This window comes from Anabrus simplex, chromosome 1 (genome assembly GCF_040414725.1).
Source record: "Anabrus simplex isolate iqAnaSimp1 chromosome 1, ASM4041472v1, whole genome shotgun sequence".
Taxonomy (NCBI): domain Eukaryota; kingdom Metazoa; phylum Arthropoda; class Insecta; order Orthoptera; family Tettigoniidae; genus Anabrus; species Anabrus simplex.
The window spans coordinates 1027405406-1027549584 of record NC_090265.1 but is presented as its reverse complement, the minus strand read 5'-3'; the positions used below and the strand labels follow the sequence as shown (position 1 = coordinate 1027549584).

The window sequence follows — 144179 nt, the reverse complement described above, 5'->3', positions numbered from 1 at the left end:
ATATCTATCCAGGTTCGTTGTTATTCTAATACTATGGGTTACAGTACATTGCACGTATATAAAAGACGCCACTTACAAACTTGCTTGTTATCCCCGAATTTCTGCGGCCACAAAAGTCACTATTTTTCAAGAATGATGACATTTGCACATGGTAGATTGTCTGACTGTGCTGTTTGGAACCTTTCTTCTGTCATTTCGAAGTCATTCGCGATCATGAATAATAAACAATCGGCTTTTAGCAACGGCTGATGCACAACGGCTGGTAGAGCTGCATGCTGTACTGGATCGTGACGTCACAGCGCGCCGCTTACGTAGAGGCCGTTTCACTCGCCTTGCGGAGAGGCACTATTAAATATTTTTTAATGGTAGAAAACAAGGCAACATACCACAATGTAATACGTTTACGTACTATTTCATTGGCGTACTTTACAAAAAAAATATTTTTGAAAATGATGCATGTTCCCAATTATCATTCCCCTACATTGGTTCCTTCACCGAATCGGCAGAAATCGGCAGTTGACCTCACTATTGCCAACCCCTCTTTATTCTTGTCCACCAACTGGTCCGTCCTTACTGATTCTGGGGGTTCCAACCACTTTCCCATTTTGATCACAATAGAGACTTCTCCTCCACCTCATCAGCAGAAAGTGTCAACAGGAAAATGGAACTGCTCTAAAGCAAATTGGCCAGTATTTACAGCCAATATGGATGAAGAGATATTACGCCTTCCACTGCAAAATCCTAGTGGTGTCAGCTACAACCTCTATATCTCCGCTATGGAGAAAGCTGCATCCGAGTCGATTCCCCTGAAGAAAGTTGGATCTATACACACGGGAAAACCAGCTGTCTGGTGGACCCCAGACTGCTCTCGAGCTGTTGCACGACGACGGACAGCGCTTCGGCAATACCGGGAACAACCCACTTTTGAGAGGTACCAGCAATGTCTGCACACTACAGCTCAAGTAAGGAGATTTTTGAAAGAAAGGAAAAGACACAGCTGGAAGGAATTCTGTGCATCATTAGATAGGAATGCCAACATCTGCTGAAACAGAGCATTGGGCAGCCCCTGAATGTACGGGAGTGCCACCGGCCGCAGCACATGCTGCTCGTAGCGGTGGGCATTTAACGTGCCTTGAATACGCACTAGAGGTGACGTGGAATCATACGCAATAGCGCCCCAAACCATGATGCCGCGTTGTCTAGCGGTAGGGCGCTCCACAGTTACTGCCGGATTTGACCTTTCTCCACGCAGACGCCACACTCGTCTGCGGTGACTATCACTGACAGAACAGAAGCGTGACTCATCGGAGAACACGACGTTCCGCCATTCCCTCATCCAAGTCGCTCTAGCCCGGCACCATGCCAGGCGTGCACGTCTATGCTGTGGAGTCAATGGTAGTCTTCTGAGCGGACGCCGGGAGTGCAGGCCTCCTTCAACCAATCGACGGGAAATTGTTCTGGTCGATATTGGAACAGCCAGGGTGTCTTGCACATGCTGAAGAATGGCGGTTGACGTGGCGTGCGGGGCTGCCACCGCTTGGCGGCGGATGCGCCGATCCTCGCGTGCTGGACCCCTCGCACGTGCCACATGTCCCTGCGCCAATCATCTTCGCCACAGGCGCTGCACCGTGGACACATCCCTATGGGTATCGGCTGCGATTTGACGAAGCGACCAACCTGCCCTTCTCAGCCCGATCACCATACCCCTCGTAAAGTCGTCTGTCTGCTGGAAATGCCTCCGTTGACGGCGGCCTGGCATTCTTAGCTATACACGTGTCCTGTGGCACACGTCAACACGTTCTACAATGACTGTCGGCTGAGAAATCACGGTACGAAGTGGGCCATTCGCCAACGCCGTGTCCCATTTATCGTTCGCTACGTGCGCAGCACAGCGGCGCATTTCACATCATGAGCATACCTCAGTGACGTCAGTCTACCCTGCAATTGGCATAACGTTCTGACCACTCCTTCTTGGTATTGCATTTGCTCTGTCAGTCAGTGTATGTGCGTTATCATGACAAACTACTTGGCCAACGGAAAGTCTCACAAGGTCTGCCTCAAGGTGCTCTGCTTAGTCCCCTGCTCTACACCATTTACACCAGTGATCTAGAGACCATATTTTCACCCAGTATTAAAATATTACAATATGCTAACGATGTGTGTGTATATACTAGTGCAAGCTCTCTCCAGACTGTAGAAGCCCACATGGCTTTAGCTGTATATCAATTAGACCATTGGCTCCTTGAAAATAATTTATCCCTATCGCCTTCCAAGTCTCAAGTAGTGATATTTACGCGAAAATACCTGAGAGTCCTACCCTTAACCTTGAACTTGGGTCCATACAACATCAGAGTCAAACCTCAGGCAAGGTTTTTAGGTCTCACATATGACACTCGACTGACATGGTCGCCACATATATCTGAGCTTACACCAAAACTGGAAAGATCTATGAATATTCTTCGTGCTCTCACCCGAACATGGTGGGGGGCTGATCCCTGTGTTCTCCTTCTCCTACATCGCAGTTTGATCCGATCCAAAATGGATTATGGGAGTATGTTTTATCATAACGGAAGCAAAATCGCTTTGCGCAAGCTGGACAGAATACAATATAGCTGTGTCAGAACCTGCATTGGAGCAATGGCTTCGACCCCAACAAATGCGTTGTTACTAGAGTGCGTCGAACCTCCTCTTGCTGTACGTCGACAATATTTAGCAGACAAATTTGTATTATCCAGGATGTACAACAATGAACCACCAATCTGCAGCAGTCTGGATGATTTAGAAACAGTTATGAGAGAACACGGACACCTAAAATGGATGAAAAATATATGCCTTCTGAACAGTCTTCAGTTTCTACGCCCCATACTTCCATCGTCAGCACCCCACAAGTCTTGCCTTGCTTTTGAGATTCCGTACTCCTACTTATTGTTTTCTGTTCCAATACATCTTTTTACAACAGACTTACTTCCTCTAACCACAGTTTAGTCTTACTTTGTGGAATATACTCAAAGACAGTGGCCCAATGCTCTTCACTGATGGCTCAAAAATACCCTCACCACCTGCAGTGGGATGCGCTTTTTACTGTCCCGCAACTGAAGAATCTCGTTTATTCACTTTACAAAATGACTGGTCTATTTTTACAGCAGAAGCTGTCGCTATTTCCGAAGCTCTAGCATACAGTTTAAGAGTTAAACCTTCTGCAGTTCGTATAATTACTGACTCTCTCAGTGTCTTGAAGACTTTACAGTCACCTGCTACATACAAACTAACGGTTCATCAAATTCAGATCATTCAGAGAATTCGACAACTTACTCGTTTCAATATTGCTGTACACTTCCTTTGGATACCTAGTCATAAAGGTATCAAACACAACGAGTATGTTGACCGGTTCGCTAGAGCAGCAACGCATTTGGGCGAACGGCTAGATTCACCAGTGTCTATTCGAGACTACGTGCCACGTATCAAGCAGCGTTCCTGGACGCAAATTGAAGAAGAATGGTATATTACAAAAGGGCAACGGGGAAAACAATACGCTGCAGTCCAACCATATCCTCCTCACTCACCTTGGTTCTCCAAATGGAATGCTTGTCGCCGATACATCACTTGTCTTATTCGCATGAGGTTCAACCACGGCAGTTTTGCAAATCATCTCTATCGGATAGGAGTCCTAAACTCGCCCTACTGTTCCTGTGACCGCCAAGCAATCGCTGACCTCAACCACATCTTCTTCTCGTGCCATCTTTATAATGTACAGCAGGAAAAATTTATAACAACTTTACTTTCATTGAAATTCCAACTACCACTCAACATCCAGTGCATTTTATCATCCCAACAACCAGAAGCGTATAATGCAATCGCCATATTCTTAAAAGACACCGATTTAAGATTATAAAGTTTGATGTGATACTACTTCAGAAAAACTACGTAAACATACTACAGTTGCAGTGTCCCAATTTGTTCTTTTGTTTTTTTTCTCTTCGTATGTGTGTGCGCGCATTCTGTACGGGCTCGGAACGTAATACCATTATAATACTATGGAAGATTCATAGGTGTATATGTATTCTAAGTGTATATTTAATGTATATGCTTTGTTATCTAATGTATATCTAGCTGGCTGTTTGGTCTGGCACCTAAAGCCAATAAATTAATTTTAAAAAAAGATCTACGACTAAACTTTGAAGGAGAAAACTATATAGTCGGCGTCAACGCAAGAAGGGGTCACTCCTGTGGGTCGAGGCGGTAGAATAACACCCACGGTATCCCCTGGCTGTCGTAAGAGGCGACTAAAAGCCCCACGGAGCGTGGGTTGGCGACCTTGTGGCCCGTAGGTGAGTCCTGGCATTGCTTCCATTTACTTGTGCCAGGCTCGTCACTTTCAGCTATCCTATCCGACCTCTCTTGGTCAACTCTTGTTCTTTTCCGACCCCGACGCTATTAGGTTTCCGAGGGAGTCTGTCATTTTCACGCCCTTCGTGAACCTTGTTTTTCTTTGGCCGATACCTTCATTTTTCGAAGTGACGGATCCCTTCCATTTTTTTCTCTCTGATTAGTGTTATATAGAGGATGGTTGCCTAGTTATACTTCCTCATAAAACAATAATCACCACCACCACCAGGATGTTATACAGGTAGTCAACTAGAGAATTGAAGAAAATACCCGTTCGCGTGTGAGTCTTTCCCCTCTTTCTCCTTCTCGATCTCTGTTCTCGTCCTGATCCTGGCGGGTAATGTAAATGGCTTTTATACAACATATACAACATCAAAGGGGCCGCCTAGGACTTGAGTTGATACCGAGTATAGTTTTGTAAATGGAATTATCTGATACTTTTCTCTAATTGCTTTACACAACTGTCATTAATTGGTATTGTTAACTTATACGTTGACGTCTATGCCCTGTACTGCATTTCATTCGTTGTTAAGGTAATTATAGCGTGATTGAGAATGCATGCCAGATAGTTGGTGTATCTTAAGTTCTTGTTTTAGTGGGAAACATCTGGGTCATGTAACTTACTGCATTTCGTTATTAAGGAAAATATGTGAAGTCATTGATTGCTCATGCCATCAGGGGCGGCCGTACCTTATGTGCTGAAGTGCTGCAGCACATTGTCTAAAAATAAATTACTTCAATAATACTATCTACAATCAAATTCAGTGCATTGAAAAAGACGTCAGCCAAAGAATAGGAAATATTTCAACTCCCCTCACAACCAGGTAACTGACTAGTCGTGCGCTCCACGCCGGGTGTTGTGCAGATCACAGCTCAACGAGAATTTCTTAAGCTTTTTGCCAGAAAGCAGGAACTCTGCCTTTGCGCATTCGTGCCCAACTTTTCCGATGTGCTGTGGAAACAGCAGCCAAGACATCACATCACAGCGAGTCTTCGTTCGACCACATAGAGGCAGCACTTATCATACTTGCATTTCGACCGAAATGAGAACGCGACAGGTAGCACCCTATTGGCTCAGAGGCAGTATTTGAGAGCGGTCACTCAAAGCAAATGGGAAAACAAAATACTGTAGCGGAAGTCGTCAGCTGTTCCCACCAGGTCTTTTAATGCTCCCAACTTGCTTATTCCATAGCCACATTTGTAAATCGATTAACTATAAAAATTTCTGCCTAGGAGACTGATTACCTCGGATCGAGTAGGGGTATTTCAGTCGCCTTGACAAAGAATACTGCAATGTATTCGAAACGTCGGCCAACTGTACATGATATGCGTACAAGTACAACACGGTTCAACCCGGAAATTAAATTAAATAACTATAAAAATTGTTCATGTTGTCAAAATAAGGACATGATATTGTGATTTGATTTAATTACAAAATGTCTAGTTTATAAATTTCACTATAACATAACATAATTTTGCATTAAGATGTTGCTAGTTTTATTTCAAAGACTTTGGTAACATTGAGAAGTTATGTTTTTGCGGGCTCACCCCAAGTGTTTCCGAGTTCGTGAATGTTTTGTCATTGCAGGTGTTATTGTGTGTTTAATTAGTTTTGCATGAGGAATGTGTATATGTGCTGGGGTTGTTTGCGTGTTTGTTCAGTATGGAAAACTCAGTGGAGAGCCTCTTGAAAACCGCATATGTTTCTAAATATTTTTATATTTTGTAGAGGGGATGGGTTACAGAACACAACTGACTTTCTGCACCATTCGCCACTGGCTATAAGTCGCCCTAGAACTTCAACGTCATAGCAACCCCCGTCTAAAATTCCTAGGCGGAATACGTGTCCTAATTGTAGATATAACAGCAGTCACAAGTTTTGCACTGCTGTTAGTGCTGTACGTCATTCTTGTGGGAAAATGTTGTAAACAAGAAAGTAAGTAAGTCTTTGGTATATAAGATATCCAGACTCAAAAGAAAAAGAATGATCATCTCGATGAATTGACAGTACTGGAATTAAATTGCGAGTCTTGGAAGCTACCTATAAAAATTGCTGAACCGAAAGTAATGTGCAAGCTGGATTCTACAGAATCACTGTTATAGGTGCGGCTTTATCTTATAAACTTGGCTTTAAGTTAGTGAAAACTGATAGAAACTTGTACGATACCGCTAAATCACCTTTAATTGTGAAAGGAGTGATCAGTGTCTTACTCAGGTATAACGATAGGCAGACCTTAGAGGATGTCTTAAATGTAGTTAGTTAATCAAGCCTGTCCTCTATTAGGTAGAGAGGCATTATCTAAACTAAACCTAGTCAACTTAAATATATATATGAAGTGGAACTTGATGTCGTTAGAACATTTCTTGGCGTGTTTAATAACAAACTGGGCACGATAAGTAAAGTAAACTCGTGTCCTCATCCCGAGGTGGTGCAGCTCTTTTCAGGCACACCCCCATTGGAGGTGAGCTGCAGAATGGATTATAAATCAGGCCCACTTCCCAGCCTATACCGTATCGTGCTTCCTGTCTGTGCGTCTACCTCCTGTTTTAAAGTACGTATTCTGTGTATCCGTATTCGTTCTACGGGTTCATTCGAGGTACCCATAATGAATTAATAATGGCGATCGAGATTTCTGCTGTCTTCTAGCACGTTATATTACCCCGGTTTAGGGATATCTTTCAGAATTGTAGTAAATGTGAAGGGATGCATAAAACTGGATCGAAAGGGGCTGGTGGACCACCCGGTATATAATAAGAGTTTTACCTTTAGATTGCTCAGAATTAAATAAGAATGGTATATATGTATCGGTCGTGCCCACAATAATAAATAAATGCAATTTTTAATTGTGTGTCTGTCTGTCTGTCTGTCTGTCTGTCTGTCTGTCTGTCTGTCTGTCTGTCTGTCTGTCTGTCTGTCTGTCTGTCTCCGTCCCTGCATCGCGAGAAAATGGCTGAACAGAATTTAGGCCTAATAAATATCGCAATGTAAAATCAGGGAACAAGGCACTACACTATAGGCTATTAACAGATTTTCTTTTCAAATTTGTTTCCTTTTTACTAGAAAAAGATATATACTTGTTGCACTGGTCCAGATGACAAGTTTCCTATTTGTGACTATCAAAGTAAACTAACTGCCAACCACCATAAGCATATTTATTTGCAGAGAAATACATAATAATATTGAAATATTCATTATAATACACAAGAATTGTTTTAATCATTCACTAAAATGCCGAATCTCAGAAATACCCAAGAATTATTTTAATCATTCAATTTATTATCCTCAATCATACATACTATAAAATTGCAAAATTAGTATTGTCACAGTCATAACTCACTCACTCGCGTCATTAGATGATTCGTAATCTTTTGGATCTCTGTGGTGTGGTCAACTTTCGTAAAATGGTCGGGTTTCTGATCCTAGTGCCAAAGGCACTGACATAAACAGGTGCATCAAATAATTATACTTTTTCTTTGTTATAGACAGGATGGACGTATACAGCGACTTGGTGTCTGACAGTGGGATCTTGTGTATTGTTCTTATTATATTGTTGCATTACAGGGTTCTAAACTCCTCGTCAAAACGTTATTTAAGGTATGTATTCACATTTGAAATAGCGATTTAGATCAAAATCAATATTTGATTTTTAATGTCCAATGAAAGCCTGGAATTCCTAGTTTCCAAATATGTAACTATCATTAACCTGAGACATAGAGAGGCCGTAAATTGCATTTAAATGGAGCACTGCGTTCATATTTCTCTGCTCTGGGGGCGTGGTTTGGTGCTAACATTCACTAGCTTTCCATACTCAAGCAGATTTTTCAACATAATTACATTTCAATATATCGCACTTGTGTTTCGTCATGTAGTACCTTTGTAAACCAAAAGATGGCATTGGTTGTCATATGATATATCTCTGGAGAAGGAATGTTGAATCTCGTATAAATGCTGTGGAATCCAAATACGACTGCCATGTGCTGTGTTATTTGTGTTTATATTGAGTGACTAACTTCTGCTAAGTGAATAATGGGTAGTAATAGACACAGTGGCTATAAAAGAAAGCGCCTTTTCTATGGAAATAAGCATACAATGAATAAACAAAATATTATTGAGGCAGTAGTCCAAAATGAGAACAATGAACAATAACTTCCCAATGTGAGTAGTGCTTCTGAGTTCAAACTTTCTACTGTACTACGCGTTTGGATAGTAATTGTGGTGATTCTCAAGGTAGTTTTAACAATATATTTAGTGTGGAATGTGTAGGAAAACTGTGATCTTTGCTGGTATGTCCTGTCTGTATGAACTGTGGATCAATATCGCTAAAAACTTTTGTAAACAGAAGTTAGGTTGCGCTTTCATTGTTGGTTTGGTGTATAGTAATTGTGATTTTCAATCTGAACCTCAGTGGGAAAATTGGTCAGGTGCCTGAAATGAATAGAAAACTTGTGCATAGGATGCGCCTCATTGGTTGTAGGCGAAGTGAAGCAAGAAAATTTTCGTATATAATGAATTTATCTCCACCGCCCGCACCTGCAGCATATACTGATCATGTCAAGATTCTGGCTGAAGTTACCACTGAAGATATCTCAGAGGAAGAGAACGACTCAAAGAGGGCAAAAAAGTACAACAGGAGGGACCTACTTTAGCATCAAACCAAACCAAACCAAACCAAACCAAACCCTTAGGCACTACAGCCCGTGAAGGGCCTTGGCCTACCAAGTGACCGCTACTCAGCCCGAAGGCCTGCGTGTGGTCAGCACGAAGAATCCTCTCGGCCGTTATTCTTGGCTTTCTAGACCGGGCTCGCTATCTCACCGCCAGGTAGCTCCTCAATTCTAATCACGTAGGCTGAGTGGACCTCGAACCAGCCCTCAGGTTCATGTAAAAATCCCCGACCTGGCCTTGAGTCGAACCCGGCGCCTCCGGGTACAAGGCAGACACACTACTCTTACACCACGGGGACGGCACTTATGCATCAGGAGGGTTTGAATTAGCCAAAGTAAGTCATTCTAATCCCGAAATAAACTTCCAAGATTCAAGTTCAATTTTCCACACAATGGATCTCTGCAGATATTTCATAATTCAAAAAATCATAATGTCTTCAAATTTTAAGTTATAGAATACACTGTTATGTCAAATTGAAGCTTATTAAACGTAGAATGTTTTGAACTAAAAATAATAATAAATAATACTATGATAAAAAGATACCAAATGAAAAAACAAATCTAAATATTCGAAACAATATTCTAACATTTTGAGCGCCATGAAAAATATATTTTAAAAAATATATCAGTAAATTCTTGCATTTTGTTTAGTTCATCATATTGTAAGCATTATTAGAATGAATTATGCGCAAAAATAATTGGAATTGAACTATTTTCCAGAAAGCTATGATTTTTGGAAATTTATGCAAAATTTTGGAGTTTTTCACAATGATTTAGGAAACGGTACCTTAAGTGTGAAATTTTTATAGTGTAAATATCTTCCGTAAATGCAAGTATTTTATGGTACAAATTTCAAAACCATTGGTAGAATAGTACAGATTTTGGTCCGAAACGTGAATTATTTAGGAAACGGTACCTTAAATGTGAAATGTTTAGCAGGCACATCCTCTGCCACCCGAGTGTATTCCCGTTCACATAATCTTTCCTAATAGTCATGTGATGACTCAGATGACAATTCCAGGTCGATAACCTTCTCATGGATTATTTCGTGAACAACATAAAGTTTGTCACCCTTCCTTTTTGCACTTCTGGTAATAGTCTTCAAATCAACGGACCAGATCACTTTTCCGACTTTTTTAAAATTCTATGTTGATGACCGAATGCATTGAGTCACATACCATTTCACTATGACCAATAACCATGAATTTTAATCAATGGTTTCCTGAACAGCGCTGAAGCACATTGTTGCAACAAATTTGTTTAGATTCTGTCCGCTACAGCGATCACCGGAACAGAAAATGTGGTTCGCCATAGCAGGAAGAGATTTGAAATGCTGGTACAGACAGCTTGCTATCTCACAGCTTCCTCTTTTCCCTTCCACTTCCGACCACATGAAACAATATCTTTGTTTTGATTTTACGTCATACACTGTAATATTAAAAGTGTTCAATCCTTGCTTATAAAACAAAGCATTGTCGGTAGGATCAGTTAGAGACAACATAAACTTGCTGAAGATCGAAGTTGTAGCTTACAAAATTCCCTTCTGAGTTTTGGGCTCGTTCCTTGTCTTGTTTTTCTCTCTACTCCTACATTTTGCAGAAAGGTGAGAGTCATAATTAGCTGTAATTTCATCTTATCGACCTCAAGAGTATTGTAGGACGTGCATAGACGATATTGGTTCTTTTTGGGATGATGAAAACCGAGATTGTACTCCTCTGTAAACATCTTCCTGTAAATATGGGCATTAGACACTTCAAGACCATCGTCTTTGCGCGCTGATTTGTACATATTAAGCGATATTAAGCGACGAACTTAGGAAATTTCTTTTCGTCTCAGAGCGACGATAGTGGGATTCAACAACTGCAAACCTTTCAACGCGATTCCTCACACTATCCAATAGTTCAGGTAAAATGACTTTCTTTGCCTGGTGACCCCTTTTGTCTTCTTCACTTGTATTTTCCTATGTTATTTTCTTCATCGCTATATCCACAACACCTTTACGGATTCCCAGTGTATTTAAAATATGGTCTTGCAAACTTGGATTTGTTCCGTGCTTCGTGGCAAACAGAAGACAACAGTGAAGTTTATTTTTTAACACGATCGTGTGCTATTCTTCTTAATTATATTGTCTGAGTTGTCGTTTAGTTTATAATATCTTTGAAGGATGTTCAGTCTTTCTGCGTCTGTAAACTTTTGATAACACTTCCTCTGGCAGCTGCCTCCACATGAGTCTTTCAAACGTGCACCTGCAACATACACTTCCCTGGATGAAACGTAGGACTCTCCGCGTTCCTGCCTCATTTTGGAAAGATATCTTGTTCACTGTTCTGGATGTCTTAATCGTTTTCTAGAGTTGCCTGTTCTTGAAGGTGTTTCTTCAATCCACTCTAAATGAAATTCTTTAAAGGGCTGTACATCAGTAATGCAATCTTCAGTTACTACTTCGTTAGCAACAGCTGACTTCAATTGCTTCAAATTTCCACCCTTTCTTCTTTGTGGCTCTTCATAAGGTTAATCATCGGATGATGATAGGTATACCGAAATATGTAGGAGAAGAGATATCAAATTGTGATTCTGAATCAGGATTGTCGTCACTGGCATGCAAATTACAGGGCAACGTGGCACTCTCGGCTGTTTTCCCTCACGACACGCAAAGAACCAACGTAACTTACAGAAGAACAAACATATATTAGCATATTATCTATTTTATAATATATAAAACATTCCTCAGTATACAGTTTAACAAATTTTACAAGAAATTTAAAGGATAATGTTGAATGTTTTCACTTAGTGTATAATTATAGTAATTAAAGAAAACAGGAGAGATAAAGCTTAGAAACATGATTTCAAAACTACGGTAGTTGAGGTCAGAAAAATACTGTAGTACCTAACAGCATGAGATTCTAAATTCCGAAGAGCAACTTCAACAATTTTCATGTGTCTGGAACCAATATCTAACATACGAATGCTAAGAAATCACACACACACACACACACACACACACACACACACACACACACACACACACACACACACACACACACACACACACCTGATTTGATGACTCTTTACAGCATGAACTGGACATTCATGTAAGGAATGGGTGAAAACAATGCTTGCCAACAATTGATAACAATGTACACAGTATTATTTGCACGCGGGATACATAGATATCTCATCATTGTAACTAAACTTAATGTTCTCTCGTCATTGGAAGTTCGTTTAGTGGCACAACTGTATGCATTTGTAGCATAAATATATTCCATGGATTAATATTTACCTAGTTGTTGAAATGCATATTGTGTCGCAACGGTATATCCTATGAGATATTCAGTTGTAGCATTGAATATAACATATTAAGTGTCAAACAGATAACTCAAAACTGAAAAATTCGAGTTACTTACTTCCTGTAGTGAGGAGACGAATAGCGTTTTAGGAAACCGGCCATGACAACACAGTAATTCACGAATTTAGACTTTCATTGCCTAGTCCATATCAACGCTGAGCCACGAGAAAATGGACGATCAGAATCTAATGAAAATTGGTATGTTAAGTCAGAGAATAAGGCACTTCAGTCTAGGCTGTAAATTATTTCATTCACCTTAAGGCCGGTCTCCACTGATTAACATTTAACAACAACATGTTAAATGTTAAAAGTGTTAAATGTTAACTGGTGACACCATTAGCATGTTAAATGTTAAATGTCAAAAACTGTTTCATTTAACATCGTGTCCACACTTAATAAACATGTTAAACTTGACATTCTTTGTTTATATACAGGTTGTTCATCATATCAGTTTATGGTAATACATTTGGATGGTGTCTAGTTTTTTTAAATAAGGACAATGGACTCAGATGAAGAGGAATTGGCCTTTGTTATTGCCACTGTTGCTTCTTGTTATGATTTAGAAATGCAGTTTTATTAGGCACATTTTCTCCCCTCACTCTGCTCATTGCTTCAAAAGCAAACCACTTCGAAGTATAAACTTCGTCCGCTCCCGACTACCGAATTTTCTGAACTTTCTGCAATTCTCGACTGTACTGGGAGTGGAGGGACGCTAGTTTTATTTTTTCGATTTACTCGCGGGAACAATTATAGATATTTTCGAGTTCCAGGAAACTGTCGGCTTTCTTCGCTTTATATCTGTATTCCTCTGATGAGACATCTCACAAATAAGGCCTTTCTATTATATCATTAATTAAGTCCAGAGTAATCCCCTTGCTCTACTCCATTTCTGACTATACATTTTAGTATAGTGCAGAGAGAACGACACACGTGCGTGTACTGTATTTGTAGCTTATAACAAAGAGAAGGAGTGTTGCGGAGTGTTGTAATTATAATCCTATTATATGAGGAGCACGTCGTTTGCGTCGTTTAGGTTATGTGTTTGCATGGAAACATCATGGAAGTTGCCGAAGCTGTGCCGACATCGCACGAACAACGAATTGACTTGACATGTTTTCCACTTGGAGCGGAAAACACGCCAACATGTTAAAAGTGTTAACTCAACATTCTGAGTTAACATGCAAAGTCAATTGGAAGACACAATCACAGTATACATGTCAACTGTAACATGTTAAATTTAACATGTTGGTGTTAAATGTTAAACAGTGGAGACCGGCCTTTAGGTGAAATGGTAGTTTAGGGGAAGGCCTAAAATGTAATTCTCAAATGGTGCCGCTACATAACAATCCTTACATAACTATTGTTGCTGAGTCCATATCAACGCGGAACCACGGGAAAACGGGTGGGCAAAATTTAATGAACGGGATGTTAAATAGGGAAATAAGGCGCTGCAGTTAATGCTATAAATAATTTTATTCACACTGGGTAAAATGGTAGTTTAAGGGAAGGCCTAAAATTTAATTCTCACATATCTACGTTATTAGTTTTCCTGTCGATAAATACTGCATAAGAAGGAATTTAATTTCTGATCATTCGTATCCTATACAGTTTTACTGTACCGACTATGAGACAGAGATATTCCTAAATTTAGACCTTTGTTTCTTAGTCCATATCAACCCCGAGCATTGCTAATATGGAAATATTTTCAATCGTATTAACTGGCGATAATGGTCGTCGTCGTGATTGTCTCAAGGTCAAAAGCTGCGAGGTCATCATCCCATATCGACAAGGAAAATTGTGACAATGATCACCAAAGTGAGGAAAAAGTTGTGAAGGATATCATCCGAGATATGAGCACCAACACGCTTCGGTACGGGGATGAAGAAATTGCCATACGACCAGCGCGGGAAGGCACTGCTTTACGCCAGGTTAAGCTGTGAGAGGACCTGACCATCCCAGCAAGGAGCGAACTGGACGCGGCTGTGGACGTGGATGGAGCTGCTGGAAGTTTGACGGCCATTGTGGAGCCGGAATATCAGAACGGTCCCCCCTCGTGTGTGCTTCTACAATTGTAGGGGGTTAACCTCGGTTACCCTCTTCAATTGAAGATCCTCTGCGTGGTTAGAGGGACTAGTAGCTCCTTTCTTGCGATGCTGAATGGAGCCCTATTGGGTAAACATTCGGTATACAAGGAGGAGGAAGCTAAAGCACCACCCAACCCTAAGGTGTAACGCCACCCGTGCCGATGGGGTGCATGGCACATGGGAGATGTGTCTTGAACGGAACCTTCGAGATACTTGGCGCCCTCTCGAAGTAAGTAGCCTTGCCCGAGTATGCGGGGCTCTGCCTGGGCGGATATTATATTTCCCTAGCTACTCGTGGGACCGACATGAGTACCGTAGCCACCCCCAAAACCGGAGAGCTCCTCTGCGGCCTCCGAGAGAAACACCAGCTCGACAACAACCGATGGGGACTCTTCGGAAATACCCTCGGATAGTACGACCTCGACAGTAAGAGAGCTCATTCTGTAGGTGGGCAGTCTTCTAGTCCAGAAGAAGAAGAATAATAATAATAAGAAGAAGAAGCTCAGAAGAGGAGGTACAAAAAGGCTTTAAAGACCCGGGAGCAGGCCAAAGAGGGCTTAACTCCTGAAGCCCAGAGGCCTTTTATTGCCTTGCCACGACAGCGACGACTGCGGGGGGATCCAATGGGCTCAAGAGGCGGGGCCCTGAAAAGAGCTCTGCTTCTAGGGCACAGAAGACTCCACCCACCAAGACGTCAGTGGGAAAACAACTCCTGTCGGGGGCAACCCCAGAAGAAGATCGGCAAGCCCACAAAAGACTCAAGGTGGAGTATGCCAGGATAGCTAAAGTTGGGGTCAGGATGGCCATAGTGCCCGTAGGTTATCCTGACCAGCAGCTAACTGAAAAACAGGTGGAGTCTGTGGAGGAGGCTATCACCAATCTGATAGATGAGCTTCCGGAGCAGGGGCCTATTAAGCCTCAGTTCCTGGACTGCTATCTGTCGAGAGGTGCGGCCATCATTATCGCAGAGAATGACGAGACTGTAGTATGGCTTTCTAGTCTTGTTACAGATATGCAACCGTGGGAAGGAGCCAGGCTCACAATTGTGGGCATGGATAAACTCCTTTCCTATAAAAGAGTCATGGTCTGGATACCAGGACAACAAAAGGACAACAACGTCCTTTTGGGAAGAATGGCACACCAGAACCATGGCATAAATCCCAACAGCTGGAGAATCTACGACCGCAAGGAGGAGAAGAGAGGCGTTCGCCTTGTGGTCAGCATGGACTCCAGAGATGTGGAAAAAGTGGCGGGAAGAAGATCTGCTGGTTGCATGTTGCTACCTTCACCCTGGTGGAGGGTAAACGCGACAAGCAGAGGACCAACCCCACCACAGACAACACTGAGACTAGCAAGGGCGAAGAGCGGGAGCCTGGACAGGAGCCGGGGCCAACCAAGCCTCAGGATTCATCGCAGGAGACGGAGCTGCACGTTCCGGAGACCGCATAAGGTGAAGTATTGCATGAAAGTAAGGAATGATTACTTTCATACAAGCAAACATACAACATTATATAGCGGCCTCTAGGGTACTTATAAGAAGTATCCAGGAAGGTAGGTTTTCGGTCACCCTGGTACAAGAACCCTGGCGTATCATGGGACTAAAATGTGCAGGCTTCACTCTATTCAGTGGAGTAGCGGAGGAGAAGCGTAGAGCATGTATACTAGTTAAGGATCATAACGCTTGGGCTATACCGGGCTTCATTACTAGAGACCTTGTAGCAGTTCTAGTGAGATATGAAGAGGGCGGACAGCCAAGAGACCTGGTTGTCTGCTCTGCATATTTCCCAGGAGACTCTGAATCTCCTCCCCCGCCGGAGGAGTTCAAGGGACTGGTGATATACTGTAGGAAACGAGGACTTAACCTCATAGTAGGATGTGACGCCAATGCTCATTACAGCATTTGGGGAAGTAAATACACGAACCGAAGGAGGGAGAATTTAATAGAATTTCTATGTACAACTGAGCTTGAGATCATGAACATAGGTGATACCCCTACCTTCATCAATAATAGTAGTGAGGGGATCATAGATCTTACCCTGGATTCCATGGGAATTATACATGAATTTAAAGACTGGAAAGTTTCTTTGGAGCCTTCCTTGTCAGATCATAGACTCATTGTGTTTCATATAGAGGGCTCTTTCGATATCCCATCTTACAGAAACCCTAGACGAACCAATTGGACGTCTTTTAGGGAGGACGTGAGGAGGGGACTGGAAGGAGGACCCTCAAATATAATTAAGAACAAGGAGGAGCTGGAGCTCATTGTGAGCTTTCTCACACAGACACTAGTTACCTCTTATGAATTAAACTGCCCAGTCGTTGAGGCAAAAAGAGTAACAGGAAGCTTCAAGTGGAACAGTTATCTTGAACACCTGAGGAGAAACACACGAAGACTCTGGTAAAAATACGGGGAACTTCAAGAAAGTCTAGATTCTTATAAAGAATCACAAAGAAGTCAAAAAGGCTTCTAAGAAAGCTTAGAGACAGTTTTGTGACTCCATCGAGAGGCAACATGAAGCGGCAAGGCTCCATAAAATTCTAACCTTGGATGTAAGGGCAAGGCTGGGCTCACTGGAGTCACCTTCGGGTGGATATACATCCACAGAGAGGGAGACCCTGAACTTATTGCTTGATGCCCACTTTCAGGTTCAGTAGTCACGAATATTGAAGTAGAATCGAGCGGATCCTTCAGACCCGATAGAAGTGGTTGTAAGGAAGCCGCAGAGATTGTTTCCCCAAGAAGGAAGTGGGCATTAGAATATTTTGCCCCTTATAAAAGCCCAGGAATGGATGGGATCTTCCCAGCACTTCTTCAGGAAACGGGCGCGGTCCTTATACCACACCTGATCAGAATTTTTAGAGACTGTCTCACTATGGGGTACGTGTACTCCTTGTGGCTTCAGGCGAAGGTAGTGTGTACCTAAACCCGGAAGGTCTTCATATACTAGACCTAAGGATTATTGACCCGTTAGTCTAACGTCTTTTCTTTTTAGGACTTTGGAAAGACTGGTGGATAGACATATCAGGGAGAAAGTATTAAGAGACTGTGCCCTGCATCCTCATCAACATGCATAACAACCAGGGAAGTCGGTTGAGACGGCACTACACCAGCTAGTTTCTAGACTGGAGAGTGCCTTGGATCAGCAACAACTTGCTATGGTGGTATTCCTAGATATAGAAGGGGCCTTTAACTACACATCTTTGGGCTCCATAGAACTTAGTCTAGAGAGAAGAATAGTGAGCAGGATGCTCATAAAATGGCCTCACTGCTGGGCCATCAAGTTCTGTTTACCCTCAACGCAGTAATGTTGAGAGCTAATATAGACAGGGGGTGTCCACAGGGAGGAGTATTATCACCAACATTATGGTGTCTGGTAGTGGATGAACTACTTACCAGGTTAAATGTTGGAGGAATTTGCGCCCAAGGCTATGCAGATGACATTAGCCTGATGGCGGTGGGAAATTTCCCCAGTACGGTTTCAGAGCTCGTACAGAGCTCCCTACGTAGGGTGGAAAGATGGTGCCACGACACGGACTTGTCGGTTAATCCCGACAAGACGGAGCTCGTTGTAATTACCAGGAGGAGGAGGATAGACGGACTGTCAGAGCCTTTCCTATTTGGGAAAAAGTTAGTTAAGACAACCTCAGTTAAGTACCTAGTGGTAATCCTTGAGGCAAGACTGAGTTGGAAGAAACATATAGACCATAAGATGGATAAGACTCGCAAGATTATGTGGGCCTGTCCCAGGGCCGTCAGAAAGACTTGGGGCCTAGGACCTAAGGTGGTCCAAGGCTATGCAGATGACATTAGCCTGATGGCGGTGGGAAATTTCCCCAGTACGGTTTCAGAGCTCGTACAGAGCTCCCTACGTAGGGTGGAAAGATGGTGCCACGACACGGACTTGTCGGTTAATCCCGACAAGACGGAGCTCGTTGTATTTACCAGGAGGAGGAGGATAGACGGACTGTCAGAGCCTTTATTTCTATTGTACGGCCCACGATCACCTTCGCATCTTTAGTGTGGTGGCCAGGTTTGGAGAGTAAAACTGTGACCACCAAGTTAAACAGTGTCCAAAGACCTGCGTGTCTAGGAATAACAGGGGCACTGGATACTACACCATTATGTGCAATGGAGGCCATCCTTGGACTTCCCCCCTTACGTTTATATGTTAAGGAAATAGCGGGAATGAGTGCTTACCGCCTCTGGCCACTCGGAGGATGGTCCTTCAAGAATCCGAATAGAGGTCATGCTCTATTCTTACAAGGCTTCACCAGACCTGCCCTACGACAATGATGATCGGCGACCTGATGAAGCCAAGTTTTAATCAGTGGTGATACCCACAAGGTAGGAGTGGGCCAAGGATGCTGCGGCCCGTCTTAGGTCTGGGGGGCTGTACATGGTACACAGATGGCTCGCGGACAGAGACGGGCACAGGCGCCGGGGTCTGGGGGCCTAAGACAAGGCTCTCCCTTCCCATGGGTAAATATGCTACCGTTTTCCAGGCCGAAGTATATGCAACACTGGCCTGTGCTGTATATATATGGAACATTCCTGGACATAGAAGAAGCATCACCATTTGCAGTGATAGCCAGGCAGCGTTAAAAGCACTATGCGCAGTTAGAACAACATTAAAAATGGTATGGGAGTGTCAAAGGATGTTAGATCAGCTGTGTGAACTTAGCTCAGTTACCCTATTATGGGTCCCTGGGCACACAGGAATCAGTGGAAATGAAGAAGCTGACAAACTAGCGAAACAAGGCTCAAAAGGTCCTTTCATAGGACCAGAGCCCTTCCTAGGAGTGTCACTCCGAAGTGTGAAACTGGTAATATCCCAGTGGACGAACCAGTCTCACTTAGACATTTGGAAGAGGTTAACCATAGCAAGGCAGGCACGTGAACTTATCAAAGGGCCTAGCCAAAATTATAAAAAAGGTCCTGATAAATTTGAATAGGACCAGAACGCGAATGGTAGTTGGACTGTTGACAGGCCACAATACCTTACAGACACCTACACATAATGAAAATCAATCAGGATCCGATGTGTAGAAGATTCGGTAGGGAGGAAGAGACCTCCGCGCATGTGTTGTCGGTGCGAGGCTCTTGCACTAGACATCGATGTCTTGGCTCACATTTTGTGAGCCTGGGAGACATCAGGAATGCCAACATCCGGACACTGGTATCCTTTATAGGAGCACTAGGGCTGGACTAGGCAAACCCGTTTAAGGTACACAAAGGGTCTTCACAGACCTACGTGTGGAGCCCTGCGAAGGCAGGGCTCACCCATTCCTTATCTATGTATCAGGACGGTCAAACAAAGGGATTACGGATCGCCAAAACCTTGATCAGCACCTCTCATCAGCCTTACGTTCGACTGACCAACTTGAATGACTACGACGTCGCCATCCACCAAGGCACAACGCTTGGAGTTTGTGAGCCCGTTGTATGGATTGCTCGCTGCGAAGCCAACGAGTCGGATCGGTCAGACACTGGAGCGAGAGCAGGGCGTAACTTGCCAGAGGCCCTGCGGAAGGTGTATGAAAAATCCACAGACAAACTAGAACGTAGGCAATGAGAGAAGCTGGAAGCTGGAATATCAAGACGTCCAGGGAGAAGAACAGAAAGTAACAGAATCCTCGAAAAGTCCTTGGAGCTCCCCGGTAGTATTGATGATGAAGAAGGACGGCTCTACTCGATTTTCTGTCGACTACAAAAGAGTAAATGACGTCACGAAGACAGCTACCCACTACCCCGGATTAATGACACTCTGGATACGATATCAGTATCGAAGTTTCTCTATGCTGGATCCGAAGATTAGCTACTGGCAAGTAGATATTCAAACTGAAGACCGAGAGAAAACTGCATTTTAAGTTAGACATGGTCCCTGGCAGTTCAAGGCAATGCCATTCGGGTTGTGCAACGCCCCGGCAACGTTTGAGAGGCTGATGGAGACCGTGCTGAGAGGGCTGCATTAGAAGACGTGCCTGATTTACGTGGATGACGTCATCGTTCTCGGAAGCACCTTCGACGAGCACTTGAAGAATCTGAGGGAGATTCTGGGAAAAATGTGCTGAGATGTCATACTCTTTCCTTGCCTCATACTGAGTGTTATGATGGTAGCATACAGCATGGTATAATAATAAACGAGGTGAAAGGCCACGTTATAAGTTTCACCAAGAGGCAAAGGCCTCTAAGTTTTTATTACCGTGTTGACCTCATGGGGATCACTGTTAGTACATCATTCTTAATATCAGGAGAGATCTTCATAGGGGTAATCACATTAACGAGGTTGTAAATAAAGGTTACATATTTCTTCATATGGTTACGGAACTAAGGGTGTAGTAAGTATGTAAAAGATTGGTATTAGCCACACTGGTATAATCTCAATTATGGTCCAGTGTATGGGATCCTCACCAGGACTGCTTGATACGAGAAATGGAAAAGATCCTAAGGATAGCAGCACGTTTTTGTGGTATCTGCTGTGGGCCCCTAACCGCACAGCCAACTCGCCCGGTAATATAGGTTCTAACGTCAATTCAAGCATTTTTAGGCACTATATGACCACCGTTTCTAACTCAATAAATACAACTCCATTTTAAGTTCTCTCTTCAAGAACCTTTCTCTAAAATCCGAGGTCCAGTGATTACATTTTGCCATATACGGTTGGCGTCAGAAAGGATATCCGGCTATAAAATAGGGCTAAATCAACATGTGCGATACAGCTCGCACTCGCGAATCCACAGATCTGGGAAAAATAATAGAAGAAGAAGTTTTGTTTTATGTACCGGTATTTTGTTTTAATTTTCTTCATGCAGTTAATCTGAGATAGGAACACTTGTTGACAACTAAATGTTAAACCTAATGTGATTTGTAAACTAATATGTTACAATATTGGAATTTACTTACAATGTTTTGTCTCGAGGAAAGGGAAAGAAACATTTCAATACATGAAAAGTTCAAAGTTATTGCAGCCCAAAACAGCACAAACCTTACGAAACATGGTTCAGTGCGTCTATGATTGTAATTCCAAAAATGTTTTACACCAGGTAAATACAATTTTCACGAAAATCGTCCTCTTAACGCAAATCCATGACCAAAATTTCACAGTATATTAACTGATCTGTATTACTACCAAATACACTATAGACAACACAGGACACTTCCGTATTCCCCTGTACTAAACTGAGATATATGTTGACAGAGGCACACCTGGCGGCCCGACCTTGAGTACCAGGCGGCAAGATAGAAACTACAAAAGTTGCATGCTGAAATTGATAGACAAAATGAAACTAAATAACCGGTAATTACAGTATTTTTGTTTCTTTTACTACGAAAGTTGAATGATTACACGAATTGAAATAATGAAACACAATAACGATTTCGTTTTGGCTGAATCTTTGGCTGAATTGTCTGCATTGAGACCTTCTGTTCAGAAGATCCCGGATTCGATTGCTGGCGGGATCGAGGATTTTAATCACGTCTAATTAATTCTTCTGGCTCGGGGAATGGGTATTTGTGTTTGTCCCAACACTTTTTTCTTCATATTCAGACAACACAACACACTTCCAACCACGACAGAAGCATGCAATACGGTAGTGATTACTTGACCTCGGATTTTTAGATGCTATAATGTTATTTAGCTGCCTGAAGTAGACACTCAAATGGGTTCTAAAATATTTTTAGGTAGCTTCAATGTTACGACTTCGAACTTGACACTTTCGGCATAATTCACACAATGAACAAACGTGAATATCCTAAATGTCCTCACAGAATGAAATAGAGATTTTTCCAGCAGGTCAATGGTTACTGTCTCCTGCCTGGTAATAGACTACCGGAGTGTTCGCTGCGGGAGGTTCTTAAGGGTTTCCGTGGAGTGTGGTTTACAGCTTTTCGATTTTAATATTTTGTTTAAGATACTGAAAACGAGTCAGCAAATATGTTATTTTTCGGAATATATTAAAAGCATTTTAACCAATTTAGGAGTAAAAATACAAATTGTAGGAAAGGTTCTAACGTCAATTCTGGCATTTTTAGGCACTGTAGGACCATCGTTTCTAACCTTATAAATACATGAAACGTGTAAATACAAGTTCATTTTATCTTATCTCTGAAAGAATAAAATAGGTCTTTCCATAAAATTCGAGGTCTATTGATTACATCCCTCCATATAGGGTTGGCGTCAGGAAGGGCATTCGGTCGTAAAATAGGGCCAAATCCACATGTACTACACGGTTCGCACCGGCGACCCCACAGATTTGGGAAAATCGGTATAAGCAGAATAATTTTTGTTTTTTGTTGTAATTTCCTTCATGCAATTAATCTCAGATAAGAATATTTTTGTCACGAGTAAATATTAAACCTGATTGATGTGAACACTAATATTTTACAATATTGGAATTTACTTACACTGTTTTGTCTCGAGGAAAACGGAAGAAAGTTTCGATAGCTGAACTATTTCAAAGTTATTGCAGCCAAAACAGCACGAACCTTACCGAACATGGTTCAGTACTTGTATGATTGTAATTCCAAAAACTTTTGTCACCGGAGAAAATTTCATTTTCACGAAAATCTTCTTCTTAACGCAAATCCAAGAACAAAATTTCACACTATATCAGCCGAATGCTACTACTACTATATTATTACTACTACTCTCAGTTTTGAGGGCGTACCGCTAGGTGCGCGGGATGTCAATGTCTTGCGATAATGAATGAATGAATGAATACTGGTCTGCATTTAGGGCAGTCGCCCAAGTGGCGAAGTGTTACGTATTCTCTGTAGTGTATTTGTTATAAGCCTGTCGATATTCAAAGAGTTAACATGAATTTATGTACACTTCCTGTGCATGATTTTGCGGGAACTGATACGTTTACAATAACTCTCAGTGTTTTATATGATGATGCCTTCTCAGAGGCGAAGGTAAGCTCCATTTTCCACGGCCTCCTCGATCATCGCACTTGTGTCAGTGTGCTACATCTATGGGGTCGTGTGAAGTTTCTGCCTTCAACCCTAACCTAAAATATGGAACAAGTTTTTCTCACATGAGAACAATAATTACGTTTACATCAGTATGCGTGTTCAGATATGAATACATTTTGTAACTTCGTAAAACGGAGGTTCATGTCTGAGTTTTCTGCCTCTGCTGCTATCATGTAAAAAAATCAACAACCTTCACTGCAACTACCTTTATGAAGTGTGTATTCCGTAAATGATGGCGGGGAATAAAATCCCCCAGTGTTTCACAGATATTTCAAGTATGAATTTATTACTTATTTGGTGATATTGCTGCTGTACGGTCGTTTTTTAATGGAAGTCACACTGGGTGAGTGCTATTGGGAAAGGAGGTTCTCGGCCACGGATACTGTTAATGCGGTGGGTGTTTGTGTTGCTCGAATGTTTTTATGTGGATGACTGGTGATAGTGCATAAACTGGAAGTTCCCCTGTAGTATTAACATAGCCGACTGAATTTAAGGATTATAATGATTCACTATAGGTGTAAACTTGATGGTTCAGTGGAAGCCGCCTTAGTTTTCGTTATTGGAACAGCTCTTGTCATTACATCGCGAAGAAGTGTGTAAGTGTGTGTCTTTCTCATGGTGAAATGGTTGGGAGTTGGGTTCATCATTAGATAATTAAGACTTCCTCCGATCCAACTAAATCACGTGTCTGAATATTGTTTCCGTACTGCCATCATGGAGGAAGTGGACAAAATAATCATTCATAATTTGCGGCAAGTTGGATGGTAAGTGGAGTTATGAAGATTTGACTTAATTAAGATTTTTACGGAGGACTATTAGAGCCAAATTATAGTCTATAATGTTACTAATAGACTGAGGATTTGCCTTCAGTGAGGTGTAGTGGGAGTAACCCCAGGGTGGGAGTAACCCCAGGGTTGCCACCACAGTGCAAAACTTTATTAATTTAAGGTTATATGAAAATTTCATGTAGAACTAAAAGCATTACATCATATAACTTATGGCCTTTCTCCATTGTTTGAGCCATATTTTGTTTCATGAATTAACATTTTAATTTAAGAATTACTCTACCTTTTTAAACTGGTAGGCCTAGATTCAGAACACGGTCAAACTGGGAAAATCGGTCTAGATTGTTTGAGTCAAATCAATGTTATAATTTAATCGTGCCTCTTATTACATCCTGAGGAGGGGGGGGCTGTATGTTTTGCGTGAACGCTGTGACTTCGTACACACAAGCTAAAATAATTTAAGCATGTTACCAGTTCAGCTGCAGAATCTGTACCAAGCGTTTAAGTAGCTGTTCTTTGCTTAGTATAATAAATTAAAAATTACTTATCAAAAGGTCAGGAAGTTGTAAGTGTGCTTGCATAAGGTTGGAGAAGATAATAGGTCATTTGGTGAAATCTTATGTGCCAAATTCTTGTTAATTATGTTCTAAGCAGGGCTGTGATGGATTCTATGTCTGTGCCACATTGTCATACTGAAAGTCACAAGATTTATATTCAGTGAGTCTTTTAGGCTTTATGAGAAGTAGAATGCAAGTTACAAATTCACAAGACTACAGTAAAATAGGGAATTTAGTCCGATTAGGGCACAAAATACCATAACGCATATGAATACTATTAACAGTTTAGGCTACTGTCCCTTTTATGACTCCTTTCCATTTGTTGTGTGTGCTGCATGCAAGGGAAGTAAGTGTAGGCATATATTTCAGCTACAATCATAACACATAGTGTTGATGTTAATCTTTATTATTATTATTATTATTATTATTATTATTATTATTACATCGTTATAGACAAGCAACCTGCCATTTTGATTTTGAAGGCTTATACTTTTTACTCTACATTGTAGCCAAAGGTTCTTCAATCTCAGGCATTTTTCTGTCCCTCTTCCACTGAGATGTTGCGTGGTTTCGCAGAATACCTCTCTGGATTCGGTCTCGTATCTGCAATTTTTCTTCCTGAAGATGGTTTTGTCTTGAATTTCTTTGGGGTTTATGACTCCTACTTTTAAATCTTCATGCACTTCTTTAAGCCAATGGGACCAAGCAATTGGCTGCGTACCTTGGGTCACGTAGCTGTTAGCTTGCATTTGGGGGATAGTGGGATTGAACCTCACTATCAGCAGCCCCGAAGATGGTTTCCCGTGGTTTTTCCCACTTTCACACCAGGCAAATGCTAGGGCTGTACCTTCATCGAGGTCACAGTCACTACCTTTCCTCTCTTAACCCTTTCGTATTCTATCGTCGCCGTAAGACCTATCTGTGTCGTCGTGACGTGAAGCAAATTGTAAAAAACTAAAGCCAACAGGGATGAGTTTTCCATTTCTCCTGAGGAGCGAGTATTCCACACACCCATAGGCCTATATCCAGACTCATTCTCTTTAGGCATCAGTTTTATTATTAATTGGAATGTGTAAATTGGAAGTTTGTTTTAGGTTACTAGTATTTGGTTAACATCCATTATAACTGTTGATAGTCTTTATGTAATTAAACTGTCATAGTTTGATTCTTAAGTTGACTTAGCCTTTAGTTCTACTAACATGGTAGGCCTGCTTGTGCTTGATCCTAGACTTTGAATGCCTTAATCTGCTGGACCATGGAAAATCAGCTTTTAGTTGAAGTAAGCCTACAACTTAGTTATTTTTTTGTTTTAGCAAATGACAACGCAAAGTACACAAACCTTTGTAATGAAAGTTTATTTTAAAGTAATTAATAAGCCTACAGAACAACAGTTCATGATAGTTAATGGCCCAGCAGGCCGTACTGCTGACAGTGAATGTTCTGTAGCCAACTAAAGTTTGTACTAATGACTTCAATGCATATAATGATCCACCTTTTCTACAGCTCCATCTAATGTCCAGACAACTGGATCGATATTGATAGGTATAGTAAATCAAAAAGAACTAAATTAGTTTGTAAGTTTGATCCTGGATCAGTATGGTGGTGTTTGAACGTGGTCAAATGCACTGGCTTCATGTCAGTAAATTTACCAGCATGTGAAAGACAGAATTTTGGCACCTCAGCATCTATGGAAACCTTAAAAAAGTAGTTAGTGGCACTGAAACCAACCAACCAAGATTGAGTATTATGAGAGATAAGTCTGGAAATGTAATTGCTGATCAGGACAAATTATTAAATTACTGTGAGCAATACTTCGCTTCCTTGCTGAATTGTGATGATCTAGAAACCTGTATTGGTAAACCATCTAGTTCCCCATCAGAAGAACAAATACCAGAGCCATCATATCAAGATGTATTACAAAGTAGTATACGTTTAAAAAACAATAAAGCTTCAGGTAATGACAACATTCCTACTGAGCTTATTAAATACAGTGGAGAAAGATTACATAAATACATAGGCCTATATAAGATCATTTTAAGGATATCGCACGATGAAGTTTTTCCAAAAGAATGGCAGGGATCACTTATTGTCCTAATTCATAAAGGAGGGGATAAGGAAGAACTTCAAAATTATCGTGGTATATATCTTGTAAACACAGCCTACAAAATTCTGTCTTTTATTCTTTTACAGCATTTAAAACCATTTGCTGAAAATGTTATTGGGGACTATCAGAACGGTTTTTGTAGTAACAGATCCACTACAGACGACATATTTGCAATTAAGACTATTAATGATAAGGTGTGGGAACACAAGGAGTCGGTTCATTATCTCTTTATAGATTTCTTCAAGGCATATGATTCACTCCATAGAGAAGGGCTGTGAAACATCATGATGGAGTTTGGCTTTCCCATAAAATTAATTAACATGTGCAAACTGTGTATGGATGGTAATGTTAGCTGTGTTTTGCTCAAGGGCAGAAAATAAAGTTCCGTCCAGAATAAAACTGGTCTGAGATAAGCGGATGTACTATCTCCTCTTCTATTGCACTGGAGAAGATTATCAGGAAATTAGCTCTTGTACCTGCTGGCATCATATTGGGGAGACAACATAAAGTCCTTGCATATGCGGATGATATTGTTCTTGTTGCCTGCAATGAATTAGAAATTAGGCAGTTATTTGTGGAACTAGAGGAAAGAGCAGCAAAAATTGGCTTACGGGTAAATGATAAAAAGACACATTACATGGTTGTACTGAGACCGAATCATGAGGAGGGGTTGACAGATTGTCTTTGAAGATTGGGAAATATATATTTAAAAGAGTAGAAGAGTTTAAATTCCTTGGTGTATTAATCGATGAGAAAAACCGAAGGCAACAGGAACACCAAGCTAGAATTCAGAATTCAAATAAAGCGTTTTACTCCATGAGCCCTTTATTAGGCTCCAAGTTTTTAACAAGGAATGCAAAAATGATTATATACAATAAAATCATAACATTGTAACATTCTCCTTTTCTTAACCTATCTTTTAATGTTGGAATGTAGGTATAATATAAACAAAATTCACCCTCTGCCCTACGTTAGCAGCTACTGCAGCAAACATATGCTGACTTTCACAACGAAGAGGATCCATTTCAGATCCAAACATACGCCGTTTTAGTACTTTATATCAATACAAATACTTTTCTAGACAAGATTTTAAATTAGTCTACAATAATTTTAACATGTGCTTGTACTTCCCATTATCATATTTCTTAACCACTGTTCCATAAATTTTAATATCATAACAAATCTTAGCTTAATTCTTATAAACTATAAATGTTATCGTTTCATAAATGTTTGTTTTAAGATTAGTTAACATGCTGATGATGGCCAATAAGAAGGGTGAAACATGTCCATAATATTCATATCTTTTATGTCTAATTAACCACACAACGTGGTAGTGTATGTATAGAATAGATTGAAAAATAAATGTATACCTTTTCCAAGAGCAGCACCCATTGCAAGTCTTTGAGAATAAAGTTTATAGAAAAATATTTGGCCTATGGTTCAATCCTATCTCTCAAAGCTGGCAGAAAAGATCTGAGATTTACACCCTCTCTCAACAACATACTATAATGGGTGTGATAGAATCCAACAGACTGCACTGGGCTGGACATGTAGACCTACTGAGGATGAAGGATAACAGAGCACCAGTAGATCTATACAAGGGATCTCTTAATGGGAAAAGACCTTCAGGAAGACCCCGAAGCACCTGGAAGAAGGAGATCAACAAGGTATGCCGGACCCTCCATATTGATAACTGGGAAGAGCAGACTCAAGATCAAAAAGGATGGATGAGAATTGTGAGATCGGCACGGGAACTTCACGTCCCTTAGAAGCCTACGGAGTGAGTGTGAGTGAGTGAAACCAGTCAATTACTGTGGACACCCTCTAAAGCGGCCTGCTTGGGACCAGACCCTTGGTCAGATAAGAAAATGAAATGGACAGTATTAAAATAAAGGAACTATTCAATAATTTGTAATACTACGTACTATACGTACTTCAATTTCAGATGTTTTAAACAATAAATTGAAACATATTAGGTTTATAAACTGACTAAACATCTGCTTTTGTATGTGATAAGGAAAATGTAGTAAGTTGCACCTTGTTCACAAGTGGGGAGGTAGCGCAGGTGTTCACTATCTATACAAAACCAGAAGCAATGCTATTAACTTAGTCAGCCAGTGAAAGGGTTGTCCATTGTAACGTTAATTATTAGAATAAAATTACACTATATAGAAGGGCAGATAGCCTTATATCCTTTGATAACCAAGCAAGTGGTGGCACGGTTTGGGTCATTGAACTATCAGCTTGCATTTGGAAGATAATGGGTTCAAGCCCAACTGTCGACAGCCCTGAAGTTGGTTTTCCATGGTTTTCCATTTTCCACCAGGCAAATGCTGGTGCTGTACCTTAATTAAGCCCTGATCTATTCTTTGCCACTCTAGCACTTTCCTGTCCTGTCGTCACCATAAGACCTATCTGTGTCGATGTTGCATTAAAAATTTTGATAATTTCTTAACATTCTCAAGTAATAATAATAATGATGATGATCATCATCATCAGTTACTGGATTTACATGGCTCCTGAAGTGGTGCCACAGCTTACCAACCAATAGCAAGTTGGAGTTGTGCTGCTGTCTAGCAGCAAAAGTAAGTCACATCTGGATAACATCCAAGGCTGAGAAGTTAATTTTATCGGATGATGCTGAGTGTTTCTACAGTCTGTCAAGATATTCACCAGCACTTTAAAAAAGTATCTTGACAAGAGGTGATTAAAAAAACTGTGAGCATTTGTTGGGCATATTACCTCTGGTTCACCAAAGCAGTTAGCCTCAAATTATTCATTAACACATGCATGTATTTATGATCTTCAGATGGATACTTACATTAGCTGCGACACTTTGATGGAATTTCTGAAACGCTTATTTATCAGAATGTTATCAATTTGTTTTTTTATTGAGTCAGAATTGTGAGGATCATCGTAGGAGCTTTCCATGTGTATAAACGACATTTTGGAAGTTTGTACTACTTATTGGTGAAAACTATTTGACATTCTATACAAAATTCATTCAGCTTTTCTCCCCGGTCATTGCATTTACCAAGACCAAATTCACCTATCAAGTTGGAGCAACATCCTTGACCAATTTTTGCATTGAAATTGGCCATTATGACTGTAAATTTGTCCTTCAAGTCTTTAAGAACAGTTCGAAGTTGTTCATAGAATATTTCTCCTTCACCATCGTCTGCTGTTGGTGCATATATTTATAAGATGTCATAAAAGGTGAGCATGAAAGTTGTGGCCTTAATCAAGGTACAGCCCCAGCATTTGGCTGGTGTGAAAATGGGAAACCACGGAAAGCCATCTTCAAGGCTGCCAACAGTGGGGTTCGAACCCACTATCTCCCAAATACTGGATACTGACCGCACTTAAGTGACTGCAACTAATGAGCTCGGTATGTGTTTTTCTTTACTTTTACAAAGTCCATGGTAGAACCTATAAGTTGATTCTTAAAGAGTTGTGTGAATGTTTTGATCTCCTTTTCTCCAGAAGTCTCTATTTGCTTTCCTTCTGACCAGGTAAAAGAATCAAATACCGTGGTGCACATGTCAGTGCTATGTTCACTCTTGAGAAATGTTTCATCTAGGTGTTCTGCTCCATCTTGCATCAAAGCTTCTTTACTTGAAGGGAAGAGCTCGTGCTACTATTTACACTTGTAATTGTACACTCGTAACTCAATGAAATGAATTATATTTGACATTGAAGGTAAATCTCAAACTTTGAACATTATCTGATAATGAATTTATTATAGTTTGTTTTTAATCCTTCCCCATGCAAATTAGTTCTACTGGCATGTAAATATTGAGAATACCAATGTCAGAAAAGTCTAGGCACCAGACTCTATTTTCAGTTGCCATGGCGACCTGGTGCCTGGGATTTTTTGAGCCTTGCCTATACATGACTTACTATTGTCACTGGTTTTCTTTAATTACTAATTGTGAATTTTGTTTTTTACAGTGAAATTGAAGAGGATGTTGGTAGTTTGAAACAGTTTACGGCTGAACTTGTTGTTGAAGCGGCTGTAAGATGTTTGGATATTATTCAACCAGGATTGGGCTTGCCACATTCCTTGCCTCCATCAATGTCTGCGAGATTTCGACTTGGAGCAAATTTAGCCCAAGTTTGCATGGTATGTTGTCAGTGAGACAATTTCATAAAAATGAAATTCACTTAACCTATAGAGAAATGTGCTTTTTGAAAAGGCTACTATGAGCCTAAATGATAGAGAATGTTAAGACAATGGTTAGAGTAAGTTCTTATTGCTAGTACAGGATAAGCCTTAAAAGTGAGAAGCATAAATTCTGAATAGGCCTATGTTGTTTGTAAGTCATTGGTGTGTATTACTTTCATATGATGTTATCTGTTATACCTCATGCAACTAGGACATGAAGAGGTGGTAGAGCAAATGAAGAATATGCACCAACAGCCACATAATGAAATTGAAAAACCTATCTTCAGACATCTAATACAAAATACTACTCCTGATGTGCATATGCAGATATTGAAGTTATAGTATTATGCTTCAAAACTTGGGGGGGGGGGAAAAAATCTATGCAACTATGCTGCAAAAAAAGGATTAAAATATGTACTTATTTCTGTAGTACCTAGCAACAGTTTTATGACATTCAGACATGAATTACTGTTAGTACACTTAAACAATTCACCTATACCCAAATAATATGAGTACATAATTCATTAATAAGCAACCGAATAAACATGCTTTTTACATTTGAAGAAATTACTGAATACGTTTATGAAGTTTGGATATTGTAATGTGACTGATAGGAAATAAAAACACAGCTGGTAGCATTTAAATTCTGTGACTTAAGATTTATTAACTACTTATTCTTGTACACTACGTAGACACAGTAATTCAGTTTGTGCTCTTTCATTTCTTGGATGGTAGAACTCTGACCATCTGAGACCAACTTGGCAGGTTCGATCCTGGGTCAGTCCGGTGGTATTTGAAGGTGCTCAGATACATCAGCCTCATGTTGGTAGATTTCCTGGCATGTAAAAGAACTATGGGTTCAAAATTCTGGCACCTTGGCATCCCTAAAACCATAAAAGCAGTTAGTGAAACGTAAAACCAATATTATTATTATTCAACTCGCACTAACTCATTCGCACCAGTTTTACAGTTGTGCTCTCTATCACAAATTGACACAATTGCACAGTTTCCAATGCTGCATGTTGTGGACTATCTGTCACACAACACAAGTTACTGTCACTCGCTTGCCGGTCGAACACTTAAGCAGTCATAGACTCCATGTTGACACAACACAATGGCACGAGACACTGCTGAGTTCACTGAAAGTAGACTTGGCTTCACAACAGAACGGAAACTCATTTCACAACTGGAACAGTCCATCAACTCGAGTCCGTACTGCACTCAACTTTCCCCTGAGTTCATCTGGTCTGCCTTAAATAGGGAGACCGGCTCTTTGTGATTTTTCCCAAAACAAGTCTCCAGAGTTCTCTCAATTTGGAATGATCTGGATTTATCTTCTAGGTCTTTCCCATACGGCCAGAAGCCTCCAGGAAGATGACAAATTGGTGTCAAACACAGACTGGCCGTGTACACCTGGCTCGTTCTCCTGATTAGTTGTCTGTGTGGGAATCAGGGCAGATTCAACATCTAAGTAGTGACATCAAAGGCTCCTAAGTGCATACAGTATTGCTCCTCCCCAAGGTCTTACACAAAATGGTGGACTCCATCACAAAATGTTATTGTCTGCTATCAAGAGACAGAGGCATTTCACAGGTGAAAACAAAATGATATATTAGACAACAAAGTTGCTTCTAAATTATACACAGATAATCATTGACAAGACTGTTGGAAACAGTGCAGAATGGACTCTGATTTCACTCTTTATGCTATTTCATGTCCTCTTCACACTTTGCTTTGTAATATATTATGAAGGTCATGTATAATAATGTGATATAAAGTATGGTATGAACTTATATTCATTTACTTAAAATAAGAAATAGGAATCATAAAGAAATATCTTTTGAACTTTTTCAAGTGAGGTTTTTAATTTTTTAACTCATGTATTTTAGTAGAGTGGCTGTGGTTATAATAAGTTAAACAGTTTGTGGTAAGAGTGTGTAACACTGTACTTTTTCACTTTATCATAAGTATTGTCTTAATTGTTGTTCCACAGGATTTGGGATATGCTGGGGACATTGGTTATCAAACATTCCTGTACTCAAATGAAGCAGATGTGCGTAGAGTGTTTATGTTCCTAATTGAAAAACTTCCTAAGGAAACAGAAAAAAGTATAGTGGAACCTTCAGGTATGTACTCTTTACTTTCTGTTTCAGTAAATTTGCAGATGAGAGAAATCATCCCTATGTTATTTCTATGCTTAAGATTGTGGATTTAATTAAATTAAATTATTGAATATAAGCTTAGATATAGCTGACATCTCTCTAATGTCTTAACTTTGTTTCCTACTTTATGCTGTCTCCCATTTTAAGAACACTTTTCTAATTTTCATGGTAGCTTTTGTTTGATGCTTTATATTTAACATTTTAATCATAGACTTCATTTTTAATCTACAGTAAACTCTCAGTTTAACAGACTGTTAGGGGCTAAGGGTTGTCTGTAAATCTGGAATTCTTTTAAATTGGCAAGTATTTGAAATGTTTTTGACAATAAAACTTTCAGTTGTATTAATATACTTTAATGGGAACAGGAAAAAGCATCAAGCATAATTACTGATCAAAATTGCTGAAAATGTTCGAAATATAAAGTCACTTCGGGATATGACAAGGTACGTATGAATGAGATAATGCCATCCTTGGGCACATGGATACAAACACAAAGCAATTATGAGTACATGTGAAATATCGAGAATATTCATGAATATACCTGAAATTGCAAGTTATAAACACTGCCTATCACCAACAACTGTTATCTACTGTATAATTTAAAAAAAAATCATGATCTATCCTTATTTGTTGAATTACTGGTCTTCTTCTTCATCCATTCCCTTTTCCAGATTCTCTCTGGGTAGGGTAGTGTACCAAAGCCCTCCACATTAATTGATCTTTCCACTATTCCTCTTCTAGTACTTTATTGCTATCGATTCCTCTATTTGCAAAACAGTCCACAACAGAGCTCCTCCATCTCATTGTAGGCCGTCCCCTAGGCCTCTTTCCAGTCTCTGTATCCATGAATGTTCTCTTTATTATTTTCTCTCCTGGCATTCTCATCATGTGTCCAAACCATTTTAGCTTTGCTATATCAATCTCTTCTTGAAGTTTACACACTCCCACGGTTCTCTTTATTTCCTCATTTCGTATTCTATCTCGTCTTGTCTTTCCCTGTATGCTCCTCAAGAACCTTATTTCAGCTGCTTTTATCTTACTTTGGTTCCGCTTAATCAACGTCCAGGCTGCTGAAACATAGGTCAGTATAGGTTTATAATAAGATGAATATAAAACCTTTTTGCACTTCATTGGCACATCTTTGTTCCATACTATGTCTCTCACACACTGGTAGAAACTTGCAGACTTCTGTATTCTTAAATTAATTTCTACATCCGAATTTCCATCTTGGGACATCACGCTGCCCAAATATTAAAATATTTTCACTACTTCAAGTGGTTCATTTCCTATTTTTATCACTCCCCTTGGTAACACATGGTTAGAAGATAACAAGATATAGTTGGGATAACAAAAAAACTCTGATAGATTACATTTTGGTTGAGAAAGGTAACAGGAAAATGTTGGTGGATGTTACAGCCCTCCCAAGTGAATCTTTCAAAAGAGATCACAGAATTGTGATAGCTAAGTTAAAGATGGGAAGGATACAAAAGGTGACTGAGATAGGTAGAGAGAGCTAAGGGTGTGGAAATTGCAGGAGGAGGAAATAAATGAAGAGTTCCAGACACACATTAAAACAAGTATACCTAAGGAAGACATTGGAAGGGTTGAAAAGAATGGGCGTTCTTTAAAACAGTCATGGTGGAGTCTGCAGAAAAGACCTGTGGAAGAGTATCAGGAAGGAAGGAAGGACGGTCAAGAAATGCCCTGGTGAAGTGACAGGGTAAAATATATTGTTAAACGGAAGAAACAAGTTTGGAAAAGATGGCTGAGAAACAGAACAACAGAATGCAAAACAGAATACAGGCACTGCAAGGAGTGCTCCAAGGTGGTTCAAGAAGAGAAAAAGAAATGCTGGCAAAAATTCACTGAATCTCTGCAAGAAGATACAACCGGAAGCAAAAAGATCTTATTCCAGTGGGTTAAAAAGAAGAAAAACCCAGGTGAAGGTGCTCACTTCATTAAAAATGAACAGGAGGAAGTGATGACACAGAAGCAGGATATATTGCAGAGGTGGGAAAAATACTTTGAACAGCTTTACAACGTGCAAAATACCTCGGTACAAAGAGAAATCGAAGAATCGGATTTAGTGCAGATGAAAGATAAGGAAAATGAGGTGTCCATGGCAGAGATTGAGTGGGCCACTAAAAGAATGAAACGAGGCAAGGCAGCTGGAAATGATGAGGTCACCATAGAAATGATAATAGCAGGAGCAATTGATCTACAGTGGTTGTATAGACTCTTCAGAGTGATATGGAGAGAAAAGAATGTTCCAAAAGAGTGGACGAAAGTGGTCATTACGCCAGTTTTCAAGAAAGGAGATAGGAAGCAATGTGAAAATTACAGAGGAGTGACACTGATACCTCATACAGCTAAGACCCTTAAAGAATTTTGGATAAATAAGAGACAGAGTAGAGGGAAAATTGGCAGATCACCAATATGGATTTAGAAGAGGCAGATACACATTTGGCCCAATATTTACATGGCATCAAATGATGGAAAGGTATTGGGAATATGGAAAGGACATAGTAGTAACGTTTCTAGATATTGAAAAGGCATATGACAGTGTCCCAAGGTTTTTGGTATGGAAAACATTGACAGAGGCACAGATGGGGAATGAAACAATGCCGATGGTAATAGCATTGTGTCAGAATTGCAAAACCTGTGTTAGAACCTAGATGGATCAAACTGAATGGTTCAGAGTTGAGACAGGCTTAAGACAGGGAAGTGTATTGTCTCCTTTACTCTTCATTATCATAATGGATAGAATTCCACACAATATGAAGGAGAAGATGATGGGCAAGCAAGTAATGTCTATGCTATTTGCTGATGACATTGTAGTTTGAGGAGATAATGAAGACGAACTACAGACACAAGTTGATTTATGGAATGAGGAGATAAGAAATTTTGGAATGAAGATAGTACTGCGAAAAGCAAGACTTTGATCATGACGATAGGTTGAATTACCAGTATAACTGTTAAATAAAAAATCCTTTAAATTGATTGTTTACTATACTCTACTGTATTTTATCTCAGTTGATATATTTTCTATCTATCAAAATGCAACACCATAACGGGACACATGGCCCAATACTTGGAATTATGATGATGATGATGATTTATCTGTATATATATGTTCTGTCTGTACATTACCGGTACTCAGAATTTAAAAAAAGAATTGTATTTCTGTATCGGTCATGACCACAGCAAGAAGGGAATGGAGTTTTAAATTTTCAGTCATCTCTATGTATGTACGTATTACACATTAAGAGAAAATAGGTAAACAAAATTGAATGATAATTGGTATGTAAAGTCAGGGAATAAGGCACTGCAGTGTAGGCTATAAATAGTTTTATTCACACTGGATGAAATTGTAATTTAGCAGAATTTTCATATATCCATGTTATTAGTGGTCCTATCGGTCCGACTCTTTGGCTGAATGGTCAGCGTTTAGGTCTTCGGTTCAGAGGGTCCCGGGTTCAATTCCCAGCTGGGTCAGGGATTTTAATCGCGTCTGATTAATTCTTCTGACTCGGGGACTGGGAGTTTGTGTTTGTCCCAACACTTTCCTCTTCATATTCAGACAACATTCTATACTACCAACCACCACAGTAACACGCAATAGTGATTACATCCCTCCATATAGGGTTGGGGTCAGGAAGGGCATCCAGCTGTAAAACATGGCCAAATCTACATGTGTGACACAGATCACACCCGCGACCCCACAAGCGTGGGAAAGGCGGTAGAAGAGAAGAAGAAGATAAATACTACATAACAAAAGTTACAGAGAATACAATTTCAGATCATTTATGTCTTGTGCAATTTTCACATACTGACTCTGATAAGTTATTCATGAATTAGGCTTTTGTTGCTTAGTTTTATCAACACCAAGCATTGGTATGAAAACATTGTTCAGTTGTGTTAATTGATGATGGTGGTGATTTTTGTTGTGATTGTATTGAGGTGAAAACCACGTGGTCACCAGCCCTTGTCAACAAGGAAAATTGTGAAGATGACTTTCAGAATGTGAGAAAAATCATGAAGGAATGATCGCTTGAAGAATAACACGGTAGGGAGTCTTGAAAGGAGAACTCCCTTTGTTGTGATGTGCTTTGTCTCTTCTGTTGCCACTCATCTCTGATAGGTGGCATTACTGTAGCATGCTGCATAAGCTGAGGGAGTTACCTACCTGAGTAGAACAACATGCCTGAATATTAGCAGGAAGTAGCTGGGTAGTTAGGTAACTTTCTTTTTTTGCATGCCATTCCTCTGGTTCATGCACGTTCTGATAATGACTGGAATCAGTCAGTCATCATTAATCTGCATTTAGGACAGTTGCGTAGGTGGCAAATACCCTGACAGTTGTTTACCTACTGAGCAAGTTGGCTGTGCGGTTAGGGGCGCGCAGCTGTGAGCTTGCATTAGGGAGAAAGCGGATTCAAACCCCACTGTCGGCAGCCTTAAAGGTGGTTTACCGTTGTTTCCCATTTTCACATCATGCAAATGCTGGGGCTGTACCTTAATTAAGGCTCTGACCACTTCCTTTCCACTCCTAGCCCTTACCTATGCCATCTGTGTCGGTGCAACATAAAGCCAATTGTTAAAAGAAAAAAAAAAGTTTACCTAGTCTTCAATATAGTGTAATAGCTTGCAGCTGGGCTAAGTGGATCAGGTGGTAGAGCGCTGGCCATCTGAGCTCAAGTTGGCGGGTTCGATCCTGGCTCAGTCCGGTGGTATTTGAAGATACTCAAATACATCAGATTTGGTAGATTTAAGGGCATGTAAAGAATTCCTGCAGGACAAAATTCTGGCACTTTGGCATCTCCAAAAATCATAAAAAGTAGATATTGGGACCTTAAGGCCATGGTTCCTTTCTTCCCACTCCTAGTCTTTTCCTATCCTATTGTCGCCATAAGAGCTATCTGTGTCGGTGCATCATAAAGCAGACTGTAAAAAGAAAAAAGTTATTTACAACTGTTCTCGCATTCAAGTTTTCTTCTTCACCAGTTTGTACGCACTTGGTCAGTCACATGGTACTCTGATGTGCCCACTCCAACGCGACCTCTTGTAGAGCAGTGTCGTCCCCAGAACATTTCACTTCACAACTCACTGCATGTTGTGTAATCAAGGCAGTCTTATTCTTCATTGATGCTCTCCTGAATGATTTGTTACTGACTCTCCACCAGCTACGCTTATGTGATATGTAAACCTGCAGAAGATTCTTGAGAAAGTATCTTGCAGTTTCTGTTTCCAGACCATTCGTGGCAACTTTTCAGTAGTGTCCACTTCCAGCATCTTCCTAAGAGCTTTATTGTGTACCTTAACAATTTGCTGTTGGCCCTGCACATATTGTTGGTGCTGCTGTGGCATTGTCGCCTCTTGCTGGCATTGTAGCCTTTGTCTGGTACCCCTGCACTCTTGGCCTTCGTTGTCAAATGCTCCCTTCTTAAAGCTGCTTGTCCCAGGTAGCTTCATGATAAGGTGTTAGCTGGTCTAGTTGGACGACTGTCATTTTCCCTCAGGTTGGCCGTTGGATCTTGTAGACTATGATGTTAATCCTGGTGATCTTGATGTAGGGACTTTCCCATGATGACTGGAGTTTCCGCGACTTTTCCCTCATCCGTATGGGTCGGTATAGTTACATTAGGTCACCTTCGTGGAATCCTGCTGTTTGCCTGCAGGTCATATCGGACCTTCATCGAGTTCTCATACGTAGTTAATTTGAAATAATAAATATGGTAGTTCAACCTATTCAATACAAGTAAATAAGAGATGTAGAGATTACATTCTTATTTAATTAAAAGTAGAAATGGTACCAGTTTCGACCCCAGTCTGGGTCACCGTCAGCCGATTATAACTCGAAAAACAATGCATAAGTAAGAAAGAAGTTAACGGTCAAGTCCACACAATATCAGTTGAAGAGGCAATATAAAAATGACGGGGGTAGGCACTGTAAAATTCAGACGAAGTGGAATGTAAGTCACTGAAAAGAAGTAATGTGTAATCTTCCGAGCATCAGCACGGCACACACAATGTTTGGCACTGTCTCACAATGTTCACGAAAAGCAGAGAACAGTTAAATGAGCCAGACTGCATACACCGTCAGGCACAAAATCACAACACAATCCAAATATGAAGATCTAAAGTCATGAAGAAGCCAAAGACGAGCAGCTCAACCGAAGTAACTTGCAAGCTCCAGAAGATCGGCGCGGTGTTTATAACGTCAAGTGCTGTAGTTTCATACGCTGACGGACATTGAAGGATAGATTAATGATCAAGAATTTGCTTAGTTCACGAAAATGTACCTATATATATATACTTATAATACGATTCAATATAATTGAATACGTAATTATGATCTTGAAGATTTTTAGAACAGTTGACGTGAAAAAACAATAGTGAATAGAAAAAATGGTAAAAAGCGCAATACCAGAAACAAATGAAAACGTGCATGCACAGTGCGCTATTTCTTGAATATAAAAAAATTCAGGTCGTGATTGAAGTAGTCAAAGTTGGCGGACGCAAGGCATGAGTTTAAATTTTTTTTTTTTTCTTTTTTAATATCGCCTCTTCAACTGATATTGTGTGGACTTGACTGTTAACTTCTTTCTTACTTATGCATTGTTTTTAGAGTTATAATCGGCTGATGATGACCCAGACTGGGGTCGAAACTGGTACCATTTCCACTTTTAATTAAATAAGAATGTAATCTCTACATCTCTTATTTACTTGTATTGAATAGGTTGAACTACCATATTTATTATTTCAATTTAACTGTGATACTTTTCAATACGGAACAATGAAAAATTTTTATCTTTAAATTCTCATACGTAGTCTGTCACCAGTTGTTGTTCTTGTTCTGGGATTGTCTCGAACATTAAGTTACTTGGCAAACGTAGTTCTCTTTCGAAGACCGTGTTGGCGTGAGTCACGTTTGTCATCTCATGAGTGGATGCATGGTAAGCCATCAGAAAGAATGGCATCCTCTCATCCCAATTCTTCAGGTTTCTTGACATGACCTTCCTTAGATGGTCCTTTCCCATGAAGAGACTGAACCTTAGCAATAAGAATTTTAAGAACCAATTATTTTATTTGTGAAGTACCGTAAGTGGCAAATTATTTGAAATGCTGAAAGTGATTAACTAAAATAAGAATGATGGGAACATATAATTTTGCCTGTTCCAAGCTATCATGTTTAGTGTCACCTCGTGATGATAGCCATTTAATGTCTCTAAGCTAAAAAAACCCACACAGAATGAAGTAATATATTTTCTTTGCAAACTTTTAGTATCATTCCAGCCCTGTGTGAAAGAAAAGAAAGTCAGCAATTTCCTTAAGATTAGCATTCTGTAAAGTATTATTTTGTTGAAAAAGTCATTTGTAATTAAGTGAAATATCTCTCAGATAATTGTAATTCAGTCCAATTACTTTTTTTTGTACTCTTCCCATATTTCAGGTATGAGATTGTGGGATGTAGGCCTTAACGAAGCAAAGTGAGCCAACCATGTAAGCCCACTTAGGGCGGGTTTGAGTAGGATTTATGTGATTCGTCATGTTATGTTTATTTTCCACAGGGAGTAGAGAAATTCTGGAAAAAGAAATTCGTGAAGTGTTAAAGAAACAATTATCATCCCCCTGGCTACCGAGTTACTGCAAACGAAAAGGAATTAGGTGGAGAGATGATGGAACCTGGAGCAGAGAAGGGTGTGGTCATTATCAACCTTTTATATCTAGTAGTTTGACATTGCCAAAAACTTCAGATCATAAGGAGGAACTTTCACAAGGTATGGATAGTTGCAAATATTTTATTCGTATTTGACATTTTCATTTGGTTCATTTCCAGTTGTTTAGCTACTCATATCCCATTACATCTCACAGTTTTTCAAGAACACAGCCAAGTAGGGTAGTGTGGTAGTGTCGTGATACATACCATACCAGTAATGTTCTACACATGTCAAATGTTGATCATATTATTTTATTTTGCTGTGTGGTATGTTACCATTGACTAAGATACCAGTAGTTAACTGTTTTTGTGCGTGGGTTCTGTGTTCAGTCTTAATTCCTTGATTTCCCTGCAGTACATTTTCAAAAGTTGTGTTTGTCATAAATCAATGAAATTGCCTTTAATGTGTTATAAAATGAAATGCTGTTCCATAATATTTATTTCCTCACCTCCATCTTAAATAATGGAATGCTTGTTTGTTTCTAACTGCAGTAAATTTGTTCTTTTTTTTTTCTATGTAGTCATGCAAATCTATGTTGAATAAGGAATAAAATATCTATTATTCCTGTTGTTTTCAGTTAAAATAATGGTGTTAAATGCGTCCCTGTGGTCTCATTATTTTCTTTCATTAGTTTGTTCTTTGTGGCAATTAGTAACAGTACAAGTATATATGGTAATGATTTTTTTTAACTTCATTTGCATAGGATTTCTTTGATTTTGTGTGTATAATTTACATTGTTTTTGTTTTCTAGCATGGCGAGAATATTATGTTCGTCATTTGCCTTTAGTATCAGAGCAGCCTGCTAAAAGATATCAACTTCTTCCTTCTTTGATATCTATGAATGAGAGATTACAGTTAGCATCTGAATTGAAATCACTCTCATTGACTGATGAAAGTAGTAGTAAAACAAGATTTATCCAAAGGATAGCCAGCGATATTGAAAACTGTCTACAAGAAGATGTACTGCATCATACTTCTCAAAATGAAGAGAATAATGTGAGGAGAAAAAGCAGTGAATTAAGTTCAAGATTTAAACTTAGTGAAAAACTTCAGTTTGCACAGGTATGTTACCTATATATTACCTTTATTTTTAAATTAAATCTTGTTAATGAAATTACTTTTTCTTTAACAAAATATTGTTAATGAAATCAATTTAAATTGATATGATAACATAAATAAGCTTTTGTGAAACAATCTTTGTTATCATATTCCCATGTTATAATGTAACTCTTCCAAAATATTCATTATTAGATATGAGAATTGAACTTTTATTGACTTAGCTTGTAGATCAATTAACTAGCTGTTACATAGAAAAGAATTTATAATTTAGTTGCAAAAACTGGCAACAAAAGTGAGAGTAGGAGTGTGTTATGATATTCTGTATTATTATTAACACTAGAATGGCAGAGAATCTGACATTACTAGAAGAGCGGTAAGGGGTCATTTTGACCCATCATAAGAAATGCTTGGAAACGTTCAAAATAGAATACAATAAAACATGTTTTTCCTGCTACTAGGTTTCTACAACTTTATTTTACACATAAGGACATGACATTAGTGTATGGACCTTATATTACTGATGGACACATGAATAATCACAAACAACTGTACCATGTTTCTGTTTCTCTAAGGAATTTTCACAAAATTAACCCATTGAACACCTTCTCTTAGTCACTCGTCCACATTGCAACAAGTGTACATTTTCAGTAATTCTTTAGGCCAATTAAAAACATGCTAAACACATTTTGCACACACAACTTCTACTTCTCATGCACATTTTCCGCACACTGCTTTGAGACACTTGCTGCAGGCATCGCTAGACTTGTTGCTTTTACACAGACCAACTGGGCACTACTTCTGCTTTTTAGATGGACACTGTCCCACAGCCTCCTCCTCCTCTTGTTGTTGTTGTTGTTGTTGTTGTTGTTGCCCTTGCTCGTCCCGCCTTGTTAGTTCACTTGCAAGCTGGAGGATGAACTTCTTTTGTTTTATCTTCCTACCCGTTACTTGCTTGTAAATAACCCAAGCATTGATAGCTGTCAGGTTTAGGATATTGTAAAAGACATGGATTGGCTACCTCCTGCATGTATCCTTGGTGGTATACTTACAGGACATTTGGTCGAACACTCGGGCTTGTTTGTCATAAATTGGGTAAATCTGCATCTGGTTTTACTGGGAAGGAATTGTTCACCGACTGTAATATTTTCAATTGGGCAGTAACAGTGAAAGAAATTTTCCATGAATTTGTCTCAGATTTCAGAGACAAGAGCAAACCTGTTAGCTGGCAGGCGCTCAGCTCAGGTTGATTTCTCGTTGAAACGGAGGAATCTGAGAAGCTCTCAAAATCTGTCTCTTGACATTGTGTCCTTCTGAATTGCTGTCCCCAAGAACGCAACCATAGTTCATCTACAGGCACACCTTTTGAACGAAGGACACCGCGGGTACACATGATGGTAATCATAGCCTCCAACTCCTCGAGTGACACGGCCAGTCCATGAAGTTCTTTCTGAGCGTTTGATTCTGTGTGTCGTTTCATTAGATGAAGCATTGATTTATCAAAGAGGAGACAAAAGGCACGAATGGCAGAGTCGTAAACTCTGTAAGAATATGTTGTCGGACTTTCCAGCTCCGTCAGGACGTTCACTGAAGCCCGCCTTCCAGGTGAAGAGTTCGAATCCAAGACTTCCCATTCGGTTCCGTCTCGGGCAACCATCTTCACTGATGAAACACCTAGGCCTAACTGAGACTGAGACATTTGGGGCGAGTTCGGAGATAGATTAGCATTTTCAACTTGTCCTGCGGATAATTCATCCTCTGTCTCGTGATCTTCGTCCTCACTTGTCTCTCTTGTCTCAAGCAAAAAACTCCATCTGAATCGGATAGTCCACCTTCAGACTCTACGTCTGAATTTTCTAGCATACGAGACACCTCATCAGCTGAAAGATGAACTTAGCACGACATGCCTGTAAGAAGAACACTTTCTAAATGATGAGATGAATACAATAATCCCGCTAACTGGAATACTCATCTGACAGTAATAATGTTATTTGCTTTACGTCCCACTAACTACTCCTTTACGATTTTCTAAGACGCCGAGTGCCGGAATTTTGTCCCTGAGGAGTTCTTTTATGTGGCAGTATATCTACAGACACTAGTCTGACGTATTTGAGCACCTTCAAATATTACCCGACTGAGCCAGGATCGAACCTGCCAAGTTGGGGTCAGAAGGCTGTCTGAGCCACTCAGCCCAGCTTATCTGACAGTAAGAGCTCAGCAGTACTAATAATAGTGGCTGGATACACACTGTTGTCTGACAATGCAAACTGCTGTAATAAGGAATATTATACAAGTGTCAAAATGACCCCTCCTGCTGTCCAGGCTATGCCATGTCAGAAATCAATGAAAATGTAAATATTTTGCTGGGTGCGATACATCACCGTGAACGGGATGAAAAACAATGAAAAGTCAAGATATTTAAAGAGAAAAGATACAAGAGTGCGCACGTTATTAAAGAAAAATTGAAGGTGGGTGTCATTTTGACCCCTTCCGCTGTTCGAGTGTTAAGACAGTTTCTCATATGAAGCCTGTATGACCACTGGTTTCTTGCGTGCTTACTTTTTTTCTTTTTTTAGATATGAGTTCAGTTTGAATGGTCACACATATTCTTTTTGAAACAACTTTACTAAGAAATTCCTTTACACTATAAATTGAGGATAGTTATGTCCACCTTTTCAATACAAAAACAATGTGAGGTCATTAGCACATCACATATTTATTACCTTTCAAACATTGGGACCGGTTTCGGCATTATTTGTATTATTTGTATTTGTATGCCGAAACCAGTCCCAATGTTTGAAAGGTAATATGTGATGTGCTAATGACCTCACATTGTTTTTGTATTGAAAAGGTGGACATAACTATCCTCAATTTATAGTGTAAATCTAAATTCAATAGGACCAAAATGAAGTTCTTAACTTTAAAAAGAAATTCCTTCTCATTTTTTGTTATCTTTCTGCAAGCCAGGTAGAGAATTATTATTGTGGACTTAAATCCTCTAGGAGTCTGTGTCATAAAATCTGCAAGTGTAGAGAAATTTATACTTCAGTTTTACAGGAAGTTCTTTTCCTGGTTAACTTGGGGTGGAAAACTAAAGGAGAGATATCAAATAATACAAGTTTAGGAAACATATCAGTGTCTCACCTCGCCTCGTAAATACAGCATGGACTTCGAAGAAACATCGCATGGCTCACAAATTTCTGTACAGCTTGTATTGGTCAAGTAAAAACAAGTAGTTCTCCAGATAACAGACAATAAGTAAGGATGAGGTGGGATAGAGGGAAGAAAAACAGAAGCAGTTAAGTGAGTTTGGAGAGGAAGTCAGTTCATGTTGAGGTAAGGTGCTTTGCCTACACATGGGTGTTAGCTGATGTCTGATGTCAGAATTTCTTGAGAGGATGGGAGGAAAGAAATAAATGGTTTGAAATTTTGAGAGGGAAAATATAATTCATCTATTCAGCTTAGTTTATGGTCTTAAATTTTAGAAGATTTTGTGGTTCTGTTATATGTGTATGGGAGATTGAATTACTTAACAAAAAGAGACCTGTGTTTGACTTATTATGTTAGGTTTATTTCAATACCAGCAACTACAATCTCTTAAGTGAATCTATTTGGATTTGAAAGAAATACTGCTAATACTGCTAATAATAAGAGTTGGCGTCTGACATTTCTTAGAGGGAGGTCCGTTTACTGCCTGCCGGAGCGGGATAAAGGGAGTGGTTGTGTGGTTGCCATGGAAACGAGGGTGGGGTGACTGCGGTTGCCATGGAGATAAAACTTCAGGGCAGCTCGTCTTGCTGGGAGTTGCCAAACTTGTCACTGTCACTGATAAGAACCTGATTGTTTGTATAAGAGTGATCGCAAATAGGATGACACCGCCTGGCCAGGTAGTCTACAACAGATCACAGCGGTCAGAATGAAGGAGGGAACAAGTGAGCCGGAAGCGAGGGGTTAGAGCATGTAGAAAGGAATGCTGGAATGTGGCAACATCGTGAAATGGCACGTGCAGTGCTCCTCCCTCCAACCTTACCTGTCAGACGCCAACTTTAGTTAATTATATGTTAAAAACTCTTCTCTTCTTACACCACACACTCAGCACGCTAAACAAGACTCACCACCCTGTTGAGCTGAGACTAATTCGAAGATCAACCTTATTCAATCGCCCAACATCAGGTGTCCCGGCCTCGACAAAATCTTTTTGTTGGTATTGCTATATAACATCGGACCTGGACTTATGTGCCTGAATTGAACATCAGAAGAGTGGACAATTTTACTACTTTGTTTTTACCACATCGTTTTATCATCATATTCAGACTTTTATGTTCAAAGCATCAGTTCAATTTTATGCACAATACTTACCCATCAAACTACTATGCTTTTATGTGTCACATCACATCATCATATTTTACTCAAGTTCTTCCAGCTTTTAAGAAAAAGCAGTCTACCATTTGTATTCAGCCATGCAAGAGTTATTAATGCAATTTTTATGACATGTACTTTGCCCATTTGTGATTTTTGTAGCTGATGATGACGCAATGAGCGTCGAAACCGGTTCTAACTATTTAATGAATATTATGTTGTGAACATCTTATGCAACACGTTTTGTATTGAAAAGGTTGAACCTTCTTTGATATTTTAATTGTGAACTTTAGTTAAGTCTAGTATAGTGAATTCCTACTGCTGGAGGAATTTATTCCTATTTGATATTTTCATTTGGTCCATTTCCAATTGTTTAGTTACTCATATCCCATCACATCTCACAGTTTTTCAAGAAAACAGCAAAGTAGGTTAGTGTGTTAGTTTCATGATACCATACTAGTAAAATACGTTTGTACCAGACTGGAATAGCTCTTTACAGAACTACCATTCTCTAAGCTTGATGTTGTGTTTTTGATGAAATCTTGATCATAATTGAATTTGCTTCCTCATATATTAATTATAACATTTTTATATGGTTTGCATTATTGCCGCCTGTAGGGCTGAAACTTTGTACTGAAGAAGATCTTTGTTTTTATGGTTCCATAGTTTCTCTGTGGTTCAAATCTCGGTCACTCCATGTGAGATTTGTGATGGAGGCGGGACAGGTTTATCTCCGGGTACTCCGGTTTTCCCTGTCATATTTAATTCCAGCAACACTCTCCAGTATCATTTCATTTCATCTGTCATTCATTAATCATTACCCCAAAGGAGTGCGACAGGCACAATTCCTATTCTCGCCACTAGATGGGGCTTTATTCATTCCATTCCTGACCCGGTCGCATGACTGGAAACAGGTTGTGGATTTTCATTTTCAGTTCCCATCTCTGTTCCTTCATATCTGATTCTCTTGATAACAGAATTAAAATACTGTATTTTCTCACGTAATTAATGCACTTTTTTGACGAAAAATACAGGCGAAAACTTTAGATGCCTGAATTATTCAAGGAATTCAGATATTTTAAAAAAAATATTTACAATTATTTATATTAGAAGATACATCAAATTTAATACACACGCAATTGGTTAAACTCATTTGCAGTTAATGGTCATTTGGTGTAATATTCCGGCGTGAGATTCTTTCTGAAAAGTCAAATAGGGTACATCAAGTACTCTAAGTTGGACACGTGGGTTTGAAGTACCAATACTGGAAGATATTCTTCCCGTTACGAGCTGACAATACAGCCTGAAGTAAAATAAATGTGTACCAATAAAAGTACAATTCATGTAAGTACATAATAAAAAAAAAAAACTGTCCAACACAAGAAGGGCCGGGCATCGAAGGAGGGAGCCCTGCTATATTTCCCCAAACCGTTCGTATTCAATCTTACACAAGCGACGTGTCCATCCACCCTTTCTTATCGATTGTTCGACTGTGTGGCATACGGAAACTGATTGGTGTCTTTCCTGTGGTTCCTATTTGGGAGAGCAAATATTACTTCACTTTATGCTCCTCAATCACAAAGCGCTAAAAATCAATTACCGGTATTTGGTTGAAATCATTCGGGATTTTGTGGCATAATGTTGTTCTTCATCGAAGAGAAAGTCCATTTCTCTTCATAAAATTAATGATGCCTCAGCTAAATTCCAAATCCTAGACACTGATTCCATGTACAGCAGCTATTTCTCGTCCTTTAAAATGCAGCATTTCGTGATAAATGGCACATCCAACGTTGCGTAATGAAATCGTACGTTTAAGCAGATCTCCCCTACTTTCGGAAACTTGCCACTTTTTGGTCCGCGAAATGCTTTGTGAGATTTGTTGGTCGCTTCAAGTGCACTTCTCTGTTACCACGGTAACCGCGGCAGCGCACGTTGCATTTAGACACTGCATACTTGCGGCCCCCTACCCCATTTCCGTATGTTTCGGCGTAACTGATCATCGTGAGTTTTTATGATGCACTATTATTCGAATAGTTGCTCACTGTGGACTAACAAACAATTTTGAGATCACAGGAAACACCTGTCCCTTACCCGAAACACTCATAAAATAAGTTTGTACCAGACTGGAATAGAGCATCACTAGTCACTTCTGCGCTGATTCTCTCACTGAACTTGTGCAGTGGCATTTCCTACCAGCTGATAATAGCATATTACCCGGTATTTGGAATGTCTGGTTTCACAATAGGTAGGCTGCTACCTGAGTAGTTAACATCTTTATTTTGAAATGCATCCGGAGTTGCGTGATGGATGTTCGAAGATACCTGAGTAGTTGACATCTTTATTTCGAAACGCATCCGGAGTTGCGTGATTGATGTTTGAAGAAGTGGATGTGTCAAATATGTGAACATTTCTTTTCCTTCACTTTGGACCCAAAAATATTGGGATGCGTAAATTTTGCAAGGGCGTTAATTATGCGAGAAAGTGCAGTACTTCTTAACCCAATCGCATCATTTGACGACCCTAGCTCGTCATAGTTACTCGTGGCATATGAATCAAATGACGAGCTCTGCTCGCGGCGATGCACAGCTGTACATCAATCCATATAGTTCAGTCAATAACCCACAGACGCCACTTGTATGCATTCTGAGAATCTTTTTTCACATAATTTCGCTCATGTCAGTTGCCATCATGGCGTCAAGCAGATATGCTGGTGTTGATGAAGAAGGAATACGAAAGCTAATAGATAGTGTTTTAGAGAGTGATATTGAAGGCAGTGATGTTTGTGATGACGAAATAGACCCTGAAGTCCTTAGTTCGAGTACTAGCGATGCGTATAATAGTTCTGATGACACGGAAAGTGAAGCAAATAACGACGGTGTACCGAGTCTTTCGAAACGAGCTCGTACCTCGGCACAGACTAACTTGACTGACTGGAACTGGACAAAAAGTGACAATAAACCTGTTGTACATAAGTTTAGTGAATATAGTGGGGTTAGTGAAAATTTATTGAAAAAGTTTGATACGCAGCCACTGTCTGAACTCTCAGTTTTTTGTGAATACATGAACCCTTTGTTTGACAATATATCTGTCGAGACAAATTCATATGCAGCAAAACAGTTGAGCAATCCTGACAGAAAAAAGTTGAAAGACGATGACAAATGGTTTGAGACTACACCCGACGAAATTAGGGCATATTTTGCGTTAGTTATACTAATGTCACAAGTGTGAAAGTCAAGAATACAGTTATACTGGAGTAAAAACAGGTGTATAAACACTCCTATTTTTCGTGAAACCATGAGCAGGGGAAGATTTATTATAATTTCACGATTTTTACATTTTGTTGACGATGATCAAGTCGATTAGGCCTATAATACAACATTTCTGCTCCAAATTTTCAGAATTATATTTACCTTCACAAGACATTGCTCTAGATGAAAGTCTAATGAAATTCAGAGGTCGCCTGTCATATGTCCAGTGTAATAGGTTTAAACGTTCTAGGTTTGGAATAAAAATTTACAAAATTTGTGAATCAAGTTCTGGCTACTGTCTGTCTTTCAAAATATATGTAGGTGATGATGTAACGGATCCAAGTCTGCCAGCGAGTACAAACGTCGTGCTCAACATGTGTGAACCCTTGTTAGGCCGAGGACATACATTGTTTTTAGATAACTAGTATTCTTCCCCAGATTTATTCAAAAGGCTACACGACAAGCAGATGAATGTAATTGGAACTGTTAGACAGAACCGAAAAGACATGCCTCGTGATATTAGTAAGAAGAAACTAAAACGTGGAGAGTATGAGACGTGGGCTGCCAACAGTATGTTGTGTGTGAAGTGGAAAGATAACAAGGATGTTTGCTTTCTCACCACTAAACACAAATCAGCTGACATGACAGGGACAGGCAAACTCAGGCGAAAGAGAGGACAAACTCCGAGGGAAGAAGTGATAAAGCCCAAGTGTGGCCTTGAATACCAGAAGGGGATGGGTGGTGTTGACCTTCAGGATCAGGTTACAGCTCTGTTCCCCGTCATGCGACGCACAGTGAAAGGATATAGGAAAATATTCTTTTATCTCCTTGATATGTGTATTTTCAATTCCTTCACTGTGTATCACAAGATCGCTGCTAACAGAAAGATGAGCTACACGGACTTCCGAACTAGCATTGCGCAGCAGCTACTAGAGACTGTTCAGTTGCCGGAGTACTCGGTTCGAGGTCGACCTTCAGCGAGCACCACCCCAACCAGATTACGAGCTAAATCATGGGCCCACTTTCCCATGCGTATTCCCCCTACAGAGAAGAAATCAAAAGTCACAAGAAGGTGTGTTGTGTGCTACAGCCGGGGTAAAAGAAGCGAAAGTTGCTGGCAGTGCAAAAAGTGTGGCGTAGCTCTTCACTTAGAAGAATGTTTTGAGGTGTACCACACCCAGCAGACGTACTAAAATAGCGGCATTGGTAAGTTTATTACTTCTTTATCTTGCATGCAAATTTTCAGAAAGGAATATTTACTGGTTGGTTTTGTATGATTTTCTAAATAATAGTGTGATGACAACGGCCACAGAGCGGTATTTAAATGTGATTTCTTAGTGAACTCCTATGGTATTTAAATGTGAGGCGAATGGCTTAATGAACTTTGAACAGTAATTTAAATTTGTATATTCTTTATTTGAGTTTTAAGTTAATGTAAAGAGTGGCTTGTTTGTACGTTAGTGTTGCCTCATTTGGCTGTTGTGATGTTGTGTACTATGACCTGACTGCCACTCTTGCCAACAAATCACAATGTGGTCAAAATGCATGTGTGTGCTACATAAGCAACCTTCAGTACTACAACCATGTCACCCTGACCTATGATGAACTTGGCTGGTTAAGATTAAAACATCATAATCTTCACACTCTGTGCCTTCTGCAGCAAATTCTCTCTATATCCTTTCCACCTTACATTCATTCTCACTTTAACTGGTTTTCATCCAACCACAATTTTGGAACACTCTGAAAAACAGACACAGTCTTACCTATACCACCCCATTGTACAGTGCTATACACAGACACGTTGGTAGTTTCTACACCATGACTGTGTAATAAGCTACCTAGCTTTGTCGGAGAAACTACCCCTCCTAATTTCAGAACAGTGCCAGCAAAATCTCTCAACAACTGAATTTCATAAATTGTAAATTGTTAGCAGTAGTGATTTTAAGTAGTTATTTAGTTATTTGTACCTACCATGTAGTAAGGATTCAGTTGCATAAAGTACTGTAATATTTTGTAGATTTTTAAACATTTCTCTTTCTCATCATCATCATCATCATCATCATCATTATTGTCATCGTCGTCGTCGTGAATCACTTCATTACCATCATAATCTCTATTGATATTCCATTAATATTGTAGTTGAAATAATTTCTTATTGTATATGTATTGTATCTCATAATCTGGTTAGATGGAAAAAAAAGGCCAAAATTCCCTAATCATGCCCCAAAAAAATCTAATCTTGGATCATGGAATGTAACTTAAAATTCAGTGTTCTTTTGTCAGGAAAAAGTTCATCCTGAGAAACCCAAATTATTACCCAAACCTAAACTAGCAGACAAAAATGCAGCTGCAGCTAGACGGAAAGGAGAAGAGGAACAAGTCGAAGAGGTAAAGGAAGAAGCAGAGAGGCTACGGGAAAGATTAAAAGTACTGCAATTGGATGTGAAGCAGTTATCAGCCAAACTAACTCAGGTAAGATTCATTCAATAATCTTGTGTTATACCATGAGCTTACAGAGTTTAATAGATTCTTTGCGAGCTTGAAACGAATGTAGGAAACTTGGCAGGGCATTTTACTTTCACTAGATTTGGCTTTTGTCAGCCAAGATGTTCACCTCAGTTAGCTCATAAACCATTAAAGACTTCAAAAATCTGATATAACTTTTTAGTAATGTTACCAAGAAGCTCATAATATCACTTTTAGTAGGCTGCTGAGATAACTCTACTAACTTTGGTGTTTTAAATCAAACTACAATATTTTCTGCACCTAGCATTTGAGCTGTGGACAGCGTACATTTAGGGATGTGATTATTTTTAAAATCTGACTAGTAATTCTGGAGGAAATTGAAGGTCTTCAAACATGCTTCATTTGCCAGCCTTGAGCAGCCCTGTTTGAATGAATCACTAACCAGGCAGCCAAAGGGCATGTTACTCAGGAATCCTGAGCACGTTGACATAGTGACATTTGCCTTCTTTTCACAACTAGGTATTCACTCTAATGTTCACATAGATACACTATGATAACAGTGTATGACTGATTAGTTGACATCTTTATTTCGAAATGCATCCGGAGTTGCGTGATGGATGTTCGAAGATACCTGAGTAGTTGACATCTTTATTTTGAAACACATCTGGAGCTGCGTGATGGATGTTCGAAGAAGTGGAGATAGTGGGTTCGAACCCCACTGTCGGCAGCCCTAAAGATGGTTTTCTGCGGTTTCCCATTTTCACACCAGGCAAATACTGGGGCTGTACCTTAATTAAGGCCACGGCCGATTCCTTCCCAGTCCTAGCCCTTTCCTGCCCCATCAAGCCCTTTCCTGTCCCATCATCGCCATAAGACCTATCTGTGTCGGTGCGACGTAAAGCCAATAGCAAAAAAAAAAAACCTTTAATATTGTCATACCGAGCTCGATAGCTGCAGTCGCTTAAGTGCGGCCAGTATCCAGCATTCGGGAGATAGTATGTTCAAACCCCACTGTCGGCAGCCCTGAAAATGGTTTTCCGTGGTTTCCCATTTTCACACCAGGCAAATGCTGGGGCTGTACCTTAATTAAGGCCACGGCCGCTTCCTTCCCAGTCCTAGCCCTTTCCTGCCCCATCAAGCCCTTTCCTGTCCCATCGTCGCCATAAGACCTACCTGTGTCGGTACGACGTAAAGCAACTAGCAAAAAAAAAAATATTGTCATAAGTAACAGGTAAAGGAAACAGGAATATATGACAGCTTCTAAAGGACAACATTATTAAGGCCGGTGCTTTGCACTTCCGCGCGCATTTCAGTTTGTAATAACCTTATGATGTATCATTAGAGTTTTCTTGTTTATCCATGTTATCTTATTTCAAAATAAATACAACTTTGGCTCTAGTAATGATTGCAAAGAATGATAATGTATTACTTTAAATACTATAAACACTGAATATTAGGTTGTTAAAATTACCATCAATGATGTATACCATTTACAGTTTAGTGAAAGAAAATTGTCAGGTGCAGTATTGTAATTTTCTTTTACCATTTTGTACTTTCCATTTTGATTGGTTTGACAAACCTCAGACACAGAGGTAGTTACATGTAATAAATTTTGTATTGATTAGGTGGTCTAATAAATAACTTAATGTTATTATTTCAATCACAGAGGTAGTTTCGGACAGTATGGTAGATTTGCCGTATTTTGTAGCATAGCAACGAGCCGCCGGTGCTTTGCACTTCCGCGCGCATTTCAGTTTGACCTTGAGGTTATGTTTCCCGCATTCTGTTCTTATTATTACGAATTGACTTCATACTTTGGAAAATTTCCCGTGTGCACTGGCATTGTTGAAAGTTCATGCATTATCATTAAGTGGATACTTTCGATTGCCGCGGCCGGAAGGAATGCATTATAACTATGGTTCTTAGTGAGATCAACTGACTGAAGTGTTTATAAATGATTGCTGTGGAATTTTGGTGTGATTTAGTGAAAAATAGTGTTTTACACACATTTTACTGAAAATTGAAAGCAGTCTGGGTGATTTCGGACAATGCCTAGAAGTTATCACAGGCAGAAAGAAGCTGCTTTGAGGTGTAATTACAAACCAAAATTATTAGAAAAAGCCGTACGTGATATTAAAAGTGACAAGTTCTCTTGTAGGAAAGCATTTGATTTCTATGGTATGCCTTAGTCCACTCTACAAAATAAAGTGCTGAAAGTACATCCAAAAAATGGGAAGACAACCAATGCTAAACGAGGAAGAAGGAAATGCTCAAGGAAGCTCATCACCCTCCGGCCATGTTCCAACACAACCTACTACTTCCCGCCGCTGCCACAAATAAAATGTTCTTCCTGGAAACGTCAATTTTTGACCTGATTTCCGCCGAGATGAAAACAGTGCAGAAACAAGGGATGGCGCTGGCAACAGCAGTGAAAATGAATGCGATGAAGCACGCAATGAATGTAATGACTACATTTCTAATTTATTTCTGAATAAATTTCCAGTCATCTGAAGATCATGAAACATTAGCTAAATAAACTAGAAAGTGCAAAATCAAACTTGGGTAGAATATGATAGAAATAGGTTATAAATACCTCCATCACTAACTTAAAGTTCGAAATCAGGGTCTAAATCTGAATCATCTACCTGTTCTTCTGAACCACTGTCATCAAAAATCTCTTGTAACATTTCTACAATTCTACTTTCATTCAATGATCTACTCATGATAGCAAAAACAAATCACAATCTAAATAAAACTCTGAAAGCTCACGCCTTGAGCAGCTGGAAGAATGGAGTGTAGAAGCGAACACGTGCAAATATAAGCTGCTATAAGTTCGAGAAAACAACAACAGAGGACACGAGTGCACAGTATAGTTGTTATAAAAGTTCTACAAAGTGGCATATATATATATATATAGTTTCTGCCCGATTCTTGTTCTGGCTGTGTTGACAATGTAATAAATACACAGGCCCGAGTTAGCCTCGGGCGCGGTCAGTCTGCTCTGTTACCCCACCCTGATACACACTCGGACTCAGTTTCCAATGTGTTAATGCTGGTATTGGATGATGCTACATCTGTTGTCCCATAATATCCAATATGTGTTCAATGGGCGAAAGATCTGGTGATCTCACTGACGCAGGCAACTGGGAGACATATTTAAGAGCTCATTGGATGACAGCAGCAGTATGGGGATGAACGCTATCCTGTTTGAAACCACTACCTTAAATATAGCAAATGAATGGCAGGAGAAATGGTTCAATCACCAGTCACCTTAAGTTAAAAGCAAAGCGGGAAAATTGATAGAGAAACTGATTGAATTATTGAAACGCCTGACTCGCCTCTAAAGCTTTAACTTAAGGTTTCATCATTATAGGTGCCTATTGAACTGAGAATCGTAGCCTGCTTAACCCCTCAGCGCCGACCTCTATACGTGGTATAGACCCTCTTTTCTTCCGTAGCCGCCGACCTCTATACGTGGTATAGACCCATACATGGTTTCGCATTTACGGCTATAGCGCGAAGAGTTTTGGTGTTATGGATATGCAAATTGTTTTGTTTCCAAGAAGACATTTTCGGGTTTATCAGTGTTCTAAATAAGTATTGAAAATCGTTAAAGTGTAGCAGCTTTTGCAAGGATAAGTATATGTCAATTATGTCTGAGCACCAATCCCTGCTTTTTTAATAGTCCGTTTGCTTCATTCTTTCCCACAGAATAAAATAAAGAAATGATGATCTGAGAAGTTTGTCATTTCGTGTGATGTTCTTTGCTCTAATTTTGTATTAAGAGTGCGGTTTATTTATTATATTTGTCTTTATTTCTCAGCTTGTAGTCTTTTCGTAACTCTCTACGAGTACTCTGTATAGGCATCAATTAGTGCTGCTTTCTGTCATACGACACGAGAAGCAGTTGTGCATGGTATATATTTCGTTTGAAAGACGATGTATCGACCTTTTAATCTGAAATATATATCTAGTTGTTTTGATTCGTCATAAATGTTATTCCCCTCATTCAGTTTCGTCCTGCCGCTTTCGGTCCCGCTGCAGCTTCATCAGCTTGTGTGACGCACCGCGCTCAATGGCTAGCTCCTGCTGAGTGTAGCGTGCTTGAAATATTGTATAATTCAAATGAAAGTTTAGTCGGAAGTAGTAGTGGCAGTATTAGCAGTAGTGATAATGAAATAGATGATGTAGCAGTGGTAAATGATGAGAGTGACGATGAGGAGGAACCAGTACTTGGAAATTTCGTGTAGGAGGCTATAGATACGCATACATGTCAAAGGGAAGCTTCCAACAGTGAATTATGATTCCTAGATTTTCCAATAATATGTAGACAAGTCACAGGGACAAACATTGAGCAGTTATCTTATCAGTTTCAGCTGATGGAAGGTTTGTTTACGTAGTACAAAATACGCTTCTCGGGCGGGAAACGAAATATTCAAGGCCGGCGCGCATCAGATAATACAGTTCCAAGGTTGCAGGAAATACATTTTATCAGGAAATTAGCACCCAAGAGTGAGAAATCCAAACCTCAGAGACATATCGCGTGTTCAAAACACGGTGAAAAGAAGACATCGGTGTACTGCTGCCAGGAGTGTGCCTTGGGTCTCTGTCTCGAAGAGTGTTTCGAACTCTATCACATGGAACTAAATTACTAAGGAAATGTGAAACAATTATGTAATTATCTTCATGTACATAGTTCTACCATAAGGAATTCCAAATTTCATGAATATCGGGCCACTCTTATACTAGTAGTAACGCTTTAAGTGAATCAATGTATTTCAGTCGCGCGTAGTTGAAATCTCATCCGGCCGCGGGATAGGAAGCTCTTTAAACGGCTGCGATGCTGAGGGGTTAACAACTATAGGGCAAATTAATATCACAGTTCAACCACTACATATACAGCATCAAAAATACTACGTTTTTACTCAACAAAAATAAGAAGATGGCTCAGCTCTAATAATTATTTTATATGCAACGAACTTTTAATTCAACAAAATAACATATACAAAAAATGAATATCTTAATGTCAAACGGACTGCATTCAACTTCAATCCTCTAATTTAGGATCGCATGTGAAACCAATATTACGAGTGTATAATATTATAGACATTAAGGAACCAAAGACCATTCATATACCAAATGAAGAATTCTATATTTTGACCTGCAAGAATCTCCTTGTCACACAAATTAGTTTTAACCTAGCATAATAAGATGTTAAATTTAATTATAACATCATTCTATTGCCTGTATATGAGTTAAGTATGATAATATGCTGTTCATTGTTTTGACTGCCAAGTTTCTATACACTTTTCAAGCAGCTGATGATGGTGTTAAAAATTGTACACCGAAACATGTCCTGTAATTTGTAATAAATAATGTTGTAAACATCAGAAACAACGTTGTAAAAGTATTGAAAAGGTGGAACCTACTATAAGCTTATTTAATTGTGATCTCAGTTCAATACGGATAAAAACATGAAATTCCTTACGCTTAAATATGCAGAAATTTCTTTTCCCCCACTTTGAACCGAAACAGTGAGGAAATACAATAATATAAGTGAGTATGGACAATATCCTGCCTTACTAGTGTGTTTATTTAATCATAATAGTGGTCACAACTCTTACGTGATCATAATGAAATTACAGTATTTAAATGGTGATATCATTGGTGCAGCAGGCTTTGAATCAAGATCAGGTGTAGATATGCTGATAAATATATACATTTATTAAGATCTGTTGCCTCAGTTGTGGTTCTAGGAGCTATTTGTGATCTGTCTATATGTGCTGTCCATGTGTTAGTGTTATCTTGTGGCTACGATCTGTTACAAGTGTTCCATCCATCCGTCCATCCTTTAACTAACTAACTGACCGACCGACCGAGTCTTCAGCAGTCCTTTTCATCGTGACATAGGAAGAAAACCCCAGCTGAGTGATTGTTCCTAAGATATGAGAGACGTGGTCTTCCTCTCGACTTCTCCCCTAGGACCTTTCCTTCAAAGACAGTCTGGAGAAAGGTGTTCTATTTTTGCTATATTTGTGTGCCCTAAGTGTCCAACATATTGAATTTCTACAATCAATCCATAGTAAACATCAGTTAGATGGGCAATTTATTATTTTCCCTCGTCAATCATTCTGCCCTAATTGTCGGCCATTTTACATAACCATGGAAACAACAAATCAGATGGGGACTCTAGTGTCCATTTTATGCATTGCCTAGACCACAGAGTTTAAGTTATTTATCTACACCTTCTGCCCTAACTTAGTCAGCCATCTTAGGGCGGGTAAACTGCATAAGTTAGAGATATTAAGATCCCATCAACCAGTGGGAAACCACTGTAGTCATCCTCCCAAATATTAGTGGGTAAACCGAGCCAATCAGTGCGGGAGGATCACCAATCATCATTGAACCAGGCGTGGTGATTAAGCTTCAAACCTTGAAGTCAGATAATGATGTGTACCATTAAAGCCAAATTCTCCGGTGGTAAAGTAGCCTCACAATCGTTCTCTGGTTGGGGTCTACCTTCTTGTTCCACAACCCCATATTCAGCAGTGCCAAGAACCTCCCTCTTCTAGTATGCACTTATAACTGTTGGTCATTATTGGGGAATGAAAGATTAGAAGAATTAGAGGAAGAGTTAAAGAACATTAAATGGAGTATTGTCGACTTAAGTGAGGTGCGTCGCAAAGGAGAAAACTGTTTGCGTCTACATTCTGGACATTAATTTTATTATTTTGGAGAGCCAGATGGAAAACCTAATGGAGTTGGGTTTTTGATCAACAAAAGCATAATTGATAGTGTGTCATCACTTGAAGGAGCTTCCTGCAGAATAGCTTGTTTAGTTCTGAGACTAACAGATAGGTACAAGATCCAAATTATTCAAGTTTATGCACCTATATTAAACCATCCTGATGATGAGACTGAATCATTCTACGAGGATCTAATTGACAATTGATAAAGGGAAGAATTGCCACTTCAGATTGATAATCGGTGATTTTAATGCCAAGGTTAGCAAATATAAAGAAGACGATACTGACGTAGGAACGTATGGCATTGATGTCAGGAATGAAAGGGGTTAACGGCTGGTCGAATTTTCAGAATGTATGAAGATGCCCATCATGAACATCTACTTCAAGAAAACATCCCAGTCAGAAATGGACATGCCGGGCTGAGTGGCTCAGACGGTTGAGGCGCTGGCCCTCTGACCCCAACTTGGCAGGTTCGATCCTGGCTCAGTCCGGTGGTATTTGAAGGTGCTCATATATGTCAGCCTCGTGTCGGTAGATTTACTGGCACGTAAAAGAACTCCCGCGGGGCTAAATTCCGGCACCTCGGCGTCTCCGAAAACCGTAAAAGAGTAGTTAGTGGGACGTAAAGCAAATAGCATCATCATCAGAAATGGACATGGAGGAGCCCAAATTTTGAGGTCACCAATGAAATTGACTTCATACTCTCAAACACTCCTCGTATAGTTAAAGATGTTTCAGTACTAAATAAGTTAAACACAGGTAGTGATCACCGACTAGTAAGAGCAAGAATTGTTCTGAATACACGCATGGAGGGGCAAAAACTAGTGAAAGATAGAACAATAATTGATCTTAAAACCTGGAGGCAAACAAAGATGAATTTCTGCAAGCTCTTCAAAGAAATCCGATTGATGTCAAAGATGATGATCTACCTGAACAGCTCAAAAAATTGGTGCTACTTGCAAGAAAAATTCTTTGTCCAAGAAATTCACTGATGAAACAAGAGCCTTATTAAAGAAGAGGAGAGAGATGAAAACTGACACTAACACTGATAGGGTAGAGTACACCGAGCTATGTAAGTCATTAAGGAAACAAATGAAAGCAGATGTAAAGAAGCATAATGATACGAGGGCTATGCTGAAAGATTTTAGCAGAGTGTGAGAAAAATATTTTATTTGCGAAACAACAATTACAGCTGTTCAAAGTACTCTCCATTAGCATGTATACATTTTTCCATTCTCTGAAACCACTTAGAAAACCTTTCAGTCCAAGCTTCTTTCGGGATGTCACTTAGTGCACTCTCGTACACTGCAATGACCTCTTCATCTGACGTAAACTGCTGCACATATATTTTTTCCTTGGTCTTAGGGAACAGAAAGAAGTCACATGGGGCCAGGTCAGGTGAACATGGGGGATGAGGTAACACTTGCACTTTTTTCCTTTCCAAAAAGTCCATTGTTCTGGCAGCCCTGTGTGCAGATGCATTGTCGTGATGCAGCAGAAAGTGCTCACTCTTGGACTTTGGGTGCTGTGACCTCCAAGTGGTGAGGACTTTGGGAAGATAGTCATTCACATACCAATGAACTGCTAAAATTCATTAGAAACTTCTATACTTCATTATACAGCAAAACCGAAGAATCTACAACTATGCCCATCCTTGGTTCAACTTCACATGTCCCAGATGTCCTACCTTCTGAAGTCAAAAGTGCTATAGATAATATGAAAAAGGATACAGCTGCAGGAGATGATGGACTAACAGTTAACATTCTGAAACTTGCTGGGGAGGCAACTGCTAATTATTTGGCTAACATGTTTACTTCTTTTTTCCAACGAGGATCAATTCCCCAATCTTGGAACAAAGCAAAGATAATCCTACTTCACATGAAAGGTAGTATCCACAACATAATGAACTATCGTCCTATCAGCGTTCTTGTACAAAGTCTTTACCAAGGTACTGACTAATAGAACCAGCTCAACTCTCGACTTAGCCCAAGCTATCGAACAGGCGGGTTTCTGCAGTGGTTTTAGCACCATTGAGCACATACTTGCTCTATGAGAAGTAATCAGCCAAATGAATGAATGAATGAATGAATGAATGAATGAATGAATGAATGAATACCAACTGCCCCTCTGCTTAGCATTTGTTGATTTCAAAAAGGCATTTGATTCTGTTAGCCACTCATCTGTCCTTTAGGCATTAGCTGAACAGGGAGTAGAAGCAGCCTACATCAACATACATAAGGACATAATATACGAATCATCATCTGCTTTTGTTAGTGTCATTGAAACAACTGAAGATTTTCCCATTCAGCGTGGTGTAAAGTCAATGTGACTCCATTTCATCAAAGCTCTTCTGTGCAGTGTTAGAAATGGCAATGTCCAAAATTCAATAGAAAGATCGAGGCATCAGAATCAAGCAACCGCCGCATTGACATTATTGCTTTTAAGCCATCAAGTTCTGAAGGTCACATCATTGATCCAACAATTAGATTTGAGACCAACAAAAACCAGCCGGAAGAGGTCGATGCAGGAAAAAGAAAAATTTATGAAGAAACGGTTATGTGCTCGAGGAACCATACCTACCATTTTTGTCAACTTCTGCAATACCTTTGGGCTGAATAAAGATTTTATCTGTAACATCGCGATTAGCACACTCAAAAAGTCCATCATGATCTTCATGAACCATGCTTGCAGACCTCAAATAAATGTTTGACATGCCTCACTCGATTGCCTACATTTAACATCATACGATCACATTATCTATTGTATCCACATCCATTATTGTTGTTAAGGTACTCTTTGTCTTTGGGCAATCTGCAGCTGTTGCAGGAAGATTGTATAGTAATAATCAACATTTTCCTGTCACCAGTATCCTAAAAATGTTAATATGGTGAAACTCGGTTAAGAAGTTCCCACATAAGAAGTTTTCCTGCCTAAGAAGTGTGATAATCTTGTTCCCTTGATTAGTTGCATTAACACGTTGAGTGCCGAGCCGATTGTAGCACGCTATTCCACTGGTGCCAGGCATGTTTTTGAATTGCATTCCGCTGGTGCCAAAGCAATTGTACGCGTTGTAGACTGTTTATATAATCTTGGGATGTATTTATATGATGTACTAAGTAAATTTTATCTCACCATACCATGGTCATGTGTGACGCCATATGGTGTCACTTCAATTTTTAGGAAAGATAAAATATAGCGTGACGCCATATGGTGTCACAGAATTTTTTGACATGGAATGTTCAATACGAATTTCCAATACGGGATATTTATTTCCTAATTCAAATTAACGCAGTATTTATGAAAACCTAGTAAAATGCAAAACAAGTACTTATATTGCATTACATATTGTTGTGAACAGTTTTCTGATAACTCTAAACAATGAAAATATGCGTCTCGGCATGCCCGAGTTCTTGTTACTCGTTGTAATTTTTGAAACCTTATTGGCATTGTTGTTCAAACATCGTCCTTTGTACACTTGTTTCATGTGCTGTTTTCATATTTACGTTTTGCACATCTGATCGGGAAGTTAAGGGAAACGCGCTAACTGTACGCTACGCTCGACGCAGCCCGGTTGGTTCACGTCCGATGCTTCGCTCCTCCCTACCTCTCCGCCACACCCCGATACTCCCGTGGTACTTCTAATTTTATCACTATTTATTTGCTCAATTTTGGCATTTAAACTTGCGCTGGGTACATGCAGTTTTCACCTTGGCATTCTACTGCCTCCCACGAATATTCCTACCAAATTTCAACCGAATCAGAGTGTAACACATGTATGTGTTCCCTCGTAAGTTTATTACCAATATCTTCCATTTTTTTATATTTTTGCACAACTATATAAACTGAGTGATAATACGTACGTAAACGCGGAATAAACAAAGCCTGGCGCGCTTTCACCTGTGACAAAGACCACTGGCCAGTCAGTGGCTTCGGAAGAATACTGTGGCGCCACATGGTGGCATACAGTAAAAATACATAGCTGGAATAGACCCTGAAGTTCGCCCTTCACGTAGTACCAATTTTACGCGCATAGATGTCACAGCTGATTATCTACGGCGCATCGCCTGAAACTCAACTGTGCCGCCATATTGCGTCACGCCAACTCTGATTTCAAGAACGGTGTGCCGCCATATGGCGTCACGCCATCTCAAATTTGTAGACCACCGTGACGCCATATGGCGGCACGTGGCACCCAACGTGTTAAGATATATGTATATTTTTCCCACTTAAAGTGTTCTGTTGTAAATATATTTCCTCGTTGAACAGTTCAGATTTTAGAGCCCCTTGAGATATAAAATGTCCACTCAATGCAGCTCATGGTTAGAACCCTCCAGTCTCTGCGTAAGTTGCATCCTGTGTTAGATTGTTAGCGTAGTTGCGGTGGGTCTCTGGTGTCACAGAGCCTGTCCGGGCTTCCCAAGGCCATACAACGTCATGCTATGACAACACGAACACCAGATGCTCACTCTCACCATGTAGAATCGAATCGAACCCATCAGTCGAAATTTTCACTCCACCGTTCTCATCTAGCGGAATAGAATTGAAAGGCATTTTATGCGGGAAACATAAAGCACGCAATGGATGGTTTAATAAAACTTCAATTGCAGTAAGTTGCGTGCCGCATCAGGATGAAGTCATTAATTGAGGTGGCCTCAACATTAATGAAAAACCGTAAAATGTAATAGTCTACAACAGAGCAGCTTCTTATGTATCACTGTTTGTTAGGAACAAATGTGCGACAATCGTAGGGAATGCCACTTATAAAATTGTTCATGGTAAATACTGTATAATAAACACTTAAAGATATGTACATTCAAAGCGATGTCAATTATCGTACTGTATATGGACTCCAACATGATAATATGATTCTGAAATAAGGTCAGCAATAATTGCGAAATAAATTAAGTATAGGCCTAATCAACCACGAAATAGAATATTGTAACCTGTTTGATTTTTCATTACCTTACTTATTTCCTTCCAGGCATTGTCTCTTAAGTTGTTGTTGTTGTTGTTGTTGTTGTTGTTGTTGTAATACACATGGGTCTTGTCGTAGAGGAAATTACGTTTTTGAACTAAACTGGTAAGATTTTCAGTGTCCATTATTAGTGAGGTGAATAAAATATTACAAAACATAAACTTCCCAACTCTGTGCAGGAAACAGCCAACTTGGCAGGTGATACACATTATGCCACCAAACAACCAGCCAAAAGATCCCGATCGTCTACGAAGTTTAACGAATGTTGATAATCAGTTGGGTGTTAGTGGGAGGGAGCCTGACACGCACACAGAGGCATTGCAATGCCACGTGTTGGCATAAAGTTGAAAATAATTTTTTTTTTATCGTTATACAAGCTAAGCATTGTATTCTCATGCCACTTGTAATTATTACATTGCATTATTGGAATGTAGCACAAGGATGAGGAGACGTGAAATAAAATTCTCACAGGGAAAGAAATTGTTTACGTTTAGATGTGCTAGTGTTGCTACTGCACCTTTATCACTCACACGTAATACCCCAGATACTTTCCCATGCGCGCATTACTGCAACTTCGAACCTGCATTTCTTTTCTTCATTACCTGTAGCATAAAGAGGATTAAAATGGAAAATATACTCATTACCAGCTTAGCCATGTGGAACTTGCGAAATGGTCAGAAACTATGCCCATTGCCGCGATAACCAATAGGAATGCAGGGGAGATATAGGCCTGGGTTCTAAAAATCACTAAGAATAAGTTGCCAGATTTCTCATTTGCTGCCGTTAACCTTGAAGCAGGTGTCGGGGGGTGAGGAAGATAGAAAGCACATGCTAACGAACTGTAGTACACGTCTTTTCTTTGCATCTTGTAAGCCTAAGCTATGGATTGCCAAGCTTCATGGTTAGTATGAATAGGAGTCAGTGAAGTTAGTTGTACTTATAATATCAACGTACGAACGTTTTAAGTGAAAATGAGCAGAAAGTAGTGATAAAAAGGGGACTCTGGGCCAGGGGCTAATGCGCAAGATGGCCGCCGCGCGCAATCTACCTCTAGGGCTACCGCGCAAGATGGCCGCCGCGCGCAATCTACCTCTAGGGCTACCGCGCAAGATGGCCGCCATGCGCAATCTACCTCTAGCTACGCGCTACGTCCTCGGACACCTTCAGAAAATAGGATGTCGTTATCTTATGGAATACTGTCGAAAGAGGCTACTAAAAGGGATACCTGACTGGAAAGAGAAAGTGTTACCGAACTAGGGGTCATTAGCTGAGGCTAGGTATGATGTATGCTAAGCTGTTGTGTATAACCTCCCTTGGCCAACTCCTGTAGGTCACTTTATTCCGATGGGGGGGGGGGGGGGGTGATCAGAGTAAAGCTCCTCCAGGGGCACCGAGCAACCTGTGCTGTTGTTGTGTCTGCAATGGCGAACTTAGGTTTGGCCAACTCTTGTAGGACACTTCATTCTGATGTGGTAAGGTTCTAGCAGAGTAAAGCTCCTCCAGGGGCACCCTTGCCTTAGGTAGGAGCCGAGCAACCTGTGATGTTGTGCCTGCATTAGCGAACTCGGGTTTTTTAGCTGGGTGTAGGCATGTTGTGTGCTAAGCTATCGTCTATCCAACCTGCTTGGCTAACTCTTGTAGGGAGTACTTCAGCCCTAGAGGAGCAGAGTAAATGCTACTCCTAAGGATTCGAACGTGGAGTTGACATAAACTCAAAACTAAAGAGCTTAAGTGCAATTCAAATATCCTCACCCTGATTGAAATATGTGTACGATGTGTACTGACTACAGTAAATGTGGAGACATGTTCATCTCAGCAGAAAAAGAATGACTTTGCGAGCTAAGCTGTATTTTCCCCTACCTGGTGTAGTACTAAAAAATGTTGACAATGTGTTATGATGCGAGACACTTGACTTGAGAGAGAACGCGGAGTCTTCAGCTACAGGTCATAGCTTGTTCGCGATGACGGAACTACAGCTCTTGCTACCAAGATAACGTTACTCTACTTAGATCTGAATTGTTTTATGAGGTAGGGTGGAGGGGTAGATTTTTATTAATGGTATACTGCTAGTCGTAAGGGTAACTAACAGGGATGGGCTAACTCAGGAGAGAGCTGTGCTAGGACACTGAGGTAATTAGACATATACAGAGCCTTATAGACGCATTCTCTAGTTTTCTTCTTTCTTTCTTAACCTGCTTACCATCCAGGGTTGATTTTTCCCTTGGACTCAGCGAGGGATCCCACCTCTACTGCCTTAATGACAGTATTCAAGAGCTACAGACTCTGGATCGGGGGATACCAGTACCTCGCCTTACATGGCCTATCGTTAACTTCTTAAGACTTAGCTGCTTACCTGATTATGGTTAAGAGTGCTAGGTTAACCCATGCATATGACGCCAGGCTTAACTTTACAAGGGCGTTACAGTCTCAAATTTGAGATTCGATCTTACGCTCAACCCAACTAGACGAGATAAGACATGATCCAGGGACTTTGATGCTGAGATTGGTGGAAGGACTAGGGATATGGTGTGAGGTGTAATACAAATGCTTTATTTACAGACAGCGTAATATTGGGGAGCATCTTCGAAGTTCTAAAAACGGAGAGCCTAGCATAACATAGAAGAAATAACTGCACGTGCAAGTTGACTAGCTTTCGATGTATTTGCTAACACATAGAATACAAAGTATTTTTTCCCTACAAGTTTGCATCTTAGGTACAATCACGCAGGAAGACCTTACCTATCCTTGTACTGAATACCCAATGTAATACGTAAAATTAATGTGGTGCCGGAATATAGCTCTGCAGCATTTCGCGTATTATCAGAATTCCCGAATAAAATCCTTACTTACACTTTACGTTCGATACCCCTGCAGGCCTGACGTTGCGCTGACCACGCGTTAACCTCCTAGGCGATGGTGTAAGCCTTAATACATAACATGCTTCATTCATTGAGACGTAAGGCTGAAAGGCAACCTTAGGTCCAGTGGAGATGAGCGACCGCGCAAGGTATCAGCCAAAGAAAGACAAAGGCTACGAAAGGCGTGAAAATTAAAGATTCCTTAGCCTTCGTAAACCTAATAGCGTAAGGGTCGGAAAAGAACAAGAGTTAACCGAGGAAGGTCGGATAGGATAGATAAAAGTGAGTGACCTAACACAAGTAAGTAGAAGCATGCGTATACATGGGCTCTTATGGCACTAACCCGGTGGAGGCTGTGCTAGGGCTTTTTGCCTTGTATCTAATAAAATCCATGACCCAGCCTGGAATTACCCTAATTCGAGGTTCTATCCTCCTAACCGGATGCCCTCCTAACTTGCAACTCTCGGTGGAGTGATGTGGGAGGGTGATGGAATACTGCTGTAAGAAACGACTAAAAAAGGGGTGCTCGAGGGCTTTTAACTTCCGAGCGTGGTATAAGCGACAAGAGGACCTCAAGCCGAGTCTGGCATTAATTATAGTTGTTTAACATTTTTGAATAGGGAATCGAAGGTTTAGTGACTCGAGAACAATCTTCTACTCACAACCACGAGGCTTCAGGAATCTGCTGACAGTGTAGCCGGTTACGCTATGTAAGCAACTCAGCTGTCGCAGAGATGCATGCCGTTACAATTGACATGAATGAAATATCTGACCCGCACACACTTCGACTCTTTGAATACAACTCTGCATCTGTTGGCACAAAGGGGTCTATAGCTGAGTCTGGCATAAGTCTAACTCTGCAGAGCTACTACAGGGTTTACAACTTGTAACTCATAAGCTATTAGTTTTTATTAGCTTAACATTCGGAACAAGGCTACTATGCAAGATAGCTGCTATACTTTATTCGTTTAGACTTAACTAGAGGGCTCTCTCATAGGCTGACAACTTGTAACTTAAGACCTCATGCATTACAATTGTGTCAAACACGGAATGTAGCGTACAGGACCTGTTATTTCTCTTTCTTCTTCTCCTCCTTAACCTTTTTCTCAATATATTTGGATTAACACGACGAAAACACATAGTTCGCAAGCCAGAAAACGTAATCATGCACAGTTAAATTTAAGACCCAGCCGAAAATTAAATCTAAGCCCTTGTTGATGTAGATGAAGAGAAGTTTATTACGACGGAAACACTTAGTTCTCAAGCCACAAAACATAATCATACGCAGTTAAAATCACGACCCGCCGGGGATCGAACCCAACGCCTTGTAAACTTAAGGTTAGTATGCTAATGATACAACCGAGGAGCCTTGTATCTAATAAAATCCATGACCCGGCCTGAAATTACATCTGCCCTCGACAATACAAACTATTAAGTGAACTACGAGGGGTTATTAACTGTGTGTCTCTTATTACTCTTAGAAAATGTACATTTAAGCTCTACTGATAAAATGTTAGTCTCTTCTATCTTTAAAGTCGCAATGATGTCGCAACGTCCATTGGTTAACACTTGGTTTCTTTCGAGCTTAACATTTAAACTATATAGGCTATACTCGTATATATAACCTGTAGTGTGCCTGCCTCTTACCCGGAGGCCCCGGGTTCGATTCCTGGCTAGGTTAAGGATTTTTACCTGGACTTGTGGGTTGGTTCGAGGTCTACTTAGCGTACGTGATTAGAATTGACGGGCTATCTGACGATGAGATAGCGGCCCCGGTCTAGAAAGCTAAGAATAACGGCCGAGAGGATTCATCGTGCTGACTATACGACACCTCGTAATCCACAATCCTTCGGGCTGAGCGACGGCCGCTTGGTAGGCCAAGGCCCTTCAAGGGCTGTAGTGTTATGGGGTTTGTTTATGTGTATATAACATTTTACTCTTACGTCTAACTCTATTGAAAAATTGTCGTTCTCTTCTGACTTCAAACTGGTTACCTATCTGACCTTTATTAATCCAAATTTCGTTTCTTCTAATGTTTAACTGCCTGCTGTCATTTCTTGATGGATACAGTACTTTGCATCCATCTCTTGGCACAGGCCAGAGTAAAGTGTAGCTTCCACCGAAGTCCCAGTCAACATTCATGGCTGTGACAATATTGAAATTGCTGGGGTATGGGTAGTGCTGAGTAATGACATTCAGAGCATGACTAGTGCATCTGAGTGTTATGAAAGGTGCTGCTCATAGGGTCAGTCGTGCTGCAATAGTACTTTCTGACCCAGTGAGGAAAGCAATGACAAACTACCTCACTCATCATCTTGCCTAGTACGCCTCATTACGGTGCTGCCATTGGTTTTTGGGTTTTCCTTACAGCCGCATAACCTTTGGTGGTGCAATTTGCGGATCCAACCAGCCTCTGGGCTGATAACCTAACAGACAGACTAATTTTTAAACTTGCGACTCGACGGAAGAACATTTAACGATTCAGCTGAAGTTGGTACATTTAATTACATTAACTTCATTTTGTATGGTTAAAACTACACGTTTTATTTTTACTGCAGATTTTGATCTCAACATTTCTCGGCTGTTAGAACGGAAAATAAATGTTCATCTTTATCAGTCACTCTCACATTTCCTTACTTTGCACTACAGTACAGAATGTAGCCTACCTGTCTACTAATAGCAGAGGTTGACTGTGACGGACCGCTAGGCTGGTTTACGATTCTTGTGCATTGTGAAACATTTAGGATGCAGTAGCCTGTGGTGAAAATATTTAACCTTGACAGAGCACGAAATGAAAGATCTACGTACGGTACTCGGAGATGTTACACGTTACCAAATAACTTGTTGGTATCATTGTGAAGTAGAAATGACCAGCATACCGTACTCTGCGCTCTGTGGGCTGGGAGAGGGCACATTACAGTACATTATTCGTCAACAATGGAATGGATAATAAAGTTTGTGACTATTGAATTTGAATAGCATCCCTCTTCTTTCATAACAGTTAAAAGTTAAATCATTTTACACAACATAAAATTATGTAGTAAAAAAAAATGAAGTCATGTCTCCAATGCCATTTGCTGGTTTATGCGCGTGTACGTACAGTAGTTACTGTACGTTAAGATTGTGGACTCAGAAGTCGGAGAATCAATGTACAGTCGCTCCAAAACAGAATACTGTATCAAGATACCTTGACGTCAAAAGCCAGGCTGAGTAGCTCAGACGGTTGAGGTGGTGGCCTTGTGACCCCAACTTGGCAGGTTTGATCCTAGCTCAGTCCGGTGGTATTTGAAGGTGCTGAAATACTTAAGCCTCGTATCGGTAGATTTACTGGCACATAAAAACACTCCTGCGAGACAAAATTTCGGCACCTTGGCGTCTCCGAAAATCATGAAAGTGGTTAGTGGGACATGAAACCAATAGCATCATTATTATTATTATTGTTGTTGTTGTTGTTGTTGACATCAAAAGTACGCTCATTCAGTTTTGGAGCGACTGTACTTTGCTTTTAAAAAATAATTTTTTTTGGCGATGGATAATCTGCAGAACGGTTAATCGAGGGACGGATAATCAAGGTTTTACTGTATACAGATATTCTTTACATTATTTTGTACCATTGAATCATTATTATAAAAAATGTTAGACCCTATTTTACTTTATTTTGAGAATTTTCATTCCATAAATATGTACACTTAACTACACAAAAATTGGCCAGCAAAAAAGGTTTAATTGTATACATTCTTGAAATGGCAGGATATTCATGACCATGCATGATCATCCTATTTCAGAGTTGGTCATTTTCTGTAATGACCTATTATTGTGCGGTTGAGTGTACAAATTTAGCCATTTATATAACATATAAGGCCTGATTTTAACCTGTATTTTGAACAAAAAGGAAAAGAACAGAACAGTTAAAAAAAAAATTGACCATAAAGTTCTACAGCAGTAAGGAACTTTGTTATATTTGATGTTCCAGCATTGTAGCAGGGCTTACGGATTGGTAGTTTTATCTTCTTAGAACCCATAATTGGCAATACTGACGCATTTGAAGATAATCGTTCTACTCACATTCTGATATTGGTGATGATGGCCTTGTCAGGGAACCTTAATCCTACAATTCAGATTTCTGATTTTATGGATTTAAAGAGTGTATACAATTTTGAACAGTTTCTTATGAATGTTTTTCCAAGTTTCTTTTACATGAACTTAACTATAAATTTGTTACAAAATGTATTCCATTGAAACCTGATCATCATTCATTATTATAATGTCTTTCACCTTATCCAAATGCAGATGGGTTTGGATAAATAGGGTTCCTTCATACTACATCTTTCCACCACTCTTTATCCGTCACTATATTCCAGTCCTGGATTCATAATCAGGGTTTCATTCATAATATTTTACTTGGATTTTGTGTTCTGTCATCACTCATCAATGTCATACGTTCTAACCTTTGTATAACACTCTTCATTTAATCGCTCAAACTATTCCTCCTACAATAACTCTTCATTTCTCATATTTCTCATTCTGTTTTTTTATTATTACAGTATAATGACTAAGTTGAAATTAGGAAAATTTAGTTTTCTTATACTCTATCTAAATGTTCTTATATTATTGTAGTGTGCAATTCTGCTGTTATGTTCTAGTTCATTAGCGTATGTGTTCCAAGGGTCAGTGTGCTTGTCTGTATTGAGTAACAGTGAACGTCTGTCATATTCTGTATCATGATCCTATTTGTGCTCAGGTGGCTTGCACTTTCCCAGTCCACTAGTGATCCATTAAACATTATAGTTAAAATTTCACTGGGATTAAGGCCAGTACCCTACATCATGGACATTCACTGACATGTGCTTAGAATAGTTTTAGCAATCCTTGAGACATAGAGTGAAAGTGTCTGAGTTTCATTCAAGTGACCAGCAACTCCTTGGAAATGACTTGCAAAGATCCAGCTATTGGTGAAGGTACTACCAATGAGACTTGTGGCAGAAAGAAAATAGAATCCAATATGTGAATGGATGCCTTATTAATTATAATATTTAGTTAAGGAAAGAAGAGGAGGAAGACACAGAAAGTTTTTAAGGTTTTCTGATTGCGAATGAAAAAGGCTGAGGAAAAATGTGTAGAAAAGGATTGTTTTTGCAACACTGTATGGTCCAGAAGTGGCTGGAATTAAATTTTTATACAAATTTTATTAGTATTCACAAAGTGAGACCGGGCAGAGTGGCTCAGATGGAAGAGTGCTGGAAGGCTCAATCCTGGCTCAGCTCAGTGGTATTTGAAGGTGCTCATATACCTAGCCTGGCATTGGTAGATTCACTGAAATTTTAAAAAGCTCCTATGGGACAACATTCCAGCATTTCACAGTCTCCGGAAACTGTAAAAGTGTTTATTGGGACGTAACACAAATAACATCTTTTTTTTAAAATTTTATTAAGGACATGTACATTTCTTGAAGCTCTGACATGTAGAAGTGGGGGGGGGGGGGGGGTAGCAGCCATTTTAGTGTAGTGCTAATGGATAATTTCAATAGAGATGATTAGATAAGAAGAATTAATAAGCGAGTATGGAGGAAATACTGAAGCTCGCAAATTGGAAAGTACTACAGTAATTTGTACTTCATATTGGAAGATAGAGGTGTCAGATCCATAATAGACATTATTTAATTATCTGATTGACACAAGAAATGCAACAATTCATGAAAGTCACCATATGTAGTTATCTATTTACAGTATATAATGTTGTTTTTCTTGATGGGCAAGGTAGTTGGCTGTGTTTGCTGAGAAAATAATACTATATTGTCAGAGATGGGGTATACCACTGGTTTGGTGGTCTTCACTCTGTGGCCTTTATGTAATGTAATTCACTTTATATTATCTTGATTCAGGGACTATAAATAATTTTGATGCTGCATATTACATAAATATTGTCCATGAATAACTGTAATATTATGTTCATGTTTCAAAAATAACAGGTGGAAACTGACAGTTTAAAATTTTACTTATTTGATAGGTTTCTGAAGAGAGTTCTGGTGAAGAACGAATATTGAAAGACTTGGAAGAACGTGTTGCTGTAAAGAAACGGACATATGATTTATTACCAGAAGCAGATTCAAATCTAAGTAAACTTCAGTCGTTGGTGGAAAACAGTGCTCAGAGACTGGTTGGATTAGCAGCACAATGGGAGAAACATCGGGCACCACTTCTAGAGCAGTATCGGGATGCCAAGGAACGCAACTCTAGCAAAGCTGTAAGTCTAAGTACATAATCTATCCTAATAATTACCTTTAGTATGAATGAAGATATTGAACAATCTTCAAAAATTTCTCCCTCGAAGCAGACTAATTAGGTATACTATTTATGATTAATAGGTAGGTATGTGAAAGTAGTGTAGCTGAGTGTTATATTTTCATTGTTAGCACAAGTTGGAAAATGAAATAGATACATTTTGGTTTCACTAGATTTTTGAACTACTGATTAATGGATAATCTGTGCAAATTCCTGTTGATCTCAATCAGTCAATCCTTGTTTTCGCAGCGATATTAGGTATGCGAGCCTTAGGGAGTCTTTCGATTTGCGCCTTTCACGGCCCTTCTCTTTATTTCACACTATCCTTATATTTCAAGGGATAATTTGACAAAGAGTTTGTGATCTCTCTCTCTTTTGCTCCTTTGCAGTCTTCACTTTAATCTTAGAGTCCTCAGAGAATGTAGGAGTCCAAACTACCGTAATTCTTATCCAGTGTGTTGTTGGCTTTTTTTGTTTTTTGTGTTTTTATTTGTTTCATTTTCAGATACATAGTTGTTGATTCCATATATACATAAATGGGAATTTGTATTTACGCTGTATAATATCTGAATTTGTATTTACGCTGTATAATATCTTGTCATTTTTTTAAATATTTCTCCAGGTATTTGAAGAGAAATGTGGTAACTTCATAAAAATATTATGTTGATGTTGGTGACTTACTTTACCTAAATGCCTTCTAGCTAGGGAACCCTTATTTTCACAAATTTTTGTAAATTGTAAGGTAGAAGAAACATAAATGTTTTTCATGTCTGTTGCACGATTTGACAGTGTTTCACAGTCATGTCATGTCACAAAATGTTGTCATTTTACTGTACCATTTTTTCACAAATTTTTATATACTTCACCATTTTTGCAAACTTCTGTATAATTAACCATTCTTTTTGCAATCTTGTACAAATTTTTTCAGTGAAAAATGTGGTATATTGCAAGACATTATCCACCAGTTGATCGGGATTAAACAATCAATATATTTTGGTATTGACATTTCATTCGTGTTATCTTGCCATTATAGATATTGAAATTTATTCCTTTGCTGTCTAAAGATTTTACTTCATGGTCTCTCTTATAAACCCACACTGAACCCATGGTGTTTGTACTCTGCGCTACAGAAGCTGCCTCAGCCCAACTTATGCCGTGTACGGCCGTCCTGTTTTAAGCGCATATACAATCTTATATGAAATCTTACCAAATTAAAGATGCTGGAAGTGTCATCCTTCATAATGAGAGACTTCATAAACACCATTAGGATTTTCTGCAACCAATAGCGAGAGTTATAACTGTTCGCACGACCACTAAGATGAAACCAGAACACAAGCTAAGGGTTGAATGAACGATCATTCAATGATGCAAGATACCTCTCAAAATATCTGACTCTTGTGGCTGGATCAGCAGGTTTTAAACAATGGGCTCGTGTAAACCTGCATGGTTTGATGTGTAAAATCTTCATACCTGCCAAGTATTCCGTTTTTTTGTAAAATGTATGGATTTTCAATGTGTTTTACAGTTGTACGTTTTACAGTTGAACATCGTTATTGTACGGATTTTGAATATTCGCGCTTGGTTTCACTTTCTGCGGTGAAATCGGAATTGTTTGACTTTCGATAGTAGCTGGTATTACGAGATGCAGTGTTTGAAATTCGACCGGTAAATGTATCGATAATCACATTGACTATCACCATGCTTTTGTCACCTGTACGACCTCAACTGCTACTTCATTCACTGAGATGTTCTCAAACAAGTAGCAGGCTATGAATTTATATGTAACAACTGGAGTAACTGTGTCATGCTTCGTAGCAGCTGAAACGCTTTATTTGTGTGTGGGTGTAACATTGGCAGTAGTTCTGAAACTCGTGGAATTGTGTGACGAATTTGTAAGCGATTTAGTATAGTGGTGTTCGTAATGAGTTCAACTAAGAAACGATGTTATCAGTCTTTTAGGGAGGCATATTCTGCTTAATTTCCTTGTATTATATGATCACGGAAAGTGTTCCCAGTGTTAAGTGAAAAGATGAGCACTCATCAAGATGTAACTTTGTGTAAGTATTTAATTTCAGGGGTGATCATAACATATATTTGACTTGTATGAGTATTGTTTATAATCTCTCCCCTTGCCGTCCTTTCTCTCATTATGCCTCAAGATTTCTCTTTTTGAAAGTGGGCAGGTATGCATCTTTGTAGCTCTGTGTGCAGAAAAAACTGAAACCCCTAATTATTGTGCTAATTTTGTGAGTGATTTATTCGGTGACCGTTCAAGACTCGCACCAATGTCATGTAGGTTTTCCTCTGTTAAAACTGTTCATGTGCGCGCATAGATTTTATTGAGCACTGAGCCAGTAGTTTCACATTTATTTACAATTACATGAATCTGTACTCATGAAGGTGACACTTCACCAGGAAATTGCTGAACATATAACATCCCGTCCCCATCGAGCAGACTCGTTCTTAAAATAATTTTTACATATGAAAATACAGTGTTGCAATGATAACTGCCTCACCTTGTTAACAGCTGAGATTCAGACTGGCTATTGATGCTAGGTCGAACACGTGCACGCTCCTTGCAAGGTCAAGAATTATGCGCTTGCCTCCCGTACAGCTGCTTAGGTCTCGGAGAGTAAAAACGCCGCTGGATGGTCTGGGTTTATAAGAGAGACCCTGAATGTTTACTTAAACATTTAATTGGCAGTTGCCTATATTGGACCAGCTGTTGTACCCTTCGGTGCCAGGGTAGTTTTTTTGTACTTTAATTGTGGTGGTAGGGACATCTAGCAGAGTTTATTTATATATTTATTTATTTAGTATATGGTTTTTAATGCCAGGTGTGTCTGAGGACATGTTCGGCTGGCTTGGTGCAGGTCTTCTTATTTGAATACCCAGGGGCGACTTGCGCATCTCTGTGCGAGTTGATGACTATGATGATGATGATGATGATGATGATGATGATGATGATGATGATGATGATGATGATGTAGGGAGAGGCTGAGACCCAGTGCTGGCACATAGCTTACTTTTTTTCAAATTCAAGGGGCTTTGCTCAAGGATTTAATGTCTCCATCCAACAGATGAATCACCATCGTCATATGCCCTCACTCCATATGAACACTGTGGAGAGTTTTGGAATAGAATCCAGACTTTAGGCATGCATTCTAGTGATTAGAAATTGTATACCACCACTTCTCCTACCATGCCAGCCATCATTCTGATGGGGAATTTTTTTTCGATTAATGGAACTCAAATTGGCTAACCACAGTGTCCGACAATTTAGACATGATGCTGTAACGATCATGGCCACCAGGCAGGCATCTAGCAGAGATGAGTGGCAGCAGAAGAGACTTAGCTCACCTCGTTGCCTCAACTAATAACAATTGTCAGTCATTGTAATGTTTTGTTAAGCTGTAGGGACATTGTAGGTCATCACATTTTGTTTTCTTCTGGCTTGGTGATATTAAAGCATTCAAAGCCTAGGCTTCTAAACCCCCCTCCTACGATTCCTTTTTCCCTTCATTTTTGGAGTGATAATTCCTTCACGTATTTCTCATTTTAGCAGTCTTTTTAGTTATATTTATAAGCAGTAAGGGATAATGACCATACAGTTTTTAGCTTGGCATTCATCAGGGATCGGCTCTATCTCCGCTTCTGTTCATCCTCTGTCTCGACACCATGAGCACAGAAGTGTTAACACCACACCCTTGTACTCTACTCTGTGCTGATAATATTATGGTCGCCTGTGAATCCGGCCAAGATTTGCAACAACTAGTCCAACGTTGGAAAAACTCTTTGGATGGATATGGCCTGCGACTTAACGTTGGGAAGAAATTGGGGTAAAGTGATGGGTCAATTAACACCGATGATGTTGAGATTCTCAAAACATCTCAATTTAAATATCTGGGATCACTTATCCAATGTCCGGCTCCATGGCTAAATGGTTAGCATGCTGGCCTTTGGTCACAGGAGCCCTGGGTTCGATTCCCGGCAGGGTCGGGAATTTTTAACCATCATTGGTTAATTTCGCTGGCACGGGGGCTGGGTATATTTCATCCTCGTCATGACGCGCAGGTTGCCTACGGGTGTCAAATCAAAAGACCTGCACCTGGCGAGCCGAAGTACTCACGGACACGTGCCAGCACTAAAAGCCATACACCATTTCGTTTCATTACTTATCCAATCGGATGGTGACACGCTCCCAGATGTTCGAAAGAGAGTCAGTGCTGCTGGATGAAGTGGTGCCAAGTCACAGGAGTCACAGAGGGTGCCAATGTATCTGAAATCCAAAATCTATAGAACCATCATTGGACCAGTGACACTGTATGGAACCGAGTGTTGGCCAGTTACAAGGAGACATGAACAACAGCTACCTGTCATGTAGAGAAAGATGCTTTGCTGACCAATGGGACTCACTAGACTGGGTCACGTCAGAAATGAGGATGTTTGGATGGCACTTGGTGTGGCCCCAATCCCTGAGAAAATGTGAGAGAATCGTTTGTGAAGGTATGGCCATGTGCTACACAGAAACGGTTCTTCAGTTGCAAGAAAGGCATTAAACTTAAGTCCTGAGGGCTACAGACCATGAGGGCGACCACAGAAGCACTGGCTCGACTCTCTACGGGAGGATATGCATGTGGCGAAAGTCTCTCCTAAAGATGCACAAGACTGCATCAAGTGGAAAAGAAAGTGCACAACAGCAGACCCTGCAATTAAGTAGGATAAATGCTAAGAAAGAGGAGAAGTTTTTAGCTAGTTAGAAATCACAACCACCACCACCACCACCACCACTACCATCAGCAACTGCTTCTTTACTATGATGACTGAGCAGCAATGTTCGCTGTTGATGGTGTTAGCAATAAAAGTAAATTCATGAATATCTCCATTATTAGGGCCTATAGCTCATACAGTAAAAATGTATCAGATATAAAAGATTTTCTATAATTGCTCTAATGGACGCTTATTAGGTAGAACTAATATTTCTGGAGATATTTAGAAGTGTGTGAAAAATGTAATAATCGCAACTACCTCATTTATTATTTCTGTATTTATTCCCATGTATCACACATCCTAATTTTTTATAAGTTATGGAATTAAGGGAGAAAAGTAATCCCTGCTTATATCTTGCAACGGTCTTTCTTCATGTGTCTGAGAAAAAGGTCATTGAAATCATGAAAATGTTCTTAGGTGTTGAAGTTGCTATTATGCTACCAAACATACAGATATGACCACAGCACTCGAAGAAACCAGAGAAGTGAGAAGAGAGAAATCACATCCATGAAAACACCAAAATGTCTATCTCTTAGCATATGTTATTTTATTTATCCCTTGTTACATTATCACATGTTATTGGTCTGCATAACATGTCACGAATTGCTGCATGGTCATTTGAAAGATTTTTTTTGTACTTTTTTGTCCTCCCACTGATTTCTTTTTTTCCAAAACTTTTTCCCCAGTAATAGTTGAAAATTAAGGCAGGGTGTTACAGGCAAGTAAATACAGTAAATAAAATGGTTGATTCAGAAGTCATGGCAATGGTATTTTTATTTCCTGAAAATGTGCCAAACCTGTAATACAGTATATACTTTTGAAAATACATGTCATGAACTTCTGTAATATTTCCAGCAGCTGGCGTATGTATGCATCATTCTGGTCATGCTCATGCTCTCTGTCAGCTGTCTGATGACAGCAGTGCATAATGGAAGTAACCGAAGTCTAGCAGCGTTCGTACATCTTAATCCACGTAACTTTGATCTTATTGCTAAATTGAAGTAGCCGTTGGCTGAGAAAAGCATTGCGTACGAACAAGACATCATACAACCTTTTCAACTTGAGGTAATGCACATTGACGAATCTCGTGCTTCTAGTGGTATTTTCCGTGTTCTTCGTCATTGGTGACAAACCATAGACAACCTAGGAGACTACTTTGAAGGGTGTTCAACAGCTTGTAAGATACGTACAAATGCTTGTATACAGGTAGTACAAAAGTACAACAAATAAAACAATCATTTCAAAATGCCATGCTTATCCTTTAACTTACCAGAGATTCCTGCATCCCTACCTCATGTAGTGTGGTGTCACCTATAAAAAGTCCTTGTCATACACTTTCAAATGTACTTAGTACATTTCCCTAGTTGAAGCCTTTTATGAAAGAAAAAAATGTTTGCCAAGACTTCTCAATCAACCCTCATATTTTTCCTGAATCATATGACCACACTGTATCAACAATATTCATGTTAGTTTTGCCTTGAATTCTTAACTTTCTTTTTCTCTTTGTACCACAGAAAGAATGTATTGCTACTCTGTTTTTCTACCACTGTAAGTAATGTGACATGCATTGAAATATATGAACTTGAGTTTTTACTTTCTTTCCATTTCGGTAATGTTCTTTTTCCAATAAGTTGACCTTTCCTTTTAGTGTTGTTGGTATTTTTGTCTTTATCTCTTTTGTATAACAAGGTTAATCAGTTGGTACTTTATAATGAAAAATCTTTTGTACAATATAATGCCAAAATCTTATTGTAAAGCATATACACCTACCTGCATGTGTACTCCAGTAATGGATTTGCAGTTTGCAAAGATCCTTGTAATATTAATAATTCCTGTTAACTTCGCATTCATGCAAGTCAACTTTGTGTGGCTGGTTAGTTCACTTCCATTGTTCTACTATATTTCATTGAACCTTTCAATTTAATTTTTTGGCTAAATTTAAGTATTCACAATGATCATATATTTGGTGTATTACAGTAAATGGTAGCAAATCATACACCTAAAAAATAAAATATTAATGAGAACGTTGATGTTGAAATAACTCAGCTTGATCATCTACTTTGTGCTTTACGCACTGTTGTTAAATGTTTTGCCTGTCTGAAAAAGTGTTATTTTAGATATTTCAATTTCCATTACAGTCGCAGAGTCAAAAACAAGCAGATGCAGTTCGTAGTCTCAGAGAAAAAGGGCGAGAATTAAGCGAGGAAATAAAGAACAAGGAGCAACTACATACTCAGCTTGTTTTGGAATATGAGAAAATCTCAAAAGATACAAAGAGGTATTCATTTTTCTGCTTTTTGAACTATTATCTATTTGAACTATTTAACCCTTTATTTCCCATCTTGTATGTTCTTACTTGGTAATCACAAGACCCTGAGCAGAGTTTTGATTTACTTTGATGTAGTGCTTCTCAGTCATATTTTGTTTAAGTATGATGTAGTTTAGTCTTATTTACAGTGAAACCTTGTTAGTGCGTTCCTCATTGACACGTTTGTCCGCTTAGCACGTCATAAATTTGAAGTCCTGATTCTCATCGTATTAAGTCTATATAAAAATAACTCGCTTATCACATCACAAATTTTCGCTATTACCGCTTAGTATGATCACATTTTTCCCAGCCCTGAAAATGTTATTTGTCATCCCTTGTGAAAGAAACATGATTTCCAACTCGGGTAAAGCCGTCGCCACAGTTGCGTGATTACGGGAGAAGGCCTTGAATTCCTGAACTTCAGGATAAGTTGCACCTTCAGGGAGCAAGCTGTTAACCTCAGGAATGTTCAGTTTTACTTGCTGGTTTAGCAGTGAGATTGCTGAAAAACAGTGAGCCATTCACCATTCCATTCAGAAGTTAGAAATTTATTTTATGTTGAGTGGTGCAGTGAAACTTAGCAAATATTTGTCGCTTGATACGGTAGCCTGTATCTGGATTGGGAACGTAATCGTGTGAAACTGACTAGTGCGGTGCATATTTGTCATGTGATAGCCTAGTTATGGATATGGGCAAAGTCGTGAAATTCCTTACTAATGGACACAAAATTAAAATCCGTAAGAAAGTGGATTGGCGCCCGCATCTTTAAGCTTGCAGACGTTGCAAATGTTGAGCTCGCACCTTCAAGTTTCGTCTTGATCTCTTGAGTTGGTTGAAGTTTTCTTGACTTCAAAATGGCGGCCAAAGACATTCCTCCCAGGCACATGTAATCGAGTGTAACCTCCAATTCATTTTGTAAGAATGTGACCAAAAAATAATGCTTAATAACCCACTGCTCCAAAATAAAAGGCTTTTACTAACATTTGTTTTACAAAGAGTGTGATTTGCAATAATACTTCCGTTACTTTTATTGCCCCGGTGCACATGTTTTCGTGTGTGTTGTCTGGTGTTAATTACATCTTTCAGTAATGAAAATCCACAGCCTGTTTCCAGTCATTCGACCAGGTTAGGAATGGAATTAATGAAGCCCCCATACGCTTGTTATTTTATAAGCCCCAGCGGCAAAGGTTTTCTATTTGTTCTCTCAATTTTTTTTCACACCTTTTAATACTTTCTTCTCATCTTTAGAAACTTTAGATATAATTTTCACTGTACCCGCAGATACACGACGTAAAATGCCATGTCGGAAAAAAAAATGTATCTGGTGTTTCCATATCCCCGTTGGATTGTTTTTATTTGTATATATTCAGTAGTACGTTTTCTTGTTTAACACATTCTTTTTCCTTACATCTTAACGAGGTTATACTGTAGTTCAAGGATCTGTTAGGAACCCAATACTTTCCTGCAGAGCTCAAAATACCTAATGCCACCCGAATTATTTATATGTTATCAATCTATCACATGAAGTATTTTGCAATTCATGGTATAATGTTCCAAAGGAAATTATTTTCAAAAAAATCTACCGACATTGTTTAGAGAACTGAATAATCGTATTATTCATGAAAGATATTAACCGTAGATACCTAACGTGGTATACAAGGAATGTTAAAGCTAACGCACAGTCATTTTGACGAAGAAATTTATTGCTATGTAAAAAGGACTTACTGCTACATATTTATGTATTTTTCATGATACATTTCTTTGATAGAATCCTGTCAACATACATAAACATTCCGACCACATTCATTGTCCATTGTTGCATTCCAAACAGCACCTTGCTTGATGTTCCCGGCATATAGCTCTGGAACAATGACAACCATATACTTTTGTCATCCTTATGTTCTTGTTTGGGCAAAAGGCACATATCTTGCATTTTCTTGATTCAGGACCTTCTGCTTCATCTGTAGACATATTCTTGTGAAGTATTTCTGCCATAGACGAGTGCAGCATGTGCGGCATGTTGTGTATTCCAAGGTGAAGTATCGCCCATGGCCTTCATAAGTTCATACTGCAGCTCGTTTGCAAATTGCCTCCTAGTCAAAGGCTTTTCGTTATTTTTGAACTTATTGTGAACATAGATCACATAAGAGTTCACTAGTATAATATTCAACATACCAAAGAAGACACAAAGTGGCCATCTTCTTGTCTTTCTACTACAATTCATTTGATTGTTCATCTGGTCTAGCATGTCCACCTTTCATGTCGTTATAATCCTAAATCATAATTAGCTTCTTCGATGTTGGATTGATCTCTCCTCTTTCATGAGTGGTCGAAAGAACTGAGACCACATTGTTCGGCTTGGTTTTGTACGACAGGAGTGTTTTCTCTTGGTGAAAAGAAAAGCATAGATATGCCTACTTTTCTTGCCATGTGATTCAGTAACGCAGGTGGAATTTCTCGTTTATTCTTATGAATAGTGCCTGGTATTGTCAAGTTATATGGTGCGCCATCTCCGGCGTCCAAGATGATTGGCGTAGAAGAAAACTGGAAGAGAACCATAGACAAGGAGATTGTTGGAGTTAACAAGACATGGAGGGAGGTGAAAGCATTGGCGGCAGGTAGAACAAGCTGGAGAAATTTCGTCGAGGCCCTATGTTCCATGTGGAATTAAAGGAAATAAGTCAAGTCGCTAGCCATCCCGCAGATGTACTCATGATTCTCAGTAATTTCAGCAGCAACACTACTCACCAAATCATCTGCGAAACATTCACAAAATTTTGATAGGGGAAGAAAAAACAGGCATGTTCACAGGAGCAATATCTTGTTTCCATTGTGTTCCCCAGTGCTTCTCGCCTCCCTTCGTCCATTTTTGTAACTGGTTCTTCTGATGATGAGGGGCTTGTAGATTTTAATTTTCTTCTTCACAATCACTTTCATACAGATCAGAATCCGAATCGTTTACAAGTTCCGTAATAATCTGTTCACTTATTCGTGGGCTGTATGCACACGTAGGATTTCCTTTACTTGTACTGGGTCCAGGATCCATATCTCAATATACGGCATAAATTGACTACTTGAGAGACGATTGCAGACTGTTGACCCACTACACTTTAATTCTAAATCTGTGAAGAATACTCGCACATAAATTTGAGCTTATCGAACCAGAGCATGCAGGGAGTACGTATGTCAGCAATTAAGTAAGATCTAACTGAGCGCACATGGCTATGAAACTCTGTCCCGAAGTTGCACCACCAATCACTATTGATCGATAACACCACCTATCAATAGTAAATGAAATCGACATTATGTTAAAACTAAAACTAATTCGATAACATTAATAGTTTTCGAGTGACTGAATTGCAAATTTCATGGTAGTAGTATTACTAACAGCAGCACTCGGGCGCACACTGTGTGGTAGTAATATTATTACCACCGGGTGCATAATGTTAAAACTTTGTCTCCCTCTATGTCTCTTAGTTGGTTAAGAAATTTTTTCAATGTTATTTAGTAATATGTTTGCTATTATTCCTAATAATGGTGAGACCATGACAGTAGATTTTTGATGGTGAATGCAAAACTGTTTCGGTTTAAGATTGTTCTTATAAGGTTATACATGATTTTCCATAAAAGTTGGGAAAGATACCAAACTCACACAAAAATGCATTAAAACTGGTATGAAATAGCAATCTGTTTGTTTTTTAAAATTCACAGATGGTTTCCAAACAACGGCCTGCTCATTAGCACGGTATTTTCTAATTCCAATAGTCTAAACACGCATATTCAATTTCATTCTTAAAAGTGTGGAGGCTTGTGGAAAACGTTTCCATTTTCTTCCTTGACAGAGTCACCAAATCTAGGTTTATCACGCACGTATTGAGAACCTACAACCTGTTTTCCAGTCATTGACCGGGTCAGGGATGTGATGAATGAATGAAATATAGGCTATTAGTACGATGGGGTCGCCACTCACAAAGTGATTTATTAATGACTGATAGATGCTATGAAATGAGAATGGAGAGTGTTGCTGAAATGAAAGATGACAGGGAAAACCGGAGTACCCGGAGAAAAACCTGTCCCGCCTCCGCTTTGTCCAGCACAAATCTCACATGGAGTGACCGGGATTTGAACCACGGTATCCAGCGGTAAGAGGCCAACGCCCTGCTATCATGCACGTATTATGAAAACATATTTTAAGCTTCCTGTAGATAAATGATAACCTTTTCACTATAAATACACATGGGAGTAGCCTATCTGAAATTTAACTAGACGCGAAAGTACGTAACCTAACTGTCTCAAAGATTAAGCCATGCATGTCTGGTTAATTCCGATAACGAACGAGACTCTAGCCTGCTAAATAGTCGCATCCGGTATCCGTTCGTTTTACCAGCGACAACACATCATCTTAGAGGGGCAGGCGGCTTCTAGCCGCACGAGATTGAGCAATAACAGGTCTGTGATGCCCTTAGATTTTCTGGTCCGCACGCGCGCTACACTGAAGGAATCAAAGGAGAATTATCATATTCTTATTTTATTTCAGTACATAAGTATTAAAATTAAGCAGTCGTTTACTTCAGCCTTTATTTCTAAGGAGTTAACAACTGCTGTCAGTGCACTTATTGTGAAAATATGTTCCCCCAATGTTTGTTTACACCAATCGGAGTTGTGGGAAGAGCTCGCTCAAGACCGATTTTAGCTCTCCCATGTGCGAGGCATCGATACATAAGACGATCGATCGCATTCATGTAAACGGTGCAGACTGGAGTAGATTGTATAAATGTTGATAACAGAAAACGAATACGCCCAAATCTGGCCGTAATAACGGATGAATCAGTAAAAGGGTTCTCATTGTAACTGAAGGATATTGCACAGATTAATATAGGAATTTTCGAAGGGCATTATAATATTTTCATTAAAACTGGGTTCGCTTCTGCTGTACTACAGCGGCCTGGTCAGATGTGTACCTGAGTCTGACATCTCACTTTAGCCCTTAGTGCCTGCGCTCTAAATTCCTCTTCTGCGCTGAATCATTCTTAGCAACCTTATGACGTCATTTTCACAGGTTCTTAATGTCCCATAACCATAACGAATAGAAATAAGTACTTGATAATTTTAATATTTCCGTATGCAAAATGCGGGTTTTTGCCCTAATGTGAATTGCGTTAAATCAAATATAAAATTGCATTATTCTTATGGAATAATTTTTGGGACTTAACGTTTCTAGCATTATTTATTTACTCGTGTCAGAAGCATACTTAATCATATTAAAAATAAAATAATAATAAAACTATTTACAAAAATTAACAGACAAAGGAAATTGACCAAATTTACTGTACATCTAGATGGTGTTTTTCAAAAACTGAGGCACACCTAGGGCGTTGTCATCAGCAAGCATTAAATCTTGCTCTGAGCATGAAAATGGGCAGAGAGGACATTGATATATGTGGTTCATTGTTTGTTCTTCACTGCAGTCGCATTTGCTGTCCTCTGATGTGAAGCCTCATAACTTAAGTGAGGACTTAGCCCTGCCGACACCAGCTCTTAATTGGTTAAGGGACCTCCAAACACTCCAGTCTTCATTGTAGCCACTCGGAAGTTGTTCACGTGGCTCCATCCATTCTTGCTGCTTAGATTTCCACAAGGAAAGTCTTGCCTTGTCTGGTGGTCCATTCAAGGGCTTTGATGTCTGGAGGAAGCTTTTCCTGGATTTCAGTCTAGATTGAGATTGTTGATGACCAAATTGCGGTTGAGCTTCAACTTTCTCAACCTTCAGTCATTCTTGATCGGCAGCGACTTCTCGACGAATACTTGGAGGTGCAACGCCAGCAAGACAGTATAGCTTCTCAACAGGGGTAGGTTTCAGGCATCCTGTAATTAATCTACAAGCTTCATTCAGGGCAGGGTCCACAGTCTTGGCGTGGGATGATCTATACCACACAAGGGATGCGTATTCTGCAGCAGAGTAACACGAGCCAATGCAGTGGTTCTAAGAACTTGTGGCTTTGCACCCCAGTTTATACCTTTCAGCTTCCTCAGGATGTTGTTTCTGGCACTGACTTCATGTTTGATGTTGGAACAGTGTTTTCTGAAAGTGAGGGAGCGGTCCAGCATTACCCCTAGGTACTTTGGGCGGTTCCATTCCAGGAGACATGTAATTTCCTTGATGCCTCTCCGTTCTTGAGGTGGAAAGCACAAAGCAGAGATTTTGATGGATTTGGCTTTAGAGTGCTGTCAAAAGTGGTTCTACCTCTTCAAAAGTTTCACTCTGGCAGGCTAGTGCAAGGTCGTCTGCATATATGAAACTTCTTGTTTTGTTAGGGAGTGGTTGGTCATTGGTATAACTATTAAATAGCAATGGAGCCAGTACACTTCCTTGGGGCAATCCATTTTTCTGTGATATCCATCTGCTTCTTTGTCCTTGAAAGTCAACAAAAACCTCCGGTTCTGCAACAAGGTTGACATCAGTCTGGTAAGTTTTGAATCTTTCGTGAGTGTAAAGATCTTATGAAGCAGTATACGGTGGTTCACTGTATCATATGCAGCACTGAGGTCAATGAAAGCTACCCCTGTTATTTGTCGATATTCAAAACCATCCTCAATGTACTGCGCGAGGTTGAGAACTTGTTCAATAGCATTTTTGCCTGGTCTAAAGCCTGCCTGTTGTGGAATGAGGTTTTTGTTGATAGTCTGGATGAGTCTGTTGAGTATCATACTTTCAAAAATAGATACTGGTCTGTAGTTCCTGGAGTCTCTGCTGTCCTTTCCAGGCTTCAGAACAGCAATTATACATGCTTTGCTCCACAATTTTGGAATCTTAAGACATCTCTAGGCAGTTATTATAAAACTGTAGCAACCATTCTTTCCTGTTTTCTCCAAAGCTCTTTATTTGCTCAACTCGCATATCATCCAAACCCGCAGCTTTACGTGATTTGCACTTGATTATTGCATTTTTCAACTCAGTGAAATTGAAATTTTGCATGAGCTTAGATGTTTCTTCATCCCTACCTGCAGGTACTTTCAACATAGCTCTCTGGGTTTTGGCTTCTTGTTTTATTTTGCCATTCATGAGAAGTTGGTGGGCAGTCTGATTGGCTGTAACATAAGAATGTGTGTTACTTATGGTTGGATCTCTGCTCGGCTTCTTTAGGAGTCTGCAGGCCTTTCGGCTGCTCTGCGTCATATCCAATTTCATCCATTAATTTTGACCAGCTCTCTCTTTTCGATGAGGCTGCCAGCCCCGTGGTGTAGGGGTAGCGTGCCTGCCTCTTACGCAGAGGTCCCGGGTTCGTTTCCCAGCGAGGTCAGGAATTTTTACCTGGACCTGAGGGCTGGTTCGAGGTCCACTCAGCCTATGTGATTAGAATTAAGGAGCTTTCTGACGGTGAGATGGCGGCCCCAGTCTAGAAAGCCAAGAATAACGGCCGAAAGGATCCGTTGTGCTTACCACATGACACCTCGTAATCTGCAGGCCTTCGGGCTGAGCAGCGGTTGCTTGGTAGGCCTAGGCCCTTCAAGGGCTGTAGTGCCACTTTTTTTAAATTTTTTTTTAAGAGAAGTTAGGGCGTGTGCTGCTTTAATAGTTTCCTCGCCCATTGGGTTCTGTTTGAATAGCTTGTAGTAGTCCTCTAGTTGCGAGACTGCATCCAGATTAAGACCTTCAATGTAACTGGTGCGACATCCACAGGTAATAGATTTACAAGAACTTTTCTTAACAGCCTCAGTGAACTGTTCATATGCTTCAGGAACTGGTTTGATGTTTTGGACCATATCATCCAGTACCGCAGAGAATTTTGACCAGTCTGCTTTTTTGAAATTGTATCTACGACGAAAGGGAGCGTACTGAGGTCGGATAGCAGAGTAAAACTGACATAGTATTGGTCTGTGTTGAGACTTGGGGACTGGGTTGCATACTCCCTTGCTGCATTGTTGTGCTATACTATTAGTGACAAAGATCAAATCTGGATTATATCCTCTTCTCCAACGGCCACCGTTAAAAGAAGGTGGCAGTTTACTATCATGAATAAGAGAGAGTTCCATAGCATCAGCCCAGTGTTGTAGTAACTCGCCATTGTCAACACTGTGTTCATATCCTCATTTGGTACTGTGACAATTAAAATCACCCACCACAAAATTCACTTTCTGGTTTCTAAAGTTCACTGGTTCTTTGAAGGAGAAATTGGAGGCTGGAGGCTTGTAGATTGATGTAACTGTACAGTTGCTTTTTTTTTTTTGCTAGGGGCTTTACGTCGCGCCGACACAGATAGGTCTTATGGCGACGATGGGATAGGAAAGGCCTAGGAGTTGGAAGGAAGCGGCCATGGCCTTAATTAAGGTACAGCCCCAGCATTTGCCTGGTGTGAAAATGGGAAACCACGGAAAACCATTTTCAGGGCTGCCGATAGTGGGATTTGAACCTACTATCTCCCGGATGCAAGCTCGCAACCGCGCGCCTCTACACGCACGGCCAACTCGCCCGGTACTGTACAGTTGGAAAGTTCAGTTGTTATAATTTCAATCTCATTCTCTATTGTAAATGCTGTTGACAGAATCAAGGTTTCAGGTTTTGTAAATATATCACTTCCATATTTGCTATGAGGTATTTCAGCAATAAGTCACATGCCATGAATTCTGGGTCGCACCTGGTTAATATCTCTGTGGAATTCTTCGATGCACGCAACATGAACGTTTTGCTCTCTACAAACTCGGCTCAGCAGCTTTTCTTTACAAGATGATATGCCTTCAGTGTTAAAAGACATGATTGTAAATTTGGGTCCTTAAAATGACTTGCTTTGATATTTCCTTGCTGTCATGTTAAATTCTAGGTGGTCACCTGAATGAAATATATTTACAAAAGATGTTTCTGGTGTGAGAAAATCAGCCATCTAGGAAATGTCCTAGTCCGTTGCCCAGGGAACACCCGGATGAATTTAATTAATATTCTTAAAACATCCTGTGGGGAGGCTTCTCTCTTGTTTCCCGTTTCTAGCGTTTAATGCAGGTTTACGCTAAATAGAGGTCATCTAATGGAAACAAGAGAGGTCCACCTATTCAATACTATATAATGTTATAAGAAAAATTATAACATTTTATTATACTCAGTACCGGTTTCGATGCTGGTCTACATCATCATCAGCCAAAAATAAGAAGAATATACATAGACAAAGTTACAATAAACAATACATAAAGTATACACAAATTTTACAAAACTGGCAAGACCTAATCAAAAACGAGATCCATAAACATTAACCTATGACTTAAACCTAAAAATAGCACCAACTGTCTTAAAACTTTGAATATACGTCCTCTTGATAAAAGTCCTCTGAATCTAAAAACATTAAACCATGTTCGAGCAGATTGAACTGAGGACAAAAAACCAATGCTTCACTATCATAAAAGTCCAAGAGCATAATTTTAATTTTGTAAGAACATATGTATAAAAGGTTTTCTTGCTGAACATTCACTGAGTATTAGAGTAACCAGTGCAAGAATTAAGAAACCATTTTTCTATTGGTTAAAAATGGCTGTCATTAAAATAACGTAACCAGTCAAAAGACGTAACAACTTCCAGTACAGTACTAAAAAAGAACATGAGAGAACTTCAGACAGTGTTTTGCGTAATAAAACATATGTCTTCTCTAACTTAGCAGACTGAATCCAGCCGCGTTCTTTAAGTATTAAATAACAATATTTTTTTAATGAAAAATTGGCAGACGCCATGTTTCCAGGGTACTGAACGATGTTCTCGGTTCAAATAAGGACCTGAATCAAATAAAAAAGAAAAGAATGTCAAGAAAGGCTTTTAAAAAAGAAATCTTGTCGTAAGAATTGACATGAATAAGAGACTCACCTCTGGGAGTGTATATATTATGTGTGTTATTAGACGTTAGGGAAGACAGTGAGAGCTGCAAGACGCCGTGACCAATGCACCCGCGTTGGAGGGGAAGGGAGGGGGAAGCAGAACAAGGGAGGCACTTAGAAGGAGTAGGAGGGGCTCGGAGGTAATAGCAATGAAGGAAGGAGAGAAGAGGGAGGGGAATTACGCAGGGCAACGCAGCGAGAGGGCGTGGCGTGAGAACATTTTCTGTATGCTATGAAAAACTGATTTGCTATTGGAAGCTTTTCTGAGTCTGAAAATTGTTATCAAAAAATCGAACAATACTCTTGGTTTCTCAGAAATATCATTAAGATTCAAACCAACATTAAAGTATTGATCCAGGTGAATAAAACAGCTCTCAGTGATGTCAAGCAAAGTACCTTTATTAATAACCTGTAAAACTGTGAGATCATGATCAATGCTAGTAAAATTATGTTGAAAATCTTTCATATGCTGCTCCATTGCTGAAAACCTATTGTACCTAATGGCATTAACGTGTTCCGCGTATCTGGTTTTAAAGTTATGCGCTGTTTGTCCAAGATAAACTGCTGCAGTCATGGCAGCATAATTTGTATACTCCAGAACTATGAAAAACATTATTTCTCTTTAATGAAGTGGAGTTATGCAGGATGTCATTACTTCTATTATTAGTTCTGTAAGAAATCTTAGTGTTATGTTTTTTGAAGATGTTGGTGATGCTGTGTATTTTATTTGTAAAGGTAAAAGTCAAAAAATTATTAACTTTGGATTTTTCTCTCGAAAGGGTGGTATTAGGACGGTACCTAAACCTGTTAACAATTCTATCAATGAAAGCATTCTTAAAACCATTGTTTCTAGCTATCGCCCGGATTAAATTTAATTCTTTATTCAGATTCTTTTTCGACATAGGAACTCTAAAGGCTCTGTCAACCAGATTTAGTTAACATGTTTCCCAGTATAAGTACCAAGGAGCTTCTTCCTATCATTAAGAAGAATCATCTTGCCAATAGTCAACTAGTAAACTGGAAGTTTAAAATTTTATGAGTCTTCTTAACTTGCTAATTAATAATAATTACTTTACTTTTGATATTACCATTTATAAGCAGAATGGTCTGGCAATGGGGTCACCGGCCTCCGGGATTTTGGCAGAGATTTACTTAGACCACTTAGAAAATAATGCTATAAGCAAAAATTTAACCTGCAGTAATATTTATTTCTGGGCCAGATTTGTGGACGATACCTTCGTAATTCTAGATGAACGGTCCACAGATGCAAAACTACTCTTGACAATCTTAACACTTTAGATCAGAATATAAAGTTTACCTTAGAATCCGAGAATAATAATCGTTTGAATATTTTGGACCTAACGGTTACTCGTTCACTTTCTTCCTTTTCATATAATATCTATAGAAAGCCTACTCAGACTGCTATCGCCATCAGGAACGATTCTTCCCATCCTCAGGCCCATAAAAATGCCACATATAATAGTCTGGTTGACAGAGCCTTTAGAGTTCTTATGTCGAAAAAGAATCTGAATAAAGAATTAAATTTAATCCGGGCGATAGCTTGAAACAATGGTTTTAAGAATGCTTTCATTGATAGAATTGTTAACAAGTTTAAGTACCGTCCTGATACCACCCTTTCGAGAGAAAAATCCAAAGTTAATAATTTTTTGACTTTTACCTTTACAAATAAAATACACAGCATCACCAACATCTTCAAAAAACATAACACTAAGATTTCTTACAGAACTAATAATAGAAGTATTGACATCCTGCATAACTCCACTTCATTAAACAGAAATAATGTTTTTCATAGTTCTGGAGTATACAGATTATGCTGCCATGACTGCAGCAGTTCTTATCTTGGACAAACAGGGCGTAACTTTAAAATCAGGTACGCGTCACCTGGATCAATACTTTAATGCTGGTTTGAATCTTAATGATATTTCTGAGAAACCAAGAGTATTGTTCGATTTTTTAATAGTGTTTTTCAGACTCAGAAAAGCTTCCAATAGCAAATCAGTTTTTCATAGCATACAGAAAAATGTTCTCACACCACGCCCTCTCGCCGCATTGCCCTGCATAATTCCCCTCCCTCTTCTCTCCTTCCTTCATTGCCATTGGCTCCGAGCCCCTCCTACTCCTTCTCAGTGCCTCCCTTGTTCTGCTTCCCCCTCCCTTCCCCTCCAACGCGGGTGCATTGGTCACGGTGTCTTGCGGATTGTCTTCCCTAATGTCTAATAACACACATAATATATACGCTCTCAGCGGTGAGTCTCTTATTCACGTTAATTCTTACGACAAGATTTTTAAAAAAAAGCCTTTCTTGACATTCTTTTCTTTTTTATTTTATTCAGGTCCTTATTTGAACCAAGAACATCGTTCAGTACCCTGGAAACACGGTGTCCGCCAATTTTTCATTAAAAAGATCTTGTTATTTAATACTTAAAGAACGCGGCTGGATTCAGTCTGCTAAGTTAGAAAAGACATATGTTTTATAACGCAAAACACTATCTGAAGTTCTCTCATGTTCTTTTTTAGTACTGGAAGTTATGTCTTTTGACTGGTTACGTTATTTTAATGACAGCCATTTTTAACCAATAGAAAAATGGTTTCTTAATTCTTGCACTGGTTACTCTAATACTCAGCGAATGTTCAGCAAAAAAACCTTTTATACATATGTTCTTACAAAATTAAAATTATGCTCTTGGACTTTTATGATAGTGAAGCATTGGTTTTTTTGTCCTCGGTTCAATCTGCTCGCACATGGTTTAATGTTTTTAGATTCAGAGGACTTTTATCAAGAGGACGTATATTCAAAGTTTTAAGACAGTTGGTGCTATTTTTAGGTTTAAGTCATAGGTTAATGTTTATGGATCTCGATTTTAATTAGGTCTTGCCAGTTTTGTAAAATTTGTGTATACTTTATGCATTGTGTATTGTAACCTTGTCTATGTATATTTTTCTTATTTTTTGCTGATGATGATGTAGACCAGCATCGAAACCGGTACTGAGTATAATAAAATGTTATAATTTTTCTTGTAACATTATATGGTACTGAATAGGTGGACCTCTCTTATTTCCATTAGATTCTCGGTTCAATACGGAATTAACATGAAGTTTTTAAACTTGAAAAAATAGAGGACACGCAAAATTGGTGTTATAATGGAATTTGTGTAACTCTTCCTATTCCCATTGAAAGAAACAAAATTACCCTGTTCTCTTAAAGAGAGAGATATCTTCCATGAAATTTGGGATTCCAATACAAGAGAGTGGATGGGTGGTGAATTTTAATGGAGTAGAGTGATATTGTGGTGTGTCTGTGAATTCTGATGTAGGTCAGCAATGAACAGAAGGTTGATGGAGCTTCAGAACTTCTTGGTAATGTTCTGTTGTGGTTTATGATAGAGCATAGAATCTGATAAATTTTACAGGTCTGATTTCTGCATTTGATAATCATTTTGCAAGTGTGTATTTGTTCTGTTGTGGATTTTGAGGTTTTGTAAATAAAGATGTTGAATTAAGGTAACTATTCATTATATTATCTCTGTTCATACAGTGTTTCCAGGTCAGCATACACACGACGGATCTTGGAGATCATTGGTAACATTCGCAAACAAAAGGAGGAAATTGATAAAGTTATCAATGACACTAAGGAATTGCAGAAGGAAATAAACAACTTGAGAGGAAGGCTTGATCGATCTTTTACAGATGCTGACGAACGGATATTTCGGGTATGTCATGCTTTTTAGAATTGTAGCACTATCATAATTTTTGTATCATTCCAGCAAGCCAGCAATTATTTGGATATAAAAAGTATATTGTTCACAAGGCAGTCTTTTAAGAAACAGATTTGACAAATTCCTTGTACCAAAGTTTTATTACAAGACAATGTGTGCATTTATTTGATCCATTTTACTTTATATATTTAGTTAGTTTAGTTTCGTATAATTTTATTTTATCCTTGAGATTAGGCTCCTATTGAAAAGACTTACGAGAACAATGAAGGAGAACAATAATGTATGTGTATTAATGTAAGTACAGGAACGGAAGTGTCAAATCAAGTCATATAGAGTGAGAGGGGGAGAGGAACAAACAAGAAACACATAATAAGATGAACACAATGGCAGGTCAGTGTGGAAAGAGGGAACAACAGAATTAGGAGATGAGGGAAAACATGGAAAATCAAAAGGACTGATGACCTTCGCATCCTCACACACTGCTGTCTTCGAATGGGCTCTCTCCTTATGAATCCCATCTTCCCCACCTCCATCCCCCCTCAGCTCCTGATGAGCCTGCCTCTGCCTCCAAGCCCCACCAGGAGGATGGGCATCAACACTCATTGAGGGGCCATCTTGACAGATATTCAGTCTTGATGTGGGAAGTGTAGGATAATGATATTATTATAATTATTATCCTAATAGCGCCTCACACAGCTTGTCAAACGGGCCTACAACGCCATAGAACCAATCTATAACAACAATAATTCAACAGCCTCTTCAAACTTCCATAATACTCTTCAATAGTATAAATTATTAAAATCAACGTTTTATAAAATATATTGTCATCGAAGAAGAACACAACAGCTCTCCAACCTTCACGTCAAAAAACCAATTCAACGTTGAGAATTTCCACCCATCATCATCTCTGCAACTTTCTTGATGACTTAATACAAATTAGGCCAACTATAAACATCAGGCAGCACAATTTTACCACCAGGTAAGACACCTGCTGTGGGATGAGCAAATACCCATGAAAACAAAAATGACATTGTACAAGTCCTATTATACGCCAATTCTTACATACAGTCTCGAAACCACAACACTGACCAATAGAGATAATTCCAAACTTCAGGCAGCTGAAATGAAATTCCTACGCACTATGATCCAGAAAACCAGGAAAGACAAGATTAGGAATGAGAAAATTAGAGAAGAAGTAGGAATAGACAATTCTCTCCTAAATAAGATTCAGATATCAAGACTGAAGTGGTCTGGTCACATGAAGAGGATGCCAGTAAACAGAACTGCAAGGAAGGAATTTGACAGAAAGGTAGAAGGAAGACGACCCGTGGGAAGGCCACGAAGGAAATGGATAGATTTAGTTAAGAGCGATGTAATGCTGAGAGGTCATGATTGGGACAAGTTGGTGGAGGAAGAATGGTACAAGGACAGGATGAGATGGAGGAGGCTCATATACCACACCCGGGAAACTGGAGATGGTTTAGGATGATGATGATGATAAATATCTGGTGAACTTCTTGTCAACGCAATCTTGCCGAATAAATCTAAAATAACCTACGAACTGTTGACCAATAAATATCACGGACAAATGCATGCCAACGTCAAGTAACTTTTGTCAAACAATTGGAATGTTTTTCCTTCATATTTTTTATACTAAGCTTTATATTTTGACTTATATCTTTTTACCATATATTAGCAGTTATCGACCTATACTTTAAACTTTGACTACGGCTTTAAGCCATCAACTGTCATTTATAGTCACATGACGCCTTCATTTTTAAATGTACTGCTTATGAATCTACCAGTTTTTATGTATCAATTGATTGTATTATATATTCTCATTGAACTGATTTCATATGCCTTCCACTATGTATTAGACATCTATTAATGACTACGGCTTTAAGCCGTACAATCATACGACGTCCTAATCAACAAAGAACTGCATATGTGTTTATCATTTTATTAGATCTTTAGTTATTTCATTGAACATTTTATATGTACTACCTATGAATCCACTAGTTTTTAGTATCAATTGAATGTAATGTATATTCTCATAGAACTGATATTTTATGCCTTCCACTATGTATTAGACATCTATTAATGACTACGGCTTCAAGCCACCTTCTTTTACTATAGTACAATCAAACAAGTCCTATTCAACAAAGAAATACATATGTTTTTATCAATATATTAGATTTTTAGTTACTTCATGAACATGTTTATAACAAACGTAAATCTTACCTCTCTTATAATCATCAAACACATTTTTGAATATCTTTAACCAGATGCCTGGTAAAATAATAAGGTTTTTGATAATGACTGAGGATGCTTCACAGTAGGAGGCGAAACATGTCTCATCTGAATAATGTTTTAAAGTAAATGCCAACATCTTGTAATGTATTGAATAGGTGGAAATAAACAAAAAATATTATCCTATATACAGTTTATGAAACTTTCAATACGGACGAAAAATGATTTTCATCACTTGTAATAAGTGGTATGTTCCGAGCTGTCAGCGGAGAGATGGCGTGGAATGACATTAGAAGACGAATAGGTTTGAATGGCGTTTATAAAAGTAGGAAAGATCACAATATGAAGATAAAGTTGGAATTCAAGAGGACGAACTGGGGCAAATATTCATTTATAGGAAGGGGAGTTAGGGATTGGAATAACTTTCCAATTTCTTTGAAATCATTTCGGAAGAGGCTAGGAAAGCAACAGATAGGGAATCTGCCACCTGGGCGACTGCCCTAAATGCATATCAGTATTGATTGATTGATTGATTGATTGATTGATTGATTGATTGATTGATTGATTGATTGATTGATTGATTGATTGAACATCTTGGACACAATGAATTTATAAAATATGTGTGCGGTTCATTTCCTGAAAACTGTGTAAAGAGCTGTTACGATAAAACCCGACTTTAGCCGTCTTGTTGCTGGTGACATAGTGCTTACAAGTGAAAACACAATGGAAGCATATAATTGGCAGGAGGTAATGGGGGAGGAAGACAACGTAACATTTGTGTTATGTGGCTGAAGATGTTGATAATATACGAAACATGTACCACTTTTAACCATTAAATTGCCTTAGGCAATCATTGTATCGACTAGGTGGAAAATAAATAAATACTTAGTTGTGAATGCACAGAATACGACAACAGGTTTGTCAGTCTATCACGATTGACGAAATCCTGGATCAGCAAACATCCAAGAACCTGCAAGAGGAAAGTAATGACTGAGAGGATGAAACTGAACCAACACTGGTGTCTATGCTGTCAAATGCTGTAGAGGCATGATTTGTGTTGAGCTTTGTTGTTGGCATTAATGATATGGCTGTATTAACAAAGATGGATTCAGCCATATACAATTTAAGACAGTTATAGAAAAAGCGATCTACACTGGGTATGTATTTCAGTCTGTAGTGTAGTTAAATCTGTGATTTTTTTTATTTTTTTAATCACCAGCCTAAATCACTATAAATTGTAAATTTTGCTTTTCTTCAATATTATTTTCCGTGCATATGATGTTCAACATTTTTTAATCCCTTCAAAAATGCTAATGAGATTCAACTGAATCAAGCATAAAATGTGCATGTTAAAATTGGCTCATTTAACTGCATAAATAAAAATCAACATTCCTACATTTTATTCTCTAAAGCTTTCATTGCCCATGTCATAACCTGCTTTTTGCAAAGCATATTGCAACATAGGCATATACTTTAGTGCAGAAAATTGATTGATTATCAGAGTGAATTCTAATGATGAATGCCCCGTGTCGGTAGATTTACTGGCACGTAAAAGAACGCCTGCGGGACTAAATTCTGGCACCTCGGCGTCTCCGAAGACCTTAAAAAGTAGTTAGTGGGACGTAAAGCAAATAACATTATTATTATTCTAATGATGAAATGCTGATCATGTAACTTGTGGTTTTTCTCATTTTAGTTTTACAAAATCGGTAATCTTTCTCATATAAGATTTTATTGCTGAAAGAAGTACACATCAAGAGGTTGGTAATATTTTGTTGTTTTCAGTGGCCCTATCTGAAGTATAACATCTTTGCTTGGAAAAGTTGCATCTCTATGACCTGATCAGGAATTAAGGCCACCACACACAGAAAGCTACGCTAAGCTAAGCTAAGCTAAGCTACGCGCTGTTATGAAAAATATCGCTCCCAATGCATTTAAATGCGATGGGACACACAGGCCGCTATGCTAAGCTATGCTATGCCAAGCTAAGCTAAGCTAGACAGATCGCTAGGCAGGCGATTTCCTTGGCTGTAGCTGGCCTGGCGCATGCGCTTTTCATTTCTGAGCAGTTGGTCTGGCGGGTTGTCATGTGTGTTTAGTCGTGTCGTGTGAGTCTCTTCTTCATTATGTTATTACAATGGATAGCAAGCCAAAAGAAGAACAACTAATTGAGGAGGTGAAAAGATATCCCTGCCTTTATGATATGTCATCACCGGGCGAGTTGGCCGTGCGCGTAGAGGCGCGCGGCTGTGAGCTTGCATCCGGGAGATAGTAGGTTCGAATCCCACTATCGGCAGCCCTGAAAATGGTTTTCCGTGTTTTCCCATTTTCACACCAGGCAAATGCTGGGGCTGTACCTTAATTAAGGCCACGGCCGCTTCCTTCCAACTCCTAGGCCTTTCCTATCCCATCGTCGCCATAAGACCTTTCTGTGTCGGTGCGACGTAAAGCCCATAGCAAAAAATGATATGTCATCAAATTACTACAGAGACTTGACAGGAAAGGAAAGCTGTTGTAAGTACAGTACTTCAAATTGGTTGTAAGTAGGCTACCATTTATAAATTACCTATATAATCACAATTTTAACAGTTCCAATTGTTTGAGAAGAATATATTTTTCATGTGGCTTTAAGCACATTATTTACAATTTAGCAGATACAGTTGAAGCACCTGTTCTGTAACTGCATGCCATATTCTTAAATATATCAACAGTCACTAAGAACGTGAAAGGTAAAATAATAACATACATTGTTTTAGGTAAAGAACTTAAAAACTTATGGAAAAGACTGAGAGACTGTTTTAGGGAGGCACTAAAGAGACAAAAAGAGAGTAAAGGTGGACAGGAAGGGAAAAAAAATGGAGTGGAGATTTCACAAACAAATGGAATTCCTTTTGCCTTATATTTCTACAAGAAGGTGAGCTGTCATTTTAACGCAGAATGACTAATACTGTATTTAGAATATTAAAAATCGATGAAGTTATAAGTGAATGTATATGTTGAGTATACTGTAATTTAAAGCACATGTAATTCATTCGAAGTTATAAGAAAATAAGACCATCTCAATTTGTTATGTTTTGCAGCTAAGACAGTATAAACATTTTACTAATAAAATGAACAACATGAATAATTGTGTTTGAAGCACAAGGACTAAGACAATTCAATATGCTCATTCTCCATAAACACATCTTTGTGTGTCATTTCTTAATATACGTTTGGATGTGTATTAATAGCTTAATTTTCCTTACAGCACACATTCAAACATTGACAGGCAGGAAACATATCAAGGTCAAGAGATAACGGAAGTAGCCACCCAGATGATCGAGAGTGCGGAATGTGATGACCTACACTCCATATCACAAATATCTGATTCATCATCTGTTCTGTCCGTCCCCACACATACACAACCTCAGCCAGTCGAACCCCTTCGAAGAAAGAAAGAAAAATCATGCCACCGAGAAGAAGTGTAGAGAGAGTAATTCATTATTTGCAACAGAGAGATAATAAAACTGATGTAACAGACATTTTGTTTTCAGTCAATGAGTGAGGCAACTAAGAAGTTGCTAGAACATATGCAAATATGCATAATGCGTGAAGTATTTAATAGTGTATCCACTGCAGAAGAGGAATATTTAGCTTTAAGAGATAATAATCGTCTTCTATTATCTTCACATAATACCTCCAACAACAAAATGTCGTTATCATTAACGAAGAAGATGGACGAAATTAATTCATTCATGTTTTAGTTTTAATTTTTAGCAGAGATGTAGTCAGAGGAGGGGGGTGGGGGTCCAGATTCTCTCCGAAAATAAACCGAGACAATATTATGGTATGATTCTAATTTTCTTGTTAGTAGTGCAGGTTTTAGCGTTTAAAATTTATTTTGTAATCTGATTAACCTTGTAGTACTGAATATAGTTGATAATGTAAAGAGTCCATTAATATCATTTTAAAATGAAGGCATATTCAAATATGATAATAGGCAAAATTGAACAGTTTAAAGACACATATCTGCATAGCTACAGTGACCCACTATTTTTAATTAATAAATTAGCAACACCTGGACTCCACCTGAACAGAATTCTGGCTACGTTCCTATTTTTTTAAGTTACATATACAGTATTGCACAAAAATTAATTTAGAAAGCAGTATTAAAATAATAGTATTAATCTCATTACATCCGTAGTATCCCTCCCTATGAAGAAACAATACATTGGCATTAGTAGGAAAACATGTACTAATAAGAAATAAAAGGTAAAATTTCTTTAAAATTTTTTGTTTGTACCGGTATTGAAGTTCAAATTATATGTTCAAACTTACCGTAAACATAATGCTAATCTTTCTCATCGTTAAAGCAAAACTTTCAGATTTGATTGTATCATTATTGCTTTTACATACATTTTTACCTTATGCTCCATAATTTAACAACTTCTTCAACATTCACTAATCTAGATATGCTTATAATTGTATGAAACTAATTTTATAGACGACACCATAAGTGTATATTGCTAGTTCACGAGTAGTTCATTTAGAAAAGTCTGTCGTGATTTTGGCCTCTACGAATGTACTTAATTTGCAATGGTACGCTTCCTTCATTCATGAAATAATGCATTAATTCATGTCTAACATTGAAAGCCTCTTGAGTGGCATTACAACCCACGCGTGGAATCGGATCAAGACCTGCACCATCTGTCATTATTTCCTGTTCACATTGCCCTGCTGGTGTCACTTGGATATTCTGCCGCATATAATTATGAAGAACACACGTTGCCTTTACAGTTTTATCAACTAGTTCCATCTTACATCTAAACGGTTTTTCATAAACCCCCCACTGTGAAACCAGAATACCAAAAGTATTTTCAACAATACGTCTGGCTCGTGAGAGTCTATAGTTGAATATGCCTTTAGGCTCTTTGTTGTGAACCTGATCACGGGGGAAAGGGTGCGTGAGGTACCTCTTCAATGGGAAGGCCTCATCCCCAACAAATACGAAACGCAAACTTGGGCCGTGTGATGCCAGTGGTTCATCTGCAGGTATATTTATTGACCCATCTTTCAATGCCGACCCAAATGCACTATTTGAGAAGATACCACCATCACTATTTCTTCCTTCGGTCCCCACATCGGTCACTGTAAAACGGTAATGTGCGTCTAAAACTGCTAACAGAACAATTGAAAATATCTTCTCGTAATTGTAGAATGTTGTTCCACTATTTGGTGGGGTTCGAATAAGTACATGCTTTCCATCAAGAGCCCCTAAACAATGGGAAAAATTCCACAGATTTTCAAAATCTTTTGTAATCAGTTTCCACTTTTCCCTGAAGGTATTGGTAGCACTTCGTCCTGCAGTTGATTCCATATTGCTTCACATACCTCATTTACTAAAGATGACACAGTTGAGGCCCCCATCCTGTAACTATATGCTATAGTTTTGAATCTGTTCCCAGTTACCAGGTACCTGAAAGATACATTTATTTTAGATAGTGAACTGAAAAATATGTGGAATAAACTACAGCATACACCAACTGCAATAGTGACATTACATGCACTTTTAAAGTTAGTGTGACAGCCTGTTTCCTTTGAAGTGAGCTCCCTCTCATCTGTTGCTGCTCACATAGTATAAAATTAACTTTCAATTTGATTTACATTTCTTCTATTGCATTTATAGAACCTCATTAGTTTGCTATAGATGTTGAAGCCACAATCATAATAGTTTTCATGCTGTCAACGAAGTCTTCTGATACACTGGATCTCGACTTTTTGAGTGGATGCGGTTTGTACTCACTTTGACTTGACAGTTCCTGTTACACTGGAGATGAAAGTCCTGTACTACTTGAACAGCCACCTTCAGGTGTAAGCTCTTCCTCCCCTTGAAATTCAATATATCTATCCAGCATACCATCCTACATTTCTGTGTCATCGCCATTATATTTCTGCATTATTATGTCCGTATCCTCTACTCCGATTGTGTTTCTCCTTATGATGTCAATGTACACAGTTTACATTGTAACCTGCAACTGAACTCTCCAAGAGACACACTTGTTCTGAAGCTATACAGTACTTGTTAGCGCAGATACAACATGCCAGTGTCAAATGATGCTAGCAGGCAACTGCTGAGTTTTGCATGGAAAAGTCATAGACCATGCTTTGTGATGAACAATCTATATTGTAAGCATATTTTTGTGCAGTTCAGAGCATTTCAGGTCAAGGGTGTTCCTTGTCAATAGCAATGCATGATTCATGTATTGTGGTTTTGAAAAAAGATAATACTGTAAATAAGTCAGATAATAATAATAATTTCGTGTGGCTATTTCTAGCCAGGTGCAGCCCTTGTAAGGCAGACCCTCCGATGAGGGTGGGCGGCATCTGCCATGTGTAGGTAACTGCGTGTTATTGTGGTGGAGGATAGTGTTATGTGTGGTGTGTGAGTTGCAGGGATGTTGGGGACAGCACAAACTCCCAGCCCCCGAGCCATTGGAATTAACCAATGAAAGTTAAAATCCCCGACCTGGCCGGGAATCGAACCCGGGACCCTCTGAACCGAAGGCCAGTATGCTGACCATTCAGCCAACGAGTCGGACAATAAGTCAAATGACCATGTTATTAATTAGTTTTGTTCAGTGAATACTTGTGGATTGTAATGGCTCAAAATTGAGAATCTATTATCATATTATTTAGGATTTTTTCCTTGCCAAATACTGAAATTTTGCAAATGAAACAGGATATTTAAATAGAATTCACTACAAAATTGATTTTTGTGATTTTGTGTTGTTTTGCTCCTTCAGTTATGATACAGCATCGTTTCACTCCACCTCAAAACTTTAAAAAATGTAATTGTTGATGCTAGTACCAAAATTTGCAAATACCACAAATTCAAATTTCTATATCTATATAGATAGCATTCCCTTTTATCTTAACATCGTGTCCGTATGGAATATCTTCCTGAATCTGAATGATAAGTATTCCATTCGGAACTGCTAGGCGGGCAATAATTCCATTGTGGAGATTTATCTCCCGTATGCAGTTATCAGACGGTGCCTCTTATAAGGGCTTCTGATAAGTTCACCTGCATACACCTCAGCGTCAGTGGGTAGGGTCTGACACATCCCACTCTGATGAGTCTAGTGTCAGACCTACGACGAAACGCTGGTTAATAGAGCAAATGCCTGAAAAGCCCTACATCTGATATGTTTTTGACATGATAAGTGTACTGGGTTTATACCCGATAGCTTTCGAAGAAAGAAGCGGTGGGCCAAGGGAATGGGGCTTGAAGGCACATAAAGTTTGCCAGATAGTAATTTATTATATAAATTAGTTTGCGTTACTTCGGTATACAAAGTTAAACAAGACCAGGGACGTGTCCCAATTTAAAGTACAATACTAAAAGAATTTAAACACATGTGACCAGCACAATATACTGATTAATAGAACATTCATTAGAAACCGGGGGTCTAGCCCTGTAAACAATACATGATTTAGTCTACCAACACCTAACTTAGGGTCTCTTGGTATGCCAATCTGCTCAATAGTACCAAGATTCTAACTCTAACCAGTATGATCTTTACTAGAAAAAAATACACAAGAGCGTTTGCCACTAAAGTGTCATACATAACAGCAAGAACTTTAAGTACATACTGCTTGCTCAATAGATCACAGCCTTCTGTTCGCCTCTCGTTCTCAATTATTTCACACATTGACCGAAACTCTTTAAAGTTCAGAGACCGGAATAGTTTACGCTAAAACAATTTTAAAACATCCGTCCCATACATAAGGACAACATAGCAAATGAGCTCAGGTCTACAGACCTTAAAATACCTCTATCATACATACTTTATTTTAAGTGAAACTTACCCGGGGCAAAGAGCTATTGAAACCTTACGTAGGCTAAAGCCTTAACATGAAATTCTTTACAATTGCAATCCGCTTCCTCAACTTTCATGACGCGCTACACCAGGGGTTCCTGTCTTAACGTCTTACCTCCACGTCTGGTGAGTCCTCAGTTCGAGGCCGCGACGGGACCGGCTGCGAATGCAGCGAGCAAGTCAAGCAGACCAGAATCAGAATGACGGCAAGAAGCAGCGAGCGCTCGCCTGCCCAGCAGGGAGAGGCGCGCGCGCACTCAAAGGGGAGGGGAGTTTTGTCACCAGACGTGCAGGCAAGAGGAGGATAGCCAACCTAAGGTTGAAAACACCCCAGGACGGGAAGAAACTTCCCTTTATCCTGGGGCCATGAGGGCATGAGGACAACGTTTATTTAGGAAGGGCAATGCAAAACATAATACAACATGACATATATAAATAACATCAAAATAAAAGAGCTTGCAAGCACAATTACACTGATAAAATAAAACAAAGAGTGAAAGGAAATCTTCTTCACGGTACAATAAGTATTTATCATATATTTCTACATTTATATAACTTTTGGATTCAGTACAGAATTATCCTCCCAAGTAGTTCTGTGGATGAAAAGTGATGAAAGTGGGATGTTTTTTGTTTAAAGGGGCCTAACAGCTAAGTCTTCGGTGGAAAGTAAGACCACCACGAAATCTATTTTAAATTCAGACAGTGAATAAATTTGGAAAAGACATGTTTATACAACAGTTCAGTGTGTTTTATTTTGTAAATTGTTGTATGTGAGTATGGTTGCTTTCATTTAATAGGCCTTTGGTTTGATTCTCGGCTTGTCCGGGGATTTTAAGCTCACTTGGTTAATTCTTCTAGCTCGGGAGGTGGGCGTGAGATTCTCTTCATCTACTACACACGACATATTACACTGCCAAACACCACAGAAAACATGCAGTAGAGAATATATCCTTGCAGATAGGATTGACATCAAGAAGGGCATCCAGCCATAAATAGGCTTATTTCTCATTAGTTCAAACTCAAGAGAACTGGGCAAAAAGGCCAAGACCGGGCGAGTTGGCCATGCGGTTAGGAGCGCGCAGCTGTGAGCTCGCATCCGGGAGAGAGTGGGTTCGAACCCCACTCTCGGCAGCCCTGAAGATGGTTTTCCTTGGTTTCCCATTTTCACACCAGGCAAATGCTGGAATTGTACCTTAACCCGTAGAGAGCCAGACAACGATATATCGTTGTTTCGTACATACGCGTAAAGTGCCAACCACGATATATCGTTGTTTGGATAGCGCGCAATTCTATACGAGTTTGTACAACTTGGGCCGTCAGATTGAAACATTTTACGTGTCCAGTCCATAGAGAATTGTCATTAGATTTTAACTACGTCGCTAGATAGTGCGTAAATTCATTTGTTATGATGCATTGAATTTCTAAAGTCCGTGTTCATATACGACGTATGATCTCCATGCCGCGTGAGTAAAATGGCGACTAGCGGGAGAAGTTATTTTGTTAACGATGACGAACTGGCTGTATATCTTAATAATTTTTAGTAAAGAAGGGGATGATGAAGACTCAGATAAGGAATTCAATCTTCCAACAAGTGAGGAAGGGGAAAGTGTTATTTGGAGTGATAACGGCGAGTTTTCTGTAAATGAGATAAAAATGTGAAATGAGCTCATTGTCCGACATATTGAAAGTGGTAATGACCGTCTGAGTGACAGTACTGATGATGACGGCTGTAACAATACCCAACAGCAAAAATTTCATGTTTAGTCAGGATGCAAAATACCAACCCTCACGTGATTATTATGATACTCCTGGCCCGAGACACGCCCCTTCGTCAGACGCAAACCTATAGCGTATTTTCATTTTATTTTTTACGGCTCAGTTATGGAACCTCATAATTACAGAGACAAACAGATATGAGAAATCATGTCTTGTCACCACATGCCAGAGCACAGCAGTGGCGCCCGGTTGCATTGATTGAAATGAAGGCTTTCATTGCTGTTTTGTTAGAAATGGGTATAGCTAGAAGGCCGAGCTTATTTTCTTATTGGGTAAAATACTCGCGTTATATTCCATGGTTTGGAAATATGTTCTCAAGAAACAGATTCCAGTTGATCTTGAGATTCCTTCATCTTGTGAACAATGATAATCTATCACCATCTGGTCACCCTGACTACAACCCATGTGCCAGGTTCGGTCCCATTGTTGGCCATGCCAATTGTATACCACTGTACATAACCCTTAAAATACTCAAGATAAAAATGTGAAACTTTACATGTTTATTCATCTGAAATAGGACATTGCAAAGAAGTCATCAATATGTATCGTTGAGTTAAATTTTCTGTTTTTTCTGTTTTGTTTCTGATTTTTAAATTTTGGTGTTTGAAAATTGTTTGGAAAATATTTTTTTTCAAAATACCCAAGGGCGTTTTAGTGTCTTAATTTAGTTCAGCAGTAAGAGTGTATTCTTGTTAACATTCAGTAAAAATTTCAAGTCATAGTTATAACATTTGTGAACTATTTCGTCCAGAGAGTGAGAACCTGCAAAATTCTCTAAATCTGTCTGGCACTCTTGGCATACTGTGAGCACCCAGGCCTGGCACTAAGAGGGTTAATTAAGGCCATGGCCGCTTCCTTCCCATTCCTAGGCCTTTCCTGTCCCATCGTCGCCATAAAACCTATCTGTGTCGGTGCGACGTGAAGCAACTAGCAAAAAAAAAAAAAAAAAGGCCAAGAAAGTAGACCGTATATTTGTACAGACCAGGCTTTTACAATTTGTCTTCATAATAAGTGTACTCTCTCATTACCAATTTCTTGTACAGTTTCTATGAACAAGCCAGTCGAATATTTTTTCATAATCATGAAACCTGGCAGATAATTTTTCCTGTTAGTCTTAACTAGGGGCGGATGTTTATGACTTCAAAAATAATTGAAAATGGTCAATAAAATGTCTTTAAATTTATGGAAAAATAATATTTTAAAAAATGTAAAAACTGACTAAAATATTTGACCAGACTGGTGACTCTGTAACAATGGTTTTAAAAGTAACATATCCTTGCTCTGTTCACTGTACAGGTCTTGTTTGTACAGAAATAATTATCTCCTAATTGACTTGGAAGTGTATATAAACATGGACATAATGATTTGCTGGATGTAGTGCTAGCACTTTGCCCCTGAAGATCCTGGGAACACTTGGTTTTCACACTCGTTACAGATTTCAGATGTGCTGTTGTACATCAAACTTCCTTTGCTCATTCACTTTAACACTGCACAATTTACAATATAAAACTCATCTGTTTTAAACACATCTTTTCCAAATTCATTCACTGGCTGAATTAAAAATACACTCCATGGTGGTTCCACTTCTGTCATTTTACTTGCACAGAACTACTTGAGAGGATAATTCTGTACTGAATCATAAAGTTGCATAAATGTTGTTTTCAATCCCTGATCCATTTGTTCTTGACCTTGAAGTGCGCAGGGGTCAGTGACTGGTTATAGAGGCGGGTGCAAAGGCTGGTGCATTCCTTGTGCTTGAGACACATTAGGAAATACTTCCTTCTAATTATCAGAGTTCTGTATTGTGTTCCTCCATATAGCTGGAAAATACAAGACTCACAGATATAAATCCTTTCTTTACCCTTTTTTAATCACCAGCAACTGCTGGTCAGTTTGCTTGGTATGAAAGATATTTAGCAAATTTAACCATATGTAAGAAAAATTGATAACTTTTATTTTGTAGTGGACTTTTGTCAGTCAGACAATGAAGACATAAATTTTAAAAACTTTTTAAAATGATCTAAAAATTCTTCAAAATGCTATATATTCCGAGTGGGAGGTGACAACACCAGCGTAGCTCTAATTAAAATGCTTCTTGTATGTGCGTTGTAAATAGCAAGGTCATCAGATGAATCAGGGATGAATGTAGTAGAAGTAATAAATAAAAGTAAAGTGCAACAAAAGACTGACAGAATAGATTAGAATACAGCTGAATATAGAAAGAAAAGTGTGTAGTGGGAAAAAAAACAAAAACCTGTCGAGAAAAATGAGTAGGAGTCAGGCAGAGGGAGGGGCAGGTGAGAAAGGGTGAAGACACGGGAGTGAAAAGAAGTGTAATACAGTAACAGGTGTATACAGGATATGAATGTATGAAATGTACCACATGGCCTAGAGTGAACAATCTGATGATGAGGAGAGTACAAATTTGAAAAACACTGTAACAAAATAAGAATAGTGAAAGGGTTGAAATTGTTGAAATTCTTAGGTTTGTTATGTATCTCCACTGCTTCCCATATAATCCTAAATGTTTGGTGCAGATAATGACTCTCTAACATCTTGAAACTTAACATCATGACCTGATAATAGGCGTGCTCAGCTGTTGCTGACTTGTCTGGCTGGTTGAGATGGATATTTTGTTGATGTTCTTTGATGCGAGTGTCAGTGGACCGGCATGTTTGGCCAGTGTATATGTTGCCACAAGTACAAAGAATTTTGTACACCCTAAGGTGTAATAGTGAGGACGATTTGTCCTTGCTTTTACCTCCTCCCCCCTCCTGCCCCCCTTGCTGTCTGACTCCCACTCACATTTTTTTTTCTACTACTCACTTTTCTTTCTATCTTTAGCTCTATTCTATTCTTCTATACTGTCAGTCTTTCATTTTTTCATTGATTTCTTTTACCATATTTGTCCCCGATTTGTCTGATGACCTTGATATTTACTTCGCAACGCACATACAATGGAACAAGAAACATCTTAATTGGAGCTAAGATAGTGTTCACCTCGCACTTGGAAGGCTAGCACACAGCGAACCATGTGGTGACTTACAAGAGTACCACTTACATAGACCAATGGTAAAGCATTCTTTTTTTTTTTTTTTTTTTTTTTTTCAATTGGCTTTACGTTGCACCGACACAGATAGGACTTATGGCGATGATGGGTTAGGAAAGGGCTAGGAGCAGAAAGGAAATGGCCGTGGCCTTAATTACGGTACAGTCCCAGCATTTGCCTGGTGTGAAAATGGGAAACCATGGAAAACCATTCTCAGGGCTGCCGACAGTGAGGTTCCAACCCACTATCTCCCGGATGTAAGCTCACAGCTGCGCGACCCTTACCGCATGGCCATCTCGCCCGGTCAATCTTAAATTCAAGCCTTCATTATTAGAGAAGTCTTCCTAATGAACAGACAAGATTTTCTTCTGAAGACGCAAAGCAATGTTCTCTGCAAAAAAGAATTGTTTTCTTGATACGACAAAAGCTCGAAAGCTTATTATCTCGTCTACTTTATTTTTCTTATATCATGTGGATCATTTAACAAAAGTCTTGAAAGGAAATAATGGGATTCTCATTAACATTTTAGCTGATCCTGATATAAGACTATGAGGACACTGTCCAAAAATTTGGAAATTTTAGAACTTGGAAATTCATTAATGGTGAGTCAAGATTGTGAAGTGTTTCCACTATGCACACTGTTGTTTGGAAAGATGTCACTTCTATAGTTTCAGGCAAATTTTGATAAATGGCAACGAAAACTGTGCAGAGATTAGATATACTGCGGCATAATGGCTTTGCTCATCATGAAATATTCGCCAATATTGTCTGGTGAACTTGAGCACAAAGTAATAAGCCACCGATGCAAACAATGTTGAGATGACTAAATGTGAATCAGTATTACTGCTGTTTGAGCTTGAGCATTGAATATCTTTCCCAAAATAGTTGAACAATATCTGATAAATAATTGAAATGAATATCTTGCTCCTACATGGTGAAGTTTTTCACAATTTATCGTTGATGTTCTTACTATGTTTATGTAAGATAATCATTGTTTGATACATGGATGCCTGTAAATATATTAATTATATCTGTTGTACTATTTTTTGTTGTTGTTTTTGCTGTTATTTGTTAGATAATCAGCCCGAAGGCTGGTTGGATCCTCAAATAGCTCCTCAAAAGTGTATGTGGTTATGGGGAAACCGCAAAAACCGATATTGGCGCCAAAAACTAGGGAGGATGGGGTGTGAGAGAGTTTTCCATTGCTTTCCCCGTTGGGCCAGAAAGTGCTGTTACAGCATGACTAGCCCTATGAGTAGCACCTTTCATAACAGTCACACAAGTCATGCTCTGAATGTTATTACTCAGCACCATCCATACCTCAGCAGCTTCCGTACTAACACAGCCATCAATGAGACTGGGACTTTGATGGAAGCTACATTTTGCTCCAGCATGTACCAAAAAACAGAGCAGAATTTCTGCATCCATCAAAAAATGGCATCAGGAAGACTGTTGTACTATATTTGAGGAAATGTTTGTTTGGGTCTCATAAGTCAATGTAATTCCCTATTTATTTTCATTAGTTACATTTAACCCATTTATGCCCAAATTATTTTATTCTTGCGATATTGATAACTTGTATATATAAACACATAGTATGACCCATTATTCATGTAGAAATGAGCAAAACCATATTTACTTGTTTAGAACCCATATAAACACATGGGTCGTTAACGACCCGCTAAGCACTTGCTTGGGAAACAGGGAGAGATGATATTCTGAACATCAACCTTAGCAACAATATATTTCTACAGACTTACAGTTTACGTACCTTTAGAAATGAGTTTTATAATGACACAAAAAGCAATAATTGTCATTGTTCTGTTTAATTATAATAATATTTAGTACCCAAAACACGTAACTTCAGATTCCATAACTGACAGTGGAACTGAGACATTCTTCTTCGTGGTAGGGGTACATATCCACTCACAAATAGTATGCCGAGGAAAGAGGCATAACCAACGGTCTATTCTAATATTTGAAGAACTGTATCTGCTTCAGGAAATGCACTCAAAACATCTTTAGGGTATGATCGGATCGTAAAATTTATTTTACCTGGATGACGAACATTGGACGAAGAAGAGGGTGGGAATATCATGTCAACTATTTCCCAATTGAAAGAGTAAGATTTAGCTGTCCCGTTAGTACAATTTGTGTCTAAGTCACTACCGTCAACTTGTTCATTTTCCGGAAGCGGTTCAGGTTCATCACTGAATTCGGGAGGAAGTTATGAATTGAAGTTGCTGTTTATTGGTACCTGCATCACTAACTCTGCTGGAGCTTGGAGCTGAGCATGATTTAGTCTGTCAGGATCTGAACATTCTTCATCACGAGAGTCAGCATCTGTTTCTTCTCCTCCGTCTTCATGCAGCCCAGTAAGGATATCAACACTTGAGTTGGGGATATCTGAAGGATCGGCCGCTTCGAGCTTGAGCTCATCCTGAATTTCTGCAACTGTTACTTGCTATACTCTGCAATATATTACAGAGCAATTAAGGATCCTAAGATTAATTACATAAGGTTTAAGCTAAATATACAGGGCGAGTTGGCTGTGCGCGTAGAGGCGCGCGGCTGTGAGCTTGCATCCGGGAGATAGTAGGTTCGAATCCCACTATTGGCAGCCCTGAAAATGGTTTTCCGTGGTTTCCCATTTTCACACCAGGCAAATGCTGGGGCTGTACCTTAATTAAGGCCACGGCCGCTTCCTTCCAACTCCTAGGCCTTTCCTATCCCATCGTCGCCATAAGACCTATCTGTGTCGGTGCGACGTAAAGCCCCTAGCAAAAAAAAATAAGCTAAATATATGGTCATTATTGAGCGAATGTGGAAGTCAGTGATAGTTCTCGGGTAACTGCCCAGCGGGTCGTTAGCGACCCACACTAGGTTCTATTGAAAATACCGGAAATTCTAAGCAACTTGTGCGGATATCAAAGTATGTATGTATATTATTGAAGTTTTAAATAGTAAATACTGCAATGTATAACCTGCCAACGAGAATAGTTGTCAATTCTACTTACATTCTTCATCTGCGTGCAGAGGGCTGACAACCCATCTTTCTTCTATTGACTCCAGATCAAGAATAATGTCAACAATGAATCAAATTCCCACCCAAACATATGGCAAAATATATACTGGTTGACTTAATCGATCTTAAAAGCGTCAAGAATGTGATAGCTTAAAGAAAGATAGCATAATTTGATGGGTCGAAAACGACCCACCTGGGCATAAATGGGTTAATTTTTTTTCTCATTGCCTTCTTCTTGTAGGATGTTTTCTTAAGGAAATTCAACCTGAAGCTAGTATATGTTTGTTATAGGATGCCAAGAAAGATGAGGCCGCTCGTCGGGCATATAAGTTACTGGCAACTTTACATTCGGATTGCAGTGAACTGGTACAGATGGTGGAAGAAACTGGTGCTACTGTTCGAGAAATCAGAGATTTAGAAGAACAGGTATTGTAAACATATTTCTTCATAAGATTTTGTATTTATATGTTTCACATTCTTTGTCTCAGATGATGTGTGGTGGAGAAACAGATTTTTGCTTTGCTTTATTGTCGTAGGGTTTGTATTGAAGTGTTTGACATATTTTTTCTTAGAACATATCCTGCCATATATGAAGCTGCCATTTTCTGGACTACTTCCAGTTCCATAATAAAACATGGAGTCTGGAAGTATCCACTAACAAGTTGGATTTTTGCCTGGAGCAGATGTGACATCCACCCACCTAGTGAAAAAATGGTGCTTTGAATTTCCTGGTAGTTAAATAGCTGTGAAAAATGAAATGTAAAGTACGTTAAGTTGAGGATCATCTCCATTTTCCAATTCTCTATGTGAATTTGTTTCATCTCACTGGCCGGTGTTGCTATATACTACTTTGCAGTGGGACTATATCCTTGTAATACACATGCATAAAGAACTGTGTGCCTTTGTTTAAGAGTAATGTATTTGTAAAACTTATTCTCTATTGTACTTAAATATTGAGGAGAAAGGAAGCAACTAACCTCTTCAAAATAATGTTGTCATCATCATCTAAAGGCATCCTAATAGTGTCTTGATAGGTCATTCAGCTGTTTATGGGTAGAGTCCAATTTTGGACACACAGGAGGTCTTTATCTGTTTCTGTGCTCTGCTACATGCTTATGTATTTTGTTGCTTCTGTGGTTTACAAGGCTGCTACAAGTATAAACAAAGTTTACCAAAAAAAAAAAAAAGAACATAAAAAATTTGGACAATTACTGTATTTATGCAAATAATCCCTGCTGCCGAATAATCCCTGCACCCTAATTTTAGGAAGGACCATTTTGAAAAAATGAAATGAAGTAATATTCCTTCCATCAAAAGAGTAACGTAGGCATAAACAAACATTTCATATCACTCCTCGAGCTCCACGTGGTATTTACGCAAATATGGACATGATGGATATAGCTACTTTCACATCTGAGATGATAAAAATGCATTAGCACTGCTATAAAATTTGCTATGAAAATTAGCAAGTAGGCCTTCTTACCTGACAGATATTTCATTAATGTGAACGTGAAATAGGCTCTATTTGCTGTAGAATGGAAGATTTTCTCTCTTGCATCACTGGAGTCCTCTCCTAAATTACTTACAAATTTATCACACTCCACATCTAAAACACTTCTCACATGCAGTCTCTTCTTACTCGGCTAGTAACACAACCATTGGTGGATAATATTCTTTATGTGCAATGTAAATACTTTCAACAGACTCACCTGTGAACTCGTTTGTTAGTTTTGCGGCGCAGTAAAACCTCGTTAATTCAAAATCGTAGGGACGCATGTATGTGATTTCAAATTACATGATTTTGAATTAATTGCCAAATTGTAATTCAGAAATTCCAACCCATGCCGTGCCACGAAATATTCTAAGACCTGTTACTGCAAGCAGTTAATATTGATTCACAGTATAAACCTTTCAAATGCCATGGAAAAGAACTATTTCCGAAATGTATCCAACAAGGTGAATTTCCGTTGTTCAAATAAATCACTGGCAAATCACTGAATAAATCACTGGCAAACATAACCTCATGCAACGAAAAGAAAAAACCAATATTCAAAGGCGAGGGCAAATTATGCTGTATCCCTTGTGCAAGTGCCTTAATTTTTGGATTACTGTAATATTTGCATTTTTAGATGCCTTGCACTTGCACCAAAACATTGTGGCTTATTAAATTTTTTTATGATGAGGGGAGGATGTCTTTCGCTTCCATCTGCATTGCAACACAGTACATTGACCCCATCACCTTTAAAACCATAAGTTCCTTCATCTTGGCATTTAAAAAAACTGAGTTTCATCGGCATTGACAATAGTTTTCGGTGCGTACGAATTGATTATAATTATGAGCATGCTTTTTCGCCAACTGTCGGCATCGCCATTGTTCACGGATTCTGCTTTTCCGCATACTGCCTGTTACGTGATTTTGTGGCACTCCTTAATACGCTGAATACAAACGAATTAAGATTTCACTCAAACTTAGCAACTATGAAACACAGTGTAGACACCGAAGCAAGTGAAAGTGCGGAAAGCTACCCCTGCACGTTCTGAAAGATGCGTTGTATCGTGATGCTGAGAAAACTGGAATTTAAATTACTCTGCAAAATACTACTTTTTAATAATATTAAGGTAGTTTTGAATTAAGAGACTGAATTGTTTTCAATTTAAATACGACATGTAGTGGCAGTTTTTTTTCCACGTGCAGTGACACAAAGCATAACTGTACACCCACCATCGAATACTACGTGAAACAGGAGCATGTTGCCAACCTTGACGCAAATAAAACCCACACGCCGATTTCGGGCCTCAAGTTTTTAAAAAAATATGTGGGTATTATTCGCGTAAATACGGTATATACTGAAATATCTGGAGGTTTGGAAGTCTAATAAAGTGAAGCATGGTTGGAAGTTGATCTGAGTTTGATTGGATTTCTTTAAAAAAAGAGAGAAGAATACAGAATTAAAGTAATACATGTAAATGATTCCTTAGAATATTAATAGATCTCTTTAGTGTGGCTGTGGAATTTGAGACACTGTTTGGAATTTTGAATTTTCTGCAGGTTGTAGCAAAACGAGAGGATATCTTACCCTTTGTGCCCACTAGTAGGCTGATCACTTCACTATATTGGAGGTAGTAGTTATTCATATACATTAGAGGTCCGCTGTAGCGAGTATGGCATATAGCGAGAACTCCATCATAATGCCAGTTTTTTTCCTGTCTGTTGAAAATCCCTGTATAAAAACTGTGTATTATCCTTCGGTAACAACGAGAACCCTATCACTGATGTGTCCATTATTACAAGTAATTAAGTGTGCGTAATTTTTTCCATTATCAATATTCCTGCAGTCAAGCGATTATATTGAATGCAATGGATCATCTTTGATATAAGTTTTTCGCTATGTGCACTAACAAGCTCTCTCATTGAGATTTGAAATAGAAGGCGATATCGGAGTTGATTAGTAATACGCTGGTGTTCTATAAGCACAATTTGAAATGAAATAAGGCATGTTTTCATAATAAATGGCTAAATAATGTGGCCGATACCAGTACTTAATTACATAAAATCAGCTTCATAGTTCGTATCGCACTTACACAGATTCACAACTAAGTGTGTTTTATTTTTCACCTTGTTGATACATTAAATTGCTTAAGGCAACTTATTGATTAAAAGTGGCACATGTTTAGTATATTATAAACATCTTCAGCCACATAACACTGTTTAGATGAAAAATTCATATGCAGTGGACGCCGTTTATTGTAATCACGGATAATGTTATCAACCGTATTATATAATAACTTTTATGAAGTCCCGTATGAACAAATACTGAACCATTGAAAATCTTCCGTTTATTGTGATTATGACTTCTGTTTATGTTATCACATTTGTTTTCAAGGATTTTGTTCTGAAGTATGTGAGTAGAGTGCATACAAAGAAAACGCTCCGAACGTTTGAAAACCCGTTTTTGCACTGTGCCTGTCTTGGAAGAAATGAGAAAATTTAATGTACAAACGAACGCATGGTGAGCAGGAGGACACTGATTCTGTGGCTGCTGAGAGGTGGAGAGAAGAGGAGTGGCCTAAAATTGCTTCTGAATTCCCTCCCAAGTGTGTGCACAATGCTGATGAGACTGCACTCACTGTATCAACGCGCCTTGCCTGAACACATTTACTTGTTCAATAATGAAAGTGCTAAAGGCTGTAAAACCTCCAAGGAACGAGTAACAGTTATGTTGTGCGAGTATGTCTGCTATAAAGAAAATACTGTTAGTGATTGGGAAAAGTAAGAACCCACATTGCTTTAAAGGCATCAGTAAGCTTCCAGTTGACTATCATTCCAAATTTACTGCATGGATGACTGCCCTATTGGCTACTGAAGTGGGATAATAGGCTGGATCATAAAATGGTTTTGTATGTATATATATGAAATTCAGGACAAGTAAAGATTGTAAAACACTCATCACATTCACTTGTCCTGTGCAAGCTCTCAGCTTTCCCCCAATTGGAAGACTGCACCTCACAGAAGACCAGATGAAACACTAAAATATCAGCATTAGATATGTTGTACACATACCTTGATGAGAGGAAAACTGTAAAATATTGGAAGAAGGTAACTTTCAACATCATTGCAAGGATGGTGTTAAATAGTTACGTCCTATATAAGGAAAATTTTGGAGGCACCCAGCACCCCATGTCAAGACTGGCTTATACAGTGTCAATCATTGAGACTTGGAAGTGAATGGCTTGAACATAAGCAGTTTGGTGTGGTTTCACCTGGCAGCATGAGTGATGTAAATGGAAGAACCAGTACTTCTACTAAAGTGCGAAAACTTCCTGGGGAAAAAAAAAAGGGGGGGGGGGAGTCTAACTGTTGCGTGTGTAGTACCAAATCAAAAAGGCGTAGAGCAAGAACAGTATGTTGCAAGTGTAGCAAAGGCCTGCATCTAGATTGTGGTCCAAACCATAAGTGCAGTATGATCACATGATAGATAGATAGATAGATAGATAGATGTCTTTATTGGCGTAGTTAAGGCCATTCTATGCATATGATGACCTATTATGGGTCGGCATCCAAAGGGTTAACTTTTATCTTTATATTTCAAGAAAATGTTACTCTATTTAGTGAACTGCCTTTGTTGTATCCACCATTTTCAATTCAGTATTCAGAATCATAATATTCTCAGTCAGGTTGGACCTCCAGTTTGAATCACAAGTTTCAGTGAAATCCATAATGATTGCTAGGACATTCTCCTGATTCTTAAAATATGCCTCCATTCCTGGAGTGAGCTTTGTCAGCCAGTATTGTATAGAACAGTTTTTGCAGAAAACTACTTGTCTACAAGTAAGATTTGATTTTCATGATACCTGCCAAGTCAGGGTGAGATAATTCTTTCTTGTATTTTAGTTAATATGCAAGACAGAGCTAAGGACTGATGATTTGTTTCAGGTTTCAGGATGAGTACCTAGTGTCTATATGACAGTCTTCCATTTATTAGGAAGACTTATTCTTGAGTTTCAGAGTTATTAATCAGTGAGGTGTACCTAATGTACTGTTGGTTTTACATTGTGAATAAATTTATGGAAATGTTGTCCGAGACAGATTTTTCTTTTTTCAATTTGATGTTGCATATGCCTTCTTCAGACGTGCCAACTCTCCCGATTTAAGCAGGAGACTCCCTAATTTTGGTCCTTCCTCCCTCTCTCCTAATTGCAGATAAATATCTCCCGATTTTGAGAGCAGGTTTAGTGTTCCGGTATTTTTTTTTAAAATCCCAGGTTTTACATGGTTCTTTAAGTAGCTGGAGAGAACTGTTGCCCAGTGGGCCCTGGCAAGACAGATGCAGCACTGGGCAGATGGGTTTTGTTCTTAAATATGGCAGAATCTCTAACTAATGCTTATCATTTCCTCATAGCAATGCCGACTGTGAGTATTTCTAACATATTTACAAGGACAAAATCTCAGTTCAGATCAAAGCTTCCTGAGAAAGAATTTTGTGAAAACGTTTTCACCTTAAGATCCATTCAACAAGGCCAGTGCTTTGAGTATAAATCTAGTCCAGAAATTTATGAAGAGGCCTAAGGCAGTTACAATGAAGATTCATGCGTTCTAGAGCTCAGATATATGGAGTATTTATAAATAAATAAGAGAAATTGCATAGTAGAATAGTATAATATGATAAATATTCTTCAAAGTTACATGATCAATGAGCCATAACATGTTGGGATAGGCCGCAAAAAAAAAAAAAAAAAAAAAACTCCTGATTTTGCTTCTTTCAGCACTTAGATTTTCTTAGAATTTTCTCTTATATATTGCCAGCAATTAAAGGTTACACTAACACTGATAGGTTTTTGGCAACAATGGGATGACAATGTACTTGGGCTGGAAGGAAAGCAGCAATACTCTTTAATTAACATATTGTCATAACATTTGTACGATGTGAAAATCAGAGACCATGGAAAACTTGTATTCAGGGCTGCTAACAGTGGTGCTCATTCTCTCCCAAATGCAAACTTACAGCTAGCTATACGACCTGTACCACACAGCTGAAGATTGGAAAATTTTGCAGATTGTGATGATGATGCTTGTTTAAAAGGGCCTAACATCTAGATCATCGGCCCCTAATAGTACTAAATGAGATGAAATGTAATGACAATTTAAAAGTTCAAAATCATTTACTGACCAGAATTTAAAAAATGGTGTAATGAAGAATGTATAGTTGGATATGAATTGAAAATAATCAGTGGATCCGACCCGCAATGCCCCACCTTCCTGGAAACTATCATAAACAATAGTATTACTGACCAACAGACTGCTTCTAAATCACAATCCTGAATCGAGGATGCTTGTTGTTTAAAGGGGTCCAAAATCCAGGGCAACGGCCCCTCATAATGGTACTTATCGCTAGTAAAGTGGAACCATGTTATTTGTCATGTTGCGGTACTAATCAAAAGTAGCGTAGATTCATGGTGTTCCAGACATTATGGTACTACTCACAAGTATTGTACGTCGCACAGGTAATGCAGACCTATGGCGTTTCTCACATATTGTCGCCACTCATAGGCAACACAAACCCATGGTGTTCCTCACCTAGGTGTACTAATCACAGGCGACGGTAATGCCGTGGTGTTCTTCACGTAGTGGGTATTAATCACAGGCAACGCAAACCCACGGTGTTGCTCATATAGTGGTACTAATCACAGGCACCACCCAGACCTGTGGTGTTTCTCACAATGGTATTGTGTACTTAACATTTTTTTTTGCTTTACGTCGCACTGACACAGATAGGTCTTATGGCGACGATGGGATAGGAAAGGCCTAGGAGTTGGAAGGAAGCGGCCGTGGCCTTAATTATGGTACAGCCCTGGCATTTGCCTGGTGTGAAAATGGGAAACCACGGAAAACCATCTTCAAGGCTGCCGATAGTGGGACTCGAACCCACTATCTCCCAATTACTGGATACTGGCCGCACTTAAGCAACTGCAGCTATCGAGCTCAGTTGTACTTAACATAGTAGTACTCCTCACAAGTAAAGGCGACTCACGTTGTTCCCCGCGTGGTGGTACTAATCACAAGTAGGTTCATGGTTCTAATACAATCATCCCTTGGTCGCCCCTTTTAGTTGCCTCTTATGATAGGAAGGGGATATCATGGGTGTATTCTTTGTCTGCGTCCCGTACCCACAGGGTTTTTTACAGATTGTGATAAAATGGTTTTGTTATGTTTTAAGTCATGTTGAACACTTTCAGCACTACCATATTTTAACATGGACACTCACAGTGAATGGGGTCTTTTTCCTGAATTTTTATACATTATAACACAACAGAAAAACATAGTACATACCTAATTTTTGTATCATATGAAGGTATAAGCCATCCAAATTGAATATGTTAATCAGGAAGCGCATATCTAAAGTCTACTAGTCTTATGAAAAACATAAAGGGCCGATTGCAGAAACGGTATTTAGACAATGTTTACGGTTAAACAATGCCTAAGCATGGCTGCCGCATTGCAGAGACGTTATTTATCACTTAGACACTGTCTAAAACCGATGTTCAACCGGTCATGTTTAAACACTGCCAAGAGCACTGTTTAACCTCAAATGAGGGGAGTGAATCACAATCAGAGGTTATGTACCATGAAATATGTAATTTGTATGATCATGTTGAGACGATTCCGGGAAGAAAGGTTAGTCCGACGGCCTCTCTGTGGGTCGCCCGCTGCTAAATCGCAGCAATTCGTTTGGCATGCACGGGGAGATAATCATAAAATAAGGTTCCGCTTTACGACAGACTTGTTTCTTGAGACTGACAAAGTGACAGTCCAATAACTGTCAACTTGAATACAATTCTTGGTAACCGATATATTTTATTGTGTACATGAGGTAATTTCCATGGAATTATAGGTCACTTCGACTACATACAAATCAGAATTACGTGTCCCGATCATCTGAGGGCTGTCACATATATCAATCGGGAGGGATTCACTTATATTTACTGCCAAGTAAACACACATAATAGTGAAAACTAAAAAGTAGGTTGTATGGGATTTTTATATTTATAATCGTATAAGTTTTCGGCAACTATCAGATAGGAAAAGGCAAGTGGTGGTGATTATCGTTTAAAGAGGACTGGGGAAGAAGAGCCGTGGCCATAATAACAGCCCTAGTATTTGCCTGGTGTAAAAATAGGGAAACTACGGAAAACAATCTTCACGGCTGCCGATGATGAGTTTCGAACCAACGATCTCCAACACACTCGGTTACACATTACTATTGCTTCATCTTCCCTTTATCGAAGCTACCGTATTTATGAGTAGATTACAATCACTGTAACAACGCTATAATGAAAGCTACACTTCCCCGTACGGTGGCGTGTCGCTTTAGTGTCGATAATATTATATTTAATTTCCACCGAAAGCGATACTCTTATCTGCGGGCAAGTCATGCTCAGCCATATTTGAGTAATGTGTAGGAAGACAAACAGCTGACTGGCGTTCGGCGCGCGCACCGACGAATTTCATTGGTTGCGACAAGCAAAGAGTTGCATGAAAAATACTTCTGTCTCCATTTTCAAACCAAAATTGAAACTTTAAGGGATGTCTAGTTAAACATCGACTGAACAATGTTTATGCAATGGAAGATCGTGAACGATTTAGACGTTGGTTAGGTAGACGATGTCTAAGGCTTAAAACTAGTAATCGTTTCTGCAATCGGCCCACAAAGTACAGAAAATACCATTTATATTCAAGTTATACCAATAAGCCTGTTCAGACAATAAAAATTAATCATTTATTGTGGCTACTTATGCCTACTTATGCCACAAATAAACAAAATTACATTTGAAATACAAAATTTACCTACTTGGGGAATACAGTAGTTTATTTTGGTATAGTAGCCCTGAAAACATTGGGCTATGTGCAGTCTAACCTTTTACTCCTTGCACCACCATCTACTTTCTTTTTGTGGTACAGGTGAATCATCAGCCTGTGTCTCTTCGTCTAAACGAAACAATAAGCCCAAATTTCTGGAGTGGTGAAGTATTTCTATCCTTTGTTTTCAGAGTAAAGTAATGCAGCTAAAATCTTGCATTCGAAAGTGATGTAAAAAATTAAAAATCTTGCCGGAACTATCATTTGATATGTTACCTGGTTCATAAGCAAAGTCTTCATCACTGTCGTCTACTTCTGAATCCACTTCCTCCGATAAAATATCCAAGATATCACTATTATCGCGCCAGCGTGAGGACATGTTTGTACACTAACTCAGCTGACAGCGCAAAATATTTGGCATGCTCAGCCCTCGGCACATCGAGTGCTTCGATAGAAGTCATGGCAAGGAGAAAATACCCTTTTTATAGTTTCAGTGTGGACTTCCCAATAACTGCTGCACTATATAAACACTAGACACTAGATAAACTATAACCTCCAAGCAAGGGACAGGAGCTGTACGGGATACGTGCACCTGCCTAAAAACATGCGCGAAAATCACGCCTGTATTGTATACAGTTGCCATCCATAACCAGGAAAGCAATGCACTTGTATCCCATACAACAACCTTTTGTATTATAACTTGAAAATAAACTTGCCAACCCTATGGGAAGGGATATATTCACTACTGAGTGTTTCTGTGATGATTTGTAGTGGGATGTGTTGTATGTAAATGAAGACGAATACAAACACACTGCCCTCAGGCTAGAGGAATTAACCAGATAGAGTAAAAATTCCTGATTCAGCTGGGAAGTGAACTAGGGGCTCCTCTGAACCCAAGGCCAGTACACTGACTGTTCATGCGAGGAGCTGGACATTATTGATTATTATTATTATTATTATTATTATTATTATTATTATTATTTTAAATAAAAAACTAGCATGTTCGCTTCATAGTTTGCTCCTGAATTCACAATTATTTCTCGACAACATTTTGGATTTCTTATAAAATTTGTAATTTTCATCATCATAATTCTAATTTCCTTCTTGAAAAACAAAAGGGTACATCTAAATACATACATAATTATTTCTGTATATTGATGTCTTAATAAGAATTAAAGAAGTTAAATACATTTCCTTGCATCAAATCTGAAAATCTATTGATATTATTGTATTTGTATTTATTTTGTACTTATATTCAGGAAAAAATCATATTAAAGATGGTGTGGTGGAAAATGTCTAGATTTGTTCGATCTGATGTGTGAAATAGCTCCAGATATTGGGTGATGTAAATAAAAATGAGTCTAAGCGAGTGAGCGTGTGCTCGCTGAGTGTCTGAGTGTCTTCCTGCCGATGAACTTCCGCTCCGCATTTGCGGTGAATAAAAATGTAGAGCGGAAACACAGCGTAAACTCAAGTGTCTGGAGCAGCCACTCAGTGTCACTGATCAAGTTCGCGCACGTGGCATGTATATAACACTTTCATGACTTCCGGATAGTTCATTGCTCAACATGGCAGAAGACAATGTGGAATTCCAGTCCACTTTTATCTCCCTTTTAAAGGAACATACAATTCGTTTTTCAAAGTCACAGTTACTGGATAAGAAGCACAAGAAAATAAGTGCAATAAATGCAGTTCAGTGTGAACTACTTGCTATATTTAACTTAAATATTTCCATTCAACAACTGTTGGTAAAAAAAGATATTACAAAACGTGAAAACAAAACTGAAATATAAAATAGATTTAAAGGATACTTGAAACAAACACATATCATTAAAATAATGGGTGAAGTGGCTGATAAAATAAAGGCATCGTTTATCCTCCACATCATCCCCACCCTGGTTGATCTCAAATGGTATGACCAGCTGTACCAGTTGGGTGATCTCTGTTCTATCGCTGAGTTGGTGGACAAGAGTCCTCGCCTTCTCGTCATGGCCAGGTCTCACTCCAGTGATGCGAGCTCATTGCCATGTGCGATATGGACGAAGATCGTCTTGAAGCAGGACGACATCCCCCTTTCGGCACTTCGTCGATCTTCCGTCTGGTTGCCGCACCTCGTGGAGACTTCTTAGGGCGAGAAGGTACTCCTTCTTCCACCTCTTCCAGAAGTCATCTTGCATCTTTGACCTTAGTCTTGCTTCTTTTCTCAGATCTGTATAGACTCTAGGTTCTGGACCGTTGGGTAATGTTGTTAATAGTCGTCTGTTTATGAAGTGGTTTGGTGTCAGTACATTGGGACCGTCTTGTGTAATTGGTCTGCTTTTAATGGTGGCTTCTATTTCTGCCAGTATTGTCCTCAGAGTTTCTTCGTCCACTTGAGATGTGCCCAACACTTTTCTCAAGCATCATTTTGCTGTGTCCGCCATTCGTTCCCACCAGCCTCTCCTCCAAGCCTCCAGTGGAACAATAAACTTCCAGGATACACCGTTGTGGGCGACACACTGGCTCGTATGTGGGTCCGTGAAGATCCGAGAAAGTTCCTCCAGTTCTCTGCTCGCAGCTTGAAAGGTCTTTGCATTGTTCGAGTAGATGGTGTGAGGTAATCTGTGTCTGCTGGAGAAGCGTCTGAACGACATGATGAATTTTTCAGTACTCATGTCCGATGTTAATTCCAGGTGCAAAGCCCTTGTAGTGGCGCAGGTGAACAGTACAATATATGATTTCTGTAACACACTCCCCACCCTGACATATAGTGGACTGGCGAAATCCAATTGTATGTGATCCACATGTAGGGGTGCTTCTGTTTCGTCTCCTCGATGGTTCTTGGCAATTTTGCAAGGGAGGCAAGCGTGAATGACTTTCTTAATGGACCGGCATGCCTTTAAGATCAAGTACTGCGTGCGTAGTTCGCACAGCACAATTCTTACTCCCAGATGCTGTAGATGGATGTGCATCTGCTTGATTAACAGTTTTGTAAATTGATGGGGTCCGTCGAGGAGGAGTGGATTCTTCTCTTGTGATGTCAGGTCTGCATGATCCAGGCGTCCCCCGAGTCTGATGAGATCTCCCTCCAGGAAGGGATTGTAGCGTGCAATTTTGGACTTAGATCGGAGATTAATTTTTTCTCGTAAACATGCGTGTTCTGCACCAAAGCTTCCCAGTTGTACAATGTAGATCCAACGCAGTTTTTCAGTCTCCGGCTCCGTGGCAGTTAATTCACCGTCGTGTTTCTCCATGCTCGAACATTCTTCATTAAACCCTAGAATCCAACCCGTGACCCGAATCATCTTCCAATACGAGCTGAATCGACTGGCATCTATGGGACTTTCCCATGTGCTAACTGTTAATACTTGGTTTTCTTTTGTGCCTCTGAGAGTGGGATGGTGTTAGACACCGAGTGTTGAGGCCAGGAGTTGGGAGCATTGACAAGACATCGTGATGCGTGCCACCATCGTGAGCTCTGCAACTCTTTCGCTAACATCCCCCATGATATGCTGGATTGTCTTCACCTGGACAGTTTCGCCATTGTGCAGGATTGGAGCTCTGCTGGATTTCCGTGACACGATTGGAGACGAATGGTTACCATCTATTTGGATTGTGAATCCAGCCTAGTGTCACCATAGAATCACTCCATAGTGTTGCCCCCATGATATCATATCCTGTAGACTGACAGAAATACTTTAGAAATCTTATACCCACTAGAGCTGAAAGGAGTTCAAGTCTTGGGAGGGTCACTCACTTGATAGGTGATAGTCTGTTCTTGCTGCAAACCAAGTGTACCAAGACTGTATTGCTCTCCACCACTCTGAGATAAAGTACGGCACCATAAGCCCTCTCCGAAGCATCACAGAATACATGCACTTGATAGTTCTCTGACGTTGTAGAAGAAGATCCTGTCCATCGAGGGATTTGAATGGCTGACAAATGAATGAGGCTGGAAGTCCAGATTTGCCACCTTCTTGCTAGGTCTTTGGGTAGGAGATCATCCCATGCTATCCCTCTACACCAAGTATCTTGGAATGGGATTTTTTCTGTAATTGATATTGGCGACAGGAAACCAAGCAGATAGTAAAATCTTGCTGTAACTTGTAGTACCTGTCTCTTCATTGCCGGCTCTTCTGTTAGCGTTCCGATGACATCTTTAGGGTTGAAAAGAAGACAGTCTGTGTGCATGTTCCAGTTAACACCCAAAACTAGTGTCTCTCTCTTCCCCTCATGCCCTTCGGCTCTCCATATATCCTTTAACAGTGCCGAGTTGGTTGCCCACTTTGACATTGGCATGTATAATATATAATAATAATAATAACAACGTTAACGTTTCCATCTTTTCAATACTAAAATATATTCACAAAATTATAAATTACACGGTACTAGTTTCAACCCATCTAGGGGTCATCATCAGCCGTATTGGAGCAAAGATCACTTTTGGCGAAACTAGTACCGTGTAATTTATAATTTTGTGAATATATTTTAGTACTGAAAAGGTGGAAACGTTTACGTTGTTATTATTATTACTTATATATTATTCTCAGTTCAATACGGACCAAAAACATGAAATTCATAACCATTAATTATTGGCATGTATATCTCTCGGAGAAATCCTGTTATCTCGTAGTACACAGCAATGATTTCATTGTCTTCTATACTGGCTGTGAAATCATCCATGAAGGTCCCTTGATATAGCAGTTTTGTGGCCAAGGGATACTTGTCACAAAATCCGGAAGCCAATTCATGTAACGTAGCTGATAAAAGGAATGGGCTGCATGTAAGTCCAAACGACAAGCGAGCGAATCTCTATACTACAGTGTTGTCAGTTGTCTTCCAATCTTAGTTTTCCCCTCTTTCCATTCTAAACCATAGAAATCTTGTTAAGTCTCTGTCATTTTTATCCAGACACAACTGCAGAAAGGCTTGGGTTCTGTCCCCAATTAAAGTTAGTCGGTAGAGTCGTAAGCGGAGTAGTGTTGCCAGAATTTCTGGTAGGAGATTAGGCCCTGCCTCCAAAGCATCATTGAGTGATAGGGAACCCCTTTCATGAGATGAAGCATCAAAATATATTCTCCACTTTGTCTTGCTGTCTCTTTGCTTCTTTATAGGATGTTGAGGCAAATAGAAGGTGTCGGTAACCGATTCGGCCTCGGCGGCCATCTCTACATGTCCTTTTGCAAAGTAGTCGGTCATTAGAGTGTGGTATACCTCTCGGAACTGTTCGTTCCCATTAACTTTGTTTGTTCTTCAGTGAATCAAAACGTCTCTCAGCGTTATTGCGATTCGAGTGCAGTATTACTCGTTCCTTCCTTGGTAGTGAGACAACCCTCCTTCCATCTTCCATTTGAATGACTCGTGAAAGCCTTCCAAGATTGCAGATTGTCTCACAGTGATTGCTCGTTGCTGATCTTCCTTTATCCCTAGTGTCTCTAGATCCCAAAACTTGCATAGATTGTCCTCGGAAGTTAGTAATTCTGCATTGATACTGACCTGGTTTACGGACACGTGATTCACTGTAGTACCAGACTTATTCCCACTAAGAATCCAACCAAACCTAGAGGGAAGAAGTACCATGGAACTCGAGATACGTATTGGCTGTTCATCCTTCATCGCATGCCAGTACTGGTCTCCTCCTATCAGGAGCTCAATCGACAGATCGTCTGCATCATCTTGAGGATCTGCTAGTTGCAATTTGCGAAGGCGTGATAGACTCTGGATATCATGTAGGACGATTGAGTGTGGTGGGTACGTGTTCCTACTCTCGAATGCAGAGATTCGCACGGAATCTTTCGTCCACATTCCACTCATGCTGAAGTTGGCCAATCTGCGAGTCATTGATGTACTTAATGGTGCTTCAAATGCTGTGATTGACAGATCTCTCTGGTCAATGACTTTCAGCTTCAGATCATCTACCAGTTCCGAGCTGATGAAGCTTGACTGACTTCCGGTGTCCAGAATGCAATGTGTTCTTTTCCGAAGACTGGTTGGTCCGATGACCCAAAATCAAGCTGTTTGGAGGTATGTCAAGTTCGGCATGCTAACATCTATTTTCCCTACAGTTACTCCCACTTGTCCTTCACAGATGGAGATGTGATGTGGTCCCTTACATTTAGTGCAGGATACTTTGTTCTTCTTGCTGCAGTTTCTCAAGGTGTGACTTCTGTTTAGACACAAAAAGCATCGTTGAGTACACTTCAGCTTGTCTATGCATTGTTTGACACAATTTTAAGCCCAATGGTCTTTCCCTGTGCAAAGAACACAAAAAGGAGACGTCTTCATCTTCTTGGCCATCTGGCCCGTCCTAGTAGTGACTTGCAAGGCAGCAGCAGTTGGGTAATGTGAGTTTGAGATTGCGTTGTCTCCTTTGATTTTCTGCGCCGTCATTGCGCCTTCCACTTCTTCATTGAGGAATTCCTTGTTATGTGCACTTCAGAAACCTTCTCTCTCTGCGCGTAGATGATCCACCTTCTACAGATATCATCCTGAAATGCACGTAACAGTTTGGGGGTTAGCATTCTCCCGTTATGGCCAACATTTTCCCCTAATGCCCTTAAAGCCTGAATACATCTATTACATGCTATATATGTACAATTGAGGGAGTCGGGCATGGCATCGCGAACTGGTCACATGGTCTCCAGGTAATCCAGATGCGTCTGGATGATGCGATTTCTGTCACCATATCGTCCAATAAGAATCCTCTTGATTTCCTCGTATGCGTCTGCAGTCACCGCTATACATACTATCGATCAGCTCCTTAGGTTCTCTCTCCAGGTATCCATGAAGGAAGACGTGCTTGTCGATAGTGTTGATGGTCGGGTTGTTGTCTACCGCTGACTGCTATTGCTCCCAAAACTGGGACCATCTTTCTACATCTCCTGCGATTGCTTCTAGTTTGATAGTGGGTAATTTTACAGAGTGTGTGATGGGTAAGTGTGATGGCTCTGGTACTGTGGATGAAGGTCTGGAAGGGTCAAGATTCATATTTCCAAATGATTCAAATAATTTTGTCACGAATGACGCGTGTCAAATTAAATATTCGCGCTTCGCGACCTCGATGTACAACCTGTGTCTGAAAAGTTTGATGAATGGTCTCTTGAAATAAAGACAACGTAAGTTACACGCAAAACTCCTTTACTGGCCTTCAAAGTAATCTCCGTTAGCTACAACACACTTTTGACATTGACTGTAAAGCTGCTGGAAGCTGGCAGCAAATGCTTCTTTTGGAATCTCCCGGAGAACCCTTGTCATGCGTTGTTGGATACCTGCTATATTGTTGAACCTGTGGCCTTTCAGGGCTAATTTAAGATGGGGGGAACAAGAAAAATCTGCCAGTGCCAAATCTGAAGAATACTGAGGTTGCGGAAGAACAGTCACCTGGCAATCAGCGAGAAACTGGGTCACGTGGAACGCGGTGTGCGCACGGGCATTGTCGTGGAGGTGCTTCCACTGTCTACTCTGGTGCAGTTCAGGCCAAACCTGTTTGATGCACTGCAGTAGCCATTTCAAAACTCCCTCATAGAATTCCGCGTTGACAGGTGTACCCTGGGGTACAAATTCCTGATGAATGACACCATTGCTGTTGAAAAAGGTGATCAGCATTGTCTTAATCCTGGACTTTGTGCACTGACTTTTCTTGGGAGGCAGAGAAGACGCTGAACACCACGCCATTGACTGTCTCTTGGTCTCTGTATTATACTGGTAGCACCACAACTCATCTCCTGTAATGATGGTTTTCAACACCTCCAGATTTCAAATGTTCGTGAACAATGGTCCTCACACTGTCCTTGCCTATACCCATTTCGTCTGCTATCATTCGTAAGGACAGTCGCCGATCATTCACAAGCATCTGTCGCACTCGTTCGATGTTGTCTGGAGATGTGCTTGTGGTTGGTCGACCCGAACGCCCCTCGCCCTCAACACCTTCCTTTCCATCTCGAAAGCATTTAAACCAGTCAAAAATGCACTTTTTACTCACTGCTTGAGCGTGGTAAACTTGCACTAACATTGCGTGTGTTTCTGTTGCCGTTTTGCCTAGGTGGAAGCAAAACTTCATGTTAACGCGTTGCTCCGTTTTTCACTCCATTGTGCAATGACACGAGTCCTCACACTGACTCCGTGCAATGTGTTGCAGCGTTCAACTCCGTTTAACTGTGTTGAGTTGACCGATAGGGGGCACTTGGTGTTATGTCTCGCAATGCGTATGCGCGAGCACATCGTCCGAACTAGCTCGGTGTACAACCTAGGCAACATTCACCAAACTTTTCAGACACAGGTTGTATTTCTCACACTCTATGACGTCTGCGTCATATTCGGCGTCTGATAGAAGTTTGTGAATGCCATTATCGAGGGATATGCGTTCTGATCGAAGTTTATGAATGCCATTATCGAGGGATATGCATTGGTCTAAGGTCTCTTGCAATCTCGTCCGGTTATATTTGTGATCTATTTCTGCATCTGACACTGCCTTTGTAATGTCATTACTGAATTTGGTTATGTTTGCTCGCACTGTCTTTCGTTTCCTCTTCATCAACATTAACGCCTTGTCTCCGTTCTCGTCTGCCATACTCGTGAAATATTACTTTAAACAGACTGCAAGAGGAGTTCTTGTCTGTTATGTTGCTGTAGGTATCCAATATATAGCCGCAAGTCACATATATGTTCTTAGATTCCTTTAGTACTCGTATCTAAGAAAACAGGATGGCTGGTCTTTCCATTCAATATTACTGGCCACTCTCTCGCAAATAAAATAATCTAGCATTTAGCTATACAACCTCAAATCAACTCTTAGCTGGCAAACGTTCAATGAATAACTCCTGTATAATATCTCAAAGTAATTCAAATAGGTAATTTGGATACTTATCAGCGTTCTCGATGTCTCTTGGCGGATTCCCCTGTGATCATGATGTGAAGCTCGTTGCATACAAATGTTAACAGTTTCGTTCACTTTCTTCACCAATTCTGAAGTTAAGTAGTGAAAGTTTTCAAACTTGTCATCTCGTGTTGGTGTATCTTCGGAATTCATTCCGTATTTCCCTAAACTTTCCAGGTTTCGGCACCAATTTATGTCGTATATGTCAACACAAGTTTTCTTTATTACACTTCACTTCGTACAAAGAGAAAAACATAGTGAGGTCAAAGAAGATACAAAATAATTCATACAGAAAGAAAATAAAGGCATCATTAATCCTCCACAAATATCACCGGCCGTCTGAAATCATAGCCTGAAAATTGTGACATTAATAAATTGAGGAAAGTGGTATAACGTAAATAATAAACATTAATTATGATGAAAATAGTATATTGATAATTGAATGTATATTTTAAGGATCCAGATCTGCAGGAGTTCTCATCTCTTCGACTTCCAACAGAGGCGTCATAACTCTGCAAACATCGGAATTCCTCCAAATTCGTGAGTCATGGACAGAGTTGGGCTGTGATACATCTACACTGGTTGAACTCTTCCTTTCCATTGCAAGTGGCCTGTACATTAATGCTAGGGACACCTTCTCTGTAAATGTAGTCATTCCCATGAACACGTGGCTTCTGAATCTGTACATGAGTACGGTCTACAGTTCAGACAGCAGAAGGTAAACAAAAACGTTCTTGCCACTCAGCCTATGCTTCCTGCATCTAAGCAACATTTGTTGGAATTTTATCTAATAATCTGTTTTCATTTCTGTTCATGTCAAAACTGCAAAAATGTTTTTGACACAGTGCCCCGAGATGTCTTCACCAACTCCACTCTGAAACCCATAGTCACCAACATAATGCAAGATGATGTTAATTTTTTCTTTGATTGTTAGTGCACCACCTCTTGTGTCTTCGGAGTGGTTAAGGAAATGCTTCGCTTACCATTCAGCATGCTCCCTACTGGACCTATATAACACTTTGTAAACAAGTTGAGGTGATTCTCTACGAAGTTCATATAATTTTCTTTTCCGATTAACTACCACCATAAACTCTGCCATGCTGTTGCAACTTGACACTATCATTTGGAGTCACATACGGAATTAGCTCAAGAAAACATGAGCAGGCGCTTATTGGAAAGAGTGCCTGCTTTATCTTTATTCACCAGAAATCTGGAGCGCCCGCTCTACTGCTCAAGGGACTGGAGTGTGTGCTCAAGGTCACAGGTCTGCTGTGAGTGACTGCTACTGACCGGCAGTTTTTATTCACCTCATTGCGAGTGCCTGCTCTAAATTTGTGAGTGAAGAGTGCGTGCTCATTTTTATTCACACTACCCATTATGTCAATATTTCAAGTAATCTTCAGTAGCCCGGTGTGGTGTGGTTAGAATGGTTGTCCATGCTTTTGTAGTAATTAGTATGCTAGGATGCTAGGTGGTAATAACCACTGTCTGCTTGCTTTTCTCATACAGATTATTATCAAGACTTACACCATGTGAACCAGTCGAGCTGTTCTTGTGAACAAAATTCACCATATTCTGCTAATCTGTAAAACCCCTATCCTTTTTTTCTATTTCTTCATTTATTATTTCCAGAAACTTTCATTAGAGACTTGGATGATACTGGTGGGTGACAGCCAGGACTGTGGTATAATCAATTTTATTTTGTGATTGAAGAATTCTCTACCAAGATTTTTCTGATTAGAACGAGATGAAAATGAAGCTATATTCTTTCATCATTGTGTTAAGTTAATACTGTGTTAGGTGGTTCTGAGGTAAACCTTCACATAAAAATAGGGATTACAGTACATATCTATGCTTCAGTCAGTGTAATTGTTTCTATATTTTGTTTATGGTTTAGGCATTCTTGATTTTGTGGATTTTAAATCTTGCAGATACTGTCAGTAATTGTTGAAATGAATGGTAGTTCTCTCACATGTGTCTACCCTTTTCCTTCAGAGGGTGTTGAGGATACTCATCAGCTGTCTTCATTTCTGCTGTTTCTATTAGGATGTAAAGCAGAGAAATGTTCTCCTTCACTCAGGTACTCATCTGGTTTCCTGTACTCTTTTTAAAAGGAAACTACCATTCTGTCTTGGCTGTACGAAGAAGCTGTTGAAGTAATGAATTATAAAACCTGTTTCAACGAGAAAAGGGTTGGGCTAGAGATTAGCAGAGATGTGTGACATGCTAGTTGCAGAATGATATATGAATGGTTATAGTGCATCACACTGTGCAAGTCTTGATTACACCAATCTGAGAGACAGCCCAACAGCAAGACAACAAGGACATCCCAACAGTATTGGCACCACTTAGTCTTTTCACTGTTTTAAAACTGTACTGAGTGAGTTGGCTGTGCAGTTGGAGCTTGCATTCGGGAAATAGTGCGTTCGAACCGCACTGTTGGCAGTCTTGAAGATGGTTTTCCATGGTTTCCCATTTTCACACCAGGCAAATGCGAGGATGTACCTTAAGGCCACAGTTGCTTCCTTCCCACTCCTGTCCCTTCCCTCTGCCATTGTTGCCATAAGACCTATCTGTGTTGGTGCGATATAAAGCCAATTGTAAAAAATAAAATAAATTTAAAAGTGCAGGTGCCTATCCCGCTTATGTCATTTCATCTTGACGAGGACTGCTGGAGAGTATTAGAAATTAGTACATGTGACTACCATGACCACATGGTTTCATAAATTATGGCAACTGTGTTATTTCTTCCTATAAAACGTCTGTAATGTACATATGAAGAAGGTGCTTCATAATGCTAGCAGCAAAATTGGATCTGTGTTCAGTAGCTAATGGCAAGGGGTAATCGAAAGATAAATGAATAGAAGTCAAACAGTAGTATAATTATGTACACAAATCCTGCATGTCTGTAAAACCTGTTGTAAAAGTTTAACACTGTCAGCACAGTGCCTGTCATTGATAACAGCCATTGCCACCTCTTTGCGAGCACACACGAGACATACACTCTGCAACAGTTCAACAATTGCTATGCATCCAGGTTTGAAGGCCTTAGCAGTTTTGACATGGCAAACCACCATCACCCAATGTCTCTGTTAGCTCCACATGACACTGATGTGCATATCTGCCACAGAGAGCTGCAATTTTTACGTATGACCACTGTTCAGCATTACTTACATCCATCCTGGAGCACTACCAGTAGCATACTAACTTCTCAGCATAATGTTATCTACTGTAGTCATCAATGCATATAGACTTGGTCAGTTGGTGGAATGCACCTCTTTTGAAACATTGTAAAGACCAGCTTAAGAAGACTATGAATAGCACTAACATAAATTCTAACACCTGGGCAACCAACTCCACAAAACCGTATTCTTTGGCGCGAAGCTGCTGCAGAAGGCATCTCATTTTTTGAGGAGGCACGTCGCAGACAAGAAATTCAAACCCATGAAAAGCGGAAACAACATCGGATCCAACCTCGTCCTCCACCCACCTTTAGTTGTGACCTGTGTGGCTGCATGTTTCATGCGAAGATTGGCTTGATCATTCATCAGCGACATCTCCACAGAGCCAACAGACTTTAAGAACAATTGCAGGAGAAAAACATATTCTTAGAAACGAGTAGCGGCCGACAATGACGATACTAGAGTTACCATCCTCCTACATGTTCGGAAGATACAACACAGTTGCCATGACTTATGAGACAACCTCCCTTTTATATACTCTATATGATAATCACCATGCATACATACATATATTCTTTCTTTTTCTTGTGTAATTATGATGTGCTGTACCTAAAATAATTGATCCAATGAAAAAAATTCTTTGAGATGCTAGAACATAATTTTTTCTAAAAGTACCATACTATTAGATGTAGATGAGCATTCCTCTATCAGTTAAGGAATGAGGAAGGCATTGCCCCCCCTTATAAAATCTGACCTCAATATTGACACCACAGCTGTTCATGTGCCCAGAATAATTATAGGAATTTTGCTTGTTTTCAGATCGAGATTGAAGGTGCGAAAAATGTTGCTGCCAATTTGGAAAGAGTTTCTGCAGACTTAAAACAAATGAAACAAGAAAATGCTGCTCTTGCTGCTCAGTTAAAATCCAAAGTGCAACCTCAGCATGATGTTCCCTCAACCTGATGACAAACTGATTGTGCCTGGTGCATAACAAATACTCACATAATAGTGGCCTGTAGGTTACATTATACTATATGCTCATATAGAGAAACTAATTTCACTCTTTATATATCATAACCTGTATAATAACTGCATATGTACATATAACATATATTATATATATAAATGTTGACAATTTTTGTAAAGAACTTTTGTTGGATTATATAATGGAAGGAACAATTTGTCATTTTTCATGTCAGATGGAAACTTCATTTCTTATGTGATTTTGTTACATGATGTGTTACAATGAATTTTCTATGTACATATCAACGTAATTTCTACAAAGAATTTTTATTATTGGTTATACAATATGACGGTTGCTATATACTATTTAATGTTATAGTAATGCTTGTATTAAATGAATATTAAGAATACAGTATTTATAATAGCATATTCCTATATTTGTGTATGGTTAATTCCACTAATATATTTTTAGAATCTGTTTTGTTACATCTTGCAGGTCCTCATGTTTCTTTCTTTTTCTTTTATATGTGCTAGTTTCTTTCTTTTTAGTCTCACAACAGAATTAGTAAAAAAATATGTAAAATTCTTCTTTCTGAATTATAATGCTATTCATAATATTATTTCATATTTCCCAAGTAATAAATCATCCAAAATGGTTTTGTTTAGATATTGATGAATAGATTTCCTGAAAAAAATTACATAACCTTACAAATGAAATAACTGTGGTTGTAGTATCTAACAACCCCATGTGCTGTTAATCGCACGGTCCAGCGCACAAATAACTTCCCATCTATATTATTCTTCATAAATTCAGTATCACACTGTACGGTTACAGTGGTTTTAGTTTCTGATAACCACAACTGCGTCTCCGAAGACCTAAAAGCAGTTAGTGGGACGTAAAACAAATAACATTATTTTTATTATTAACCACAACTGAGTGCTTCGAAACAAGCCCAAGTTTCTTGTTCCATATTTATCGTGGGCTGAGGAAAAGTTGCTGTAGAAAAATAAGAACATTCTTTGGGGTGGTTGAAAAAAATTAACTTGAATGTTACACTATGAATAAATGTGGCTATAACATGTAAAACTTTCATCGTCATCAGGCAAGTAGTTTTCCATGTATATATTTTTAAGTGAGTGGTTCCTAGGGAAGAAGCCAAAAACGCATAAAATATTTACTACAAGCACAAATAAAAAGTAATTAATGAACCTTCCAAAACAGTTTGATACACTCTCATGAAGAATTAAACGAGGAAATTATTGGTAAAACTCATTTTGCAATAGGCCTATCGGTTCGTTGGTAATTAAAACCTAAACTCAACTGTCCATAATAAAAAATCTGACACTAGTACTTAAGTCCACTGCTTTTAAACGCCTGCGAAGACATGGAGGTGTCTGAACACTATGTTGGGCAGTTCTAACTTGACCATATTGCCATTAGCAGAAAAAATAACAAATACGTGTTAAATGTCAAAGTCCTGGGAAATGCAGACATTGATTTAGAGCATTACTTGTCTATGGTCAAAATTAATTTAATTCTCAGAAGACTTAGAGATCTCAGATGAGAAAGTCAAAATTTCCAAAATTCAATGCGACCATTTTGAAAGATAACAATGACTTTACCGGGGCCTTAGCTGACAATGAGGAGAAAATGGATTGACCACAACTGCAGAAGGCCAACTACAAAAACCATCCCGTCAACCAGAAGAAACAAACATAAATGGTGGACCACAGTATGTGATAAAGCAATTGCAGAGAGAAGACAAACATGGCTCAATTGGAACAGTAATAAGAGCAATGCTAACTATACAAACTTCGTAACAACTGGAAATCCACTGCCAGAGTCATCAGAATCTCTAAGAGGCAATACAACAAGGACATTATCGACCAAGCAGAGAAAGACTTTCAAAGGAAGAGACCTCTACCAAGCCCTCAGGGCCCAAATAACCCCCGTACTCATCCCCTACACTTCACCTCCGTGGACCAGATAGGAAGATGAATATGAACAATGTGGATTGCACATTTGCCCTAGCAGAATATTTCAACAACCTCCTCAATTCAGGGGAACTCAGAGAGAAACTATTCTTTAAAATAAAGGATGTTTCGCACCCAAATTCCCTCCCACCAACGGAGGAGGAGATGACATCTGGATAACAGAGAACCTACCTAGTGATTGGATCTCAGCCATCATCCACCCTCTGCACAAGAAGGGAGACAAAATCTTATCTAAACAACTGCAGAGGAATCTCATTCATCTCGGTGACTTACAAGATAATTTCCAAGATACTTTTCTCAAGATTAGAAGCTCAGTTGGATTCCTGCATTGGAGAGCATCAAGCTGGATTTAGGAAATCCAGATCATGTGCAGAACGGATCCTGAACCTCAAAACCAATGTCACTTACAAGAATATGAGCTCTTCACGCTTTGTGGCAATTTTCGTTGACTTCCAGAAAGCTTTTGATTACATAGATAATCTCTCTTTCAGACCCTTGCTGAATTGAGACTAGATAATGAGCCCCTGAATCTCGTAAGGGCTACTTTGACGAACACCAAGTCAAAGGTAAAATTCAGAGGGGAACTATCAAAAATCATTGATATCAGAACAGGTGTTAGGCAAGGGGATGGTTTATCCCCTATTCTCTTCAATTGCATGCTAGAGAAGGTCATTCGTGAATGAACAGAACCTCTACCAATAAACTCGGGGTTGAAAATTGGTTTCAAAAGGACAAGCTAAACATCAATCGCCTGGCCTTCGCAGATGACGTCACACTCCTCGCATCAAGTATGGAGGAAGCTACACACTAACTCTCCTCCCTCAGTCAAATTGCAGCTGAAATAGGGTTGAGGATTGCCATTAACAAAACGGAGTTCATCACCAATATCAGGGATACACCCAACTCAATCCCACATGGGGATACAGTAATAGAGAAGACTATCTCCTACATATATTTCGGAGAATGGATGACCCTGAACATTAGGGAATATCTAGCCATGAAAGCCAGGTATACCAAACTAGAGAGAGCTTTCCATCTCTGTAAGAATGTTCACAAGTCCAAATCCCTTTTCGTTCACCTCAAATTTTGACACTATGAAACCATAGTAAGATCTTCGGTACTGTATGCCTCAGAATGCTTGAACATGGTCAAAAAGGGACAACTCAGGAATTTGGAACTGAAAGAACAGAAGATCCTGAGAAAAATCATGGGCCCCATCAAAGAGGGAGGTAAATATAGAAATAGGCATAACAACGAGCGTTACCAACATTTAGAGAGCATAACATCAGCCATGAGAAAGAGGAGACTTACCTTCTACGGTCATATAGTCAGAATAGACAACAAGAGACTGGCCTGAAGAATCTTCAACACCCTTTCTGGAGGGAAGAGGACAAATGCCAAATGGACAAAACTGCTTCAAAAAGACCTAGAATTTTTAAAAATATATCCCAATGATATATTCAACAGGGATAAATTTAGAATGCTGATCAGAAAAATCCAACACACTCCAGTCACTGACAGCTAAAACACTTCGTCCTGGAGTGGGAGTGAAGCGGACTCAGGAACAGAAAGCAACCCACAGCGCAAAGATTAAGGAATAGTGGTCTAAGAAGAAAGCTCACCAGTGTTATGAACAACGTGGTCCAGGGGGCCTCAACAAGTAACAAAGGCATGTTATTTAACGTTGATGGCCAAGTGCTATTTGTTTATTCATTTTCAGTCATATGAAAGAATGTGAACAATAGGAAATTTCATTGTATTTTTGTCAAACTCTTTTTATGCTTGGTTCTAAAAAGTAATTGAATTGGAAAAATGGGATGGCAACAGGAATAGTCCTGATTGGCAAATTAAATTCTCCTTAGTAACTCTGACACTCATTCCTGTTCAATATCTTTAGGCATACTGTATGGTTTTCTTGTTTAGAGCTCTGGTCCAGAAAACTGAGCTTTTTTAAAAATAATTTTGTTGCTTTCTAAGTTAGAATGAGGCTGTGTTGTTCCTTCTCTCTCCTTTCAAAGTTTAAAGTTTATGCTCTAGATTGAAATTTGAAAGTGGGGCTGTTGACCTTAGACATTAGGCCCCTTTAAACAACAAGCATCATCATCATCGGAAATTTGAAAGCTTTTATTGACCCCTTTGGCTTGCTACTTGGTTGAATTACCTCTTTCATGTACTCATTTTTCACAGAAACCCAAAAACTGATTTGTATTTTCTATTCCTAATCTGGATTAAGTTCTTTTACGAGGGCAGATCAGAAAATAAGTTGCACTTCCCAGTTATGGCCATTTATTACACCACATATAAAACAGCAACACGGCTATAATGACATACACTGTAACGTCACTTTTCCACATAGTTTGTAGGAGACTCCAAACATTTCTGTGAACGCACAACCAACTTGTCGATGCCGGATGCATAGAAATTTCCTCCAGCGTTCTGCAACCGTTCAGAGACAGTGGCCTTCACCTCCTCATCGGTCTGGAAACGTCGACCACCGAGCTCTGTTTTGAGCTTACCGAACAGATGAAAGTCACAGGGCGCTAGGTCAGGACTGTAGGGTGGATGTTGCCAGACCTCCCACTTGAAAAGCTGCAGCAGTTCTCTCGTTTGGCGGGCCATGTGAGGTGTTGCGTTATTGTGCAACAAAATCACACCGGCGCTTCTCTTTAATCGCTTTGCACAACCGGTGCAACGTTTGACAATACGATGCCGCATTGATCGTCGTTCCTTTCGGCATGAATTCCACGTGCAGCAAACCCTCCATGTCAAAGAACACTGTCGCCATAACCTTACCGGCTGAAGGTTGAACCTTGGCCTTCTTTCGTTGTGGTGATGAGGACCGCACCAATTCCATTAATGTTCGCTTCATTTCGTGGGTGAAGCGGTGGACCCACGTTTCGTTACCTGTGACGATTCACCGCAGAAACCCGTTGCCGTCTGCGGCATAGCGTTGCAAAAATGCCAGGGAGGGTTGGAAACGTCGTCCCTTGTGCTCATCGGTGAGAAGACGTGGGACCCATCTTTGACACAGCTTACGATATCCAAGGTCCTCGTGAACAATGGCGAACACACTGCCATACGACATGTTCAGCTGCGTCGCAATTTCTCTCAGTTTAATGTGCCGGTTCTGTCTAATGATTGCATTCACACTGTTGACCTTTGCACGGGTCCTGGACATTGCGGGCCTGCCTTCGCGATGGTTGTCCGTGATAGCCGTGCGCCTGACTTTGAATTGCTGACACCACCTTACGATACCTTGCCGGGAAATGGCCCGCTCCCGATACACAGCACTAATTTCACAATGAATGTCCGTGCAATTCTTCCTTTTGGCCCATAGGAATCGGATTGTCGCACGCACCTCATATTTGGAGTGAACGTCCAGTTGACGCGCCATTGCATTTGGCCGCTATTCACACAATACTAGACGAGATACCACAGCGACCTGCCTAACAGATGTATGGGCAGTGTCTGCCCCTTTCTCCGCTGTGCCCACGTTTGTGACACACAGCGCACTGCTGGGGCACGTTAGTGCAACTAACCTTTTGATCCACCTACGTAACACTCTTTAATATATACTAGTAAGTAGGGACCTGCAAACAGTGGGATTATTTTTCCAAGAAACTAGCATTATTTTTTCAACTTGCCAGAGCTTTCCCATATTAACATATAATATACAGAAGGCACATGAATCTTGACTGTTCTCGCTTGTGAAACAAAGGATATCATGTGGCCCTGTTGACAGCTATTTTCTTTACTTCAGGTCTTACCTCCTTCCATAGTTTAGTTTTAGTATGAACAGATCTTTGCCATATACTCCTCCCTGCATTATGCAGAAGATTCCTTTTCAGTTCTTCCTTCTTGATGGCTTCACTTCCTTTCCTCTGGGTGTAAGATCTCCATTTCCACCACTTTACCTGAAAGTCATTTCTGGCCAGTTTAGATGTTCGAAATTCTTAGTAAACAATGACTAATGAAGGTTTGCTACAAAAGAGTAGAAGATAAGATCCCCTAGTGCCCCGTCACTGCATTGTCCTACATAAGAGGCTTACAGTGGTGTCTCAACGGCGCACTAGTCACCACCGTCTTGCAAATGTGTAGCAATCCATCTGATGAGACCACTGCTACGCTGGGGTGAAATGCTGGTAATTTCCCGATTGAAAAAGCCTGAAGAGCTTAATGTTTTTAACATTTGCAATCAATGAAATTAAATTATGGTTTCCTTCTAGGAACCTTATTTTTGAAATATAAGTGTTGACGAAATTGCCGACATCCTATTCAATGAATACTCAGGTGATAAACTAATTCCTGAACTAATTGAAAGTGACAATGATGACAGTGAAGAATATTCTTCTGGACACGTGACTGAAAGCACAGTACCTGGAGGTGTAACATTAGCTACCACATCTTCCAGAGATACTAGAGGACTTCTTTAAGGTATGTGCAAACGTTTGTTTTCATATCTTGTTTAGTTTAGATCTTACTGTGAAAATAATTTGTTGTTGTGTGCTGTACCACTAATAGCTGGAATAGCTGGGCCAGCCATTTAAATAGCCCACTCAAATGATGGGCGTGAATGTGTTAAGACAAAATAATAAAGGAGGAACTGCATCCCTGTTAAGGGAATTCGAAACTGAAGATCTCGAAGAATGTAGATCTTTTATGAGATTGGGGTTACATGAGTTTGTTTTTTGCCTAAAATTCAAAAAGCAGACACTGTTTTGCAGACTTCTATTACAGCAAAAGTGAAATTATAGGTTAGGTACTGAAACAATTGAATCAAGGAGCACCAGACAACACAAGGACACTCCTACACAGTTGACGTGACTGATTACACTGACCGAGCAAAGAGTGAGTGAAGCGCCAAGGTGAGTGAGCAGATGGTGAGGGTACTTATTCAGTTGAGCAGTTGGGGCACGTTTCTATCCACTGTCTCTCCCTAATCACTCGCTCGCTACTAAGCTAACTGTACTTATCACATTAGATGAGCACTCGGCCAAATGCACTGTTTTCGCCCAATACTCGGTAGGTATAATTTTGGCTTTCCTGATGTCCTGCCACATGTTTTCTCTGCACACCTTACAAATGTACTCTTAAAATAATTCCATTTCTGTTCAACATGACTAGTATCTGTCCTTGGTATCAGGTTTTGTAATTCTTTTCTGAACTCTTCCTGAACCTCCTTTTCCTTTCAGTCTCCAGACCTTATTCTTTCTAATTTTTCTTGTAGTTTTCTGACCTTGCCTACTTTCAACTTTGCTATCACTGCTCTATGGTCACCCCCAAAGGTTTCCTCAGGCATACTGTAGCTGTAACATCCACTAGATCTTTCCAATATCCTTTTTCTACTAATATGTAATCAATCAAAGTTTTCGTTTTTCTGTCTCCCCCACCCATACCTCATAATCTTCTGGTTAATTTTCTTCCTGAACCACGTGTTTCCTATTATTATTTGGTTCCTCTGGCAAAAGTCCATTAACATATTCCCTTCTTGATTCTTGTTACCATGTCCATATGGCCCCAGAATCTCTTCTCTTCCCACTTGTGTGTTCAGATCTCCGATTATAATTACTTCCTTGTCTTCAGTGCATTTCTCCACTTCCTCGAGGAATTGTTCTATGTTCTCTTCTTTGTTTCTAGTTTGTGGAGCATATACTTGGAACAGATATTGTGTTCCTGTCTCAAACTGTATCCCTGCTATGATAATTCTGTCATTATCTTCTTCACTGCCTCTACATATTCCAGCGCATCCTTTTTAATGATCATTCCTACTCCATTTACTGCATCCTGTACTCCACTGTAAAACAGCCTGTACCTTTCAGTTTTCTTTCCCCTCTTCCTCTCCATTGTATTTCATGAAGACCAAGGATGGCTATGTCCTCCTCTGTCATGAACCTCTATCAGCTCTTCAGTCTTGTCTGTCAGAGCTAGGATATTAACTCTCCCGATTTGGACATATTGTGATATTGGTCTCCCACCTCTCACAACTCTCACAGTACCCGAAGAACTGCAAATCACTTGCAGGGGGCACCTTAGCATTTCCTAAGGCCACACCAAATTTGCACTCATTTTAGGCTTTCATTATGATGGCTTTGCCACTCCCAAAGGCATTTTAGAGCTGCTGCCAACAGGTGATGAGGCCACTACTAACACAGAGTACAGACACCTTTTTCAGCTGTCCCTAACCTGGGAACAGACACTGTTTGATGGGTTCCAGTGTCATTTCCTACGATGAGGATACAGTCACCCAACCTAAGAGAACTCATCCACCCGAAGCCATTGGTCCTCTTAGGTATTGAGTCATTTCTCGCCGTTTGACACTCAGCACAGAGTTTCTGACTGTATGGTCTACTCTATTACCGCAGCGGACTGGACCAACCATAAATTTTTAGTATTATTACAAAATTCTATTGGGATTTTTTAACAGATGCTTTTGCTGTAAAATGGTGGGTTTTAATTTTTTAATAAATTGAGGAACTTTATAGGTAATAATAATAATAATAATAATAATAATTGTTCCGAGATATCTGTGGAACAGCAGAGGTGAAAGAAGGTGCGGGCTGGAATGGGTCTAACTACAAGTCCGAAAGATGAATAAAAAATTTAAATAAAGGTTATATTTTCAATAGACAACAAGATTTAACAAATTTTCACTAGGTGAAATAACAATGAAAATTCAGGTGCAATAATAATTTTACAAGTGAAAACACAAGTTAAGGGGTCTTTACAAATCCTGGGCTTCGAGCCCCAATTTCACAATCCTTGAGCTCTCAGCTCACAACCACAAATTACCAAAGGGCAGAAAACCCCTAATTACATGGAGCACTTGCTCCCACCTAGTAATATCAAGCCTCCTAGAGGCACCTTTCAAAATACCAGTAAGAGCTGACCCGCTCTCAATCTTTCAAACCTATTAAAGGAAATACCAGACTTTACAGTAACTTGCCATTGAGGCACAACTTACAAAAATTAAACAGGGTTATCTCGCACCCAATCTACTGGGCCTTCGCAGGAAGGAAAACAAAATGGGTTAAATTAATGGCCCAAAATATAAAGATGAATGGAAGCGAGTACTTGCACTCCTACATGAAAGCTTGTTAACCTAAGTGGCGCTAGGCTGATTCAACAGGGGCTATTCCCACACTAGGGAGGTGACTCGTATAAGAAAATTTTAATACATAAAGAAAGAGAAGGAAATCGGTTACGAAAACATAGTCACCTCAGATCAAAATGAAGGGGAGCTCGAGAGGGTACAGCACTCTCTATCCCCTATTTACAGTTAAAGTAACATGATAATTTTACATCGAAATGGTATAGGTTACATCAAAAACGGTTTCAGACCTTCCCCGAGGATTAAACTGCTGAGCTAGCAAGAAAATAAAGATGTTAAACGGCCATTACCTTTTGAAGGGCTGCTGACATGAAAGAGGCGCTTCCCGCCTCCTGCTATACTTCCATACACTAAGCTAGATGTTGTATGAGTGGCGGAGAGCCAGGAAAATCAGCAGTTTTTATACTCTCGGGGAAGATTCGAAACCTTTCATGAATGATTAAGACACACCCACAGTCGTTTATTGGTCGGCTAAGTTTACACATCAAATGTGAAGAAGAAGGACACGATTGGTCCAAAATTAATTAAAGAAATTCGGGATTGGCTAAGTCCAAAACTGGCAGAAAGAAAGATTAATATTGCCAACCCACAAATGAGAAAACAAAATTTAGCAAAGACCAAAACTTCTGAATACAAAATTTCTTCAAAAAGTTCCTTCACTTCGCACCAGGGTGCATGATCATAGTTTTTTGGTAGAGACATCTATGAGAGAATGTCCACATTTCTTGATAATTAAAAAAACAAAAACAATTCGAAATTAACACAGTGACATCTTCTGATAAACGATTGAATTAATTCAGTTTTAAAGTTCAGAGTTTCAGCAGTAGAGGAGTACTTTAAGGCAGAAAATTCAAATGTGCGGCGTGTAGGTGTACCAACCGGTACAATAATAATAATAATAATAATAATAATAATAATAATAGACTAATAATAATAATGTCATTTGATTTACGTCCCACTAACTACGTTTATGGTTTCGGAGACCCCGAGGTGCCGGAATTTAGTCCTGCATGAGTTCTTTTACGTGGCAGTAAATCTAACGACACGAGGCTGACGTATTTGAGCACCTTCAAATACCACCGGACTGAGCCAGGAGTGAGCCTGCCAAGTTGGGGTCAGAAGGCCAGCACCTCAACTGTCTGAGCCACTCAGCCA

At 39.4% G+C, this 144179-nt stretch overlaps 1 protein-coding gene across 1 annotated transcript; it reads left to right on the top strand.

The window, feature by feature from the left end:
• The first annotated feature begins 23432 nt into the window (after positions 1-23432).
• On the top strand, positions 23433-134463 carry LOC136875768 (coiled-coil domain-containing protein 22 homolog). The gene is made up of 11 exons (XM_067149359.2): positions 23433-24219; positions 30853-31024; positions 33060-33192; positions 40800-41009; positions 41701-42011; positions 51896-52084; positions 72664-72900; positions 79847-79986; positions 93428-93602; positions 111859-111993; positions 133778-134463. Exons 1-11 carry the CDS (start codon positions 24170-24172, stop codon positions 133919-133921), a joined length of 1896 nt encoding a protein of 631 aa, XP_067005460.2. The 5' UTR covers positions 23433-24169; the 3' UTR covers positions 133922-134463.
• Positions 134464-144179: the final 9716 nt, after the last annotated feature.

Excerpts from the sequence above, each read along its gene's own strand:
- LOC136875768 (XM_067149359.2), top strand. The coding sequence starts at position 24,170 with ATGGAGGAAGTGGACAAAATAATCATTCATAATTTGCGGCAAGTTGGA. Across the intron at positions 72,901-79,846 it reads AACGCAACTCTAGCAAAGCT|TCGCAGAGTCAAAAACAAGC; the intron begins GTAAGTCTAAGT and ends TTTCCATTACAG. Across the intron at positions 79,987-93,427 it reads ATCTCAAAAGATACAAAGAG|TGTTTCCAGGTCAGCATACA; the intron begins GTATTCATTTTT and ends CTGTTCATACAG.